General features: G+C 35.3%; 2 protein-coding genes across 4 annotated transcripts in view; one reads left to right on the top strand and one right to left on the bottom strand.

Annotated features, from left to right (window-relative positions):
• Window positions 1–465: 465 nt before the first annotated feature.
• LOC136039282 (PDZ domain-containing protein GIPC3-like) lies at window positions 466–109,025 on the top strand. Of its 3 annotated transcripts, none has more exons than XM_065722863.1 (8): window positions 466–561; window positions 26,931–27,264; window positions 37,551–37,647; window positions 48,894–49,027; window positions 69,538–69,676; window positions 83,992–84,098; window positions 96,295–96,376; window positions 108,808–109,025. In XM_065722863.1, exons 2-8 carry the CDS (start codon window positions 26,995–26,997, stop codon window positions 108,966–108,968), a joined length of 990 nt encoding a protein of 329 aa, XP_065578935.1. In that variant the 5' UTR covers window positions 466–561; window positions 26,931–26,994; the 3' UTR covers window positions 108,969–109,025. The 3 variants fall into 3 exon arrangements, with proteins under 3 accessions (XP_065578935.1, XP_065578937.1, XP_065578936.1); XM_065722865.1 differs by having other exon boundaries at window positions 539–557; window positions 26,930–27,264; XM_065722864.1 differs by lacking the exon at window positions 466–561 and adding an exon at window positions 12,657–12,768.
• Window positions 109,026–121,748: 12,723 nt separating this feature from the next.
• Window positions 121,749–121,896, bottom strand: part of LOC136039077 (aminoacyl tRNA synthase complex-interacting multifunctional protein 1-like) — a 38,402-nt gene continuing 38,254 nt past the window's right edge. Inside the window, exon 4 of the mRNA XM_065722561.1 lies at window positions 121,749–121,896. This exon is cut by the window's right edge and continues 133 nt beyond it. Coding sequence (XP_065578633.1) covers window positions 121,796–121,896 — 101 coding nt within the window. The 3' untranslated portion in view covers window positions 121,749–121,795.

The raw sequence follows: 121,896 nt of genomic DNA, 5'->3' as shown, positions 1-121,896 counted from the left end.
ATGCAAAACATATCATTGGGGGATCCAGCCCACCCCCCCCCCCAAAAAAAAAAATTTCTGGTGCCCTTATTACTTGTTTTTTCTTTTTTTCACTCTATTTTAAAAATAAGTTTGATCATTTGGTAAATTATTGGCACCCTTGTAACATTGTCTCCCCCCCCCATAGTTTTGCTCTAGACCCGCCCCTGCAATATATAAACAAAAATTGGAATTTCAGAACCCGAAGGAAAATTTTACAGTTCAATATTCAGTAACATTTAAATTATCTCTCAACTACTGCTCAGACGAAGATGAATATGAACAAAAATCACTTTTAGTAACATACACGTCTTTGAATAGCTCGCAATTTAGGTAGTAATTACTAATTCCTAATTAGCCGTTTTAAAATTCCGCAATATCATTAAGGATAGATGTCAGTTAAGTAGAGTAACTATATTCATGCTTGATTTCAAAAGGTTTCGAAGTTCAATAGCACCTGGACTCAGTAAACAACAAAATTGGACGGAAAACAACAGTTTTTTAAAACTCATTTGTTTGATGGAATATTGAGAAAAAAAAAAGGTAAGACTTAAAGAGTGAGTCGAGAGTTGGGTTGTGAAGTGAGGTAATGAGTGAGTTGTAGTTTTATTTTTCTTCTGTAAATTATGTAGTCATTGGTTGTTTCGGTACCATTTAGGTGGTGGAATACTCAGCAGGAAACACCGCATAATTATAGAAACTAACTCAAAGAGTTATATTACGGCTCGTCACTATTATATCACTGCTAAAGGTATTTTAAGTTATAAGTCTAGAATTGGGGCTGTTGATTAGGAAACTTGTTAAGAAAACAGTTCTTGCTTCATAATATGCAGAATAATTGTAATTAACACATTTTGACTGCAATTCTACTATACTTTACCCCAAACCCTGCCTAATGTTCCAATATATAGCCAAAATTAAATTTCTCGTGTGTTATTCTGTTTCTTGATTTTGTCAGCGTTGATTGAATTTACAGGAAATTTATAATTTGTGCTATATATTTGCAAATTAGGGTGGGGGGGGGGGTTGGTTGGCGTAAATTGTAGTGGAATTGCAGTTAAAATGTGTTGAATAGGATGATAGTAGTATTACGATTATCAAAATCGAAACAATTATTTGATTCTTCAGTTGTTAATTTTTCTGCGTTTTATGAAGTAAGAACTGCTTTCTTAATAAGTTTCCATCTCAACAGCCACAATTCTAGGCTTATACCGTTCTACTTTAACCGCCACCCCCACCCTAATATACAAATATACAGTCCAAATTATTTATCCTCCGTGCATTTTTCCATAGGTCACTCGTTTCTTCATTCAAATTTAATGGCAAAGAAGCAACGTCAGCAAAATTAAGTAACGGCAATATGTATTGAAAATATATACGATTATTACTACTATTGTTACTGACTCACTGCAGCACAAAGCCACCTGAGGTAAACATAGCTACACAAGATCCTCTTCCACCCAAATCTATTCAAAGCCTTCCTCTTTACACCATCAAAAGAAGTTCCTACTTCCCTTACATCTTACCTTACTCTTCCCCATTCGGGGAAGAGCTACTTTTCTTTTGGTCCTAGAGTATTGGCCGAAAACAACGAGTTTTGGTAATCTGTCATACTTCATCCGGGAAACGTACCCTACCCATCTCAACCTTTCTCTCATTATAGCCGTAGAATGCAGGACAGAACTAAATTTTTGTACAGCTTGTTGTTTGAAATGCGGACCATCTGTCGGGAACCCCAAACAATCCCTAGGCAATTTCTCTGGAAAACATCAATCAAAACTTGCTCCATTTTTCGGAGTGCTCACGCTTCAGAATCGTGTTTGACCACCGTCAACAATGTAGCTTCCAATATCCAAACCTTGGCTCGCAGACTTATCTTCCGAGTCTTCCAAACTTTTCAACTATGAAAAAAATATGCATGGCCTTTGCTAATCCACTTTTCGCATCTTCACTACACCCACGTTCTCTATTAATAATAATAAGAAGGTAAGTGAAGCAGTACACTTCATCTTCTCATTACCCAACATCACCTCTTCACCTCCACTTATTCCTAGTCTTAGCGACTTAGTCATTTCGATATTAATTTTCAAACCTATTCTTGCACCCTGAACTCGCAAAACCTGTAAAGGTTCATTCATTTTGCAAATATTTTCATCTAAGATGCTTAAATCATCAGCTTAATCAAAGTTTAGAACAGTTTTATTTCCCTATTTGATTCCGTGTTCTTCCATTGCCTTTGCTGTGCTCCTTAGGACAAAGCTCATCAAAATCATCCGTATAGATGGGGATACAGCGCAACCCTACTTAACTCCTGATTTAATATGGAACCAGTTGCTAATCTCAATTCCTACCTTATCCGCAACAATGCTATTCTTGTACATAGTCCGAATCCATTTAAAGTATTTATCTGGTATACCATACAAGAATAGGACCTTTGCAAAAGCTCTCCTGTCGGCTCAATCAAACGTTTGCTCACTAGGACTAAAGGCGTTTGATGACTCAGGCACTTCTCAATTAATAAAGAGTAAAAATTGGATCGAAGGGTTTTCTACCCTTCCTGAAATCCACACTGTTCAATCAATCAATCAATTCATTGAACAAATAAATTTACAACAAAAATACTTCTACATATACCCCCCGTAAAGCTCTATGGCCAGGAAAAAAACAGGGAAGAGAAAAAAATGAAACAAAAACAAACAAACAAAAAAAGAATAGTATTTTCAACATAAAGCAAAAGAGAAAAATCCTCTGAATTAGAGAAAACAAGTAGAAATGTTGAACACAAGTCAAAAACACCCTTTACAATAAACATTTCTAGCCTTGGTTAGGGTCACCCATATCCCCCCTCCAAAAAAATAATATAAATATAAAATATCAGGACATTAATTTTTTTCGAAATTCTTTTGAAACTATCAACCGAGTGATATTTTTGAGTTGAATCTGGTAGGCTGTTCCAAACAACATGACAAGTAGTTAGTGGATTCTTCTCTTAAAACTTTATCTACAGTATCTCTAAATCTAAAAAGTATCATCATGAGAAGTAATTTGCTTTCTGCAGATACGAATGGTATCACCACTCCTAAACATGCTAAAGAAATACAAGTAAAACCATTAGATTCCTTTCTAAATATCATGGTTGCTTATTTGACCATGAACCTGACTCCCCCACCTGATGGCCCCAAATACTGACCTAATAATATACTTTTCTATTAATTGAATCTCGTGATGCATCATTCTTAGTTCAAACGGGTTTCTACAGTCTGGACTTATTAAATTTAGTTAAGCCCGAGCAAGTTACAATAAAATGTGGATAACCATATTATTTGATTAAATAAAAAAACATGTTTTTTTAACTGAAAGTAAGGAGCGACATTAAAACTTAAAACGAACAGAAATTACTTCGTATATGAAAGAGGCTGCTTCCTCATCAACGCCCCGCTCTTTACGCTAAAGTTTGACTCTTTCTCTCAATTCTTCTTTTTAAAACAGTAAAAAAACTTTAGCGTAAAGAGCGGGGCGTTGATGAGGAAGCAGCCTCTTTCATATACGAAGTAATTTCTGTTCGTTTTAAGTTTTAATGTCGCTCCTTACTTTCAGTTAAAAAAAACTTGTTTTTTTATTTAATTTCTGAACGTTTTTGAATCAATGCATGTTTTGATTTTGGCTCTCCGCAGAGGAATAATTAAAACAAAATTTGCATTTTTTTTTTGGCTAAATGGCTTTCTCATAATTTTGATCAAATGATTTTGAGAAAAAAAGAGCGGGGGAGGAAGCCTAGTTGCCCTCCGATTTTTTGGTTAATTAAAAAGGCAACTAGAATTTTTAATTTTTTACGAATATTTTTATTAGTAAAAGATTTACGTAACTTATAAATTAGCTTACGTAAAGAACTTTTGTATTCTCATATTTTTATTACATATATGAGGGGGCTCGCCCCCTTGTCAGATCCTCGCTCTTTACACTAAAGCTTAAATTTTGTCCCAATTCATTAAGAATGACCCCAGAATCACAAAAGCCGTAGAATAAATAGTTGAAATTACTAAAAATACTTTAGCGTAAAGAGCGAGGTATTAGGAGGAGGTGAGCCCCTCAAATGGGTAATAATTTCTGTTTGTTTTAAGTTTTAATGCTGCTCCTTACTTCCAGCTGAAAGAACTTTTTCATATTTATTTTTTCATTGTTTTTTTTTTAATAATGCTAGTAAATCCTGCGCTCCCTTCATGGAGATTTTCTTCCCCCATGACAAATTATCGATGGAAAGTTCCCCCAGCATATCCCCTTCTTCTCAACCCCTCCCCCAACCAAAAAAATCCTCCTAAAAACGCCTGTACACTTTCCAATAACCATTGCTATATGTAAGCACTGGTCAAAGTTTGTAACTTGTTGCCCCTCCCACGGGAACTTTGGGGGAGTAAGTCGTCCCCAAAGACATAGTTATAAGGTTCTTCGACTACGCTGAATAAAATGGCTATCTCAGAATTTTGATCCGTTGACTTTGGGAAAATAATTAGCGTGGGAGGGGGCCTAGGTGCCCTCCAATTTTTTTGGTCACTTAAAAAGGGCACTAGAACTTTTCATTTCCGTTAGAATGAGCCCTCTTGCAACATTCTAGGACAACTGGGTCGATACGATCACCCCTGGGGAAAAAAAACAAAAAAAAAACAAAAAAACAAGAAAACAAAAAAACAAATAAACACGCATCCGTGATCTGCCTTCTGGCAAAAAATACAAAATTCCACATTTTTGTTGATAGGAGCTTGAAACTTCTACAGTAGGGTTCTCTGATGCGCTGAATCTGATGGTGTCATTTTCGTCAAGATTCTATGACTTCTAGGGGGCGTTTCCCCCTATTTTCTAAAATAACGCAGATTTTCTCAGGCTCGTAACTTTTGATGGGTAAGACTAAACTTGATGAAACTTATATATTCAAAATCAGCATTAAAATGCGATTCTTTTGATGTAGGTATTGGTATCAAAATTCCATTTTTTAGAGTTTTGGTTACTATTGAGCCGGGTCACTCCTTACTACAGTTCGTTACCACGAACTGTTTGAAACGATTTCAGAAACCGGATAACCGAGAATGAAAACATGATATTCCGACTAATAGAAGTATTTTGCATATTATAAAGTAAGAAATACATTGTTTTAGTGTTAGCTTTGAGTTTCTTCAATATTGCTACGGCTATACTTCGAATTATCAGGAGGGGGGTTTCATTGTCAGAAAAGCGGCCAGGGTATTTGGAAAATAGCATAAAATAAAGAATTTAAAAGTAGCACTTTTATTTGTTTAGGGTGTTTCCTTCGGACGTGGCCAACCATTATATATTTACTGAAAAAGTTTTGTTAATTGAAGTCTTGGTTCGTGATTGATGTTTCATGCTAGATGAGCTCTACGTAATTTTTGGGTCTAGCTTGGGTACATACATAAGATGGCAATTGGGGCCGTACCACTAGGCCCTTCCCAGGAAACTTTAGTACGCTAGCATTATAACTCCAGAAGGAATTAATGTGCGAATGGTAGACGGTAAAATGTGTGAGGTGTACGATTTTCCCAATAATATCTTGTTTTACGCATATTTTGCTTGTTTTTGCGTTTTTTTTTGCTTTATTTTATTATTTTACGAAAAATGTAATTATATCCCACTTTTTAGTGCACAACTCTTCCACAGTCATGAGCACAAAATGCCTTTTGAAGCGCCGACAACAGTTTTTTGCGTCTCCTGAATATTTTGAAAACTACCACTTGCCCCTTTGGTATTTCCATGCCCGAGTGACATGAGTTCCATCATCAAAGGCGCTTTGCCGTATAAACACTATTTTCTTAGAAATATACTAAAAATAACAAAATTAATGATAGAAAACTTACCAATATCTGCAAGATAGTCCATAATGTAAACTAGTTAAATGAAACAAACTTTTTGGCAATAACAGCTTGAAGTTACTAGTTTATATGGAGCAAAAAAAAATATATACTATCTTGTGGCAAACCCCAAAATAAATCGTTTAGATATATATATGTATATATATATGAAACAACCGATAGATACTTTGAGCCTGATTTTATTATGCATGTTGCCTTTAGCTCAAAACTTTAAATTTTATCTTGAATGGATGAGTCAGTTGTCTATGTATAAGTTTATTTGTATTTTCTCTAAGCCTTAAGCGTTTCTTTATGTTTTCCTATCTTTTTTAAGTTTGTTTTTTTCGAAAGCATTCACAAAGGCTAAAGAAAACTTAAATGAAAACAAAAACGATTATGGGTGAATTTGACTTCTTGAAAAATAATAACATTGTTCAATGCTGAAAATCTTACAGCATTGAATTTTGTTTTTAGCGTTGAATTTTTATGATTGAAGCGTTCAGTCCTTAATGGGTTAAATGTAATTAGCCTATATTATAATAGTTGCTTATACTCGCACATATTTCTTTCGTAATTGTAGGGGTTGATGCCACCTAGTAGAGAGCGAACCACGCCCATAGTACCGAAAAGGGTACATACGTGTTATAGCGACCACATCAAATAAGTGAAGTTAGGTTAATCCCAATGAGATATACCAAACTATGATGAATACGTAATACTTTAGTAACAAAATTATGGAAACTACAACTGAAAATTATGGGAAGAAGGCCGCCCAGAACGCATTACATTAAATCAATTAACCAACTCTATATATTAAATACTTTATTAAAATATACTTGGATAGTATTTTGTATCACTGACACTAAGCTAATTGTCTCCGAATACAGACAGAGAAACCGGTTTTACTCAGATTAAGAACTTGAGTGATGTTGCTATAACACGTAATTACTCCCAAAAATTTAAAAACGCGTTAAAAAATAATCATGTGAGAAAAGATCGCCATTTGTAGCTGATTCAAGAATAACTATTATTTTGGCTGGTCATAGATGCAAAATTTTATTCGGAAGAAAGTTCCTTAAAAAGGCCACAATCTGCTGATGGATTATAAAAAAAAAATGTTTATTGCTGATTCATCTACGGTGATTAATATAATATACTAAATATTAAAAGGTTTTGACACTAAAAGTTTATTGCGGAAACAAACTTATAAGAATTCCAAAAAAGAGCCTGGAACCTCTTTAAAATGGCGTTCGGTCAAAATCAGAGGTGTTCCATTGCCATAACAAAAACCATTTAAAATAGTATTATAGCCCCTCCCCCTTGAATAACAAGGGAAATGGCTTTTTTGCATGGGACGCATTGATAACTTTTTTTCCTTCATAGTTCTTTCCCCTGGTGATGTTATTGAACCAGTCGTCGTAGAATGTTGGGAGAGAACTGATTTGAAAGGACATACCATATCGAGTTCTATTTTTAAGTACAAAAAAAAGATGGTGACACAGCAAAGTGGCTTTACTGCCATTTTGTGAGGCAAAACATCAATTTTTACCCAAAATGGCCAAAATTTTTACCCAAAACGGGCCAAAATGGCGAGGAATGTAAAATGAAAGAGAGCTTATGAATTTTTCTAGGTCCAAAACCCTAAACCGGAGATTCTTAGCCCCCCCATCTAGAAAAATGTGGAAATACACTTTATTCGCAGTAACCTGTTTTTATCATTTGCAATTAGAGACCCCTACAGTTTAAAAATCTTGAGCTTAGTTTGGTTGAGTTCGAAAACACATTACTACGGTTGTTTTCAAAAGATGTGGATGTTCAAATATACTCGCAAAAGATGATTGATATTTTGATTAATACTAATTAAAAACCAATAGTTTGTTTTATCATTAATATTATACAGTCTAATATGTCTATTTATTCTACAAGGATTAGTAGCCTACCCTACTACACTGCCATACTACCATACTACCATACCATGGGACCACCATAAAGCAAAGCCCCACTCTGTTATTAAATTAAAAAAAAACTAGTTTTTTTAACTGTTCGTTTCAAGTTTTAATGTCGCTCCTTACTTCCAGTTAAAAAACTAGTTTTTTTTATTTAATTTCTGAACGTTTTTGAATTAATGTATGTTTGATTTTGGCTCCCCGCACATAAATTATTAAAATGGAATTTGCATATTAATTCTTTTTTTGGCTAAATGGCTTTCTCTTAGTTTTGATCAGATGATTTTGAGAAATAAGGGGTGGCGAAGGAGGCCTAGTTGCCCTCCAATTTTTGGTTACTTAAAAAGGCAACTAGAACTTTTAATTTTTAATGAACGTTTTTATTATAAAAAATATACGTAACTTAAGAATTAAATTACGTAACAAACTTTTATATTCTTATATTTTTATTATGTATACGAGGGGGTTTGTACCCTCGTTAATACCTCGCTCTTTACACTAAATTGTAAGTTTTGTCCCAATTCTTTAAGAGTGGCCCCTGAATCAGAAAGGCCGTAGAATAAATAGTTGAAATTACTAAAAATACTTTGGCATAAAGAGCGAGGTATTTATCTCCTCCTAAATACCTCGCTCTTTATGCTAAAGTATTTTTAGAGCCCCTCATATGCGTAATGATCTCTGTTCGTTTTAAGTTTCAATTCTACTCCTTACTTTCAATTGAAAAAACGTTTTCATGTTTATTTTTTCATTGTCTTTTTACAGTAATGCCAGAAAATCCTGCGCCCTTTTTATTGAATTTTTCTTCCCCCATGACATATTCCTCCAAGGAAAGATCCTCCCACATAGCCCCCTACCCTCAACCCCACCCCCCGAACCAAAAAAATCTCCCTGAAAACGTCTGGACACTTCCCAATAACCATTACTGTGTGTCAACACTGGTCAAAGTTTGTAACCAGCCCCTCCCCCAGAGATTGTGGGGGAGTAAGTCATTCCCAAAGCACATAGTTAGTATGGTTTTCGACTATGCGGAACAAAATGGCTATCTCAAAATTTTGATCCGTTGACTTTGGTAAAAATGAGCGTGGGAGGGGGTCTATGTGCCCTCCAATTTTTTTGGTCACTTAAAAAGGGCACTAGAACATTTCATTTCCGTTAGAATGAGCCCTCTTGCGACATTCTAGGACCACTTGGTCGATACGATGACCCCCTGGGGAAAAAAACAAACAAATAAACACGGACCCGTGATTTGTCTTCTGGCAAAAAATACGAAATTCCACATTTTTGTAAATAGGAGCTTGAAATTTTTACTTTAGGGTTCTCTGATACGCCGAATACGATGGTGAGATTTTCGTTAAAATTCTATGACTTTTAGGGGGTGTTTCCCTCTATTTTCCAAAATAAGGCAAATTTTGTCAGGCTCGTAACTTTTGATGACAAAGGCTAAATTTGACGAAACTTATATGTTTAGAATCAGCATGCAAATCCAATTCTTTTGATGTATCTTTTAGCATCAAAATTCCGTTTTTTAGAGTTTCTTTTACTATTGAGCCGGGTCGCTCCTTACTACAATTTGTTACCACGGACTGTTTGATTAGGTACTTTTGGCGCCATTTCTGGAGAGAAAAGGCTGAAGAATGACGAGGGCACTTTTGTAATCTCTATGGTTGAATATCCTCAATTGAAAGTTCACAGTCCCCCTCTTGCTTACTTCATCTCCCACTTCACCCACTCTTAATAAATGAAAAATGCGACTTTGGAAAACAAAAACAAAATAAAATTACATATATTTCTGTTTATTTGAACTCTTTGCTCTCTACTCTTTATTTATTCTCTTTACTATTTACTTATTTTCTTTATTTATACTCTTTACTTTTTATTTATGTAATTATGTTACAAAAATCTTCATAAAAACTTAAGGGACATCAGAAGTAAAAGCTATAATTAATGCCCTTAAAAAAGGTCAAATTGGGTTTTTTAGTTTTTCGATTTTGACATTTTTAAAAATTTTATTTGGTTATATTTTTTAAAAAATGAGCAAAAACTGATTTAAAAAAAAGTTTTTCTTACTGGATGTATTGAGTGAAGTCAAAACTAAAAACTAAGAGAATTGCTTCACCGATCAGATATATCACTAAAACTAAGGTCAAATAAACTGACTCGTGATCTTTTCCAATTATGTTAAAAATTCTAAAGCTTACACTTTACTGAAATCTGAGCTTGTTTGAGTTTTTAATAGAAATGATAATTATATACTAAAAGCTATCATTATTTTGGTCGCTAAAAGATATTTCAGAGACTTAGAAATTAGTCTTTGTTTTGGGCCAGCTAGTCATAGAATCTTTGGCTCCCAATTTAACATCCTATATTCTCTTGGTTTCGTTTTTGCGTTTTCAGGAAAGCGCTAGATTTTAGAATTCTACAGAAATTTGAAAATATAGTCAGTTTATTTGAGCTACTTTTGAAGATATATCTTTCGTAATGGGGAAAGCAATAACTTCTGTCCGTTTTAAATTTCAACTTCCCTCTTTAGTTCCGTGGGAAAAACTTTCATTTAAAAAAATAAATGCCTGAGGAAAACAACGCTCTGATCCCTTAGCAGACGTTCTTCTGTTTGTTTTTCTACTTGATTCGTTGAGCAACAATTACATAGTTCAGTAAACCTGCTCTCTTGCTTGCCTTTTTATAGATTGTAAATGCTTACTGTATTCGAATTTGCTTAAACCTGCTAACTTTGTTTATTAAATATTTTTCATCCGCTTTTTAACTTTCCATAGTATGATTTTGACGGTACCTTATCTATAGGCTTGAAATCCTGAGGCTTAATTTGTATTTACTAAAAAATATTGTCATTAAAAAGTTAGGTCACTTGAGGTTAGCATACTTGTACTTTTTCTCTATTCCAACTAATATGAAATTCATGATTTGGACATCTTCCTAGGGTGTCTTTTCCAACACAGCCAGTGAGTTTTATAAAAAAAAAATTTCTCAATCAAAGCCACAAACGAATTTTCAAGGAAACCTAAAAAAAACTTTATTTGTTATTTTCTTAAAAAAAATTTTTTCTTCAGAATTCTAGTTATATTCCAAAATGCATGTAGTATAGTCGTATATAGAGCAGAATCACAACGTAACAACGTGGTGACAATCGTAACAACGAACTTTAAGCAAGGAGCGATTCGGATTGGGGCTCCAAAACTCTAAGAAATGAAATTTTGATACCAATATTATATCGAAAAAATCAATTTTTTTGTACCGGTTCTAAACATGTGAAGTTCTTTAAGCTTAATGTTACACATCAAGCGCCACAAGCCTGGGAAAATTTGCCTGATATTTCGGAAATTGGGGTAAACACCTTTAAAAAGGCGACTGTTCGTAATGTAAACATCACCGTTGGATTTAGTATATTAAAGAACCCTTCCGTGGAGGTTTCGTGCTCATATCTACAAAAACGTGGATTTTAGCATTTTTTACCATAGAAGGATCACCGATGTGTGTTTATTATTTTCTTGTGAAGTACTTTTAATAGCCAGAACACCCAAATCAGTCGCTTAAAATGGCCTGCCAGTCTGTAAAATCCATAGCCCCTCCCCAAAACATTTTGGTTAATGACGTCTGTAATCGGTACCAGACCCTGCCCCCGGGAAGTAATTTCTCGTAGATCACGGATACATGTTTACGAATTTTTTATGAAGTAATTTTAATATCAATATCAGCCACATAAGTCAGTAAAAATAACCAGCCCGTCAGTAAAATACATCAGCCCCTCCCCCCAAGAAACATTTGGATAGCAATGTCTCTGGTCAGTACCAGACTAAGTCCATGGGAAGTAATTACTCACACGTCTTACTCCTAGCCTGCTATCTCTGTGCACTTCCATTACAGGCCAACTCTTCCACAGTTGCCAATAATTTTATATTTCCAAATTATTTTCTTTAACCTTTATCCTAGCTTGATATGATAACTCAACCCCAAAAATACGAAAAAAGGACTAAAATGTAAAGATAAATATTATAGGATATTCTAAGCTGTACATTCTGCCTAAGTTTGTGAATATAAGTCAGTGTGGTTCTGGCCTCTGTTGCGCCTGGTGCAAAATCTTGATTATCACCCTCTCCCTTTGTCTAAAATGTTTAGACCAAGTTTAAACTAAATTTATATTTATTAACAAAATAATTTTTAATTTATTATTAAACAGTATTTCTTTTTCATTTTTAAAAATTTTATCCAAATTGTTTAATATTTAATTATTATTAATTATTTAAATTTAACGATTTCTATTATTATAAAATTATTATTGTTTCATTGTTTTTTTTATTTTTTTGATTTTACTAATTAACTATTAATTTATCAATTACTTTTATTTATTAATTGTACCCTCTAGTTTATTTCAATAAAAATAAAATTTTAGAAATCCTAAACGATTATACCCGTTAGATTATTAATTTGAATTTTGCGTCCCTAAAGTTTCTGCGCCCGAGGCAAGTGCCTCCTCTGTCCCCTCTAAAACTGCCTTTGAATAGAGGTAGAATATTCCAAAATAACTTCTTTTCTTCAGAATTTCTTGGGGGAATGCGCACCCCTTTTTTTTAACTATTATTCTTGCTTTTAACTTCTTATTCTAAACCTGACCAAAGTTCTTAAATCTTCTGAATTGTATTTAACTAAAATAAGAGTTTTAGAAAATAAAACGAAAAAAACACTAGAAATTTTCTGTAAAAAAAAATAATTGAAAAAATAAATATGAAAGGAGATTACACAAGGAAAAAGGGAAATCGCGTGATTTTTAGATTCTAAAATGTCTCAAATCATACTCGAGGCTAAACGCAACCATCTGTCGCTGCATTTATAAAAATCTTTCGGTCGTAAGGTATGATGGATTCTGATAGTGGTCTAACTTTATCGCTAAGTTGAAGGATAGTTGGCTATATTTTGATTAATTAGACGTAAGTAGGTTATCGTTAAACACAAATATAGCACAGTAACATATTTTTTAAAACTATCAAGAAAATAAGTAATTTTTTTTGTCTAAATAGAATAAATGTGTAACAGAGATGGTGGTCATTCCTTGTGTGGGCTTTTTGCGGTCACGATTTGCGCACCTATAATATCTTGAGAACGGTTTGGGGGAGGCAACTGAAACTATCAGGTAGTGTATGGGGGGAAGGTGTTCAAATTCTTTTATCTTTGGGAAGAGGGAGGGGCTAAAAATGTTAAGTTCCCGATCCATTTAAATATGTTTGCACTATAAGCCCCTATAGGAGCTAGAATCTGTTTACTTCCAAGTAGCGAAGAGGAGTATTAGGGGGGTCAATTTAGCCCACATTTTGACTTAGACAGCTTAATTTTATCCCCGATCCGCTAAAGGCTTTGGTGTTATTGTAGAAGTCCCTATGGGACCACAAATTGATGTCAGGTAGCGAGGTAAATTAAGACACTATTAGGCTTAGTGCCACACTATGTATTACTAGAAGTAAGTGGATCTCAAATCTTTGGAAGAGGGAGCAGGGGGAGGGTTCTCATGATTTTGATCCCCAATCTGTTGAAAGCGTCTGGCACATTAAGTCCCTCTGGGACTAGAATTAGTTCCTGGTGAAGTAGCGACGTAATTCGAAAAACGTAAATGTGTGTACCAAGATTATGAACTAGAGTATGCATTATCTCAAGAACGGTTGGGTGGGCCGAGATGAAAGTTTCAGGGTTTTTTTTGGGACCAAGGGCACCCCCATTTTCGACATTGAAAGATGGGCTAGAGGCTAATGGAAAGAAAATATGTATCCAAGCTGTAAAATTGGTATTTCTTCAAAATCTTCATAATGACTTTTGGGAACCAAGGTGAAACCTTGGAAGTGTCGGGGAGGAGGGAAGGGAAAGGAACGTATCACAAATTTTATGTTTATATGGAGGGGATGGGGGAGCCAACAAATTTGTATCTTTGAACCACCCAAAAGTGTTTTACTATTGGCCCGAGTTGAACTTTACGTCTATCCACATTAAATTAGCGAAGTAAGTTGAAAGGCAGTATTTGCACCCTGGTTATTAAATTGGCAGATTCGTAATACCTCGGGAATGACGGAGGGGTCAAATTGAAAGCTCCAGGTAGTGTTTCGAGTGGACGTTAGAGTTCAAATAGGTACTTATCTGTTACTCAGTACAACTGGCACGTACGCAGGGGGGGCCTTCGCCCCCCCCCCCCGGAATTTCGTGAAATGTTTAATTTCCCCATGGTTTTTGGGATTTCTGGAAAAAGTAGGACATTTATTAAGAATCTAGATACATGTGTGAAGCCTTTTTTTGGGATTTTACAGCATATAATTACCCGGTCAAGTCACTGCCCAATTATTAACCCATTTTCTGTCTCACTTTTTACCCTCTTTGAAGTAATTAGCGATTGTATTGTTATTTTTTTTTTTGTATAGAGAGTTTGCTTTCCACAGCAAAATAGAATTATCCTTGATATTAGGGCGTTTGTCCCCCTTTTTCAGGATAAAGTATAGCTCCTTAATGGATCAATTTTTGGAAACTTTTTTCATTAAAATCGACGTTTTCGCAATAGAAGAACTACCTCCCACAGCACCCATATTGCACTGTTAATTTCCCTTTCAGTGGGATATAATAGACTAATCACTGGTTCTAAGTTGCTATGAACATAACCTGAGCCTGAAACCTAATTTTGAGGCTTCAGTCTTCTTCCCCCCATCTGCTACAATTCTACAGATTAAAGTTAATCTGTATTTTCAGATACACGTGCTTTTTGCATTTATTTAGTTACTAAATAAAAAAAGTGCTACTTTATATCTGCTATTTCGAAGGTTTTGCCCCCCCCCCCCGAAAAAATTTCCTGCGTACGTGCCTACAGTACAAACTCAAGAATTTGGATCTAAAGGTACGGGGTCGAAACAACTGAGACGCTTGGAGGATAAATAGGATATACAAACATACATACATACATATATATATATATATATATATATATATATATATATATATATATATATATATATATATATATATATATATATATATATATATATATATATATATTTTGGCTGTATATTTGCAAATTGGAGGGGGGCGGAGGTTAAGTATAGCGGGGATGCATGCAAAATGTATGTATGCATGCAAATGTACCAAACCAAAATAGCAACTAAATGTTTATTAAAATATAGCGAAAATGTAGTTTTCCGCTGAGCCGAGGCTAATTGTCTCCGTACACAAACAGCAGTAAACCGGCTATTGTCTGATTTTAAAGATCCAAACTTTCCACCTTCGAATTAGTACCCGACTAGTACCTTCAAATATTATGTTTTAGGAAAATAATGAATGCCAAAATCTTTATCCTCGAAAATAATGATTCAATTAAAAATAGTCAAAATTTCATCTGAAAAGCTTGTAAACCTATATCCGTAAGTTGAGGGGTTAAGGGGACTGTCCCAGGGAAAGAAACTGAAAACAATTGCTTTGCTTGAAATTAGGATATTTTTTTTTAGGTCAGTTCGGAGTCTTCATACTTTTGTCCAGTCTAGTTCAATGACTTAGAATGTTTATGTCATTTTTGATGAAAAAGAACTACAAAAAACCAAAAGACATGGGATGTACAAAACCGGATATTATACTAGGTCTCTCTAATTGCATTAAAATTACTTTCATAAGTTTCATCGTCAGGTGGACCTAATATTGAAAACTAGTAACTTACATGTAGGCAAAGCCAGGTAGACCTTAAAGAAGATTAAATAAAAAAAAACAAGTAAGGTGAGGAAAGTAAGGAGCGACATTAAAACTTAAAACGTATAGAAATTATTCCGTATATGAAAGGGGCTGTTCCCTCCTCAACGCTCCGCTCTTTACGCTAAAGTTTGACTCTTTCTCTCAACTCTACTTTTTAAAAAAGTAAAAAACATTAGCGTCTACACAAGTAGACCTAAATTGGGACAAAAGCTATGGAAATAATTGTATTATCGATTCCTGAGGCCTAAGATAAGCCCAATTATTTGTTTTGTCTCGGATAGGCAATTGCACTTGGTAAATTAACTTAAAAGAAATCGGGAAAAAATTGACCCTTAAGTATTATACGAGAAACACTCGAGAGGTGAAGTTTGGTTAATGCTAAGGAAATTTACCTAAGTAAGATGAAAAACATAATAGTATAGAAACAAATATGGCCTTCATATTTACACATTAGGGTGATGGGGGTTAAGCGTAGCATATATTAAATACGTAACCTAAACAAACTTATTCTAATCTAACCAAAATACCAACTAAATATTTAATTAAAATATAGCTATCCAATTTTTGACAATATATTCTATCACTATACATTGCAAACGAACCGGGATGAAAACCGGGTAGTGACTCGAGCGTATCTCGTATAATATGCAATTACCAAAATTTAGTTGCATCGGTTTAAAAAATTCCAATATGAACTGAACATTATTTTTTCTCCAATTGAAATGAAGCTTCCAAGATAAGCTGACTGGACCTAGGGGCCTAGGTCCCCCTAGGCCCCCTAATCAGCACAATAAGACATTTTTTTATATATATCAGTTGTTAGTTCAAGAAAATCAAATTTGTTTTTAATCCTATCTGCTTTAAAATTTCAGACCTTGTAGATCCCTCAATTAAAATTCAGACCTAAAGAAATCTTAGCCAAGACAAAAAATGGATTCATGAGGTCTTTTTTTTGGCCAACTAATCTCTTTTTTATATATAAATTTCCCTAAAATATGTTTACTTAAAAAAGTAAACAGTCATAACGAAATATAATGTAAAACGACCTTTCTAAAATGGTGAAATTACGATACATGCTTATTCGAGGGCGTCTAAAAGAGGGGGGTCTGGATGGCTTCAGCTCTTGAGAAGAATAATATTTACGTATACTTTCAATTCATATGAACAATACTATAAACCAATAATTCTACTAGTAAAGATATCATTTGAAAACTTGCTCTGAACTACCACTGATCGAATATTTTAACAAGATATTGAATTTTGTCTAAAATTCAAACTGAAATCCAACATTTTCATTATCAATCAGAAAACTGAAGAAACAGAATTCCTAGAAGTCTGAAATATAACTGGCCGAAAATATAATTATACCAATTAAAAACGAAACGAAATCAAATTAACTAAAACTGCTCTGTGGAAAGATAAATCTTTCAAAGAAAAGTAAAGAGCCATACTCAAACTCAAAATGAGCAAAAATTAACATGGGTAGGGCTGATAACCCCTATGCCTCCTCAAGACCAGTACATAATTGCACTTTACGGGAAAAAACAAATAACTATGGATTATCTGTTTAATATGCATATACTGATATTTATTCCTTAAAGTTTTAATAATTTTTTACTTACAGAAGTAAAAAAGTGAAAACATTTTAAACGAATTACGTTTTCAGTAAAGCGCAAATTATGTTCTGGTCAAACAGTTCGTGGTAACGAACTGTAGTAAGGAGCAACTCTGCTCAATAGTAACCAAAACTCTAAAAAACGGAATTTTAATACCAATAGTTACATTAAAAGGATCGCATTTTAATGCTGATTTTAAATATATAAGTTTCATCAAGTTTAGTCTTACCCATCGAAAGTTACGAGCCTGAGAAATTTTGCCTTATTTTAGAAAATAGGGGGAAACACCCCCTAAAAGTCGTTAAATCTTAACAAAAAATCACATTATCAAATTCAGCGTATCAAAAAACCCTACTGTAGAAGTTTCAAGCTCCTATCTATAAAAATGTAGAATTTTGTAATTTTTGCCAGAAGACAGATCACGCATGCGTGTTTGTTTGTTTGTTTTTGTTTTTTTTCCCAGGGGTGATTGTATCGACCCAGTGGTCCTACAATTTCGCGAGAGAGCTCATTCTAACGGAAATTAAAAGTTCTAGTGCCCTTTTCAAAGGTCCAAAAAATCGGAGGGCATCTAGGCCCCCTCCCACGCTCATTTTCCCCCCCAAAGTCATCGGATCAAAATTCTGAGATAGCAATTTTGTTCAGCATAGTAAAAAAACCTAATAATTATGTTTTTCGGGACACCTTAATTCCCCACAGTCCCCATGGGAGGGGCTCCAAGTTGCAAACTTTGACCATTGTTTACATATAGTAATGGTTATTGGGAAGTGTGCAGACGTTTTCAGGGGGACTTTTTCATGTTGGGGGGGGGGTCGGGGGAGGGGGTTACGCGGGAGGATCTCTCCATGGAGGAATTTATCACGAGGGAAGAGAACTTTCATGAAGGGGCTGCAGGATTTTCTAGCATTATTTAAGAAAAACAAGGAGAAAATAAATATTTTTTTTTTAGCTGGAGGTAAAGAGCAGCATTAAAACCTAAAAAGAACAGAAATTACTACGTAAGTAAGGTGTTTCATATCCTCTACAATACTTAGCTCTTCACGCTAAAGTATTTTTAGTAATTTCAACTATTTATTCTACGGCCTTTGGGGTTCAGGGGTCATCAAACAGTTCGTGGTAACGAACTGTAGTAAGGAGCGACCCTGCTCAATAGTAACCAAAACTCTAAAAAGTTGAATTTTGGTACCAATAGCTACATCAAAAGAATCGCATTTTAATTTTGATTTTAAATATATAAGTTTCATCAAGTTTAGTCTTACCCATCAAAAGTTGCGAGCCGGAGAAAATTTGCCTTATTTTAGAAAATAGGGAGAAACACCCACTAAAAGTCATAGAATCTTAACGAAAATCACACTATCAGATTCAGCATATCAGAGAACCCCATTGTAGAAGTTTCAAGCTCCTATCTAAAAAAATATGGAATTTTGTATTTTTTGCCAGAAGACAAATCACGGATGCGTGTTTATTTGTTTGTTTGTTTTTTATTTTTTTTTTTTCCCAGGGGTGATTTTATCAACCCAGTGGTTCTAGAATTTTGCGAGACGGCTCAGCAGCATTTTCTAGCATTATTAAAAAAAAAACAATGAGAAAATAAATATGAAAAAGTTTTTTTCAACTGGAAGTAAGGAGTAACAATAAAACTTAAAACGAACAGAAAATATTACGCATATAAGGGGTTCACCTCCTCCTAATACCTCACTCTTTACGCTAAAGGATTTTTTGTAATTTCAACTATTCATTCTACGGCCTTTGTGATTCAGGGACAAAACTTAAACTTTAATGTAAAATTATTGACGAGGTATTGACGAGTGGGCGAACCCTCTCATATACGTAATAAAAACATACGAATATAGAAGTTTGCAATTTAGCAATTTAACCAAATAAATAAATATGCAAAATTCGCTTTAATTATTCATCTGCGGGGAGCCGAGATCAATACATGGATTAACTATAAAACGTTCAGAAATTAAATTAAAAAAACAAATTTTTTTTAACTGAAAGTAAGGAGCGACTTTAAAACTTAAAACGAACGGAAATTACCCCGTATATGAAAGGGGCTGCTTCCTATTCAACGCCCTGCTCTTTAAGCTAAAGTTTTTACTGTTTTAAAAAGTAGAGTTGAGAGAAAAAAGTCAAACTTTAGTGCAAAGAGTAAGGCGTTGAAGAGGCAGCAGCCCCTTTCATATACGGGTTTTTTTAATGCATGTTTTGATTTTGGCTCTCCGCATATAAATAATTAAAACGAAATTTGTATATATTTTTTTTTTTGGCTAAATGACTTTTTCATAGTTTTAATCCGAAGATTTTGAGAAAAAAGGAGCCAGGGAGGAGGCCTAGTTGCCCTCAATTTTTTGACTACTTAAAAAGGCAACTATAACTTTTAATTAATTACGAACGTTTTCATAAATAAAAAATATACGTAACTTACGAATTAACTTACGTAGCGAACTTCTGTATTCGTATGTTTTTACTGCGTATATGAGGGGGCCCAACCCTCGTCGACACCTCGCTCTTTACACTATTAAATTTAAAAAAAACGAGTTTTTTTAACTTAAAGTAAGGAGCAACATTAAAACTTAAAACGAACAGAAATTACCCCGTGTATCAAAGGGGCTGTTCCCTCTTTAAGGCTCTGCTCTTTACGCTAAAGTTTTTACTGTTTTAAAAATTAGAGTTGAGAGAAAGAGTCAAACTTTAGCGCAAAGAGCAGGGCGTTGAAAAGGGAACAACCCCTTTTTTTGCCGTAGCAAAAAACAGCAAATTTGCAGTCTCCGGTATTCGTCGTCATTACCTCTAGGATTCGAATTGGCCAGAGGGGATAGCCCGCAAATTTGACTAGGAATAAATCACCGATTTTAATGTTCGCAGGATTCATGCCTAGTAAATGAAAGATTATAAAGTGAAAGAAACTTATCTTTCCGTGAGGGCCGAGCCTCACTAATGTATCCAAGTGAACAATCAGTCGAAACTGTGCGATGTCGGCCCAACTGCTAATCCTTCTCTACACTAAAAAGTGTAATTAACGTGCAGGCAAATTATATCCAATTTTCTCTACACACCACATCTAATTTTCTCAATTCAAAACGCCAAAAATCTGACTCTGTGATAAATTCAAGTATCAGGTTGCACGATTTCCGTAGTAACTGAATTCATTCATGGCTAAGGAATCAAGTTCAAACAATTCAAAAGTTCAAACAGGTGTAGTTTCTTTGAGAGCTAGTTCAATACTGCAGCATATCAGTATAGCAGACATCTTCTTTTAATTAAATTCATTTTTTTTCGGTAACCTCGGTTATAACGTTTTTTTTCTGATATTATGAGAAATAGAAACATTCCGATCGAAATAAAGATTTTTAATTTTATGAATGGCTTAAGAATATTAAGTGGAAACTTTTAGGGCATGATGAGGGGGATGTACAACTGACGAAGTTGTACATAAAAACACGTTTTTTGCTACGGCAAAAAAGGGGCTGTTCCCTCTTCAACGCCCTGCTCTTTGCGCTAAAGTTTGACTCTTTCTCTCAACTCTAATTTTAAAACAGTAAAAACTTTAACGTAAAGAGCAGGGCGTTGAAGAAAGAACAGCCCCTTTCATATACGGGGTAACTTCTGTTCGTTTTAAGTTTTAATGTTGCTCCTTACTTTAAATAAAAAAAACTTGGTTTTTTTATTTAATAGTGTAAAGAGCGAGGTATCGAAGAGGGGTGAGCCCCTTCATATACGCAGTAAAAATATACGAATACAGAAGTTCGGTACGTAAGTTAATTTGTAAGTTACGTATACTTTTTATTTATGAAAACGTTCGTAAAAAATAAAAAATTCTGAACGTTTTTTAGTTAATCCATGTTTTGATTCCGCAGATGAATAATTAAACCGCAGTTTGCATATTTATTTATTTGGCTAAATGGCTTTCCCATAGTTTTGATCGAATGATTTTGAGAAAAAGGGAGGGGGAGGAGGCCCAGTTGCCCTCCAATTTTTTGGGCACTTAAAAAGGCAACTAGAACTTTTAGTTTTTTACGAACGTTTTCATTAGTAAAAGACATATGTAACTTACGAATTAGCTTACGTAACAAACTTCTATATTCGTACGTTTTATTATGTATATGAGAGGGTTCACCCACTCGTCAATACCTCGCTCTTTACACTAAAGCTTAAATTTTGTCCCCTGAATCACAAAGGTCGTAGAATAAATAGTTGAAATTACTAAAAATGCTTTAGCGTAAAGAGTGAGGTATTAGGAGAAGGTGAACCCCTTACATGCGTAATATTTTCTGTTCGTTTTAATTTTTAATGCTACTCCTTACTTTCAGTTGAAAAATCTTTTACATATTTATTTTTTCACTGTTTTTTTTTTAATAATGCTAGAAAATGCTGCGCCCCCTTTATGGAAATCTTCTTCCCCCATGACCAATTCCTCCATGGAAAGTATCCCCCACATAACCCCCTCTTCTCAACCCCCCTCCCAACCAAAAAATCCCTCTGAAAACGTCTGTACACTCCCCAAAACCCATTACTATATGCAAACACTGGTCAAAATTTGTAACTTGTAGCCCCTACCACGAGGACTGTGGAGGAGTAAGTCGTCCCCAAAGACATAGTTATAAGGTTTTTCGACTATGCTGAATAAAATGGCTATCTCATAATTTTGATCCGACGACTTTGGGAAAAAATGAGCGTGGGAGGGGGCCTAGGTGCCCTCCAATTTTTTTGGTCACTTAAAAAGGGTGCTAAAACTTTTCATTTCCGTTCGAATGAGCCCTCTCGCAAAATTTTAGGACCACTGGGTCGATACAATCACCCCTGAAAAAAAAAATAAACACGCATCCGTGATTTGTCTTCTGGCAAAATATACAAAATTCCACATTTTTGTTGATAGGAGCTTGGAACTTGTACAGTAGGGTTCTCTGATACGCTGAATCTGACGGTGTGATTTTCGTTAAGATTCTATGACTTTTAGGGGGTGTTTCCCCCTATTTTCTAAATAGGGCAAATTTTCTCTGGCTCGTAACTTCTCATGGCTAAGATTAAACTTAATGAAACTTATATATTTAAAATCAAGATTAAAATGCGATTCTTTTGATTTAACTATTGGTATCAAATTCCGTTTTTTAGAGTTTTGGTAGCTATTTAGCCGGGTCGCTCCTTACTACAGTTCCTTACCACGAACTGTTCATATGACTCTTCGTTTTCTTTGAGAAACAGCTTTGTTGGTAAACTTTTTAAAATCAATCCTATTCATTACAATGTCACTGCATTTTTTCAAGGATATAACAGTTTTTGTTCAGAAACTCCTTTTATTCTAGTCTTTGTGATCTTTGGTATAGAATGGCAAAACCAATTAAGATCAAGCAATAAAGAAGGGAATGACACATAAATTATCCCTTTATTATTTTTACTTTTGATTCATATCCCTTTCTTATTCAGCAAGGGTTTGCCAAGGAATAAAAACAAACGCTTAGGATAGAAGAATAAATTGAAATCGATCATAGATATGAGAATCGAGGAAGAATCTCTAGATGATGAGAAAAAATCAAACTACATTAGACACAGAAACATCAGTCTAGAAAAGCAACTTCCAAATATAGGCTCCCATTTTTTTTCAAAAAAAATATTAACCGAAAATAATATAGATTTGTTACTTGTTGAATTTGCATAAACAACGGGTGACTGAGCATGAAAAGGTAACAAACAGGCAAGTGTCAGAGAGCAATTTAATACGAATATATATCACGAAATGGACTAACTCAACGTCGACGTTCAAATGGCAATTTTTGACTCAAGCCTATTCCCGGAGAGTTACTCAAGATGATCTTTCAGCTAGCCTATTTGTGGCAATCCCATCATCCATATTCCAAGCTTAGTCCAAAATTACTTCCGCGAAATTGAGAGAGATTAGCGACTGGGCTAGACCTCCTAGAGCACTCATCATGTAGGTCTAGTCCAGAAATTTTATCGCGGAGGAGGGGAGATTGAAAATTCACTGTATCAAATTGATCAGTTAATTAAGGAGTTTAAAACATCAGAAGAGTTACCCAAGGATGACCTAAAGCTAGGAACTTTTCTAGAAATACGTTATTCTGGTAGGAACCTCTAGAGCAGGCTCTTTTGGTCCACATCTACTGACTAAGTATTGATCCACGACCGTGACCACTGTATTACCTCAAATAATTTGAGAGTTAGAAGTTATTTAAAAATTGCCGAGACAATCTTGATAAAATCTGTGCTAACATGAAATGGGAGATTTCTTAGCCTCATAGCAAATTCCTGAACCTTAGTACGAGAAACTGTCAGAAGAATCTTTTGAGCATTTTCAAAACTTGCTGCATAATATTGCATTAGAGAGATACTTAAAACAGAAATAGTCACTTAAAAACACTGGAAATACAGGCTGGCTATTGCCATAATTCGGTTGTTTAATCTTTTAATTGACAGATTCTTGCAATCATTCTAAATGCAACTAATGTTGTTAATAATATCTTCTTTGAATACCCCTTGACTGCAATATTATGCAGCCAGTGGCCTCACTTTATGAAAACTTAGGGTGGGGGGACAAAATATATTTTTCAATATCTGGGGGGGGGTGCAAATTTGTATTTTTTTATTCTTTCGGTTAAAATACCAAAAAAGGCATTTTCAATAAAAAAAACGGATCAAAAAATCCAATTTTCAAAATCTAGGGGCGAATCTAGGGGGGTAAATCCCCCACTCCCATTCCTCTGCCAATTGCCGCCTCTGCATGCAACAACTGTAAAAGAAACCAATTGCTTTCATCTGACAGTTTGTCACGCAGGGTTCAGGGCTATGCTATATGTTATCATATTTATTATTAATGTCTTTATTATTAATTTTATATTAATAATATTATATGTAATTATATATATATATATATATATATATATATATATATATATATATATATATATATATATATATATATATTATAATATTTAATAATATGTGTACTTATTGGTCATATAATAATCACTCGGGAAGCGAAGGTCAATTAATGCTAATGAAATCAAACAAAATATGATGGAAATGTAATAGTTTAGAAACAAACTTGGTCTATATACTTGCACATTAGGGGGAGTGGTTGTAAAGCATAGAATATATTAAATACGTAACCTAACCAAACCAAAATACCAACTAAATATTAAAAAAAAATATAGCTACAATTAATTTCCCAACCAGGCCAAAGATAGTTGTGTGGTATAAAAAAGCTACTTGACCAGTTTCTTGTGTCGAAATTTTATAGCGTTTATTATATAACCGATAAGTACCATAATATGTTATATGTTATAATATATATCAATAATACTATATATTAATGTTATATGTTATGCGTGTGAAGTATTTGTGTTGAAAAAAATGCCAATTGCTAGAACTGCATTGTTACCGTAACATTTTTTTCTTCTGCTAACACAAAAGCATTATGCCTGAATTATTTTTCTGCATGAGAGAGTATGACCAGCTGTATAGTCAGATATTGGGCTTCTACTTTCGGTGGTAATTTGACAAGAGCATCAGTAGGGGCTTTTTAAGTGGCTGGTTTGAATATTCCTGCAAACATTGTCCCAGTAATTGGGGGCAACGTGAAAAAATATACTCTAAACAATTGTCACATGTACCTCCAAATATTACAAATCTTTTAGACCTTTTAAATAGTTTTCTCTTCTCGGGAGGAACGGGTATCAATTACCCTTTAAGGGCATCCGAAAGATTAGGGACGATGATTGACAAAACATAGAGGGGCGGTGCGTAACAGTTCTGCAGTATTGTAGAATTTTTCATTAGAATTTGGTTTAAAACGCATTTAAAAGTATGTTTTTGAGAGGTTTTTCTTCTATTCTATGAAATGAAGGAAGGGCCGCCATCCCTTTTTAATGCACCCCTATTTGATTACTCCATGGCTATGAAAATACTATTCCCATAATTGGGAACTGTTTATAGGACAATATGTGAGGCTCTTGATATGGCAGGTGATGCAAAGTATGTTAAAAAAAATCATCGTGGTATAAAAACTCTACAAATCTCACCTTGTATTTTGTTTTCATCGATTTTTCTTATCCGTCCTTCTTTATTTGTTTTGCGTGATTTATCGCTCATTTTTATTAGTCGTATAACTTTGGGTACCGTGTTTAAAAAAGATCTTTGGGTATTTTAAAAGGTTTCCATTTTAAGTTCCCTTGAAAATTTTGCCTGACAATCCGACAAAGGCCTTACCAACAAAGAAGCTAATTTTCGATGTTCAAACGTTGTCAGGACTGCAGTCAACTATTGCAGTTCAGGGCCTGGACGCTTTTTTAGTGCAATTCTTTTTCGCTAATAATAAAAGAGTTGTGCTTGAAAAACACACAAAAAACACAAAAAAAAAAAAAGCACTGAATAAAAGCTAAAGTAGCTTTAAATTGAAAATAATTTCTACAATTTGGTAGCAATAACTTAAAAGGCGCTATGTTACTTGATATGAATGCTAACAGCTGGAATTACATTTTTGAGTTTCTCCATTTTTATTAATAAACTTTTTTAAGCATAAATAAGGGTCGTTTAAATATCCAAAACATAACAGTAAACAAAATGATATCAAAGCTTAATTTTGCTTAATTTTTATCAACGTCTGTAAGTGAGGTTATGAGATATGACATTTTTTTTTTTTTTGAAAACATAAGAAACTTCTAGGTACTTGTGTATTATTCAGAACACACTCAATAAGTGAAGTTAGGTTCTTTCGTGAAGCAAACTATGATGCAAAAATCCAGTTTCATAGCCACAAAGACAGAACAAATTTAATTTGCTACGCATAGTGATAGAAGATAGTGTCTGAACATGGATTTTGAAAGGAAGATTTGGGATTTGCTAAAGACTGAAAAAGAGGCAATTATATTTTTCCAGGATAAGGGGTTGTTGCCCACAACAAAACTGTGTGTCAATGGACACAACATGACTTTATACTTTTACGAGAAGGAACATTTCTGGAAGTTTAACAATAGGCAGTGTTTGAAAAAAGTCAATTTGCGTGTAAATACGTGGTTTGCTGACAGTAGAATACCATTTATTACTGCAGTTCGTTTCATTTATTGCTGGGTTTACGAATTGACAAATGTGGCCGTGAACGAGAGCTAGGCATTTCTATGAAGACAATCATGCTTAGTAGAGTACATGTGGCGGGTGGCAGTAAAGGCAGAAGGGAGACCTCTTTTTAATAGATTCGTAACGACATTTCTGCGTTCTGGGTACATAATTCTAAGTTGTAATTTTACAATTTTCCTAATAAAGTATTATATTTTCATCATATTTTGTTTTATTTCATTTGCTTTATCAAAAGTTTGGGCTATATATTTTCACATTAGGGGGGGGGGGTGGTGGTGGTTAGATACTAATTTCCATTTGAATTAGATCCTAATTTCTTTTACCGATAGTTCTCTATGTTTTGTTTTATTAATTTACGTTTGTTTTCTTTTCTTTTCCCTTCTTCTTCTTTTCTCTTCTTACCTTATAATTCTATTCTTGATGATTGAATGAATACTGTCACTCGTTACGGGCAGTGCTCTCTTAGGGTGTAGTTAGTTTATAGTGTGTGATTTTTATTTTTTTTTGTTAATAAACGAATTGAAAAAAACGAATTGAATTTTTGCCATGAAATAGAAATTTAATTTTTCGTAAAAAAAAACAATAGAAAATAGCGCAATGCAAATGTACATTGATCAAGAAGATACCAATTTTACAAAGTCAATAATGCAACAATTTTTCTTATCTTTCAGATAAGAGTGAATATCGGATTCTCCTGAATGCTGTTTTAGTGAAGGCCTTATTACTTAAAAAATAATGCCGTTATTTAACAAAGTTAAAAAGAGTGAAACAGCTTTTGGTGACCACATTTCAAATGGACATCGTGACAGTGAAGTGAAATATCAAAAGCCACCCACACTTCCTCCCCCAAATCCTCCCACAAGTCAAGTCCCGGTGCAAAGACCTAAGTTAGTGTTCCATTGCCAACAAGCTCATGGATCGCCAACTGGAATTATATCTGGATTTACTAATGTCAAAGAACTATATGGAAAGATTGCTGAATGTTATGACATACAACCAGAAGAGGTAAATTATCAGCTTGTATTGAATTTAAAAATTGTAAATCCTGTTTTAAATTAAGTCAGTTACTATCGATTTCACAAACACGTCTAAATTTGGGTAACAGTTGGATGTATGGTCTATTTTGAACTAAAATTAAATAAAAATAACATGTTATTTTAACTGAAAGTAAGGAGCGACATTAAAACTTAAAACGAGCAGACATTATTCCATGCATGAAAGGAGATGTCCCCTCCTCAACGCCCCGATCACGCTGCGCTAAAGTTTTCCTCCCCTCTTTAAGTTGTTCCCTCCTCAACGCCCGCTTTTGCTAAAGTTCTTTATTGTTTCAAAAAGTTGAGCTGTGAGAAAGAGTCAAACTTTAACGTAAAGAGTGGGGCATTGAGGAGGGGACAGCCCCTTTCATATATGGAATAATTTCTCTTCGTTTTAAATTTTAATGTCGCTCCTTATTTTCATTTTAAAAAACTTGTTTGTTTTTTTATTTAATTTCTGGAAGTTTTTGTATTAATGCAGGTTTTGAATTCGGCTCGCCGTACATGAATAATTAAAACGAAAATTGCATATTAACTTTGCTTTTCTGGCTAAATGTTCCTCAAAGTTTTGATCAGACGATTTTGAGAAAAAAGGGGCGGGGGAGGGGGCTAGTAGCCCTCCCATTGTTTTGGTTAATTAAAAAGGCCAATAGAACTTTCAATTTCATTTACGAACGTTTTTATTAGTAATAAATATACGTAACTTACAAATTAACTTACGTAACGAACTTATAAATTCGTATATTTTTATTACGTACGTGAGGGGGTTCGTGCCCTCGTCAATGCCTCGCTCTTTACACTAAGTTCGAATTTTGTTCCGATTAAGAATGACCCCTGAATCACAAAGGCCGTTTAATTAGAATAAATAGCTCTTTTGAAATTACTAAAAATACTTTAGCGTAAAGAGCGAGGTACTGAGGAGGTGACGAACCCCCTCATATACGTACTAATTTCTGTTCGTTTTAAGCTTTAATGTTGCTCCTTGCTTTTAGTTGAAAAAACTTGTTTTTTAATCTAATTTCTCATTTTTTTTTTAAATAATGGAAATTCTCTTCTCCCATGATAAATTCCTCCATGGAAAGATCCTCTCACGTAACCTTCATGCAAATGAAGGATAAACAAAGTATAATTTGCAATCGCCCTTAGAATTATTCCGTTTTAATTTTTGTTTAACTGATTTATTGGCTGCTTATGTTAACTGATAGCAAGGGTATAATTAGGATTTTTCATCGAGGGGGGTATTTTTCTTCGGGGAGATGATTTTTTTAAACTTAAAAAAATGCTTTCTTACGAGTTGGATAAAATTTCGGGGGAGGTACTCGAACCCGGTAACCCCACCCGGTGATACGGCCTTGAGTGGCAAGCTACTTTTAGGCTGCTCCATTCTTCAATTATTTCTACCATAAGCTACCAAAATGTGCTAATATTTACCAGTTCCGACTTCTGATATTTGACAGCGTTTGCCCCCCCCTTCCTTACTATTTTTTAACCTACTTATCGGAGTCAACTGCACCCTACCATGCAGGTTGTAGCTGCTTGTTTATGCACAAAATTGAAAATAAACTATAAGTTAGTTTTCATTTCCAAGCATTGAAGGATATGCAGCTGTTTTCGCTTCTATGCAGGTGACCTAAATATACAACAGTTCCGACTTCTGATATTTGGCAGCGTTTGCCCCCCTCCCCCCCCCCTTATTACTATTTTTAACGTACTTAATATAAGATAAACTACAAGTTAGCTTTCAAGGCCGTAGGGACGGGGGAGGGCTGGTTGCCTTGTGATCACTTTTGACTCTTATAAAGGACACTAGAACATCTAATTTTCAAATCGAATGACCCCCCCCCCTCCAAAACCACTGCTTGCATATGAAATGCCTCTGGGTAAAAATAAGGATAATAAGATATTGGAGCCTTATGGCCTTTACTTTAGGCAACGCTATAGCTTTGTCTCTGATACCACCTCTGGTAGGTGCCTCTGGTAAATTTGCCTCTGGTAGGTGAAGCTGTCCGCTTGATCCTTGTTCTCATCACTCAAAATCACCTCTTCACCGTCGTTTGTTCCTAATTTTAGCGACTTAGTCTTCTTGACACTAATTTTCAAACCTATTCTTGCACTCCAAACTCGATACGAAACAAAACTTTATTAATAAACACAATTATGACTCTTTACTTCATACATTTACTGCACAGATGAAGATAATTTCTTAAACCACATTGGCCAGCCATAACATAAAGAATCAAACATTTTCTGTTTGATTTATGTTTTTCCTTTTTGCTCTTCTCTCTCTGAGTAAGTGATTATTTTTTTTATTTTTTTTATTTATTTATTTTTTTTTCTCTGAGCAAGTGGTTCGTTCATTTTCCCCTTTTTTACAGGCCAAAGAGTCTTTGGGGAAATAGTAAAATGTAATATTGTATGTGTGTTTCGTGATGAATAAATCTTATCTTTATCTTATCTTATCTGGCTGTTTTTTTTTTCATTGGTTTTGTTGTACTTTCCGCGCTTGTTTTTTTGGTTTTGTTTTTTTCCTTGATCATATTATTTTGTTCGCGCAGAAGAAGAGAGGCGGTTGTTCTCTCGAAATATTCGCTTTCCGTGTTTTCTTCAGTATTTTCATTTGGCCTTTAAAAACCCCATTATTGATCGTTTTCTTTCTTTATGTTACTGCACTGGTCAAAAAACATAAATGATGGAAATACACATACTGCAATGATGGAAATCGAACTTAATAAATATCAAGAAAAAACACTTTCTTGGCACGTAATATGATTAGTATGACAGAAAGGCAAACAAAAAAGCATGTTTAATCATTTATTGTTTAAATTTTCAATTTAGTTTGTTCACAAACGCTTAAAAATCTTTTTAAGAAATAGATTGCCACTAAGCTCTTAGGAGCCTGTCCAGCTAAAGTAAAGATGAAATTTCAGCCTAAAATGAACAATAAAAAATGAATAAAGATTAAGTGGCACAATCCACACAGTGCTTTTTAATTGTTATAATCTTAATTTAATACGTTAATTCAACATCTTCGGAGATGCTTAAGCACTCGTTCACAAAATACGGTGATCGAAAACTACCCAAAAAAGAAAGGAAAAACTTGGGAAGCTACTAACCCTGATTAGTAGCTCATCTTTTGGACCAGTATTCACAGTCCGGGATATGAAAAGAGATTTCTTGAAGGATGTTATTGGCATACTAGTATATTCCGTGTGTTAAATATTATAACCATGGATTTCATTAGCAAAAAGGAACATCTTAACAGAATACTTTCTTGTACTACTATCCAAAATCAGATGCATCAACCTGGTAACCTAGATTTCTAGATGTCAGCACTTTTTTCTACGTAAATAGAGTAAATGGAAGCTGGGAATCTTATCAGTTTAAATTACTTTTGATAAGAATAACAGTGTTAGCTTTTAGAATATTTTGTATCGATAACTGTACAGCGGAAACTCAAATAATCTTTAATTAATAACTAGGATTTCTCAGACCTAGTATCTTGTCAGGAACAGAATTCTTAGTTTTTTTTATTTGTAGTGTATTGTTTTTGTTTCCTTAAGTTTTCCTTAATTGTCCTTACTTTCTTCTTTGTTGCCCCTCCCTATCAATTCCCCTTTTCTCTGTTTTATCCCGAAAATTTTCCCCCAGACATTTTTTGTTTTTTTAAACCTTTAATTGTTTGTTTGCTCCGTGCAGCAAAAGCTTGATTTGAATACTAAAATTTCTTTGTATATCTTTTGTATTTATTGAGTATAAAGAAATCTACTGATATACTGTTATTTTTGTTGTCTTGGGGTCACGCAAGGTAATGTATTGTTTATGTTTTTTTTTACTGTTGTTGGTTTCGGTATATAGTCTCATTCTCCATATTCTCTCTTTATTTTCTTTGAATTTAGCACAGCCTCGCTAGCTTCGCTTGTGTTGTGCTATTGATTAAGAAATGTTTATTTCTAATAAAATCGTTCTAATAAAAACTGATTGGGTGACGAGGCAGGTAAATTCCTAAGGATATAGTTCATGAAAGTATTTGACCACCTTCAAGACTTACAATTCTTAGCATGGCTTCAAAATTTCTAATTTATTCTGGCACATGTTCTAAACATGTTGTTCTACTATTTGTCACGTTTCGTTTCGGCAAGAAAATATAATAGACAAAGAACATGCTATTCATAGTGTCTGGATAGGCAAATTATTACTTTTTCAAAGTTTTGCTTCAGCAAGCACTTAAATTTTACTTTAATGGGTTAGATTTAGTCACAGAAATCATTTAGTTAATGCCAATAAATATTGAACATGGTCAAGAACGTATTTAGGAGATGGAGAAGGGGTATAATTATTCCTTACTCGTCCTAATCCGTAGATTTTTAGGTTTTCATCTTGATATCATAACTTTTATATGGAATTCAACCGTTTTGCATTTTTCGAATTCACCCAGCCCCGAAGTGTCAGCCCTTCAGTAAGTTTTTGAGTGTTTGGTTGGGAATAATAGATTAAGGGGTGTTCACATTTAATTTTTGTCATTTGTTGGTTTTTCCATGGTTTGGTTTTCAAAGCTATTTTTCTTAAATGAATTTATGTTTCGGAAAATAAAATTTAAGAGTGGTATATCTAGCGAAAGTAAGGCAAGCATGTGAAGAGAGGGGAATAGCCATAGGGGCCTGGGTTCCTTCAAAGTACCCTCATTTTTAAATTGTTTACAATGCTCGCTATAACTATTATACTATTTGCCTGTTTTTGGCCATTCTGACGACTTGGTTTCGAAAGTTAGGTCGTTTTGATGCATGTTAAAATGTTAACGAATTGTTGCAAATATAATTATGTTTAATTGAGAATTATTATGAATTATGTTATATGTATAACGAAAAGAGAAATCACAAATGCAACAGCACAAACATATAAAAAAAAAAAAGACAGAAGGAGAAAAGGAAGATTGTTTTCCTAAATTAGTGATTAACATAGACCAGCACTTGAATGAGGCCTTAACCCTACTCATCCATACAATCACATAGGTCAAACAGCATAGCCATACACAATCAACCATAAAGAATAGTCCATGGACAGGCAGTCATGTCGTCAATAAGTATAAGTTCGTCATTTTTTTGTGTTTTCTAATGGTGCAAATGTTCTCGAATGCATTTTAGAATGTTCTTAATCAAATTGCCTAAAAAGTTATTTAGGGGAGAATAAGGTAGTCCTGGAGCGTCCCGAGCTTCTTTTTATTGGGGGGGAGGTGAATTTCATCGATTTTACCGAGGCGCTATCGGATTTCTGCCAAATTTTCAGCAGAAATCAGGAATTTGCAAAATTGCTGCCGATTTTGCAAAATTTCGCTTTTGACAAATTTTCTACCGAATGCCAAAACAGTTTTGGGGGGATATGACCACCTCCCCTCGGGGGGCCCTTGGGCAGATGGTAGATTACCCCTAATGACTAAGTTATAATGCCATGAAAGTCGTCCATAATTCGGTATAAAATTTGGATATTTAAAAAACAGAAGGCTACACATTATAAAATAAGGAAGTTTTCGTGACGAAAATTGTATAATCCTGAACTAGCTTCAGTTTTGGAACAAAACTTTTTAAATTTAATTGGTTATTAATACTCTACTATGGTGGGATGTGTCTCTTTGGTCGGCCGCTTTTGTAAAATTTTAGTTTGGTACGTTTGAGAATTTTACTTTAATATTTTTTTTAATTGTACTTCAAAAATGTACAGGTATAAAATACAAACTCTTCTACGAAGCCTTTTCGCTAACATTCACCGCTGGTTTTTTTTTTTTTTTTTTTTTTTTTTTTTTTTTTTTTTTTTTTTTTTTTTTTTTTTTTTTTAACTTTTATTCCTTAGACGTCATCTGCTATTTCTCGAAGTTACTCAATGCATATTCAATGTTAATTATGAACATTGATGCAAAACAAGATGTGGTTAATTAAGTGAAATAACAGTTTTAGTAGTAGTTTAACAGTTTTTAAGTGAAATACAGTTTTTAGTAGTAGTAGTAGTAGTAGTAGTAGTAGTAGTAGTAGTAGTAGTAGTAGTAGTAGTAATTTATTATAGAAAAAAATAACAGAGAAAAAATCAATCGGTAGCACACCAAAAGTGTCGCTTGCGAGGGTGGGCTACTAACAAAAAAGAACAAAAAATAGAAGAGCAAAAAAATGATAAAAACAAAGAAAAAAAACCCAACAAGTTAGTATATAATAAGCAGAAGAGTGAAATCGTGTACCGAGAATAAAAAACTTACATAAATAATTCATACACAATAAAAGAACATAATATCATGATCCCGAAGCAAAAATAAATAAATAAACAAGTATTGCCAATATTAATTCCATCAATCTCAATCTATTTCAAAGGTATACCCACCAAGCAAACTCACACGCAGCTCGGTTTTAAATTTATTAATGGGCAATTCTTTGGTACTTGGGACTAGCTTATTCCACAGCTTAGCCCCTCCATAAATAACTGAAAAAGAAGCCTTAATTATTCTTTGAAAAAAAAAGCCTTATTTTTTATATGTTTCGCCTACTTAGTTCCTAGTTTGTAACTTGAGTACAAAAGAAAAAAACAAATCAAACGGCAAAGATTGGTTATTGCCTAACTTATTATTAATATTATTAAATTATAATCTAACTTATTAAAGATCGACCTAACTTATTATTATTGATTATTAAACGCTTAATTTATTATTGAACGCTTACGAAGATCGCTCTTCCATCAATAGGAGAGATTTGAGAACTGTGATGATACAAATGTCCTCATGAAAATCCTTAAAGGCCATCTATATATATAAAAATAAGTTGTCTGTGTGTGTGTGTGTCGAGTGACGTCATGTTTGTCGACTAACGTCATTATAAGGATTGAGCTGTATGCGTCATGAAGTTGTTTGTCGACTGACGTCATGTTTGTCAACTGATGAAATTACATACCGGGATACCGGGACACAAATGACGACCGGGACACAGGGAATATAAAGGACGACCGAAAACCTCAGAGATAAATTACAGACTGGGACACCCGGACACAAATCACGACCGGGACACAGGGAATATAAATGACGACCGGGACACAGCGACACAACTACAACGGGGACGCCGGGGGCACAGGCGGGATATATAAATGACGACCGGAACACAGGGATTGTTCGAATTGAAATTATAGACCGGGACACCGGGACACAAATGACGACAGGGACACCGGGACACAGGGAATATAAATGACGACCGGGACACTCAAAGAGAAATTACAAACTGGGACCCTGGGACACAAATGACGACCGGGACACAGGGAATATAAATGACGACCGGGAAACAGGGACACATCATTATAATAATGAGGTATAGATCTGAATACGGATTGTTTTTCCCATGGAAAATTATATGTTACATGTTCAAGAGTCAGTAAACCTGACAATCTATTTATATGCACAGACAATGGGACAGCGAAGAATGTTGTATATTCGCATGTTTTACGTAGTTAAAAACATATATATATATATATATATATATATATATATATATATATATATATATATATATATATATATATATATATATATATATATATATATATATCTATTCACAGGTGGGACACAGGGACACAACTACAATGGCGCGTAACTAATATGGCGCATAACGACTTACGCGCGCAGGAGGGCTTGGGGGGCGCGAAGCGCTACCCCAACAGCTAGTTCATAATAAGAATATACTAATACCAAGATTTAGCAAGCACTAAGTTAAACCAGTCAGATTTCAGTAGACTTTCTGATTGGCTAAGAAAATCGATGAAAAATTCTGATTGGCTTAAATTAGCACTAGCGACATCTTAGTATTAGTAAATGTTAGTGTGAATGCGGCATTACTCTCCATATGTAAGGAGAGAAAACACCGATGACAGTCAGAAACTTTCTCTGATGAAGTGAAAAGCCGATTTTCGTCATGAAAAAAGTAAGTTTTTGGAAACCAATGTAAAGACAAGTTCGATGAAAACTGAAAAACACGTTCAGAAATTTAAATAAAAAACGAGTTTTTTCAACTGGAAGTAAGGAGCGACGTTAAAACTGAAAACGAGCAGAAATTATTACGTATATAAGGGGGACCGTCCCTCCTCAATACCATGCTCTTTACGCTAAAGTATTTTTAACAATTTCAAAAGAGCTATTTATTCTAATTAAACTGCCTCTTTGTGATTCAGGGGTCATTTTTAAAGAATTGTAACAAAATTTGAACTTTAAGGCGAAGAGCGAGGTATTGACGAGGAGGCAAACCCCCTCATATACGTTATAACATTATACGAATAGAGAAGTTCGTTTCGAAAGTTAAGTTGTAATATACGTGTATTTATTACTAATAAAAACGTTTTGTAAATAAAATTAAAAGTTTTAGTGGCCTTTTTAATTAACCAAAACAATTGGAGGGCAACTAGGCCCCCTCCCCGCCTCTTTTTTCTCAAAATCGTCCGATCAAAACTTTGAGAAAGCCATTTAGCTAAAAAGAGTAAAATCAAAGTTCAAATTTCGTTTTAATTATTCATGTACGCTGAGCCAAAATCAAAACATGTGTTAATTGAAAAAAGGTTCGGAAATGAAATAAAAAAACAAGTTTTTTTGACTGAAAGTAAGGAGCGCCATTAAAACTTAAAATGAACAGAAAATTATTCTGTATATGAAAGGTAGTTCGATCGACTTAACCTAACCTAATTTCGATTTCAGATCTATGGCAATGCAAGTGATACTCTGAGGGGACCAAGTTTTTCTCTGAGGGAACAGAGCTTTCTTTCTATTGTATGTTCATTCTTTTCCAGAGAAATGGTTAGATTAAAATTAGCCGCGTATTTCCAGAGAAACACGCGGCTGACTGACCGTATTTCAAACTGTAGGTTGTATGAAAAGCTTGGTTGAATCACGCTTTCTAGAATTATAATGAGAGAACGGTTGAGATGGCCAGGGCGAAATCTGCGGATGAAGGTTGACATATTGCCGAAGATTGTTCTTTTCGGCCAACCATCTAGGGCTAAACGGAAAGCAGGTCCTCCGCGGTTGGGGTGGGAGCGAGTTGTAAAGAAAGGTTCCAGGGAAATGGGAGCTTCCTGGTAGGGTGTAAAGAGGGAGACTTTGAATAGATTAGGATGGAGGAGGAGCGTGCGTAGCTGTGTTGCCCTCAGTCGACTTGTTGCTGTGGTGAGCTGTTAGTAGTAGTAGTAAATAAAGTAGGTCTTGGTATGCAAGGAAATTCGGGTCCTAGTTCCGCTATTCTTTTTTGGTGACAAAACATAACTTAATCCCGATTTCAGACCTTTGACCATGGGAGTAACCTTTGAGAACACCTGGATTCTTATTATCAAGATTCTAAAAGTTGCAGAATGAATACTTTGGAAGTGTCGGGGAGTGTGTGTTGATAAGTGGCCTGAGAGAATCGTAAGCAACTAAACAGTTGTGTAAGTTCTTTCGTATAGGGGCTAAACATTGGGGATTATGTTTGACGGGATAATTTGTTAAGGAGTGTTGGCGTTGAGAATTACTATAATTGTTGTATGTCGGTTAAAAACGTTACCTTTTTGTATTTTTTCTTATTTTTGGTTTGTACTATTTGGTGTTGTGTTTTGTTCTTCGGGCTTTTGTGTATGTGTGTTTTTTTATGAATTACCACGGCCCAAGAGCTTTTCCAATGAAATATGATCTTACTGTTGCACAGTATATTTCTTATTTTGTCAAAAGTACCGAGGAAGCCAAAATAAATAGACCATCAAAATAATGGGCCACCAAAAGGCCTTACTTAATAGGTCTATTCATATCTGCTTGGGATGTTCTAAGAATAATTTTTTTGTTGTTTCAAAATTATGAAATTCCTAGGCGGTACTACATTTTCATCAGTGTTGCCACATCGGACCTGAAAACAAATAAGCGTAACTAATTGGTTAAATTTGGCAGCTCCTTTTGTCCGTGATAATTCAATTGTTAATAATCTGTTACTTCTCAAATACAACTGCATCTTCAAGTTCAAGTATACCATCTTAAAGGATTTAGTGTCGTAGGTTTATAGGTTACTTTTGTTGTTTAACCACCTTTTTTTTCTAATTTGACGCTACTACTACTATAAGCTGCAAATGGGGGTCTTTTTCATTAAATCATTGATTTTTCCAAATATTTTTTAATTATATATGACCATTGTAAGTCTCTACCTAGCCGCTATAAACAATCAGATTTGATTTTCACTGTCCTTGCTATAAAGATCTAGCTCTGGTACATCTTTCTCTTTTTAGATTTTGTTTTGTACTCTGAACACGCACAAAGTGGACATGACTAAATTACTTGGTGGACAGATTGGATTAGACGATTTTATTTTTGCTCACAGAAAAGGTAAGAGTTGGATACTTTTGCTCTAAAACTTTTAATCGAGTTTTTGCCATAATTTGGATAAACAGAACATCTGAAGGAATACATTATTACTGAATACATTACTGAGAAATAGTGAATTTACTTAAAAAGATGCTTTGAGCCGAAACTTTTCGTTCGTTTTGCTTTTTGAAAATTTCATTTAAAAAAACAAGACATGTTTTTGCACTTTTTAATAGCTCGAAATGAGGCCATATTCCAGAATCTTGCTTTAATTTACCAAGAACAGTAAAACTGAAGTTAGATTCCTTAAAATAGTTCACTGGAAACTTACAAAACCATATGTATTCTAAAACATTAGGAAAACCCGGAAACTCAATTTTTAATGAAAAAGACCTCCATGTGCAGTTATTTCGTTTAACGTTTAGCGGGCACCTAGTTCAAAAATAAGGAATACTTTTGAAAAATGAGTAAAAAACGGGTGGGGGGGTATCGTCATGGAGGTCTAGGAAGTGTAAATTTCCTGATTGTTGGAGCAAAAGACAAACACTGCCATTAGTTGGCAGGAAACAATAGCAGAAAAAAAGTCAGTGAATGAGTAAAATTATGTAAGAAAATAACCATACCATCTTGTTGCAAAATAGGATTGAAAATGAATATTTCTATCATTGAATAGCTAACAATCTTAGCTGCTCATTAATATGGTAACTTACTCAAGATTGAACATTTCATATTAGTAGTGAATTAACTTAACTACAAGAACATGTTTTTGGAAAGACCAATTATCTTATTCTGTTATATTTATGCTTTTACTGTTACGACTTTATTCATATATTTCCTTTTTTTGTCGAATTCCGGTACTTGTATACATAATATTACGGTACTTATAGACATAATGGTACACACTCTAGAAGTGAAATTAGGAAAATTCTATTGAAAAATACCAATATATGATGAAAATAAAATACTTTAGAAAGAAATTTGGGCTATTTATTTGCACATTAGGGGTATGGAGTTAAAGTATAGTGGGTCTGCTTAAAAATGTGTTAGCTTCAATTATTCTGCATATTAGAAAGTAAGAATTGTTTTATAACTTCACGCTGTCCAAATACTTTACTCCTCCCTAAGGTGCAAATATATAGCCAAAATTATATAGCCAAAATTATATAGCCAAAATTAGCCCAAATTATATAAGTCCAGTGCATTTTGTCACCCGTCACTTGTTTCTCACTGATCTAATTTTCCTGAAGCTAATTTTCCCTTAATCTAATGGGAATCCTTAATCTTAATCTTATCCTTAATCTCAACCTAATCTTATCCTTAATCTCACTGAAGCTAATTTTCCCTTAATACAGACAGATAAAATATATTTGCTCTCGAGTTTGTACCATTATGTACACAAGTACCAATATTAATTTTATCACTCAATTCTTACCATTTAAAGCACAATTCTAAATTCAGTTTTTCGCTTCAGGTGCTTGTATGAAAACCTCCCAGACTGGAGTCCTGGGCGCATTTCAGTATGTAATTGACTCCCTTGACAATAAAACATGAACTTGGATCCATATAGTGCGTAAACAGAAAATAACGTGAATTTTGCAGAAGAAAAGTATTAATTTTCCAACTTAGCTTAGGGCTATGGTTATGTTAATTTCTTATGGTTAAGCGTGGCTACAGGGTGAAAATTAACTATGTGCCGAAAGTAAAACAGTTCAAAATAGGGATTATACCTTTTTATTGACAGTGAATAGATGTAAAATTATTTAACTTGATATTTCGAACACATATACAGTGTTCATCATCAGCAGTAGGCTAAAACTCTGTTGTTTTACTGCTGATGATGAACACTGTATGATGATGATGTATGAACACTGTTATGTGTGTATGATGATGATGTATGAACACTGCTGATGATGATGTATGAACACTGTTATGTGTGTATGATGATGATGTATGAACACTGCTGATGATGATGTATGAACACTGTTATGTGTGTATGATGATGATGTATGAACACTGCTGATGATGATGTATGAACACTGTTATGTGTGTATGATGATGATGTATGAACACTGCTGATGATGATGTATGAACACTGTTATGTGTGTATGATGATGATGTATGAACACTGCTGATGATGATGTATGAACACTGTTATGTGTGTATGATGATGATGTATGAACACTGCTGATGATGATGTATGAACACTGTATGTGCTGGATGATGAACACTGTATGCTGATGATGAACTGATGTAAATATGTTCGAAATATCCAGTTAAATAATTTATGTCTATTCACTGTCAATAAAAAGGTATCATCCCTATTTTGAACTGTTTTACTTTCGTCATGGAAAGGCAGTGTGGTCTTCGAAGTTATTTAACTATTTGCCAAAAAACTTTATAATTTCGTAACAGCCAAAAGAAAAATCTGAAGAGTTTCATGATTGTCAGGTAGGGACAGACCTAAGATGAAGCCAAGGGGCGAAAAATGTTTTAATTTTGATGTCCTTTGTACTTCAAAATAGTTTTGATTGTATGAAATGCATGAATGAAAAATAAGAGCCGAAATGAAGAGTTTCAGCATAAGAAAATACCACGATGCTACTCATATATAATGCTTAGAGAGAGCAGACTATCCTTTCCAAAAAACCTAACTTTTAAATAAGTTAGTCTCTCGCGAAGTGAAAGAAGATTTGGCAAACTTTTGTCATTCTTGGCACAAGGGACGAAAGTTAAGCATTTTAACCACCTTTTGACATTTACAAGGTCACAACTGACGATCCTTTTCATTTGATTTTTAACGCAATTTATCTGAAAGACAAAACATCAGCAAAAATTCACAAAACTTTGAGGTATGTGGCAATCTTGCCATGGATACAGGTATGTTTTTACTATAAACAATCTTGACGATTAAGATTAACCAAATCAGACTTAGGCCCAACACCCACGGGGCAACTGTTTTGAGACTAGAATTGCTAACCGAGTGTACACGCAACTTTTTTGTGACCATGGCCTTGAAATAGAGTGAGAGCCCGCCCACGAGGCAATCCAGATGAGGCTGGTTTCCAATTAGTCTAACACCGGTTCGGTATGAGCCTCCAGCTATGGTCGCAGTTGTGTTGCAGTGTTCTACCACACATTTTCGGAAATTACCGCATTGATATTGCCCAATTATTTTGGCTCTTAACATGTCAAACCAGGAATTAAACATGTAGGGGAAGCATGAAGAGCTGTACAACTATAAAAACATCGTAAAAATTCTGTAAAATGCGACATTATGTAAAATGCGATAGATTTTCTATCTGTTTGAGATAGTTCTTTTGCTGCTAAGAATAGAAGAGACTTTGCTTTTTTTTCTAAGTAGGGATGGACCAAATACTCCCTGTGAGCTCTACGAAACCTGCGTTACTCATAGTAATCAATTAAGTCTTCCTCGACGAACCTCAACATAGTTAACCACCTTGCACTGCTCAATTAGATCTACACAACTGATCCGAAACCACTCGCATCTGTGGGGGAGACACGTTTCACTTTGGTTGTAAACTGGTCGTAGACCAGTTGCAAATAAGACTACTTTTAACCATTCTCTTGAAACAGTTACCCCGTGGGCGCTGGGCCCCAGTATCAAGCCACATAATAATTGAGTCAAAGGAGCGACTCCTGCTTAGTGACTTGGAGAGGGAAGTTCTTGTCAACCAATCAGATCATCTAAATCTTTATTTTATCTCTTGCAATCAAGAAATTGCACAAGAGATGAGGGATTGATTATTATTTTTTTGTTGCATACTGACATATCCGTATTCGGTCTAATTTGAGGAGATAATTTGAGACAAATATACTATTTGAGAAGGCCAGGGGACATGGGTGACCGTAATTTTTTGATGAACAAGCAGATATACTCTAGAAAATTTTTCTTTGACGACAAACGGAACTACTTTGGTCATTTCTGTACATATGCTTTTTTCTAGGGGGTGATATATCGGATTGAAGGAAGAACAGCTTTAAAACAAACATGCAAATCAGGCCAACTAAACAGGGAACAGTAGGCTAGAAATTATTTGAAAAGCTATAAGTGTTGAAATTCTGGGGAATAGCCAGAGGAATCAGTAGGGGGATTTGGCCCCCAAGACTTCTTTTTTTTCCTCAAGCATTTTGAAAAATATATATTTTGGGGGGGTATTCTCATTGATAAAAGTCTTTTTTGAAATTTCATATAAAAACAAACAAACTACCCCCTAACTATTGAAAAAAGTACATGTTTATCCCCCTCCACATATACATTTCTGTCGATTGACGCCACTGGGAACAACTACCCCAAAAGACCTCTGCTAATCTTCTCTGGCTTGTCAATAAGTATTATTCGAAGGATTTAACTCTCCTTGCGTACCCTCACATTTTGTTCAGTTCACTTCGGTTTATTAAAAAAAAATGTACCACTCATAACTTACATAATTCTCTATGGAAAAATGCATGCTGAGTCCCTTAATGCCTCAAAATTTATTACGCACTCTGGCTCTCCCTCCATTCCTCGATACAACCATGGCCCCTTCCTTCAATAACATCCTAACAAGTCCTTACCATTTCATCCAGGAGCAAACCAATCCAATCTCTACTAAAAAAAAATACATAATAATGGCTCAATTCTCTTATCCATTTAAATTCTTTATTCAATTTAACCTATTTCAAAACAAGATATTCTTTATTCTCTTTTTGAAAGAACCAAGCGAGCTCCTACCTCTCAGTTCAAGTGGAACGGCATTGTAAACCTTATCACAGGCGATTTGTGAGATAACATTCGTATTTTAATTCAATTTTTTGTTTTCATGGGCGTATCCTGGATCTTCTTTTGGGAAGATATTTTCTGCGTAGGGGGTTCACATAGGGGGGTGGCCCTATACCACCCCCTTAAATACTTCCTTGGTTTTTCTTATTGATATTTTGAGCCGTTCTTGCTCTTAATTAAGCATCGGCACTGTTTCTGTTTTTGAGAAAAACAGAAACAGAAAAAAACAGTTAGAAAAAAAACAGAACAGAAACAGAAACAGGTCAAACAAAAACAGGTGACCTGTTTCTGTAATCTATTCTGTTTTTCGAAAAAACAGAAAACAGCTGTTTTTTAAAAAAAACAGCTGTTTTAACAGCTGTTTTTCCTGTTTTTTCCTTACTTCTTCTATTTCTAATAGGAAAGAAAACATCTTCTTGTTAAATCCTTGTAGTCACATACAAAAGATGAGCAACTTCGTGTAATTCAACACACTAGCGTATTTTTAGGGGGGGGGGGCGAAATTTGTCATAAAATGTGTCCAATCGGGTGATACCAACGCTATATTCCTTTCAAGCTTAAATGTCATTTATAATTGACAATTTACCCTAGTTGCTCTTAGACCGTTGCTTTAGCGGTAAACCATTGCTCAAAGCATATACCAACACTATATTCACCGCTTAAAGCACGGATGCTTTCAAGCCGAGGCTACTTAGACCGCTGCTTGCTAATATATACCAGACAGACACAGAGTCATCCCATCTAGCTTATGTCCACCGCTTAAGTTAGAGGCTATTTAAACCGTCGCTATAGCGGTAACCCATTGCTCTAAGCAAAGACCAACGCTCTATAACGCTCTATGGTTAGACCATTGCTCAAGTGGTAATAACCCTCCGCTACACACATACCAAGGTGTCTAGGTTCACCGCTTAAAGTACGGATGCCTTCAAGCCGTGGCTTGTTGGATCGCTGTTCTAGCGGTAACCCATTGCTCTAAGTAAATACCAACGCTATATTCCTCTTTTATATGGGATTTCATTGAGCCCATGTTTGCCGCTTAAAGCACGAATCCTTAAAGCCGTCAATGGTTAGACCGTTGCTCAAGCGGTAATAGCCATCCGCTACACATATACCAACAGTAGAGACATTGTCATATGGGGTTCCCATCTAGCCCATGTCCACTGTATAGCGTTCAAGCTTCTCTCTCTTTCTCTATCTCTCTCTTTCGCTCAGATTTACCCCGCCGTGAATTAGCATGAGAGGTTGACTCTAGTTGAGCATTGTGGAGTGACATGCATGAGAGGAAAATTTTCAAGTAGTCAACCCGTAGTCAACGGGTTGACTCTATTTCGGCATTTTCAAGGGACATGCATGCACGGAGAGGTGTAGCATAAATGGGAGACAGTCACAACGGCAATCAAAGGGGTAAAATTAACCTTGACTGGGTTGCCCACTTAATTGGACAATCTGTCTTAGCTTTTTTCTACAATTGGCCATGACTTTGACTTTTCCCACAACTATTCCCTTTTTGTTTAAATTCAAAAATCAACGGTATCATGGTATCATGCCCGCTAGATGTGCGTTTCGGTACGGTAGGTACGGGTAGGTATCATGCGTTTCGGTATCATGCCCGCTAGATAGCGCGGCATTTGAAAAAAAAAAAACAGAAAAAAAAACAGAAAACAGATAAAAAAAAAACAGAAACGGAAAAAAACAGATGAAAAAAAAACAGAACAGAAACAGAAACAGGTAAAACAAAAACAGGTAGCCTGTTTCTGTTTTCTGTTCTGTTTTTTGTAAAAACAGAAACAGAAACAGGCAGAAACAGGCAAGAAAAAACAGAAACAGAAACAGAAAACAGAAACAGTGCCGATGCATACTCTTAATATCTTGAAAAGGTGAGCTATTACGCCACTTGACAATAAGCACTATCGGAATGTACAATTTATTAACAAAGTGTATTATGTACGAACATACTCTAAATGAATTCTAAATACTACCAACAAAAACTAAACAAAACGCCAAACGGAAAGTACAGTTTATAACTATAGTTATTTTGTTTAGCATAAAATGGTTCGCGGTAACGATCTGTAGAGAGTGACCCGGATTAATAGTGCCAAAAACTCAAAAAAAAAGTTTTAGGAACGCTTCATATGACCAAAAAATCGCTTCTTATGGTAATTAAATAAAAAAAAGGTTTTTTTTAACTGAAAGTAAGGAGCGACATTAAAACTTAAAACGAACAGAAATCACTCCGTATATGAAAGGGGCAGTTCCTCCTCAACGCCCTGCTCTTTACGCTAAAGTTTGACTCTTTCTTTCAACTCATCTTTTTAAAACAGTAAAAAACTTTTGCGTAAAGAGCGGGGTGTTGAGGAGGGAACAGCCCCTTTCATATACGGAGTAATTTCTGTTCGTTTTGTATTTAGTGTGGCTCCTAATTTTCAGTTAAACAAATTTGTTTTTTAATTTTATTTCCGAACGTTTTTGAATTAATGCATGTTTTGATTGTGGCTCTCCGCACATGAATAATTAAAACGAAATTTGCATTTTCGTCCTCCTCCGGGGAGGAGGTCTAGCTGCTCTTCAATTTTTTGGCTACTTAAAGAGGCAACTAGAACTATTTTTACGAACGTTTTTATTAGTAAAAGATATACGTAACTTGCGAATTAGCTTCCATAACGAACTTTTATATTCGTATGTTTTTATCGCGTATATGAAAGGATTCGCCCCCTCGTCAATACCTCGTCCTTTACACGAAAGCTGAAATTTTGTCCCAATTCCTTAAGAATGACCCCTGAATCACAAAGGCCGTATAATAAATGGTTGAAATTACTAAAAAATACTTTAGCATAAAGAAAGAGGTATTAGGAGGTGGTGAAAACTTCATATGCATAATAATTTCTGTTCGTTTTAAGTTTTAATGCTGCTCCTTACTTTTAGTTGAAAATTTTTTTTCATATTTATTTTTTCATTGTTTTTTAAATGATTATAGAAAATCCCGCGCACCCTTCATGGAAATTTTGATCCCCCATGACAAATTCCTCCATGGAAGTCTCAACCCCTCCTCCCAGCCGAAAAAAATCCCCTGAAAATGTCTGTACAGTTTTCAATAACCTTTACTATGTGTAAACACTGGTCAAAGTTTGTAACTTGCAGCCCCTCCCACGGGGACTGTGGGGGAGTAAGCTGTCCCCAAAGGCATAGTTAGTAAGTTTTTCGACTATGTTGAATAAAATGGCTATATCAGAATTTTGATCCGGTGACTTCGGGAAAAAATGGGTGTGGGAGGGGGCCTAGGTGCCTTCCAATTTTTGGTTACTTACAAAGGACACTAAAACGTTTAATTTCCGTTAGAATGATCCCTCTTGTGACATTCTAGGACCACTGGGTCGATACGATCACCCCAGAGGAAAAAAGGTCTTCTGTCTGTCTTCTGGCAAAAAATACAAAATTCCACACTTTTGTAGATAGGAACTTGAAACTTCTACAGCAAGGCTCTCTGGTACCTTGAATCTGATGGTGAGATTTTTGTGATGATTCTATGACTTTTACGGGGTGTTTCCCCCTATTATCTAAAATAAGACAAATTTTCTCATGCTCGTAACTTTTGATGGGTAAGACTAAACTTGACGAAACTTATATATTTAAAATCAGCATTAAAATGTAATTCTTTTTATGCAACTAATGATCTCAAAATTCCGTTTTTTTTGGGTTTGGGTTACTATTGAGCCGGGTCGCTCCTTACTATAGTTCGTTATCACAAACTGTTTGATTCCAAGTAATAAACGTTATCCATTTTGATGCTATTCATCAAGAAATAAGATCCTGTAAACATTTTCCTGATCTCCTTTAAAGAGGGGAATGACCCCTAAAAGGACAAGCAATCATAATAAAAGATGCACCATCAAATTCAGAACAGAAAAAAACTCATTATAGAGGTTTCAAACTCTTATCATGAAAGTGTGAAATTTACGTTTTTTCGAAAAGATCCATGGATGCGTGTGTTTGTGTTCGTTTGTTTATTGTTATTTTTCAGGGGTTATCGTATCGAACCGCCTTTCCTAGAAAATCAGAGGAAGGCTCATTTGAACGGAGATTATAGTTCGAGTGCCCTTTTGATTTAGCCAAAAAGATTCTGCCACAGCAAAGTGATGTTTTCTGTCAAACTGATGTTTTCTTTGCGCTCCAAATAGGACCTAATTGCTATCGATTGAAAATTCTGAGATAATCAATCAAATTAAAATTATCAAAAAACTTTATATTGAGCTTCTCAGTTTCAGAGGTAGGATGCTACACACTGGCGCATTTGTCCCTAAAGAGTCACGTAGTCCGAACAAGCAATGATATCTATTTTAAAGCTTCTATTAACTAAGTTGATTCACCTGATTTGGTAAGATTATGTAGAGTTATGCATAAATGATCATCATCTATTTTGGGGGAGGGCCAGTGGGTCATAATGTACTTGGAGGGGAGGCTGATGCCTCAAAAAAGTGCCTTTATATGCTCAAATTTTACAAATATCCAAATATAGAAGAGTGTTAGAGGGAGGGGGGTAGCCAGATACTAATCACTAATTTCCTTTCACTTGGACTAAGTATGAATAAAAGCGCTGCGTGGTGATAGTGCCTTTCTTATTGCAGGAAATTGTTTTCTTTGTGACATAAAAAACATATTCATACACTTGATGGGGCATAAAAGTGGGAGGAGCATAATGAGTACCTTCAGCAAATTTCCTGAGAGGGGGGAGGCAAGTGTTACAAGGAGCTTTTTATCGGCGATTGAAATGCAAAATTTGGGCTTTATGTTAATATTTGATATATTTAACCGTCATGGTTACAAACTGTAAGTAGGGAGCGACTCTTTCTAATAGTATTCAAAATCTAAAAAATAATTTTTGATAGCAATATATAAACTAAAATAATCCACTTTTTCTAGTGATTCTAATATATAAGATTTGTTAAATTTGAAGTTATCCACAAAACGTTGGGAGCCAGAGAAAATTTGCCCCGCCTTTTGTTTTAAACGAGACTTACATGGGAATATTTCTCGTTTTCTATTTCTATTAAAGTGCTTTCCTTTTCCTGAAGTTCGGGGAAAGACATAGTTCGATGAATTAAGATTAATCGTGCATTGTATCTCTTTATATAAGCCTAAACCACACAGTAGATATGTTTATAGATAGGCTACTAACAAAATGACTTGATGCCACCTCCCTACCCTCACTGAAGCCTTGGCTCTTGCCAATGACAGGTGAGGGGCTTCAAGGTTACATCGGTCCTCGCATGATGATATCATCACGTCATCCCAATGTACTAGCTAACAAGTAATGCACAGCAGAGATGTTCATTCAACGAGAAATGGAATGCTACTGGATTGCATACTGCTTAGCCTACTGCTTACCATTGTTTGCCTTCTGCTTAGCCTAGAAACTGCTCTAGAAATATGTATTCTATTTGAGAGAAATTTTCACTTTGAACAATGCTGGTAATTTGCCCAATTTACTGTAAAATGAAATAATTTAATTCAATGTTTGTACAACTTCCGAGACAAATATCGCTTATCCTGGTTAAAAGTGAATGTAAGGTTTTGCAAAAGGAAAATAAGAATATACAAGAACTGTCTCTAAGGATCCTTCGACTACATGTCGTGAGAGCAATACTATGGTTTGGTTTGGTTTCCTTCGCATGATGATATCGTCACGTCATAACAATGGTGCCAATTCACAAAAATATATGGGGGGAGAATCTATTTTTCAAGTCTTGGAGGGACAACTTTGTTGTTTAAATTTTGTAATAGAATTACCAATGACGCTTTTTTTAATCAAAAAGTTTCAAGATAGGGCAATTTTTAAATCAAGGAGGAGGCAAAATAAGTTAGTGGGATCAAATGCCCCCCTCGCCCCCACCCATTTTGAATCTCAGAAAGTTATAGTTTTAATGCATGCTCAGAAACAAGATAGGTCTATCTAGGGAGCAAAAAATGTGTTTACTTTGATGTATTTGGTGCTTTAACACTGAATTTAACAACACCCATTTTTTAAACTAAATTTAATTTTAAGTTCTTCTTTTACTTATATAAAAGTAAAATTTATGCATATCAAGGTGAATGTGCTAAATTAGTTACTAAATTAATTGAATTAAAAATAAATCAGTATGGAAGTTGCTCAAATTCTTTCAAATAGTTTTATATACAAAGGGCAGGGTGCTAAGAAACAACAACTTGACATAAAATGTCAAGTTGACATAAAATGTCAAAAAATACTTGACATAAAATGAAAAAATCAAGCTCAGCTTCACTTCCATTTCAAGATTTAAATATCTAAGACCCTTGGATGCAATATCGTATGTTTTTTTTGCCCCTGGTAATAAATAAAATTAACGTGGCTATTCGTTGAAGTTTTGCTTCCCATTTTCCAAGGAAATCCATGGAATGTTTGATATTCTACCGAAGAACTTTCCAGCGAAAGTTCTCTTTCTGGGGAACGCTATAGAAACTCTTATTACAGGTCAAACAAAGGAAATAGAGATTACAAAAACAGAAGATGCTCTTGGTTTGACAATCACAGATAATGGAGCGGGATATGCATTTATCAAAAGAGTAAAGGAAGGAAGCATTATTGACAAAATTGATTACATTAAGGTAAAACTTTTCTATATTTCTTTCTCTTCTATATTTCTATTTCTTTTCTCTCTCTAATCTTTAGCTTGTAGTGCTTGGCAAATGAATAGTTTTCTTACATTATTTTCCGCCCAGCTTCAAGGTTTACCAAAAGGAATCGAGGGGAAAACACTTGGAGTGTTTGGAGTTGGGCCCGACCGATATTTCGGTCGACCGATATTATCAGGCCAATATGACGGTCAATGTCATTATCGGATATCGGGAAAGATATCGTTTTTATCGCCAGGTATATATATACTTTTTTTTACGCACAACTATGCCAGAAGAGGGTACCCGATGTCCTCAGGAAATTTTTGCTTGTCCGGTCTTTGGGCGCGGGGCCACCAGCTAAATGATGGAGAGAGCAGCAGAAATGAGTCAAATGAAGTCAAAGTAAATTTATTTTCAATACGTGTTAATATACACCTTGTGCACCAATGCTCTAAATGTGTAGTGACTTCAAGAACGTAAATCTTCTACCAAAACAACTAAACAGAATACAATGAACCATTCATTTCTGTTTAATAATTGTTCACTTGCACGGGTGATTCAATCAGATAAAACCATGATATCCAGTCAGGGGCGCAGCTAAGGGAGAGAGGGAATGTTTTGAGGCGGGAAGTTCCAAGGTTTCGCTGTCGCGTTTCAACACTTTGGTAAATTTGCCTATTTATCATAGATATTTAGCCTGTGTCTGCATTTGTCGGCATACTGGACGATTTTGTCGACACATTCTTTAAATCTCTCCTCCAGACATAAGACTCTAGCTGTACCCCTATATTCAGCCTGCCTTGTATCAAATCGTTTGTAAGAGACCATGTCATATGAATGTAAAGTTTTCACACTATTATGTGAATGATTAGAATTCCAAGTCCCGCTGTTGAAATTTGGGTTTTGAATAATCAGTTTCAATTGATATCTTATGCTTCTTTCAATCATATTTTCAAGTATTTGTGTTTATGTAGCTAAAGTGGCTTCTTTGATTATTTATTTTCTTATTTGTTACTTCCACAAATATCCACCATTTCGTTTGTATGCTCAGAAGCCGCTGATCAGAAAAGGTAAAGAAAATCAAACGATTCTAGTATTTGGAATCGACAGTGAATTATTGAGGCTGTTCCTTGGGAGGCTGTTACCAGGGAAAAGCATGTACGTATAAATATGGACAGAGAATGAGGAATTTAAAACTTTAGGTAAGGTTTTTTCCCGGAGGTGATATTATTAGCATAATACATCGGTATCTTATCGACACGAAACCGATAAATCGATATTAGGCCCCAAATATCCATATTGGCCGGGTTCTAGTTTGGAGATTTGCCCCCAATCACGCCTAGTACTCTTGATCTAGAGTAGAGCATCAGGAGATCGGTGCCTGCGGTACGCAAACCTTATTGGTTTGCATGCGAAAGTTTTTTTTTTTCTTTAGAAGTGACCTTGAAACGATTAACGGATTTTTTTCGGAGAAACAACATTCGCTTCTTTGACGAATATTTTAAATATTCGTAAAACATAACGCTATTTTTTAAATATAAGAGTAGTAATATATATCAGACATTAAGCATTACGATATGTACATTATAATATTTAGCATTAAAAGGAGGATTTGGAATCAAATGGGAAAGTAAAATTTTCCTGGACTTAGATTATGCTAATGATTCAAGCATCCTGGGTAAAAGTGTTAGCAAAATACATGGAACTTCAAAGGCTAGGAATAAGTTAAGATGAAAAAGTGACGTTAGGTAACGAAAAGTTTGATGAGGTGGGCAGCTTCTCGTCCATAGGTAGTATTATCAGTAAAGACGGTGGGAGCAGTGAAAGATGTTAAAAGTAGAATAGCCAAGGCTCAGGGTGTTTTTATAGATGAAAAGGTGACGGGGCTGGCGAAAAGATCGATCAAGTGGACAGTTTCACTTATGTAGAATAACCAAAACCCAGGATTTTTAACAGTTGAATAAAGTCTGGAAGAATTGGAAGATAAATCAGCGAACAAAAATTCGAATAATTAAATATTGAAAGCTACAGTGATGACAGTGGTCATGTGTGCTTTAAAGCATGGGTGCTTCGAACAACGAAGGAAGATTTTCTAGATACTTCCCAGGGAAATTGTCTACGAATTGTGCTCGGTACCCGACTGACTGACTTTATCTCTAACACAAGGCTATGTGAAAAGTGTGGTTCAATCCCGCCTTCTATGGCTATAATGAAAGTAAGGTTGAACTGGCTAGGGTACACTCTACTGATGAAGAACGACAGATTGTCAAAGATTGTCTTTTTCGGCCAAACGTCTAGGGCTAAACGAAAAGCAGGTCGTCCTCGGTTGGGGCTGGAGGATGTCCTAAGGAAAGCTTTAGAAAAATGAGAACTTCCTCAGAGGGTGTAAAGAGAGAAACGTTGAATAGATTGGGATGGAGGAAGAGTATATACAACTCGGTTGGCCCCAGGTGGCTTGGTGCTGCGGCAAGTTTAAGTAGTAGAAGTAGTCGTAGTATTGTGACAAAATCTTTAAACACGGATTGCTCAAGGAAAAAATTTTCCTCGGTAAAGCAATGAATGAACGTATTAAATAAATTGGTTATTCATGAAGCTTATATAGCTATCATTTCTAAGAATCTAATATTGAAAACATCAGACTTTGTGAAGTCAAACTCAACGGTTCAAAAGATTTGAAAGGCAATCGGTAAATTAAGTTCTTGCAGTTATCCACAAATTATACTTACTATGCTAAAAAATACTCTCAGTAAAACGTTATTAAACTTCAGTGTTAAAAGTGAAAACTAGGAGTCAGTTATCAAAGACTGGGTAAGTGCTCAGAGAGATAAAACTGTACAATATTGACATACTAGCCCGAAGTGAAATACGATATTCCACTGCCCCGCTAGCTGAGGAAAAGAACAAAAACGCCCTTAATACAGTATATCGTGGTTGCAGCCACTTTTCTTGATTTTCAAACCAATGTATTTTCCTTGTTATTCAAGCCAAGAACAGTTAGTTTCCTATACAGGGGTATTGGACAAGGTGGCTCTAATGGTGTACTTCTTTTTCTTTGATCTGACTCTCGTTTTAGGATTTATTGGCTATTTTGTTGTTTTTTTTTACATTCGGACGTCATTGTCTCTTACTAGATTGCTAGCTACCCCTGTAACCTGGATTCGGTGAAAAGTTATGGACCAAGAGAACTTACAGGATGGATATCTGTTATTTTGCAGTGGTGATGACACTCATCATTGGTCAGAGGTAGGAATAATAATGTCCCCGAAGCTCATGGATCTATTGTTAAATGGAGACCTGTGAGTGAAAGGATAATTTTAGCTCAATTCGCTACAGAGCACTCCAAGTTCTCAGTTATAGTGTGCTATGCGCCTACAAATAAGGCGGATGAGGATTTAAAGGACAGCTTTTACGAAACACTATAGGCCGTCACTAAAGACACCTCCAAGCATGATGGAGTTTGTGTTCTAGGTGACTTAAATGCAAAAGTAGGTAATAATAAAAAGTATTGTCCTGAAGTTCTAGGACAGCATGGACTTGGTGACATTAATGAAAATGGCGCATTACTAATAAACTATGCGCGAAGTAACAATCTCTTTGTTGCAGGACGTTTTTTCGATCACAAAACAGTGCATAAATACACTTGGGCGTCACCAGACGGCTCAACTTGGAACCAAACAGATCATTATCTGATCTCTCGTAGGTGGCGTACAAGCCTTTTAGATTTGCGTGGATACACCTTATGAGTCACCTTATGATGCCTTATGATACAGAAAAAATGCATGACGATAAAGTTCAAAGAGAGTTTTGTATGACTATAAAAAATAAGTTTAATGCCCTAGTAGTGGAAGCAGGCGAACCAGAAAGCATTGAAAGGAAGTGGGACACTGTGAAGAGTTTATATCATATAATTGCTTAAGAAAAGCTGAGTTTCAGGAAGAAACGGAAAGAAAGGTGGATCTCCGACACCACGTGGGAGTTGATTGACGAACGTAAGGTACTTAAGCAGACCTTACTGGCTGCTGACACACAGAGTTCACAGTCAGCTTCACAGATACTTCACAAGTAACAGAACACATAAATTAAAAAGAGTGCTTGGAAAGATAAAAGACTTTTCCTTGAATATAAAGCTGCTTTAGCAGAAGAAGCCGCTAGAAAGGGTGATTCTATAGCTGTTTACCGTCTAACTGATGAGAAGGTTGGGAAATAGAGCAGTAGAATCACCTATGTCAGCGACGAGAATGGAGTGATTTTATCAGATTCACATAAATTTGACGAAAGGTGGGCTGCCCACTTCGAGAAACAGTTCCATACACCGAGACTTAGTGACCGACAAAATGTACCTGATACCCCATTTTTACAGCTCGACATCAAAACATACCTGCCAAGCTCTACCTGGGTCATTTATGCAGCAATAAATCTAAAAAAAAGACGAGCTCCTGGCATAGCAGCAGAAATGCTTAGGTATTCAATAAGAACATGTCTCTCAGTGTGGCTTGCCCTTTTCACCAGTGTATGGAATATAGGAAAGATTCCCAGTGGATAGATCAAGGGGATACTGGTGAAAATCTTCAAAAAGGGAGACACAATGATGTTTGGTAATTGGAGGGGTATAAACCATCTACCAGTATCATGAAAACTATTGACTAGTACTATATTGTACTGGATTCGAGATGCACTAGATATACATCTGCAAGAAGAGCAGCATGGTTTGAGAAGCGGCAGATACTCACCACTTGTTCCGCATCACAAGAACACAAATATAGAACAGGTGAAAGATTTCAAATATCCGGGTAGCTGGACCGATTGTTATGGCGCAATAATGTCTGAGAACAAACGCAGCATTGGTTAGTCAACCGGAGCTTTTAACAGAGCAAAGCCCCTTTGGAGGAGCAGCAAATATTCTTTACGACTGAAGTTACGTCTATTCAATAGCAATGCGCTCTCCATACTTCTCTACGCTAGTGACTGCTGGAAAATGAATCAACAGCTTGAAAATAGAATTATTGCAATCGAAAATATGTGCCTAAGGATAATTTTGAATATAAGCTAGCAATAAAGCGTAAGTAACTCTGAAGTTCGTAATAAAACTGGCTAGCCTCTCATTAGTGCTATTCTAAGGAAGAAGAGGTTGACATATTTAGGACATGTACTCTGCATGAAAGAAGGCCACCTTCCTTGGACAGGCTACGACTGGAAACAGGCCACAGAAAAAGACGGAGTCGTCCAAAGAACACTTTGTGGCAAAATTTTGACCAAGATCTGAGGATGGCCAAGACTTCGTTAGTACCTGAATGGGAAGATGTCACCCCTTGCAGCATCACCTTGGGACGAGTGGAGAGGCTTCTTCGACGCCCTATGCGACACTTATGGCACTGGAGGAACTAAGGTCTAAGGTTAAATGTGAGGGATTGTGGAGGGCACAGTTTAACTCACACACAGAATAATTTCAATTTATTTGAAGTTTGCAATTTCGCTCCTTTACCTTCATCTGAATCGTTTATATTGAATACAATAAAAAGTTTTTTTTTGTCTTTTTGCAATGTACTCTAAAGCGCATGAAAGATTTGGGATGAAAATTGTTCTGAAATGTTTTGAAATCACGAGGAAAATATGTGCTCGAAAATGAATCAACAGCTTGAAAAAAGTATACTTCTCCATTCGAAAATATGTGCCTAAAGAGAATTTTCAATATAAGCTGGCAACAGAGCGTAAGTAACTCTGAACTTCGTAATAGAATTGGCCAACCTGTCATTACTGCTGTTCTAAAGAAGAGGAGGTGGACATATTTAGGACATGTACTCTGCATGAAAGAAGGCCGCCTTCCTTGGACAGCCTACGACTGGAAACCAGGCGACAGAAGAAGACGGGGTCGTCCAAAGAACACTTTGCCGCAAACTTTTGACCGAGATCTGAGGACGGCTGAAACTTCGTTAGTACCTGTGGAGATGTCACCACTGCAGCATTGCTCCGGGACGAGTAGAGAGGCTTCTTCGACGGGCATTTATGGTACCGGAGGACCTTAGGTCTAAGGTCGAAAGTGAGGTATCGAAGAGGGGACAGCTTAACTCACACACAGAATAATTTCAGTTTGTTTTAAGTTTGCGATGTCGCTCCTTTACCTTATTTTGGATTTTTTATATTTAATAATATAAAACGCTTTGTTTGTTTATTTTTTTTTTACAATGTACACCTAAGCACGTGGACCATTTGGGCTGAAATTTTTCTGAAATGTTTTGAAACCACGAGGAAAAATATAGGTTAGAAAATGGGAAAAATAACACCAAGAACTAAAAAAGCACTAAACACTAAAAATGTGACGTCATAACCTTTACTATAAACACCTCATTTTTTACTTTGTTTCTAATGCCTTCCAAAGTAAAGTTTTAATTGGGATGAAAATTATCCTAGGCTGTTTTAAACCTACGAAGAAAAACATAAGCGTCTATCTGAAACTATGCCTCAACCCCCCCCCCCAAAAAAAAAAACAACAACACAAAAACTTAAGTTTAACATCATAATCCACATTATGAAATGCTTCTTTTGATGGTTTGCTACGCACTCCTAGACAAATGAAGGAAGTGGTTTGAAAATCAGAACGTGTTGCCCTGAAGTGGAAAAAGAATAGTGGGAAGGAGTTTTGGGGGAGGCCATTGCGCTTTGTTTTAAGTGCTTATCTATCTATATATATAAAAATAAGTTGTCTGTGTGTGTGTGTGTCTGTCGAGTGACGTCATGTTTGTGTGTCGACTGACGTCATGTTTTCGACTGACGAAATTACAGACCGGGACATCGCGACACAAATGACGACCGGGACACCGGCACATAGGGAATATAAATGACGACCGGGACACTCAAAGAGAAAGCGACCGGGACACAAGGAATGTTCGATTAGCAATCACCATCAACAAAGCACCGGGACACAAATGACGACCGGGACACAGGGAGTATAAATGACGACCAGGACATAAGTAAAAAAAAACTAAAAAAACTAAAAAAAGTAAAAACTACAAAAAAACTAAAAAGAAAAAAAACTATAAAACTAATAAAAAAACTAAAAAAGCTAAAAAACTAAAAAAACTAAAAAAAAAAAAAAAAAAAAAAGGAAAAAAATGAAAAATAAAGGAGAAAAACAAAACTAAAAAAAAATAAAAATAAAAAAAAACTAAAAAGAAAAAAGAAAAAAAACTAAAAAAACTAAAAAAAAAGTAAAAACAAAAAAAAACTAAAAAGAAAAAAAGGGGAAAAATACAAAAATTTATTTCATCATATACCATTTCAAAAACGAATGTATATACAGACCGGGACACCGGGATACAAATGACGACCGGGACACAGGGAATATAAATGACGACCGGGACACAGGGACACAACTACAACGGGGACGCCGGGGGCACAGGGGGATATATAAATGACGACGTGGACACAGGGAATGTTCGATTAGCAATCACCATCAACAAAGCTCAAGGGCAATCATTAGAATCATGAGGTATAACTAAAAAAACTAAAAAAGGTAAAAAACTAAAACCTAAAAAAAGACCAAAAAAAGACCTAGTGTATATACAGACCGGGACACCGGGACACAAATGACGACCGGGACACCGGGACACAAGGAATATAAATGACGCCCGGGACCCTCAAAGAGAAATCACAGACTGGGACACCGGGACACAAATGACGACCGGGACACGGGGACACAACTACAACGGGGACGCCGGGGGGCACTGGGGGATATATAAATGACGACGGCGACACAGGGAATCGTCGATTAGCAATCACCATCAACAAAGCTCAAGGGCAATCATTAGAATCATGAGGTATAGATCTGAATACGGATTGTTTTCCCATGGACCAATATATGTTGCATGTTCAAGAGTCGGTAAACCTGACAATCTATTTATATGCACAGAAAATGGGACAGCAAAGAATGTTGTATATTCGCAAGTTTTACGTAGTTAAAAACATATATATATATATATATATATATATATATATATATATATATATATATATATATATATATATATATATATATATATATATATATATATATATATATATATATATATATCTATATTCACAGGTGGGACATAGGGACACAACTACAATGGCGCGTAACTAATATGGCGCGTAACGACTTACGCGCGCGGGGGGGCCTGGGGGGGGGTGTTGCGAAGCGCCCCCACCTACTAGGTGTTGGGGTGGCGCAAAGCGCCACCCCAACAGCTAGTATATATATAAAAATAAGTTGTCTGTGTGTGTGTGTGTGTCGAGTAACGTCATGTTTGTGTGTCGGCTGACGTCTTGTTTGTTGATTGACGAAATTACACACCGGGACATCGGGAAACAAATGACGACCGGGACATCAGGACATAGGGAATATAAATGACGACCGGGACACAGGGAATGTTCGATTAGCAATCACCATCAACAAAGCACCGGGACACAAATGACGACCGGGACACAGGGAATATAAATGACGACCAGGACACTCAAAGAGAAATTACAGACCGGGACACCGGAACACAAATGACGACCGGGACAAAAATGACGACCGGGACACAGGGAATATAAATGACGACCGCGACACTCAAAGAGAAATTACAGACTGGGACACCGGGACACAAATGACGACCGGGACACAGGGAAACAACAACAACGGGGACGCCGGGGGCACAGGGGGATATATAAATGACGACAGGGACACAGGGAATGTTCGATTAGCAATCACCATCAACAAAGCTCAAGGGCAATCATTAGAATAATGAGGTATAGATCTGAATACAGATTGTTTTTCCCATGGACAATTATATGTTGCATGTTCAAGAGTCGGCAAACCTGACAATCTATTTATATGCACAGACAATGGGACAGCCAGGAATGTTGTACATTCGCAAGCTTTACGGAGTTAAAAATATATATATATATATATATATATATATATATATATATATATATATATATATATATATATATATATATATATATATATATATATATATATATATATATATATATATATATCTATATATATATATCTATATCTATTTGGGACACAGGGACACAACTACAATGGCGCGTAACTAATATGGCGCGTAACGACTTGCGCGCGCGGGGGGCTTTGGGGGGGGGGGGGGCGCGAAGCGCCCCCACCAACTAGGTGTTGGGGTGGCGCAAAGCGCCACCCCAACAGCTAGTAGTATATATAACCCTCTCCAACAGAGGGTAAAGAAGGCGTTGGGGAGGCGAGGCTCAGGGATCTTTCAGCTATTCTTAAAGTCCCTTTGCATCTGATCCTTAACGGTCTCATGCTTTAATGGTCAAGAAGCGGTGGGGAGAGAGGGGAGTGCTTTTAAGTACTTATAGCATATATAACCCTCTCAAGCAGAAGGTCTAGAAGGCGTTGGGGAGGTGAAGCTCAGGGATATTTCAGTGATTCTAAACGTCCCTTGGCATCTGACCCTTAACTGTCTCATACTTCAATGGTCAAGTAGCGGTGGGGAGGGAGAAAGAGTTCACATACTTGTTTAGTTGTATCGTGCTTCGATTAGAACGTTCATAGCACGTCTGAAGCTCTCTGGCAGAACCTCAATAAGTGGGAAGAGTACGGGGGTAAAGAGATGAAGCTCAGCAATTTGTTTAAGATTATTTTGATCTTTTAACACCTAATATTATTGCTAAAGAGGGAAAGAGAGATGGCAGTCCTATGCTTCCCTGTCAAAAAATGTGCTCCAAGTCTATTGGTTTACTCTTTTGATGTATTTCCGCGAGCTATTTAATATTCCTTAAGCGTGTGTTAGAAGGCGGCACTGTTTTTAGTACTCCATTTTTTTCCTGTTGTTATGTTTACCCTTTGGTGATAAGTCAAATTTTGAGCCACTAAAGTCATGATTTTTTTCATTTTACATTTTAGCCATTAAAAAGAGTGAAAAGCTTATAGTTACAATTTTGTTTTTTCACGAGTCTAATACCTGTTTTTGTGTGTGTTGTAAACATTAGCCATCTCAAGAGGAGCTCAGACATTCTTTTGTAATTATATCTAGAGTGCCATCTCCAGATTTTGACGATGGAGAAGGGGTTGGTCGGACTTTTGAGGGAAGGAGAGCCTAGAGATTCGTTTTCAATGTTGATAGAATGATATCAGAAATCACTAAGAAAGTAGATATACGATGCCAAAAGATTATATTATTAAGGTGTGAGGGGGGGGGGCTTGGATATTTTGCTTTCAATTATTTCTATTATTATCCTCATACCCCATGGATGAACAGATACATAAAGATTTTTTTTTAAATCAATCTTATTTATTTAATCATCTTAAAAGGTTGGATCGCCAAAATAAATTTGGGTAATTGATGCCTTTGGGTCTGCAACGGACCCATTGTCATCACAATTCAATAGACTCTCTTTTTTTACTGCAAAACGTCTTTAACTTTCTTTCTAATTTTGCTAATCGAATTTGCCGTGACTGAGAAACCGAACTCAGTTTATACCTCCTTTAAGTTTGCGTGCTACAAGACAAACATAGAGCTGAAGAAATTTCCCCGATAAGGCTTCATAGTTTTCAACAAAATTAGAAAGAAAGTTATGGCGTCTTATTTTCGGATCGATTACTCTTGGTATAACTTTTAAAACGTCTTATTTTGAGATCGGATCGAATTTTGGGATCGAAAGACATTACAACAAAAGTAGAAAAACAGTTTTTTCCCCGATAGGGCTTCAAACTTAGTTTTCAACAAAATTAGAAAGAAAGTTATGACGTTTTATTTTGGGATCAAATTTGGAATCGGAAGTTTTCAACAAGATTAGAAAGAAAGTTATGGCGTATTATTTTGGGATCGAATGCTCTTTGTATAACATATATCATGTCTTATTCTGGGATCGAATCGAATTTTAGGATCAAAAGTCTTTAATAATATTAGAAAGAAAGTTATGGCGTCTTATTTTGGAATCAAATCAAAATTGGAATCTAAAGTTTTCAACAAAATTATAAAGGAAGCTATGGCGTCTTATTTTGGGATCAAATACTCTTTGTATAACGTTTATAACGTATTATTTTGGAATCGAATCAAATTTTGGGATCGAAAGTTTTCAACAAAATTATAAAGAAAGCTATTTCCCGATAAGGCTTTAAACTTAGTTTTCAACAAAATTAGAAAGAAAGTTATGGCACTTTATTTTGGGATCTAATCGAATTTTCGGATTGAGAGGTTTTAACAAAATTAGGAAGGAAGTTATGGCCTATTATTTTGGGATCGAATACTCTTTGTATAACGTTTATAGCGTCTTATTTTGGGATTGAATCGAATTTGGGAATCGAAATTTTTCAACAAAAATCGAAAGAAAGTTATTTCCCCGATAAAGCTTCAAACTTAGTTTTCAACAAAATTAGAAAGAAAGTTATGGCACCTTATTTTGGAATCAAATCGCATTTTCGGATCGAGAGTTTTTCACAAAATTAGAAAAAAAGTTATGGCATATTACTTTGGGATCGAATAATCTTTGTATAACGTTTATAACGTATTATTTTGGTATCGAATCGAATTTTGGGACCGAAAGTTTTTGACAAAATTAGAAAGAAAGTTATTTCTCCGATAAGGCTTCTAAGTTAGTTTTCGGCAAAATTAGAAAGAAAGCTATGGCATCTTATTTGGGATCGAAGCGAATTTTGGGATCGAAAGTTTTCAACAAAATTAGAAAGAAAGTTATGGCGTCTTATTTTGGGATCGAAAATTCTTGGTATAAGCTTTCGTTGTCGGGTCACTTAGTCACGACTTCTGTGTTGGATTTGCATTTTTCTAATTAAGTTACTTCTGGGATTGTAGAGGCTTCAATCGATATCGATCAAATAGAGAAAATATCATCATTTGAAAGGTTTAATCTAACGGCCTCATCTCATTTGTTCAAACAATTGCATTTTCCATGGGATTTAAACTTTCTAGCGTTAAGCACTGAAAAGAGAGCGAGAGGTTGAAAAGAGGTGTTTTAAGCTAATACTGCGTTTTGCATCAGCCATAAACGTGTGGTTAATGAGCATGTTCCGAGAGCTTAAAGTTATAGACCAGCTCCAGACAAAATCACATACATCTTGATATTTCAGAGAAGGGGCTTAATGTGAAAGCTTATTCTATGTGATATCATGTCTTGATCAGGTATCGCGTTTCTTATTGCTTGCTTGACTGCGTTAGCAAAGGCTGCACCCACATATCTCACAGTCTCCAATCTCCAATATTCAAGTTAGGACGTAGTGACCCTATTTTTCGATAATTAGGGAATGGGGCCTTCTTCTGTGAATTTCAACAGTTGATCAGAGCTGATATTTTTGCGGAACACTAGGATAATCTCTCCTTCTGTTTGCGATCTCGTTCTTCCAGCAACCGTAGAATTTTGTGTCTCTGGCAATTTCAGGTGAATTCCAATTTATTAAATTTTTGAGAGATATAAACGAAGGAGCGGATACACCAACGTTGTCTATCTTTCCTTTTGTATCTATGTACAAGATAAACCTTTCATCCAAAAAAAGTATCACAGGTCGCAGTGCAATCTCTTCCATTCTTGGAAAATAACACGGATTATTTATTTAAAAAATTCACAGGCTAATAAGAATATTAAACATAGCCACTTAATCTTCACACTTTAAAAAGGTTATGTTTTAACACAGGATAGCTAAACGAAGCTGCAAAGCACCATGTCTTGGGAGTCTGCAAAATTATCACCCTAACTGTGTAGACTTGCGTCTAGAGACGTTGCATTCGCCTCTAGACAAGGCAAGTGTGAAGTTTGACAAAACGAAGGAATTTTTAACTCCTATCCTGCTTACTCTATGTTTCATACTGACTATTTTGGCTTGAAAGCTCCTCCATTTCATGTGTAAACCTCCCCCCACGAACTCATCTTTTCTCGAAACGCATCTGATTGAAACTGTAAGATAGCCATTTTGTGAAAAATAGTTGAAATTACATATGAAAATGCCTTCAGGGTTAACAAAACCTCCCAGATCAAGGGACAAGGATTTTAAATTATTGCCCGGGAGGCATATAAGGTTTTTATGGAATGTGTGGTCGTATAAACTTTGGATGGGGTTCATTTATTGAAAAAATTGGAAGTTCTAGTGCCCTTTTTAAGGGTCAATAGTGATTGGAAGGCAACCAGCCCCTGGTCTTGCATTTGACGCACTTGGAGGCGGCGCTCTTGGCGGCGCAGTGTTCAAACTCTTTGGATGCATCAAAGAAGAAGAAGAGATAATTCCAATCTTTTTCTTGTCATAGAAAGAACAACAATCATACAATAATTGGATAGCGTGGGAAGTGCTTTGTCTCTCTGTAATTAGTTCGCCCACCCTTCGCAATATTGTTCCAATATCTTTCTAGAAAAGTAATATTACTGTTTCCTGGTTATTGAAAAAACGCAATAGAAAAGGATTCATCGATTAGATATATAAAGAGAAGTCATGCTTTTGGAAATTGTTATTTTTAAAGAAGAAATTGGTCCTTGCAACATAATACACAGAAAAAAACACTTTGGGGGCTGTCCTAAAAGACTAATATTTCTTGACATCGGAGTTGAATACAAAAAGTTTCTTTTTCAGGAATAACAATTGGAGGGTATGGTAGAGGGACACACTGAAGGAAAAAGGGGGAAAGAGGGTTGTAGCCTGAGCTCCCTCCCAAAGGACTCCAGTACTAAAAAAATGTTATAAACGCTAAATGGAAACCTCATGTTTTTTAATCGTTACATCCTCTTTCGGATTTTGACAAATATGCCCCTAATACAAAAATCAAATATTGGTTAACACGCCACATTTGTAGCTGTTAATATTTTGTTTTTCTTTTTCTCCACAAAATTTTAGGCAAGTTAAGCAAAAATAAGACACTCCTTTCCCAGAACCACATTTCTGACTTTAATCCCCCAGCTTAATTTAGACCAAGTTTGTGGATACGCCCTTGGTTTAGCAATATAAACAACTTTCCTGAAGCCAATGAACAAATATTGACTCCCGAATATATTATAGAAGAAAACGTTACTGGCTGGTAATACCTTAAGCAAAGCATTTAGTAGAAAAAATGAGACGGGTATTTTTTGACCCAAAAAATCAAGAGCGTCAACCAGGTTCCTAGACGGTCAATCATGCTTGAGTCAATCGATTGACGGAAGCTTTTGATCAAAATGATTGACAGTCTAGGGCCTTTTTTAGACTGCTATTCTACGCCCTAGTTCAGCCTTATGTTTCCTACTGTTCTATTATTTAGATGTCAACTTTTCATTCATCACTGAAACCACTTTCAAAACTGTATGATGAAGCAAGGACTCTTATACAGGATCAAATAAAACAAAAACAATTTTCTTAACTGCAAAAAAGGAGTGACATTAAATCTTAAAACGAACAGGAATTATTCCGTATATGAAAGGGGTTGTCCCCTCCTCAACGCCCCGTGCTTTACGCTAAAGTTTGACTCTTTCTCACAACTCTACTTTATAAAACAATAAACAACTTGCATGCATTACTCCCTTGCCTATCTTGGACTTTTTTTTTTGGGGGGGGGGGGTATTGTTTGGTTTGGTGATGTGAGTTTATTAATCGGAAAATTTTTGATTAATGTATTTGTCTAAATTTGTCATGATTTTGTTCTCCTCTGTTTTTTCCTGGCCATAGAGGGATACTACGTTGAAGTATCTGTTATTTTTGTGTGTAATTTACCGTTGGTCTTGGTAATTAGTGATATATTTCTTGTTTTGTCTTTTTTCAATAAATTCCATTCAAGTTCTATTCAAACGTTATTTCTTTCTTTTTAGCAGGTACTTTTTTTCAATTTTGTTCTTGGAAATCTAGAAAGTAAACCTCTGAATTGGAAATCCTCTAAATAATAATACCTGAGAAAATGTATCAAGTAACTCAATTTTGAAGTGAGTTTCTTGGATTAATTTAATTTTCGATTAGATGAATGTATTTGTCTAAATTTGTCTTGATTTTGTTCTCCTCCGTTTTTTCCTGGCCATAGAGGGATACTATGTTGAATTATTTGTTATTTTTTGTGTGTAATTTACCGTTGATCTTGGTATTCAGTGATATATTTCTTGTTTTGTCTTTTTTCAATAAATTCCATTCAAATTCAATTCAAACGGTATTTCTTTGTTTTTAGCAGGTACACTATTCTTCAATTTTGTTCTTGGAAATCTAGAAAGTAAACCTCTGAATTGGAAATCCACTAAATAATAATACCAGAGAAAATGTATCAAGTAACTCAATTTTGAAGTGAGTTTCTTGGATGAATTTAATTTTGCTTATTCATAACATTTTCTTCTGCTATCTGTCTCGATTTTAATTTCCTTGAAAGCAAGTGCTTGTGCTTTCTAGACATATTCTCCGAGAGTAATTTCTTATTTACGAAATTGTTTTTCCGAAAAGTGAACACCTTGCACCGACAGTAGAAAGATATATCAAATTACGAAATCAAAAAAAAATTAACAATACTTAGAATTTTGACGGCTAGACGGAACAACAAATTATAAGATAGATACACAAGATAGATAGACATTAGTTAACAGTTAATCAAACAGTTCGTGGTAACAAACTGTCGTAAGGAGGACTCGGCTCAATAGTAAACGAAACTCTAAAAAATGGAATTTTTATACTAATAGATACATCAAAAGAATCTTTTTTATGACAATTTTAAATATATAAGTTTAATCAAATTTAGTCTTACCAATCACAAGTTACGAGCCTGAGAAAATCCTTATTTTGGAAAAAGGGGGAAATACCCCCCTAAAGTCATAGTGAAAATCACATTGTCGCAATCTACTCATTGGAGAACCTTACTGTAGGAGTTCCAAGCTCCTATCTACAAAAATGTGGAATTTTGTATTTTTTGCCAGAATACCGATCACGGGTGCGTGTTTATTTGTTTTCTTTTTTTTCCCAGGGGTGATCGTATCGAGTGCCCTTTTTAAGTGACCAAAAAATTGAAGGGCATATAGGCCCCCTCCTACGCTCATTTTTCCCAAAGTCAATAGATCGAAATTTTGAGATAGCCATTTATTCAAAATAGTCAAGAAACCTAATAACAATGTCCTTGGAGACGAGTTACCCCCTCACAGCCTAAGTGGGAGGGGTTGCAGGTTACAAAACTAGGTATAGTAACGGTTATTAGGAAGTCTACAGACGTTTTCAGGGGGATTTTGTGGTTGGAAGGGGGGTTGAGAGGAGGGGGTTATGTGGGAGGATCTTCCCACGGAGGAATTTGATATGGGAGAAGATAATTTCCATGAAGGGGGCGCAGGATATTCTAGCACTATTTAAAACAAAAACAAAACAACTGAAAAATAGATATGGAAAAGTTTTTTCAACTGAAAGTAAGAAGTAGCATTAAAACTTAAAACAAACAAAAATTATTACGCATATGTGGGGTTCATCTCCATCGAAATGCCTTGCTCTTTACGCTAAACTATTTTTAGTAATTTCAACTATTTATTCTACGGCGTTTGGGATTCAGAGGTCATTCTTAAAGAATTGGGAAAAAATTAAGACTTTAGTGTAAAGAGCGAGGTATTTATGTGGGGGCAAACCCCTTCATATCCGTAATAAAAATATACGAATATAGAAGTTCGTTACGTAAGTTTACTCGTAAGTTACGTGTATTTTCCACTAATAAAAACATTCGTATAAAATGAAAAGTTCTAATTGCCTTTTTAAGTAACCGAAAGATTGGAGGGCAACAAAGCCTCCTCCCTCGCCCCTTTTTCCTCAAAATCTTCCGATCAAAACTAAGATAAAGTCATTTAGTAAAAAAAAAATGCAAATTTTGTTTTAATTATTCATCTGCGGACAGCCAAAATCAAAACATGTATTAATTCAAAAACGTTCAGAAACTAACTGAAAAAAACGAGTTTTTTACCTGAAAGTAAGGAGCGACACTAAAACTTGAAACGAACAGAAATTACTCCGTATATTAAAGGGGCTTTTATCTCCTCAACGCCCCGCTCTATACGCTAAAGTTTTCTACTGTTTTAAAAAGTAAAGTTGAGAAAAAGAGTCAAACTTTAGCGTTAAGTCCTTACTTTCAGTTAAAAAACTTGTTTTTTTCATTTAATGCATGTTAAGAACATTACTAGCTCAGGAGAGCAGCTTCATATTTTGATAATCGTAATACTCTAGTTTGATTTGGAAAATAAGTTTGAAATTTCCAATTTACTTTTTTCTTCTGTTTTACTAGATGAATTCGCTTAAAATTAGTGAAAAATGCGCAAAAGTAATGAAAAACAGTGGAACATAATATTGAATCTTGATCATCTCCTCCTCCTCTGTCATATTTCCAGGTATATCTGTGAATTTAAGAATAATTCAAAACTTCACCTAGTTAAACAATATTGAAGAGTTGAGTAATACAAGTTTATGCTGGTGTAGAGATATCTGAGAAGCCTTCGCTTCTCTTACCCAAGCTGTTGTAAATATCAAACTTCTGGTTATATCCATTCCCAGTGATCTAAAGTGGAAGAAATACCTGCTCAGCAAAAAGGGCATCAAGAATATATTGGGAGTAAAAATTGCCGTCCCATTGCTCTGGTGAATAACTTGAAGAGAATACATTTGAAGAAACCCGGGCCAGCTCAATTCTCCCTCCCTTTTCTAAAAATCTTAAATTTCTAGTTACCTCAGCTTCACTAGCTTTGAGCTACAAGTAGTGAAACATCCCATATCTTATTTCATATTTTTACATCTTATATGTGTGTACTCTTGCGTACTTCCAATCTCAGTTTTATCTGCGAATTTTAACGATTTTAATTGAATTTCTGACATTTAATTGTTATTATGCGACTCCTGTTTCTTTTTTCTTTTTTGTAAGTTGGATGTCGGCACTACCTTTTATTTGCCAATAAGTGCGCTGCAGCGTTGAGTGGCAATACAAATTGTCACTATCCGCGGGATCTTCTTCTTCTTCTTATGCGAGATATATCAAAATTTCATTATTTTGAATTATCTATGTATCTAACAACGGGCAGGACCTGTCCAACATTCAAACGACAACACAACCCTAATGGGAAGATATTTTGGCAGCGGCGCGCATGCGGGACGATTGGCGGATCTTTGTGGCTGCCCTGGGTGCCTCTGTTGGTACTAGAGGATCTAAGATCTGGATATGTCACGCAAAATCAAAACATACTAAGGAGAAAAACAAGTTTTTGAATTTGGATAAAAAAAAAGGGAATGAGTGCTGCTTCTCAATAGTTGAATACGCAGGATATTCTTATGGGGAGGGATGAAAGACTGAAGTAATTAGTTAACCGTGAAGGAAGAGAGAATCAAATGAAAATCTTGAGATTTCAGGTGGCCATGAACTGAACCCCCTCCCCATGATGACGTTCCTTATTCTCAGCAACTACTAATCGATAAAGCAGGTCGAAATGACCATCCTCGTGCGTCAAACCGAAGTTTTGAAAGATGCATCAGAAACAATATATTTTGATACTATGGTTCGTTTGTATTCGATGGTAAGTAATGATGAAAAAACTGTTCTTCGGTGCTTTCAACCTTATCATGTGAAAACTAAGTCTAGGTAGACGCTCTCTGCATCCAAATGCACAACCACACAAGCAAATAGACATAATCGCATGGACAAATAAGAACAGAAAGACCAAAATTTTACGCTCAGAGGTGACTTGTGTCAGATGGGTGGTATATAAACCTAATTTTGGTTTTGCGGCAGTTTTCTTGGGTTGTTTGTTTACATGTGAGGGTTAGTTGTATTTTCATCTTTCAAAAAGGTAGTTTTCTACTTTTTAAACCTGTTTTTTGTTTCCAAGTTTTCTTGAAAAACAACTTAGAGCTTGACTTCAAAATATTCAAATTTTGTTTCTTTTTCTCAGCGTTTCAAGAGATGAAAAAGAGAAAAAGTTTTTGCCTCGTCCTTTCAAGATTTCGTTGAAAAACTACTTCAAGCTTGACTTCAAAATTTTGGAATTTGCTTTTTATTTCTTTTTTTTTCTCACTGCCTTAAACGAAGGAAAAGGAAAAACAAGAACAAGTTTTTGTCTCGTCAGTTTATTTTCAAGAAAAATACATCGTGTTAAAATAACCAAAATTGTCAATAATTTATGACAAATAAAAAATATAAACTAAAAGTGGAGTTAATGTATTTTTCTAGTTCAAGCAGTTTTAGAGCTATATGAATGAGGTTTCTAAAAATAAATTTGCAGCTCAAATTAAGGTCCTGGGGTCAAGTCTGTATTCCGGATTTTTGTTTGGCGCAGCGGTACAAAAATTTTACAGACACAACAAAAATTTAATCTCTTAAATTTTGCTTTGCTTACAAAAAGACTGCTAACCTAAAATTCCATGGTGGAAAGTATATGTAATTGCATCGATTTACGTCTATAACATATTTTTGTAAGTTTATCATGCCATTTCTTGTTTCTGGACTAACGAATAATCCCGCTTTTTAAAACCTAATTGGGTTTAAAACCTCCTTTTTCAAATTTTATGTCAGAAAAAGATACGAATGCCAAACTCCGCCTGATTGAAAGAGGTGTAGACAGGCTTTCCAGTGCCTGGAGGCAATATTAATTTACCTCCCTTCCCCTTTCGTTAAAAACGTTAGTGAGCCTGTTTCTTATGAAGGGCTCCCGTACAACTGAATCCCGTTCAAATCAGCCACCATTCAACTCAACCCTAGTGCATCTCAAAACCTATATAATTCAGCTCCGTTTTAACTCAGCCCTCTTGAAACTCAACCCCATTCAGATCAACACCATTCATCTCAACCTCATTCAATTCAAACCCTAGTGCAAAACCTTCATATAATTCACACCTATGAAACTCAACCCCAATGCAAATCAATCCCCGTTTATTTCAGCCCCCATTCATCCCAACCCTCATTAGATTCAACCTAACCTAAGATTTTAATAAGAGTTAAGTTAATCGAGGGTCGAATTGCATGGGGTTGATTTGAATGAGGTTTGAGGGGTTGAATTAAAATGGGTTGGGTTAAATAGCGGTTGAGTACCATGAGGATTGAGTTCATTTGGACTGGGCTGAATGGGGGTTGGGTTGCACCAGGATTTATTTGGACAGAATTGAGTTGACGGTGTGTTGTACTGAAACAGGTTGACTTAAATTGATTAAGTCGGGCAGTTCTGAGTTTTTTTAGGTACACACACACCCTTAGAAAGTATAAATGGACCCCCATAAATGTTGCATCCGAGGACAAGAGTACCCCCGAGCTGCGAATTTTTTCACAATTAGCCTTTATTTTCCTGTGGTAAAATTAGAAGCAATGGTAAATCAAATCTCATATTACTGCAAAGAAAATTGTCCCTGCAGACGATTTGGCTGTGTAAACATCATCCTTCAACTCCGTGTAGTGCAACTAAATATCAAATACGGTCTATAAGCAAATAATTAAAGAATCACTGTTTATCCTTAATATTTTTAATTCACTCTGATACGGTAGTAGAAGTATACTTGTGTTTTTCTAGTATTTTTTTTTTTCTATCAAGAAATCATATTGTTTCAGGTTGGAGACCATATTGAAAGGATTGATAACAAGAGTCTAGTGGGATGTCGCCACTTTGAAGTCGCTAAATTGCTCAAAGAAATTCCAAAGGGTGCAACATTCACCATACGCCTAGTTGAACCACTTAAAGCTGGCTTTTGTAAGTCATTTTCTATACAAGTTAAATTTTATTTATAGGAGTGATTTTATATGGCAGTATACAGAAGGCAATCCTTAAGCTATGTTTATAAGATAATGATGGGCATATTCTTGGTATAAGGGCTACATGCCATCACCCATCTTGCATATTATCGTTTATGCCAAAAATTGGATTTTGGATTTCTTTACTTTGAATGAGCCCAAAAATCAGTTAAAGTCATTCAGACATTTTTCAGAATCCGAAGAATTATGAACAAGATTTTTGAGAAGAATCTTGAGGATGCGGTAAATCTTTAAATGATTTTGATATTGATATTGGGGTGATTCAAAGTAAAGAAATCTGAAATCCAATTTTGGCATATACGATAGTATGCAAGATGGGCCATGATATGTATTAAGATTTATATTACAGACTACACCTATATATTGCCTAGATCGTTAAAGTTTATGATCTGCCATTTTATATTGATATCTGCGCCTTGTGATGATATGAAATTTCCATTCTTGGTTTCTGAAAAGTTCCTGGAAAGCTTTAAAACAAGACATGCTTATAAATTTAGGGTATAAATACTCACTGGAAAACCCTAAAACAAAATATGCTTATAAATTTAGGGTATAAATACTCACTGTAAAGCCCTAAAACAAGATATGTTTATAAATTTTGGTATACTCACTGGAAATTATTTTTCAAATTCGGCTTTTAGAAAAATAAGATTTTAGAAACAATTTAGGGTATAAATACTCTCTGGAAAGCCTTATTACAAGATATGCCTATAAATTTAGGTTATGAATATAAGCTGGAAAGCCTTAAAAAAAGACATGCTTATAAATTTAGGGTATGAATACTCACTGTAAAGCCCTAAAACAAGATATGCTTATAAATTTAGGTGTACTCGCTGGAAATTATTTTTCAAATTCAACTTTTAGAAAAAGAAGATTTTAGAAACAAAATTTTGAAAGATTCCTTTCAAAGAATTATAAAGCTGGGTTGCATAAATTTTTATATATTTTTATATATTAAGTGCATAAATTTTTATTCTGAAGCTTCGACTTACACTAACCGATGGCTGTCCATCAGGGAGGAGGAGTATTTACCCCAAACATACAAATATGCATGATTGTTTAATGTCCTGAAAGAATGGAACTTTTCTGGCCCCAAAATCACAAGTCTATTTTTCCAAAAATATGTAGCCTCCCAAATTATCTCGGGTTTCGATGCATTCGCATTTCTTAATGGTTAAAGAAGCACCATGGAAAATGATTTAACTGTGATAAATAATAAAATGACATATATTTGTGTATTATATGTAAAAACTTTACTTTTTCACATGCTGACCAATGGTCTGCGCAGCCCCAGTACCAATCTCCTGGCTCACGGCCTTCGGGCGGGGGTGCAATGCGCGGTTTAAGAAGATGTACTTAGATATATCTGAAATGTAATTCAGAATCAGTTACGGTTGTTGCATGGTAAATGATTTTTATTTCCTAACGTTTCTTCGGCTCCTTGCATAAACTTTGAAGTAAAAAAATTAACGCTGTTCAAGAACTTCGTAAGTAATGTAGTTAATCAGACGCTATTTTACGGTCTAAGAGGTTTTGCAGAGCTAATGTAGCACAGGCGTTGATTAATCAAGGATGTGTTCCAACTTTTGCCTCTAAATCCAAATCAAAGGCTTTGTTCTCCGCTGTATTCAGAATTTCAATTAGTATCTTAAATTGAAAGATTAGAAGTTCACAGTTCAACTCTTATTTCTCCTAGAACATGAATACCCCCTTTGAAGAAAGCTCTTTCTTGAAGTAAAAGAAACGTAAAGGGATGAATAAAATATGGGATAAAGAAAATTAAGCTACTTAGGTAGATTCCTTTCGAAGTGGTAATTCGAGAAAATAATATACTGTCAAGTTGTAGAGCATCACGCAGGTGACGGGTTCGTCTAGAGAGGTGCTAAGGGGGGACAGGCATCACTTGAAACAAGAAGACATTTAAAAATGTGCAGAAAAGAAAAAATAGTTCCATAGAAATCCTGACAAAAACAAAGCTCTTGGTAGTAATCGACCTGGCAGTGCTCTTGACATAGTTTGTATCATAAAATCCTCCATGCTGATAAGATTTAAAAAATTAATAATGAAAATAAAAAAATTAAAAAAGATTTTGAAATCAAAATTTTATGTGACAAACGATAAATCATTTTAGTCTTCTTCATGGAAAATTTAATATATGGATTTAAATGACATTCAAACATTGGAGAATCATTTTTAAATTGTCTAAAAATTTCTACCTCGAGAGCAGGCAGACGAAGGGGGAGACATCTAGAAATCACTATTGCAATTTCAGTTTTCACCGAGCAAAATGATTTTGATATTATAATAACGCAAATTTTCGCATAGACTGCAGTGAGTTTATGATTGTACAAGATCAAAAAGGATAAAAATTCTGTGAGTTTTTGTTTGTATAAAACTTATGATTGTACTTGAGCAGTTTATATAATTGTACAAGATTAAAAAGGATAAAAACTCAGCTTAATGCTTAGGGATGCTTGAGGGATGCTTCAGGGATTCTCGAGTCTTCAGGGATGAGGTGCTATATACTTCTACTAGTTCATGTACTAACATTGACCTACTTCCATAATGATCAGTGCAGCTGATCTACCATAGCATGATTATGAAAACTTTTGTATCAAACAGTTCGTGGTAACGATCTGTAGTATGGAGCAACCATGCTCCATACTACAAGGGGCTGTTCCCTCATCATCGCTTCGCTCTTTACGCTAAATTTTTTTACTGTTTTAAAAAATGAGTTGAGAAAAAGAGTCAAACTTTAGCGTAAAAAGCGGGGCGTTGAAGAGGGAACAGCCCCTTTCATATACGAAGTAATTTCTGTTCGTTTTTTATTTAATAGCTTACATGTTTTTTTTATAATAGCTTACTTGTTTTTTTTATTTAATAGCTTACAGTATCAACTAAGTTCGGTAACATGCTATTATCTCTAGTAAATAATTTTTAATTCAAATAATAATTATTATTTCTAATAAACTATTATCTCTAGCAAAATCAACCATTAAAAATAATAATTAACGATTAAAAAGGATAATTAACGATCAAAAAGGATGATTAAAGAAGCTAAAAACTCAACTAAATGCTTCAGATATGCTTTATGGACTCAATCTCCAGGGATGAGGAGCTGCATGCTTTTCATAATTGGTGTACTAACATAGTGATCTAGCTTCTTATTGATTTTTCTTGGCCTTCTATAGTAGAATGAATACAAAAATCTACGATTTGCTTCGTAATAGCGAGTCGTAGTCGACCTAGTCGTAAGTCGACTAGGCTCAATAAAATTGTATTGCAAGTTTTTATGCGTCACAATGTCCATAAGGTATTCTAATTAGTTGCAAATTTAATGTGTATTTTAAATTCCTTCTTACCTAATCAGGATTTTGCTGAGTTTACTTTTCTGTCACCAAGCTTAGGATGAGACTGAGGAGAAACCACATCATTTATGCTTGCTAAACTTTCAAAATTCCTTTGCTTCTAATTAAATGGAAGCTTAGTTTTTGGAAAGTTGGTCCTTAGTAACAAAATGAACTTTTGAACAAAGAGATATGAAGTTTTGTTTGAACTCTAAATTCAAGTCCGTTATTAGCTCATGAACGTATAGGTATCATTCGTTTTACACGTCAATTGAATATAAAGGCGAGGTAAAAGGTAAAGAATACGGTGCTAGACTACCCAGTCCCTATCGGCTGTGACGATCACCGTTTCTTGGCCCTTCAGCCATGAAGTAGAATGGGGGGTGGCTGGGGGCAGCCATCCTGTACTTCCAACCACTTTTCCTGTTTACCTTCCTCTTATTCCTCAAGGTTCCCGTTTAGAGCTGGGTTGACTCTGGCTTAGCTCACAGAGTCACGTCACTGACCCCCATTCCAAACTAAATAACCAGCGACACCAGAACTCGTATTGTTTTCTCGAAAACGGCTACATATTTTTTCGGAAATATTGGCATCCTGGGATATTCTGGCCTAAAGGAAATGATCTAGATAGGTCAGAAGTTTGAAAAAATCGTTAAGATCATTAGTTTTTGGAAAAAATTATGTGAGTGACGTCATTTTTATATACATCAGTGTGGCAAGGACATTGTATGGACACAGAATGGAAAGGACAGCATGGCAAGGACTCTTATGAAAAAATCTAAGATTTACGTGCATGGAAAAGTTTGTATTAAATTGTCTAAAGAGCAAAAAATGGGTAATGAGAAAATTTTTGGGTAATCGGAAAACCATCATGTAATAGTAGACTATTAAGGGCAGCTAAAGCAAAGGGCATTTGTAAATTGTCTAAAGTAATGGAAATCCAAAATGAAGAAGGAAGAAAATTGAGGCTAGTAGATAAGTGACAGCGAGAGTCAAAACGTGTCAAAACTGAAAACGATAGTGATGAGAATTAAAATAATGATTCTTTGGAACCACCTGAACTATCAAACGCTATAAGACCAAGAGAATGGCCCAAACAAACTAAATTCACAGCGTTTGAAAATCAACAACCTGTTCTATCAAACGAGAAAATAACCAAAAACTAAAACTTACAAGCGTTTTAAATGATAAATTAGTTGGAATAAAAAGAAGTTTTCGTCCCAGCACCTGAACACTTAACAAATCTACAACCTGGACCGTCATGTAAAACTAGACCAATAAGGGTAACTCAAGTAAAGGGCATTGGCAAATTGTCTGAAGTAATGAAAATCCAAAATGGGGTTAGCAAGAAAGAGAAATGGGGTTTGAAGATAGCTACAGCGGAGTCAAAACATGCAAAAATTGATGATAATTGGGTTGGGATTCTGACATGGATAAGGTAGCCTAATCAATGCTTATCATGCCTTTGTTAAAAAAAAGTTTTGACCATATGTAGTTCACAATGACAAAAGACAAGCCGGGGCAAAAGTCGACGTTCAACGTTTTATAAAAGCTCTAAGCGGTGACACTTAAATAACGGCATTAGAGTTTATTCGTACGTTAGCCAAGAACCTGATACTGCGTCAGTCTCTGTTAAACAAAAACAACAAAGGTTCGGCGTTATGTTTTTCATAATGACAAGAGACATGCCAAGGCAAATTTAAAGGTCCAATAACAAAAAAAAACGTAATTTTACAAAGGCGCTAATTCTGATTTAAAGTCATAATATTTAAGGTGAAAATGAAGCAGAGATAAATGTGATAAGAAAACTAGTGAAAGTGAGAATCGCAGCAGTTAAAGAAAAGACATGGAACGAACGACAGTGACAATCCTATTGAATTGAAAACAAATTTTGAACAGTGATCTTTTATCGGAAACCGGAAAAGACTTATTTGTTATCTACAACGCCTTAAGAAATTAAGTGAGATGATGTATGAATCCAAACTGCTAAGGCAAAAGGCATGGAAAAACTTTCTGATGTAAAGATGAATAAAAATAGACAATGAAATCTACGGTTGGAAAACAAGGAACAGCGTTGACTGGCCGCACAAACTGCTTAAATAGTTTAGGACTTTAAGAAAGAATTCGTATTTTTCACAGGGTGGCTCTATCAAATCTGTGGTGACGTCATGACATCAAGAAAAGGCTATATATGTAACATTGGTCAAAGTATGGAGCTTGCAGCCCCTCCCACGGGGACTGTGGGGGAGTAGGTCGTTCCCAAAGACTTAGTTATTAGGCTTTTCGACTATGCTGAATAAAATGGCCATCTCAGAATTTTGATCTGGTGACTTTGGGAAAAAATGAGTGTGGGAGGGGGCCTAGATGCCCTCCAATTTTCGGTCACTTAAAAAGGGCACTAGAACTTTTAACTTCTGTTAGAAAGAGCCCACTCGCGACATTCTAGGACCACTGGGTCGATACGATCACCCCTGGAAAAAAAAACAAAAAAAAAAACGAATAAACACGCATCCGGGATCTCTCTTCTGGAAGAAATAAAAAATTCCGCGTTTTTGTAGATAGGAGCTCGAAACTTCTTCAGTAGAGTTCTCTGATACGCTGAATCTGATAGTTTTATTTTCGTTAAGATTCCATGACTTTTAGGGGGTATTACCCCTATTTTCTAAAATAAGGCATCGTCTCAGGCTCGTAACTTTTGATAGATAAGACTAAACTTGACAAAATTTATATATTTAAAATCAGCTTTAAAATGCAATTATTTTGATGTAGCTATTGGTATCAAAATTCCGTTTTTTAGAGTTTGGTTACTATTGAGCTGGGTCGCTCCTTACTACAGTTCGTTACCGCGAACTGTTTCATTTATGTGTAAGATTTGCATGTGGAACTTGTAGTAAGTTCTTGCTTATTAGTTATTGTTTTTAGTGTACGTTTGAGGCTAAGGAGCATTTCAGAAGCCAAGTTATTCTTACCATCCCATAAATCGGGAAAATGATGGGCTCTTTGTTCTTGGACGAAGTAAGACAATATTACCTTTTATATACGGGGCAATTTTAATATTAAGAGGGTGTGCTTGTTGCCAAAAAGAGGGAAGAAAGTTAGTTTGTTGAAAGTATAGAAATCTAAAGTGTTTAGTCAATGGTTGGTAAAAAAATAATAAAACTTATACAAACACTTATTGTTGCCAAATTTATTAGTCCTAAAAATAAATACCTCTTAGTCTATTAAATATACCGCTAAAATACAAGAGACTGTACTTGAAGGAAGTCTCAGTCTCAAATCTCACTCAAATATGCCTCTGTGCAATACAGGGCACAGTGTAATAAGTCACTCCTTGTTCTCCTAGAACAAAGGGCAGGGGTCGACCATGGGGGGTGTATACTCAGGAAAATGTAGGGAAGAAACAAGGTACTTTCAAGTTTTTAAAATGAAGATAAAAAAAGATATGTTTCAGAATTTAGACTTTGGGCCTTTTTGACTTTTTTTAACTTTTTTAAGGATAATAACATATCCGATATTTTGCAACCTCAAATGATGCCCCTGGATTAGGAAGTATGAAAGCAAGGCCCAAGACATAAATGCAAAGTTAAATGGTGTCTCAGTAGTAGTACACGGGGAGGCCAGAGGCACTAAGTTATGTACACCTACCACAAACTAATACATAACCCCTTGGTATCTTGATGATGTAGATATAGGGTCCGTAGAAAAAATCTCGTTTTCAGAAGCATATCCCACTTTTCTCTACTAAGACCCCGGAGGGACAAAGATGTAATGATATCACGAATAAGAAGTTTATTAAGAACACTGCTTTCTAACTACTTTAAGCAATTGAATGGAGTTTCCCGAGTTTACAAACAAGAGTCTTGGAACTTTTCTGTTCTCACTAATAACCTGTGGAAGAGAATTTCCCTTGTTTAGGCTCGTTAGATATAATAGAAAATATATTTTATCATCTTAGTTTTTTTAAACATTTCTAATCATGTCTATATATTCTAATGGACTATGAGGAAGAATGTTCCCTAGGCGTTTCTTATTGCTTTTGATCAGAATTAGTATATATATATAAAAAAAAAAAAAATGATACCGTTCTTACGGTAGTAAAGAACGAAGTTGAAAGTTAAAACGAACAAAAATTATGGCTTCGCAAATTTCGGAAGATATATCTACAAAACTAGCTCAAACAAACTGATTTGTAACATTTTCTAATATTGCCGAATTCTAAAGGCTGGAACTTTACTGAAAACATAAAAATGACCCTTCTCCTCCGAATAACGGGGTGTTCTCTTAGGGGCGAAGGATTTTATAAGTATCCTGCAGAAAATAAGTCAATAACTTATAAGGCTTTCGATAGTCTTAAATATAATATAGTCATGAGTCACCGGCCTTGGTATTGATAACTTTTAGTATACAATATGAAATATCTAAAAAAAAACTCAGTTAAGCTCAGTTTTCAGCGAAATGCTAGTTTTTATAATTCTTCAAACATTGGGATCTATCACAAGTCAGTATACTAGCGCTAGTTTTTAAATATACCTTGCGTAATCTGTGAAGCATTAACCTTTGTTAATTTTAAGTTTCAACTTTGATCTTCATCTCTGTAAGAGAACTTTCTTTTTTAAAATATTTTTGTAGTTTTTTTAAGATATTACTAAATAAATATTACAAAAAGATCTTTGTCTATCTTAGGCGATGAAACTAGTGAAATCTAAATTATTTTTATTCAAAACTTGGCATTTAATACAGGTTATACTTCCTACTTTCCTTTAGCATTCCCGCTAAATGTGTGAAACTTTGTCAATAAATAACAAAACCGAGGGGTATATTACATCCGGTATTTTTTATAAGTTATAAATAAAAAATCCAAACATTTTCATGAAAATGAGTAAATAACATGTGTTGTTCTTTAAGTTTTTATTTTAAATGCTTTTCTAGTTTTCACTTGCAAATTGGGCCGAGGGGCAAAAAGACCGAGGGTACAGGCTAAAAGAAGGTTAATTAATAAGACCTTTTACGAACAACTTGAGTTATATCTGTTGTTGGCAGACACGCAGTACGGTAATCACAGAAAACGGTCTACATTAGGCTTTCTGATTGCACAGTATCAAGAGTGGGCTGAGCTCCTCTCTCAGGGTCACAATATTCACCATCTCCCCGTTCAAATCGCAAAAACCTTTGATCGTGTATGGGACAAGAGGCTTCTTTGTAAACTGGAAGCCTATGGAACTGATGGTCGACTATTTGAAGTTCTTGCTTACTTTCTTCGTCAAAGATCATTGCAAGCTCTCCTCGACGGCTTCACATAAAAAACACCCAGTCTTATCAAGAGTACTCTAAGGAAGTATTCTTGGGCCGACTCTTTTCTTGGTGTTCATAAATGACCTAGGGGACAACCTTGTGAAGAAACCTCACCAAATTGCTGATGACACGACAACAAAAACATCAATTACAAAAGACGAAGATCCCAGCAAACCCCACAAGGAGCTTCAGGTTGACTTGGAGAGAATTGAGGCTTAGGCAGATGCATGGATTGTAAGTTTTAACGTTGATGAGGAAGCAGTCCTTCATATACGAAGTAATTTCTGTTCGTTTTAAGTTTTAATGTCGCTCCTTACTTCTCGTTAAAAAAAAACTTTTTTTTTATTTAATCTCCAACTAAGACGAAAAAGATATTTTGATCACTCATGGTTTTATTACAATTTTCAAAATTTGTTTGAAAATTGTATTATATATTAATATCTTTTCATTTTGAATTTTCTTCTTTTAATAGAGAAAAAGATATGCATTTTCATAGAAGTATTAGAATACGCACGCTTTATTAAGATTGGCCTTACCCCTAAAGATAATTTCACATGATAAATCTGTTGGGGAATCCCTTTTCTAAAGAAATTTTCGTATAGGTATTGCATCTAGATGGATATCTTGAAACTAATAAAACTTACGTATGCAGCATTAACTGATATATTGGATATTTTAAAACTACTTTTTTCTTATCTGTCAATTTTTCGATGAAAATCTGTAATTTTTAAGTCAGTGCAGGACAGTTTATCTGATATATCAACAGAAGTTGAAAATCGTTTTATTTGTCTTTTATTTTGAACTTGAAGACAGAAAAAAAAAATACAAGAGCAAAAATTAATTTGCAAGTTCTCAAAGAAACAAGTTAATTTAGTTTTTAACTAGTTGGAGTAACGTTTTTTTTTATAATGGAGTCTGAATGTCTAAAAAAACCTTTTTTTCCTCTTTTTCAAATTAAAACTGTAACCGTTTTAGGGTGGGGAGGCAGCTCATAAGCAAAACTAAGTTAGATGAAGTTGAGAATATTTCGTATGTCGACTTCCAGTTATGGATTTTAACCATTTTTTCTTGTATCAAACAGTTCGTAGTAACGAACTGTAAACAACGAGCGACCTGGCTCAGTAGTAACCGAAACTCTAGAAAACGGAATTTTGATACCAATAGATATATAAAAAGAATCAGATTTTTATGCTCACTTCAAATGTATGAGTTTCGTTAAGCTGAATGTTCCCCTTCCACGGTTACGAGTCTGCGAAAATTTGCATGATTTTCGAAAAAGGGGGATACACCCCCTAAAAGTCATAGAATCTTCATAAAAATCTCACCATTAGGTTCAGCGTACCAGAAAATCCTATAGTAAAGGTTTTAAGCTCCTATATGCGAAAATGTGGATTTTTTTTTTGTTTTTGCCAAAAGAAAGATCACAGATACGTCTTTATTTTCATTTTTTTTCCAGGGGTGATCGTATCGACTCACTGGGCCCAAAACTTTAGAAGAGGGCTCAGTCTAACAGAAATAAAAAAATCTAGTGCCATTTAAGTGATCTAAAAATTTGAGGGGAACTACGCCCTCACCCACGACCCTTTTTCCCAAAATCGTCCGATCATAATTTTGAGATAGCTATTTTGTTCAGTATAGTTGAAAGGCCCAATAACTATGTCTTTGGAAATAGCAAGACGCCACAGTCCCTGGAGAGAGGTCTTTAAGTTATAAAATGTGCCCATTGTTTACGTATATGATTTTTGGTTGGGAAGTATGCATACATTTTTCGGGTGGGGAGGGGAGGACGAATTTTCGGATGGGAGGATTTTGCAAGGGGCGAATTTTCTACGCAGTCGAAAGTTCCCATGGAGGGAAACTTTTCAGGGGAAATTTTATATTATTTCTTTACGTAAAATTTCTTTACGAGTCTTATTTCCTGTTTACCGACTCAATTTTACGCGTGGAGACGTTAAGGGTAATTGTCTGGGGTAAATTTTAACCAGAATTGGATTGTCCAGAGCCTATTTCTGTGGAAGGGGGATTTTCCGTGGATGTGAATCCAGATATCCTGGCATTAATTAAAAAAGATCAGAAATTAAATAAAATCAAGTTTTTTCAACTGAAAGTAAGGAGCAACATTAAAACTCAAAACGAACAGAAATTATTACCTATATGAGGGGATTTGCCTCCTCCTCAACACCTCGCTCTTTACGTAAATGTTTAAATTTTACCCCAATTCTTTAAAACGACTCCTGAAAAGACAAGGGTCGTTTAACTAGAACAATAAGTAACTTTTTAAAGTACCGAAAAACTTTAGCGTGGAGAGTGAGGTGTTGAGGAGGGGCAATTCCCCATTACAATTTCTGTTCATTTTGAGTTTTAATGTTGCTCCTTACTTTCAGTTGAAAAAAACATTTTATTTAGCTAGTTTAAAATAAACATAGGTTTGACGTCGATACGTCCGTTGCGCTAAAGGGGTTTTGACTTTCTTCCCGGGCAACGAAATTGGCAAAATGTCATAGATTCTTGTGAATTGATATGTATAGTAATCATTGGATTGACTTGATCAGTGAGTCCATGTGGGTTTCTCATTTTGCTTCAATTATACACGGCTGAATATTAATGCTTAATATTAGTCATGAAAAAATATTATATAATGTTATGCCAGAGTCTTTGTCAGCAGCAAGTTATACCTATCTCTGTCGATACTGTTCGTGATGTCATTTATAGTTTGAAACTGTATTTAGTTTAAATAAGATTAAACCTCTGTTTAAAATTAGTTTAATTTTCGTTGATGAAAATAATCAAAAGTTTTTACGGTTTTATTGTGGTTCTTTGGTATACCAGTTGCAGTTGCTCTCCAGATATGGTGGTTGCACCGGCAGCTGCAAACTAGTGAAGGATAAATCATGGCCCATAGTAACCAAAAATTAAAGAACCAATGTAAAAGAAAATTCGCAAAGGAGAAAAATTCCTATTTCTAGCTGACTCAAGGATAGTGACCATTATCTAAATTAGTCTACATAGTAAACTGTTATTTTAAAAACTAATTTAAGAGAATTTTGAAAAATAGCCTCAAAACCCTAAAGAATGACGTTGGATCGAAACAAAAATTGCACCATTGGAATCGCCATTACTGAAAACCTTATTCAAATAACTGACAGTTCACTGGCTTGAACAACAAGAAAAATCATATTTTTGCATGGGTAGCACTAATGGGTCATTTTTTTTTTTCTTCAGTACTAGCAGGGCACTGGGTCATCAGTAAGAGCTTTTTAAGAGCTCGTTTTAAAGAAATCACTTCATTGGTCGATAATCTCGGAAAGCTTCTTGTTTGGTACCGCAGAGAATGAGAGAGTTCACTAAAAAATCTTGTGTCTGAAGAACGTTTCAAAAGGTGGATTTATTGACTTTCAGGCGTATGCCTAAGGAGTAGTGTGATTGGCTAACAAAAACAAGTGACAGACACAAACTGTAGAAATTAAACCCCCCTTTTACCATGGAATCTCGGGAAAATCAGTCCCTTAATTCATTTTTTGGTGGTGCAGTCAGTTTTATTTTAAACCGCAGTGGGGATCCGTTTTCTTTGTCCTCGTATTTTTTTATACTTTTTTTTTATTAATCATCCCCTATAATATTAATACGGGAATGATTTTCCTTGTTTTAAAACTAGTGACGTCTTTGTTCAAGTAATTTAATTCTCGAAAGGCAACCCGTGATACAGGGAAAAAATGAGGGGAGTTATCTTCTAGTGTAAAATTGTGTATCTAATTGATAGTCTTCCAACTACTTGCTTTTTAGGAAATTCTAATATTTCATTCACAGCTCACTCGGAAGATATGTTCCTGATTAGTCACTTTTCAATTCATTAGTTTTTTTTTAATTTGGGGCTCTGTTTGTTTGTTTTTCCATCTTCTCTCTCTAACACTGGACTCTCTGTGAATATCGATAAGTGTAAATTCATTTATTTTAATATTAAGAAATACAGGTGATCTTTCCCGAGAATACAATATTGAGGGAAAATACATAACTATATCAGTACGAGAATATATGGTACTTGGAAAAAGAAAGAAAGAAATCCAAAACTGTAAGTGTCAAATACAGTGATGTTGGCTGTCAAAAATAAAACATATTTTATAATCACAGCTTAGTTATACAATACAGTTATGAAAACTCCAATCTTGCTCATGAGAAGCTTTTGGTATAGAACTCTGAACTTGGCGCCTCCTAGATCGTACTACAACACCAAAGGCGGGAACGCAATTTTGTTTTGTTTGTCCAATTGCTCTGATCTTTTAGATTCGGACTGCCAGTTCTCTGTCTCCAGTCGCTAGCATCGCTACCGCGCACTGTGTCCCAAAAATAAATCGAGTTTTCATAACTGTATTGTATATCTAAGCTGTGTTTATAATATACTTCTTTCGTGGAATGTAGTTAGCATAAATGTTTTTCAGCCTTACTTCGTCTATTCTTGGCGTCTTAGGAGTTGTTAGGCATAGCCTTTCCCACGTATGAACGAAGTTCTAAAGTTACCAGTTGCAGAATTCGACAGGAACCATAAGGCTAACCAACACTTCAGCAGCGCAACTTGTGTTTTGACAGCTTTTCTTTGAGCAAAAAGTATTTTTATATGGAAAAATGGTATTTCCAGACAAAATATGCCAACAATTTTAAAAACTTCAAGCAGCATTGCTACTTTGCTACCCCACTTTTTCCATGAAGGGCCTTTCCGTTTGCCCTGATTCAAAGCGTAATGTCTTCCATTCCCCCATATTCTACTGCATCTTAAAGTAACTTCAATTCACTAGTTTTCCATGCCAATGATTTTTCTTATTGTGTTTATATTTTGGAGTGTCATTGTGTAACTTAACCAGAGTAAACAGAATTGTGCTAAGCATGTATTTTTGTTTTTCGACAAGTTATTTCTCAGAAAATCAAATTATTTTCTAGGCTCGTTTAAGATCAACCAGATTGAGAGAAACTTTTCTATATTCACCTATACATTTGGATCATATCCGTAACTTTCAGGTCGTAACTTTAAACAAGTCGTGTAACTTTACGAGAACAACGAGAACAATCGTGTAACTTTAAACAACGGATACCTAATTCTATCATATTAAGCGTGTATTTGTTGTTATATCATCAGAAGATTTTCGAACCTTACAAAACAATATATGCTATCTTTTTTTTCTTGAGTATACCTGTCGTCTAATGGGCTATGCTGCTAGTTAGATTTTAATTGAGTTGTACTCCATTAAGTCTTGATTAAGTTAAAAACAGTCATGTGACGCTATGCAACGGGTGCCTGAAGCCATCCGAACAAGGAGAAAATTTTACGATGGGTACCCGGATCCATACTAACAAACGAGCATTCCTCATCATAAAGACGGTGGATTTTGATGTCCAGTCAACAATTTATGCTAATTTTATTTAAAAAAAATTTTTGAGTTCAAAATAATCATGTGATCTTAAACAGAGGATACCTGAATCTATCCTACCATTCGAATATTTCTCTTACAAAGTCAGTAGATTTCAATTCCCATCGTGTGAATGTTTGCCATGTTTTTTTTTGTATCTGTGGTAAGACAGACTCAATTACTAGCTAAGTTATAATTGATTAAAATTGTTGCAGCACATATTGGACCTCGAACAAATCCTGGCCCCGGGAAGAAATCTTACGGTTCAGGAAAGCAGACCTTGAGACTGAAAGCCAACGGCCCTGCGGCAGTAGAAGACGCGGTAGGTTTATAAATCAGTGTTCTTGGTTAAGTAAACCATGAACTCACTCAGCTTGATTAACTCAAAAGAGGTTATGTGAATCTTTGTCGAATTGAGATTCTGTCATATCTATGCCTAAAAATCTTACCTAACATTTTTACGCCTCTGATATTCTTGTTTAAAACCGTTTGCTAAGCTCTTCTCAAAGAGAGAATCAACAGGGTATGGACCAAGCGTAAATTTAACAGATCCTCCCTTAGCCAATTGTATCAGTCAAGTATCTAAGAATTTTTTAAGTGTCAAATCTGACCTTTAGACTGACGACGACAATATAGAGTGTACCACTTATATTCGTCATAAATTTCCGTCTCATATTGAGATATCTCAGTTCGAGAAGAAAAAGTTATGCTTTAAGATGAAAATATTTACTTTGAACGAACAGCTTGTTTCCTTTTGGTAATTACTTTCAAACTCTTAAAAAAAAAAACAAAACAACAACGAAACACGCATTCGTGACCTTTCTTTTGGTTAAAAAAAATCTAATTTTTTGCTTGAAACCTCTATAGAAGGCTTTTCTGATACGCTGAATCTGACGGTGTGATTTTCATTAAGATTCATTGACATTTTAGGGCCTATTTCCCTTTTCAAAAATCATGTAATTTTTCTCTGGCACGTAACTTTTGATAGGCAACACTAAACATAATGAACTTTATATATTTCGAATGAGCATAAAATGTCAATTCTTTTGATCCATCTATTGATATAAAAAATTTTCTCAGCCACGTAACTTTTGATAGGCAACACTAAACATAATGAACTTTATATATTTCGAATCAGCATAAAATGTCAATTCTTTTGATCCATCTATTGATATCAAAATTCTTCTTTTAGAGTTTCGATTACTATTGAGCAAAGTCACTCATTAATTAAAGTTCGTTACCACAAACTGTTTGATTAATCATTAGGATCATTTCTCTTGGGAGTAACTCTAAAATACAGACGGAATATTTTACATAAATTTCAAAATAGCTGCTATCAGCGCATCCACAGTTAGATTTCACTAATAATGAGAATCAACTGTTGCAAATTTTAGCCAATCATATTTTTCAACGAAAGTTCGGATTGGCCGAAAAATATTGTGACAAATTCTGGTTCGTTCAGTTTAGCACTAGCTGAATCTCGGTATTAGTTGAATCATGTTGCACGTTTTCAAGGCATTTTTTTCACCAGGCATTTGTATAGAAGACTTTGTCGCACAAATTCCGGAAAGAGTTCATTCGATAGAGAATTGAAAGTTCTAGTCTTCTTTTTAAGAGTCTAAAGTGACTGGGGGGAAACAGGCCCACCTCCTACGCCCATTGGTCCTCGAACACATTCCAATAAAAAAACACTATTTGTTTAGCATAGTTGTGTCGAATAGCTGTGTTTCTGGGGATGTCAGCCCCCTTGATCACTCGGGGCAAGGGCTGTAAGTTATACAATGCACTCATTGTTTACGTATAGTATTTCTTGTTGAGCAAGGTGGACATGTTTGACCTTTAGCGTCTAAAAAGACGAAGGGAACTCAGGTGAACCTTTCAGAGAATGTTGAGGGGCGAGTTGAACTAAATCAAAACACGTTTAGAGTGTTTTAATTTGGGACTTTCAGGAAATAATGGGGAAGATCATCAATTGACCAAAAATGCGATATTTGCACACTACTACAACTAGTGCTATTGCTACAACTAATGCTACTATTACCATTACTATCAATATAATTACTGCATCTGTAATGAGTACTACCAAGGCTAAGGATGTTTAAATGAAATGTTGAGTCAATATTTTAGGAAATGTTGAGTGGAAAGTTGAACTGAATCAGAAAGTTACAAAAGGGCGTATCAGCAATATCTTTTAGAACGCTTACCGTATCATGCTGAAGCTTCCAGGGCATCATGGACAGGATATTCAAATGACAAAAAGGCAGCATGTCCATACTACTACTGTTACTACTACTACTAATACACTATCGCAACGCTACTACGGCTACTTCTGCTCCAACTACTACCGGTACTGCTGTGATACTAGAAATATTAGGGTTAAGGGTATGAAGGTAAACATTTGAGAGAATATTGAGGGGACATTTGATCTAAATTTAAACAAATTATGCGTATACAGATTCTCAAAAGGGGGTATCTAAAGAATAGATTAGGGTATTAAGTTGGAGATTTCAGGGAAAGCTTAAAGGGTAAGGTCAATTGACGAAAAGGCAATATGTGCACGCTACTACTAATACTACGATGAGCGGATGTTCAACTGGACCAAAAGCAATGTTTTAATGCTGCTGCTGCTACTAGTACTAGTGCTATAACTTTCAATTCTGCTACTAGTCCAGCAACTAGTACTACTAGTACTCCTATTACTACTACTACTGTGACCACTATTACAACTATGGCTAAGGGTTTGAAGGTGACCACTATTACGGCGTGTTGTGAACTGAATGCAGGTTGTCAAAAGGGCGTATCAGCAACATCTTAGGAACGGCTTGGTGTCTGAAGTTGAAACTCATAGGGCTTGTTGTGGGGGATATTGAACTAACTAAAAGGCAACGTTTGCATCTTATCACTGATAATAAAGTTAAGGCTACTACTACTACTACTAATTCTACTGCTACTACTGCTGGTACTAAAGAGTATTAAAACAAAAGTTTTGGGGAATGTTGAAATAGTGTTGAGCTAAATCAAAACACATTATTCACGTAAAGGCTGTTAAGAGGACAACCTGTCTCAATTAGCTATGCCACAGGAACCGTTTATGGTATTAAATTGAAACTTTCAGCGCGTGTTGAGGGGGATGTTGAAAAAAACAAAGGTGTTGTGTGCATACTGCTACTAATGATACTACTACCACTACAACTATTGCTGCTACTGAAGCTGACGGTATTAACGTGAAGCTTTCAAGGAATGTTTTGGCGGATTTAGAACTAAGTCAAAACGAAATATGAGCATATAGATTGTTAAAAAGGTGTAAGAGCAATATAAAAGAAAGGTTTACGTTATCAAATTGGAACAACTTCCAATTTATAGCAGGTTTCCAAAAGAGGGTATCAGGAATATCTTAGGAATGGCTTGGTGTGTGAAGTTGAAACTTATAGGGCTTGTTGTAGAGGGTATTTAACTAACCAAATGTAATATATGCATCCTACTTCTACCACTACTGCTGCTAGAGCTAAGGCTACTATTACTTATTCCACTGCTACTGCTGTTACTACTGCTTCTAAAGCTAAGAGTATTAAAGTGAAAATTTTAGGGAATGTTGAATAATGTTGAATTAAATCAAAACACACTGTGCGCATGTAGGTGGTCAAGAGGTCGCATCAAAAATGCCTCAGGAATGTATCAGCGCGTGTTGAGGGAGATGTTGAACAAAAGCAAAGGCGCTTTGTGTATACTGCTGTTAATGCTACTACTACCACTACAACTATTACTGCTACTGAAGCTAACGGTATGAAGGTGAAGCTTTCAAGGAATGTTTAGGCAGATGTTGAACTAAATCAAAAACGAAATATGAGCATGTAGATTATCAAAAGGGTTCAATATATCAAGAAAGACTATGTGTAACCAAAAGGCACTATATGTTTATTACTAATACTACTATTATGATCGCTGTAACTAATCAGGCTAGAGTATTAAGGTGAAACTTCTAGGGAAAGTTTAGGGGGAGTTTCAATTAAGCGAAAAAAACTATATACATGCAGGTTTTCAAAAGAACATATAAGCAAAATCATAGGCAACGCAGCGCTATCATACAAACTTTTAAAGGAACTCATTTGATTGAAAATTAAAAGTTATCGAGCCCTTTTTTAAAGTCAAAAGTGATTGGGAGGGCAAGTAGATCCCTGCCAAGCCGATTAATTCTTCAAACACAACCAATCAAAATTTTACGATATCCATTCAGCAGAGTTCAAAGGTCCTAAAAATGTCTTAAGGAATGTTAGGGATGTCAACTATCCACAGCCCTTAGAGGCTGTAAGTTTTGCTAGTATTTATAATTATACTAGATATCGTATTTCTTATTAGGAAAGAGGGCACGTTTAAACTTTGGTGTAAAAAAAATAAGTACATTCAAATGAAGTTCTCGGAGAATTTAGAGTGGATTATTGAACTAAATAAAAACATGGTATGTGCATGTAGGTCGACAAAAAAGGAACTTCTTTTTAGGGTGACTGAGGATATTAAATTGGAACTTTAAAGGAATGATGAGGGGGATGACCAATTGACCTAGGGCATGTTGAGGGGATGATGAACTCACCAAAAAAAAAAATAGATGCAGGTTAATTTTATTGCTACTATTACATCCGCTACGACGACTACTTTCAATGAGATGAAGGATATTAAGGTGAAACTTCCAGAGGAAATTTTGGCTTTTTGGTCAATCGATCATCCCAGTTATCATATCCTAGAAACTCCAAATTAGTACACTGATTCCTTCCTGAGTTACGCCCTTTTGATAACCTGTATGAACATAAACGTGGTTTGAATTAGTTCGCTATTCCCCTCAATATTCTCCGAAAGCTTCACCTGAATGCCCTTCGTCTTTTTGGAAAATAAAATCAAACATACCCACCTTTCTCAATAACAAATACTATATGCAAGCATTGGACGGATTGCATAGCTTACAGCCCTTATCACAAGGGCTGTGAGGGGTTAACATCCCAAGAGACATAGCTACTGGCCTTTCAACTATGCTGAACAAATGACAGTATCAAAATTTTGATTATATGTGTTGTGGGAATTGATGTTTATGGGAGGGGGCTTTTTGTCCTCCAGTAACTTTTGACTCTTAAAAAGGGAGCTAGAACTTTGAATTTCCAATCAAGCGAGCTCCTTCGAAGTTTCTTCGACAGTTCATTCTATACGAAGTGCCTTGATGAAAAAAGAATAACTTACTAAAAATACTTAAAAGATACATTGTGCCCGCATCCCTCTTTGCTTTGGTTGTGCTATTGCACTGCCTATGATAACCAAACCCTTGAGGTGTAAGGTTGGAACAGCCCTGTTCCAGTTTCTTGGCTATATTTATCTTGAGGGTTGCCACTCCTTGAGCGCCATGCGAAAGCCAGGTTTTATCCGTAGTTCCTAAAGTGCCTAGCTGAGATTTTATTAACAGTGTTTCCGCAAGGCTTGACTGTGAACAGTGACGAAAAATTTGCCTCAACTAATGGGACTTCATTTGAAGTTGATATTTTTAATTTATTCATGTTGAACTACAGAAATTTGTTGGAAAGAAGAGGAGATGGAGGCTGAACCAGGCTCCAAGACATTTGACTGGTATTGAAACAATCTTGATCTGTGTTGCTATTGGACCTGCAATTTCATATCCTTCACCTAACAATTGGCGAGGTAGCAGATAGTTCAGATAGATCCGATTGAATAAAATATAGCGGAGAAATGTTTTTGGGGCTATTTTCACAAGGATTGGAATGGAATTCATTGTCATTCCCCATCCTCGTGAAAATAATCATTGGTTCGACAAAAAGGCGGATTCTATCCATCCAGTTCCACCCTGGTCTCAAGGCAGTTTTGAACTAGAACTCTTCGCCAACTTCAAAAAAAGGTGGATTAGAAACAAAACACTCTTTAGTTGAAAAAATCAAGATTTTGATTTTGAATCAAAATCAACTAGTTGCTGGCATCAAGCCATGGCTAATTGTAGAAAAAGCCAAGACATGTAGTCCGCATGAGTGAGAGGCAAAGCTGGCATAAGCCCTTATTAGGATTGTTATAAAAAAAATGTCAATTTATTTGTTGATAGATAAGTCTATCTATCATCCGTCTATACATCATGGGTTGACGCATGACGGACCTGACGGCTTTAACATAAGTTCACGTGGATGTGTGATTTTCATCCAGCTCCTAACCCTCGTGAAAATACCTCTTTAGCTGGAAATGCGAAATAATTTTCTTAGAGGCCGTTTCAACTAAGCCCAAGTTAAAATTTATTCAGTAATATTCTAGCTGTACTCATACGCAAATGCCTGACAGCGTTGACGTTTTATTTCCAGATGGGTGGTACAGTACATTAAACCAGTAATGAAATTTATTTTTATGAACTTCATCAATTTAGGCGGTAATTATGTCCTGTAGCCATCACACTAAAGTTCTGTCGAGAAGTGAAGTTTGGTTATTGCTAATTAAATAAAACAAAATTTTATAAAATATAATGCTTCGTCAAGAAAATTATGAAAACTACAACAAAGAATTATGGAAGGGGGCCGCCCAGACTTTATTATATGAAATAGGTAATCTAATCTAAACTATCCTAACCCAACCAAAATACCAACTAAACATTTAATAAAAATATAGGTACAATCTAGTTTCCCACCGTGCCAAAGTTAATATTGTCTGGTATAAAGAACGTGAAAACCCGTTATTGTCTCGCGTGTGCGATACAAGATCTTGAGTGCGGTGGCTATTAGACAAAAGTACTATTATAGCTTCTGAATGGGTCAGTTGTACCTTCCTTCATTTCTCATGTAAAACAGTTTTCTTCTTGATTGTTTATTGAACAAAGTTTACTCTATTCGATCGAATTTTTAATCTCGTGAAAAAAACTCGTCTTTTCCAGTCACATACTTAATTTTGAAACCTAAGACATTTTCCTTGTTCAGCTTAAATTAGCTAATCATTTTCCTTCCTATAGTCTGTTCAAATTATTCATTAATATTCTTAGCAATCCGTTCCCTCAAAAGTTTTCTATTCAAGATTCCGATTTGCATTTAGTTAAAGAAAGTCATTAATTTTTCAACGTTCGCTGCGTAAGAAATCACATCGTACTCTTTGAGAGTTTACTTTTTAGATTATTCATTTCAGTAGCTCTGTGAAAAGAGATTACAAAAGAATGGGAAAGACAAGGGGGCGCCAACTCCCAGAAATCACCTATATTAGGTGGTGCGTGCTAAATGTACCAAGTGTGAAGGAAATGGCTGGATTTTCAGGTACTTAGCTTTTAGCTTGAAACAACTTGTTTTTTCTGTTATAAATTCATATTTTTTCATGTTAACTGTTGTTATCGATTGTTTTTCTGTTTTCTGTTACAATTTTGTCTGTTACCCTTAGCAATATTAGATGATTTTGTGGTAATTAGCTTTTAGTTTTGAGAAGCAAGGATGCATATGGTGCATCTGTTATTCTTAGCAATGCTAGATGATTTAGTGGTGCTTAGCTTTTAGTTCTGAGAAAAAAGGGGCCTCACCCAGGCCACTCAGCGTGTCCCCAGGTGGCGATAGCGAAATGCCCTAGAGATATGTAGGGTACCTCCATAGGAGGCAAGGACCAAGGGGACCTTGTGCCGGGGGTCCATTGTTGAAACTGGGGCACTCTCACTCTGGGCCATAAATACAGATGAGGAGGGAAAAGGCCCTTCAAATGTACACTCAACAGGGCCTTTTCAAACGTCCCATGACTTACAAACCTTCTCCCAGTAATGGGTTAGATTGAATGGTGTTGCAGAATACCATCGTGGGAAGACTTATCTATCAACAAATGAAATGACATCATTTTTATACAATCGTAAGAAGGTCTTATGCCAGATTTGCCTGTCACTCACTCATACTATCTGTCTGTGCTTTTTCTACAATTAGACATGGCTTGATGCCCGCAACTACTTGATTTTAATTAAATGTCCGTCACGTCAATTCAATATTTCATCAATTCAAAATCAATTCAATATTTCATCCATTAGTTCTCTGACTATCTACCTTAGTTCTGCCCTAGGAATGACGTATGGACGGATGATAGATAGACCTATCTATCAACAAATTAACTGACATCATTTTTATACAATCCTAAAAAGATCTTATGCCAGATTTGCCTCTCACTCACTTGGACTATCCGTCCTAGCTTTTTCTTGATGTCCATAACCACTTAATTTTAATTCAAAGCAGAACACCTTTAATGCAGAACACCATCGTGGGAGGACTTGTCTATCAACAAATGAACTGACACCATTTTTATACATTCCTAAAATGGTCTCATGTCAGATTTGTCTCCCATTAACTTGAACTATGAATTTTGGCTTTTTCCACAATTAGCCAATGATTTTAATCATTGATTTTATTGGAAAATAACTTGATTGATGAAATACTTGATTTTAATTCAATTATTCTTTAATTCACGCTCACACCATCGTGGGAGGATCTTCTATAGGAGGACAACTGACGCAGGGCGTAAGATCTAGATCTATGAACAACGGCCTCTGCAAAGAACTGCCTCGACCCTTTCGGGGTACTTTCGAGACGGGGGATCTTGTGGTCAACTCTATTCCCACTTGAGAAGTGGTGCCCCTCGAGGAAATTATAGCCTAGTAAACGGTGCAATATTCGCACGGGATTTTGATGAATGGATGATTCTTTTGGGCTCGGTCTGTTTTGGCGGACGGGGGATCTTGTTTTTCGAGACGGGGGATCTTGTGGTCAACTCTATTCCCACTTCAGAAGTGGTGCCCCTCGAGGAAATTATAGCCTAGTAAACGATGCAATATTCGCACGGGATTTTGATTAATGGATGATTCTTCTGGGCTTGGTCTGTTTTAGCGGGCGTTTTTGGGCTTAAAAGCCTCTTCCTGGCTAATTTATCTACCAAGGATTGCCTCCCCGTAGTAGCATAATATTTGCCGGTATGAATATATAATGAGTCTTAGGTAGTAGGTTTGAGACTGCCTATGCAGGATTTTGACTTTTGTTGATAGAAGAGCATCCCCAAGTGCTGCGAACTATGTTGTGACCAAGATGGACCCAATATTGCACAGAACCTTCATTCACACTGCAGGTCCAAGAGACTTCCTTCTCTCCGGTTCTAAGCCGGCTTAAGCGCTTCAGTGGGGGCTTGAGAAGATATGTTAATTGCAGTACTGCACTGGTATTCGGAATCATTGCGTTTTCTGAGGCCAAAATAATTGCAATGATTTAAGGAATGATTAAAGAACATTATTGAAGAACATGAAAATTCGAACTTTGAATGTTGAAACGTTGAAAAATGAGTATTGTATCGATATTTTGAATGACAAATTCAGACAATTCGAACTGGACTTATTAGGAGTTTCAGAAACTCAAAGCCCAGGGGCAGGAAGCCTGAAATTAGCGGGTATAGTATTTGTTGCTCAGACAGGAAGGATGGGGTAAATAGACAGGGAGTAAGGCTCTAGATGAATAAGGAAGCTGGTAAGTCTTGTTTAGGCTGGCAAGGTATTAATAATAAAATACTAATTGCTCATTTTATGACTAAAAAGTCCAGGGTATCAGTTATAGTAGTATATGCCCCTGTTGAACTGACTGACAAACATACTAATGGCTCGGATGAATTTTACTTACAGTTACAGGAGCAAATAGACAGGGTCCCAGGTAGAAATATGGTGATCTTACTAGGAGATTTTAACGCCCTGGTCGGTAGAAATAACTATAGAATAAGGATAGTAATGGCTACAGACTTTTGTAATTTTGTAGGTATCACAATCTAGTTATAACCAACACGGTGTTTGGTCATAAAATGGCCCATAAGTTGACATGGTATTCACTTGATGGTAAGACAGCAATCCTTATTGATTATGTTATAGTAAACCGAAGACTGGCAGGATGAGTACAAGATACTATGGTATATAGGAGTGCTGTTGTTGATGTTAAAAGTAAAGATCAACATCTAGTAGTGTCTAATCTCAATTTACAGGTGAAATTTCGGAAGAGTGACTACACCCCTGGAAGTTTTGATGTTGGTAGACTCTAGGATTCGAATTTGAGAGAAACTTCCCAGGAAAAGTTGAATACTAAACTTGGGAGTTGAAAATTTGACAATGTAGAAGATGGTTGGAATAATTTTAGAAACAATTTGTGAAGTTGCTGATGGTGTGTTAGGGAACAAAGTTAAGACCGCAGCTAGGAATATTAAATGGAGAGGATGTTAAATAGAGAGGAGAAGGGGTTTGTACAAGAATTACCTTAGTGATAAATCATATGAAAGCAAAAGGAAGGTAAAGAAAGTGGAGAAAGCACTAAAATATGAGCTAAGGAGGTGTGAAGTGGAGGCCATGGATATAATTGCCGAGGATCTGGAAGATGCAGCTAGACCGCATAATAGTAAAATATTGTACTGGCATGTTAATAAAATGAGAGGAAATAGCCCATCCGGACTTGTCCCAGCTAAAGATAGGAACGGGGCCACAATAAGTGACAAGAAAAGAGTTAATGGGAGATTACCGGAACATTTGAGAATGTGCTAAATCGAGATACAGTTGCAGGAAAAGATATAGAGGAAAAGGAATAAGTTTGAATGTGAAGGAAGATTTTTTTGCGAGGAAGAATTAGCGACAGTACTAAAATGAGTAAGAAACAATATGTTTCCACTGCTTATAGTGTGGTAAATGAGTTTCTTAAATATGGTGGCTTCGTGGTTAAAGATAAATTACTAAAGACTGTGGATATGATTTTTGAAAAAGGGTTTTAGGAAAAACTTAATTAATCCACTGTATAAGCAAGGTGATAAGAGTGAGTGTCGTAATAATAGAAGCATTAGTCTGGTCTCTGTAGGTAGCAAATTAATCATTTATATAATACTTTTTAGACTGAGAGACGCTTTTAGAAGTTAACAGTGCGATTTTACAAAAGTTTTTTATTGTTTTAAAAGTAAGAGTTGTGAGAAAGAGTCAAACTTTAGCGTAAAGTGCGGTGCGTTGAGGAGGGGTCAGCCCCTTTCATATATGGAATAATTTCTGTTCGTTTTAAGTTTTAATGTCACTCTTTACTTTCAGTTAAAAAGCTTTTTTTGCATATTAACTTTACTTTTTTGGCTAAATGGCTTTCTCAAAGTTTTGATCGGACAATTCTGAGGAAAAAGGGGCGGAGAAGTGGGCGTAGTTGCCGTTCAATTTTTTTGGTTACTTAAAAAGACCACTAGAACTTTTAATTTTATTTGCGAACGTTTTTATTAGTAATAAATATACGTAACTTACAAATTAACTTACGTGAAAAACTTCTATATTTCTATATCTTTATTACGTATATGGGGGGAGGGGGTTGTCCCTCGCCAATACCTCACTCTTTACACCAAAATTTAAATTGTCTTCCAATTCTTTAAGAATGAACCCCGAACCACAAAGGATGTTTAATTAGAATGAGTAGCTCTTTTGAAATTACTAAAAATAATTTAGACGTCTTTTTCGAAGGTAATCGAAAATTGGAATACATTCAACTAGACAAAAAGAAAAAAAGTACAAATCGATGCGACTATGGCTTTTATAAAAGACAATGCTCGAATACAAATTACTGTAACCCGCGACTGAATATATCCTCTTCCCGTATTTATTACTTTATTTATAACCTTTCAAACATCAATAAAAGCCTCTAAGCTCTTAGATAGCAATATCAATCTGAGAGCGAATGAAGTCATTCAGCTAGTTAGTAATTAATAAATTCCAAGGTTTTCTGACAATTTTCCAGTCTGCTAAACATTAGAAGTTGCCGGACTATTTCACTCAAGTCGAAAATATTAAGAAAGCTTGAGTCCGTGAAATACGGAACTTTTTTATGGCAAAGCTTTACTAGACGCAGTGCTCAATGACCTGGATATTTTACAATATATTCTCCGAAAGCAGCTCGCAGCCAATTGTAAATGACTGAAAACAACTTTGGAGAACGAGAAACAACCCTAGAAAGGATATTAGAAAGTAATTGTTAGAGTTCAATGAAAAAAGGAGATAAGATATTTATCAATACAAAACTGGGTACTTTTTAATTATTCAGAACACACCAAGAAGTGCAGTTGATCGTAATGAAATATACCAATATATGATGAAAATTCAATACTATACTAACAAAATAATGGGAACTACAACAGAGAATTATGGAAAGCAGGCCGCCCAGAACGCATTACATTAAATACCTAGCCTAACGAAAATGCTGCTTCTATATAATAAATATTTGGACTGGAACTATTAAATTTTAATGCATTAATAGTTAGTTTTTAATAATTATTTTAATGACCTTGCTTTAATGAATAAATATTAATTTCAATGAGTTTAAACCTTAGTTTGGAGAGGTTATAGAGCATAGTGCCTCCCTAAATCTAAAAACAAGCTTTCGTATTACAAATAGCATAATAAACTGAATTATTTTTTCAAGATGGGGACTAAAGAACTTTTTCTGTACCATTGTTGTTATTACCTTTTTTTCATTTATTTTTTTCCTTTTTAGCCTGACTCATTATCAGAAGCCGCTGTGGAAAAAATAAATTCACTTCTTGAAAGCTTCATGGGTATTAATGACACTGATTTAGGTAAGTTAAACACTAAACACTTACTTAAACAATAAGAATGTTAAACACAAACAGTGGACATTTCAAGGGCTTTCTCATTTTGCTCTTTGAGTCATACATTTTGTTCAATTTAATTTGCTGATTTTTTTTCAACTGAACCAACACTAACTCGAAACACAGAAGTTTCTGTATAAGGTTCTTGGTGCAATATCCGCCATAGAAGTGAAAGTCATGTTCCAAGTGTTCAGCACAAGTAGATCCAGAGTCTCATCAATGCAGTTTGCAAAAATTAATTTGCATAAACATGTCTGTAAAACTAAGGTCAAAAGACAAACTTATATAAATGTCGTAGAAATTCTGAATACCGGGGAATATTGCAATTTCTAATTCTCTAATTCTTATAAATAATTCCCTAATTCTTAAGAATAATTTCCCTAATTCTCAACTACTTCGCATAACATTTTTACTTTACTTAAACTTTCGTAAAACTGGTCCCCCTTCACAATCGACTCTCCTTCGGGGTATACCCTTTGATTTTGCCATAGGTTTACCCTAATAAAGCCGTTTCAAGTCTTTAAAAATTGTTTTAATAACTAAAAACTATAAAATTACTAACTGTTCAGCAAAAAAAAACGTAAGACGCAAAAAAAAAAAAACGCAACAAAACCTGTTTTCCAATAGTGCCTCTGTTTCATTATGAAGAAGCAGAAATTTCTGCGTGATCGTGTAACGTTTTGAGTTGCCAAATGCCAAGTATAAAACCTTAATGTAATTTTTGTTTTTAATGGTTTATCAATGCTTTCTTTTCAAAGGCAAACACCTCTTTGTTACTTTATGCGGTTCCTCAGCCGACACTGTGCTAACCTGGCTTGCTACTTTATAATTGTTTGCAAATAAACACTATGTACAAAAGATTTAGGTGACACATTGAATTAATTTTATTTCAAATATGGACAATTATTACTAAGACTTTTAAAGATGGCGTAGTTATGTAGATCTAATTAAACTCACGTACCTAACCAGGGCCAGGTTAGACATTAAATTTAGACATTTAGACAGGTTAGACATTAAAGACATTAAATTGCGTAAAGATTAGAAAACAATCAGAAATTCTTTAATAATCAAATATCTATAAAAAGACCTTTGTATGAAAAGACAGTAAATTGTCTGCGGTTAAAGGACAAGCGACAATGAGAATCCATATATAAAAGCCTGCCACGTACCGCGTGCCGGGGCCTGGCGGCTGGTAATCGCAAAAATATTTGTATATATTTTAACAAGGGATTACAACAAAAACCTCAAAAATGAAAATCAAAAGTTCGAAGCTTATTAGATATCGTTGCTAGAAATCAGACTTGCTTTAATAATCAAATATCTTCGAAAAGACTTGAGTATGAAAAGACAGCAAGTTGTCTACGCTTAGAAGACAAGCGACAGTGAGAATCCATGTACAGAAGCCTGCCACGTGCCGTTTATTGAGGAATTTATATTAAATTACTTAAAGAGTAAAAAACTCGTAATTGGAGAAATATTTGCATATATTTTTACAGGGGATTACAACAATTCAAAAACCTTAAAAAAGAAAACCAAAAAATTGATGAATTATATCATTCTCCCCCCCCCCCAACCACAAGAGTGAATGTATCGTGAATATATCGGGGGTATTTTCAAAGGAGAAAATTTTCTGTTGGGAGGGAAGTTTTCAGGACTGAGCTTTCTAGTGTAAATTATACAAGGAAATTTCATATAAGAATTCCTAAATAATGCTGGGATATTCGGCGCCCCTTTGTGGAAAACTCCCTTCCTCTATAAGAAATTCCTCCGTGGAAACATCCTCCCCACGTAGCCTTGTCTCCCCGACCCACCCGCCAGAAAAAATCCCCTCTGAAAACGTCTGTATACTTCCCAATAACCATTACTATACGTAAACAATGGGCAAATTTCACAACTGTCAACCTATCCCCCAGGGACTACGGGGGATTAAGTAATCCTCAAAGAAATTGCTACTAGATTTTACGACTATGCTGAACCAAATGGCTATCTAAAAATTCTGATCAGGTGACCTTGGGTAAAAAAATGAGCGTGGGAAGGGGCCTAGTTGTCCTCCATTTTTTTGGTCACTTGAAAAGGTCAATAGAACTTTTAAATTCTGTTCGAGCCAGCCCTCTCGTGATATTATAGGACCACTGGGATGATATGATTACCACTGAAAAAAAAAAAAGCAAAAACAAATAAACACGCATCCGTGATATTTCTTCTGGCGTGAATCTGATAATGTGATTTTTATTAAGATTCTATGACGTGTAGGGGTTGTTACCCCCTTTTTTCGAAAATAAGGCAAATATTCTCTGGCTCGTAACTTTTGATGGGTAAGACTAAATTTGATGAAACTCATATATTTCAAATCATCATATGATTCCTATTCTTTGGATGTATCCATTGGTATAAAAGTTCCATTTTCAGAGTTTCAGTTACTATTGAGACGGGTCGCTCCTTACTTACATTTCGGATCCACAAACTGTTTGATTTTGCATTCAAGTACTGATATAAAATTGATATTTAATGCAAAAAATTCTTAAACTTTTTTTTCGCCTGCTCTTTTTTTTAATGACTAGTAAAGTTCCCTCCTCCTCTCCTCTCAGTGGCAACAACGTCTGTCAAACCCAATACTAATAACTATATCGTTGAACTGCCTATACTTAAAAACAAACGAATTTAAAATCTAAACAGATACAGTTTTAGCAACTAAAAACTAAACAGATACTTTGAAACCACCCAAATGAAAGACCTTGTCATTTCATAGTTTTAAAAAACAGAACACTCAACAATTAGTCAAGGTTTTTCATTTCTATTGTTAAACATTAAATTCGATTATTTTGGCACAGCTATTTCTAACTGTTCAGAAAATTTATTTTTCATATTTTCTTGACATTTTTTCTCTTCCCTTCTTTTTCATCTGCTTAACTGCTATTAACACACTAATCTCTAAGTCTTTCCTAAAAGCCCGTCTTAAAAAGGTGTACTTTTACCCTTCCATCTGCTGCTAATAGATTTTTAGCAACAATTACTCAAAACCAAAGATATTTTCCGAAAAAAAGTTCTTCGGTATTTTAAAGGGATTCGATACCATAAGGAATCAGCCTATCTCGTCCAATGTCGACTTTTTTAGTTTATGTGTCCAAACTATATATTTGATTGGACGGTCTTGCCATAAATTGTAGAGCTTGGATAAGCGATCAGAATAAACGGTAGAAAATAAAAAGCCGACATCTACTTTCCCTGAAATCTCAGAAACACCTTGTAATTTCTCTAGTTTTGTGCTGGAGGTATAATATTTGGTTTTAGAGAAACTTATATCATTAGAAAGTGTAATTTTTTTTACCAAGCGGAACAGAATTCTCTTTTGAAAAGTAAGGAAAAGATTGTCCCAGAAAACGTTGTAGCATACCTGCTAAGAAAATGCCCAAAATCACCACAAAAGAAATCATTTTATAAATTTAACAGCTTTGAGATATTCCAGTGGTACAGCCCACTTTGATTGAAAACTTTGCCGACAGAATGTCATTGTCTTTTCAATCAAATTTCATAATCGAATCTCAAATTCTCAATAGTTTCCAGTGATATGTAGTACCTGTGAATTCGCTAATGGACCCTTTGCCTTTGAGACAGTCGGCCGATGTTGAGGCTCAAAAAAGATCTTTAAAGTACCGAATCCTCTTAAAGAAAGAGGTTAAGCCAGGTGAATACAAATTTGAAGAGTCACATTGACCTAACAGGAGACAATTTTAAAATAACATTCACTACTCGACCCAATTATTAGACTTATCAACTCTTAAGCCTTTGAAGGGCCTTTAAACCCCTATGATATCACTCTTAGGCCTTTAAAAGTGTGTGATTTTTCTCTGTATTTTCAATTTCTGTTTCTATTCAGAGTTCTATAGCCTCATTTTATGTTTAAATTGGGAAATATGGTAGGTATGAATGCCTATTCCTTCCTTTATTTCAGTAGGGGTTCACGAACGACAAATTCCTCCACGTTTAGAAAGCCGTTTCATGCAGATCCCTTTTCAAGTGCAACTCAGTTATGCTATCAACGTCCCACCAAAAATCCCCGGAGGGATCAAGAATGTTCTGCTGTTAGACATTCCTTTTAAATTTTCTCGTGAAGTCATCCTTCATGGTCGATTTCTAAGAGCAATCTCTCTTTTCTCATTCGCTTTTCTAGGGCCAAGGATTCGATTGCCCAATTTATTGTTGATGAGCCATAAATTATTCTACCTCTCCTACACTAAAGGTCTGGAATATCGGAAAAAGATCCGTCATTTGCAGAGAGGAAAAGGACTTTGTGAGATATGAAAGATTTAAATATGGCTTAACTAAATATCATTAATCTGATGTTCAATTTTATTTTTGACGATTGATTATTGGTGTCTATGAAAAAAGGAGAAAGATGTCTTTTAGGAAAAAAAATCGAAACAAACAGCATGTAAGAGAATTTCAAAAGGTTTTTGGTAAAATTCAACATGAGGTGCTTTGCGCTATCTAACAAAATAAATGGGCTAGGCGAATGAAGCTTTTGGACATGTTTTCAGAGCCTAAAATATGCACTGTAAGGCTCTTCTGAAATATCTACCTCTACCCCTTCCTTCTTCAAAAAGCAACTAATCTTTAATGGGCATAGACAAACATTGTGCTATAGAAGTGAAAATTTGATAAGTAGATCTATAGCCCATACAAAGATATATAGCTCACACATATCTAAGCCACACAAAGATCTCTAGCCCAGGCAGATCTAAGCCACACAAAGATCTATATCCCACACAAATCCCATATTTATCTATAGCTCACACAAAAACGTGTTTTAAGCCTCATTACTTTGGTTTTTATGGTTTTAATGCATTTAAAAAAGCATTTCCCAAATTTGGATATAAGAAAATAATAGTCTGGCTGAAAATTACAAATGGCTTTGGCTCGAATACCAAGAGTAGAAAAACGTAGACTCAAACTAAAATTATGGAAAAACATATTCTCCCTTCGCAAGGTTAAAACAAATATAGACTTTGTCATTTATGCAGTTTCCTAAGCACTGGAAATAGAGAAGCAGCAGAGTTTGGAGCTGGAAAACACTTACATGGGGCTTGATTCAAGCTCTGAATTTATTCTTGAAAGTCTAATTCTCATAACTCAGCCAAGTTCTAAGGTAGTAAAAAGCCCCTTATCTAGAATTTTATCGGTTTCCGAAAGGCCTGATTCGATTTTTATTTTATCTAGAAAGTGTCAACTAATCTTTCAAATTCTTAATTAATTACCAAAAAGAGGGACAAGGAATATGACTAGGGAAAATCTGGCTAAATAGCTAATGAACCAGTAATGAGCTTTATCATATTAGAAGACCAATTGCTGTTTCCAAAGAGAAAGGGGCTTTGCGAGATTTGGACGGTTAATTGTGGGTCAACTGTGCCATTTTTACACTGGCAGATGCTGTTTACTGGACAAAGTATCATTGCAGTCGTATGTATTGACCCGTTCTAAACTGAACACAGTAAGAACACAATTTTCGGGCCATTGCACTAAAAACATTTCGATTCATCGAAATGTCCTTTTTGTTTAACTGTATCGGAGACCCCTATCTCTAATGTTGGACTGTTGCCCTAGGCAATACCAAAAAGTTTGCTGAATTTGTTAGGGGTTTTCTTTCAAATCAGCCCTTTTCGGCATTATGAGCCAACAGTAAATGGGAAACGAGGGCAAAAGTTTTGCAAGGCGATATGATTTGCCTACTTGGATATAGTCTAGGACAATATCCAGGCATCAGAGGTGGTGGGTGGGAGAGATTGTGCTATTAAACTGGATTTGACTCTGACAATCCAATAAATATAACTTATCTGAATGCACTGTAACAGTGAGTTTATTATTAGTGTTCAGTTCAGAGCGTGCATATATTCGACTGTTCTCATGGTGTCTAATAAATAGTAAAATTTCATTGCCAGAGAAGAAAAGGGACTTCTGAATTAAAGTAGCTTTTGTTTGAATGGAAATAAATGTCCCTACTATCAAGGTTGTATCCAGGCTTTTTTTTCGTGGGAACATATTATTCGGGTAGAAGGGAATTATAAAAAAAAACTCGAAAATTGTGTCAAAGATATGTTTATAAGTATTTTATCAAGTCTTTACGAGTCAGAAAAATATTTCCAGAGGCGGGGGGCCAAACTCGGTAGCCTTCCCCCTGAATACGGCACAGCCTACTATTCATCTCATGCTCTTTACTTTTCTCTTTTTTCTTAAGTAACTGATTATACACTGGTCTTTATGGAAAGACAGAAAAATAAGTACGGTCTTAGTAAAGAAGTTCTGGAAGACAATGCGATGTCCCTGGACAAAGCCAAATTGTGGCCAGTGAACAGTGTGAGCTGCGATTCCTTCCCCATCCCCCCTCTCCCGAATGTTCAAATGTTTCTGATTTCTATATAATTTCCTTTACTGTTCATATGGGGAAGGGCGTAGGGTGGTGAGAGTGATGATTTTTTAAACAAGTATCATATTTCTCGTTTGCATTCTCTCCCTCTGCGAGTCTTTTAAATATTATTTATTGTTGTAAAAAAACCGAAACCTTGAAAATAGGATAGTTAAAAGTTAAAACAAAAACCACTATACGATGTAATGTGTGGTCTCCTTCGGCCCCCCTATTGATGCGCCATTGTTTGAAGTGGCTCCTACTATTTAATAGTAGTATTGACCAGTAAGTTTAGTTTTTCCAACCTGAAAATGTCACTATATGCCAATATGTCACAAAATGTCACTATAATAAAAAAAAAAAAAAACGCCGCCAAGCTTTCTTTTCAAAAAGCTTTCTTTCTATCGGTAAATCCAATAGATCGCATTCGTTATGATAACAATAAAAAGAAAGAGATTGTGTCCGGACACAGTCCTTTTAATACCACTGCAGCTTCCTAACGAGCAAAAAAGTCCATAGTCTGACCTAGAACCACCTCTAGAACCAAAGAATTCTCAGACAAATTTACAAAGTTAGTTGGTGTCAGAAAATAAGAAAGAATTATGGAGCTGAGTTACCAGAGGAGTCTCGTAGATTGTTGTTATATCGTGTCCAAGAAAATCAAATTACATTCAGTGACATAGGACCCTTAAAAAAAAGATTAGCACGTGTTCCCATTTCAAAAACGAGCCAAAGTCTGAGAGAGAAATATAAATGGACAGGGCACTACTCTACTTTAAAAGAAATTAGTAATTATTAAATTATTTTTAACAGCGAGCTTTTACAATTATGATATTTAAGACGTTTATTTTTTTAGGTTTTTTTTTTTTTTTACAAACAATTCTATACAGAATACACGGTACTAAACTTATGCGTCATGCTCCGATTAAAGATGGTATATGTGTAAAATTTATAAAATTGTACCTTTTTTGTCTAACCCCGATGAATTTGTACGTTTTTATTTATAAGAACGAAACTAAGCTGAAAAAGAAATGAAACGGTGAGTTGTTGCGTCGTTTTATTTTAGTCTTCTTCCCAGCGGATTTCAACCCTAATGTATTTTAATTTGCTTTTTTGGGGTTTTATTTTGATTCCATTCCGTGAAACATTTTCCAATTCATATTGACAGAAATCCAGTTGTGTCTTACCTACGTTTTTTTTTGGGTATCGTGGCGAAAAAATTGCTTTGATTTAGAAGTAAAAAAAAAAAAAATCATTGAATCTTATTGAGATGTATTTCTATGAAACATTTTTAATTTGTCTAACTAATATGTTTCCAATGAGACATTAAGAGACCTGACCATATTATTTACGTTTTTTTCTTCATTTGTTTATTGTTTCCGAATATCTTGTTTTTTTCAGAAAGGTATATATTTGGTTCTTGAAATATTTTCCAGTTCGTAATGATGCTGATCCAGTTATGTCTTAACTATATTTCTTTTCCAGATATAAAAAAAAATGAAAAAAAATAAACAATCTAATTTGCAGCTTTTTTAATTGAAGATTGTTTAGGTAAAAAAAATAATAACTTGAAGCTTTCAAGCATATCTTTTCATAAACAAGAAAATTTTTTAATTTTACTCTTCTGTTTTATTATTATTTTAGTCTATTTTTTTATTCTCTTCTATTTTGCAAGATTTTATTTGTAAGATATTATTCTGTTTGCGATTAACGAGTATATACATACAACTTTATTTTAGGATTTTTTGTCTGAATATTATGGTTGAAGAAAATTGTTTCCTTCGCGGTTTTATTTTGGGTTAGGGCTAAAAACAAGAAGCCTGTTTAGATGTCTTGTCAACTTGATGTTTCTCCGGTGAAAGGTCATATTGACGAAATGTTTTTTTTTTTACAAAGTTCTTTTCTCAAACATACCAAACAAACACAACTTAGAAACAATAGGAAAATTTTTCCAAGACAGTGGAATTCAATTCAGTGGATATTTCGGCCCTATGTCCAAGGGCCGTCTTCATCACAACACCAGAAAAAATAAATATGTATATAAAAATTTGCATTAAAATTTGAAAATTCAAGCTAAATTGTAAAAAAAAAAAAAAATTAAAACAGCCCTAGCATCCTTACTTCAACGAAGTTCAAACAGGTTGAGTCTTGGTTGATATTAAATAAAAATAATAAGTTTTTTTTAAATGAAAGTAAGGAGCAACATTAAAACTTAAAACGAACAGAAATTACTCCGTATATGAAAGGAGCTTTTCCTCCTCAACGCCTCGCTCTTTACCCTAAAGTTTGACTATTTCTCTTAACTCTATTTTTAAAACAGTAAGAAACTTTAGCGTAAAGAGCGGGGCGTTGAGGAGGAAAAGCCCCTTTCATATACGGAGTAATTTCTGTTCGTTTTAAGTTTTAATTTTGCTCCTTACTTTCATTTTAAAAAACTCATTTTTTTATTTAATTTCTGGACGTTTTTGAATTAATGTATGTTTTGATCTTGGCTCTCCGCACATAAATAATTAAAGCGAAATTTGCATATTAATTAATTGCAAGTAATCGGAATATTTTGAGAAAAAGGAGTGAGGGAGGAGGCCTAGTTGCCCTCCAATTTTTTACAGTCGTTTTCATTGGTAAAAAATATTTGTAACTTACGAATTAACTTACGTAACGAACTTCTATATTCGTATGTTTTTATTGCGTTTATGAGGGGTTTCAACCGTCGTCGATACCTTGCTCTTTGCACTAAAGCTGAAATCTTGTCCCAATTTCTTAAGAATGACCTCTGAATCACAAAGGCCGTAGAATAAATAGTTGAAATTACTAAAAATACTTTAGCGTAAAGAGTGAGGTATAACGAGGAGGTAAACCCCTCATATGCGTAATAATTTTTGTTCGTTTTAAGTTTTAATGCTGCTCCTTACTTTCAGTAGAAAAAACGTTTCATATTTTTGTTCCTTGTTTTTTCAAATAATGCTAGAAAATCCTGCGCCCCTTTCATTGAAATTCTCTTCCCCCATGAGAAGTTTCTCCATGGAAATATCCTCCCACGTAACCCCCCCCCTAAACAAAAAAAATCCCCCTGAAAACGTCTGTAAACTTCCCAGTAATCATTACTAGATGTAAACACGGGTCAAAGTTTGTGACTTGCAGCACCTCCCACGGGGACTGCAGGGGAGTAAGTCGTCCCTAAAGACATTGTTATTAGGTTTGTCGACAATGGTGAATAAAATGGCTATCTCAGAATTTGATCCGGTGACTTTTGGGAAAAATGAGCGCGGGAGGGGGCTTAGGTGCCCTCCAATTTTTTTGGTCACTTAATAAGGGCACTAGAACTTTTAATTTCCGTTAGAGTGAGCCCTTTCGTGACATTCTAGGAACGCTCAGTCGATACGATCACCCCTGGGAAAAAAAAAAACAAACAAAAAAACAAATAAACACGCATCCGTGATCTGGCAAAAAATGCGAAATTCCGCATTTTTGTAGATAGGAGCTTGAAACTTCTACAATAAGGTTCTCTGATACGCTGAATCTGATGGTGTGATTTTCGTTAAGATTGTATGACTTTTAGGGGGAAATTCCCCTATTTTCTAAAATGAGGCAAATTTTCTTAGGCCCGTAACTTTTGATAGGTATAACTGATCTTGATGAAACTTATATATTTAAAATCAGCATTAAAATGCGATTTTTTTTATGCAATTATTGGTATCAAAATTCCTACAGTTCGTTACCACGAACTGTTTGAAAAATACAAGTCTAAATGGTATTTCACAATTTCATCTTACGTAAAGCACTCTTAAAGGCTAATCGCTTTCCAGGTAGATAATTGTCAGAGATTCTATATGATAAAATAGAATTTCTGATAATTTTCTACCTGGAAAGCAATTAGACTTTAAGAATGCTTTACGTAAGAAGAAATTGTGAAATGCCATTTAGATTTGTATTTTTAATCAGTTACCCTTTCACTGTTACTAAGAAAATGTCATCATATTTTAGTTTTGTGTTTTGTTTTAACGTTTGATATTTTATATTTCTATCAGTTTTATTTTGCACTGAGTACGGTCAAACCGAGGTCTTGACCGAAATATTTAACTTTTTCACTGGCTGTTCATTGTCCTCGTTTTCTTCCTTTCTTCCCGATTTTATTTTAAACAGATATATTTTGGTAAGGGATATAGGAATGCTTTAAGTGTTCCAAAAATTGCTATAGAATCAACAATCCAATATTGGAACTTTCCTTAAGACAAATTGTTTGAAATAAAATTTGTATATACAGAGAATGCAATGAATATTGAAGTCCGTTATGCTCCCCTCCTATAAAAAAAATTTCAATGAAAAGTGAAACTTGAATTTTCTATGCTTATGTTCAGAAAGCTCAAACAAATAACCTTTTATGTTTTTTTTTAGTATTTTGGACAAGTTTTCTCTTTTTTTTTTTTTCTTTTTTTTTTTTTTTTTAGCAAACGGTAGCTTCTTTAAATGCCTAATTTAGAAAATATCTTGCCCAGATATAAATTCTCGGGAAAATATCTTCCGAATATCTTCCGTAAAAATTTATTAAGATGTCATTAAATATGCAAAATGTCATTTTTCTGATAACCCCACCGTTCCTTCCCCAAAATTTTCTGGGCGGAGAAGTCCTTCAACTGATGGTGGGCAAAACAGCACTCTATGGCACTGAATCAACACCTACAGTAGTTGTTACACTTTGTAAAAGACTATTGAGTCACGAAGTGATTCTTGAGGAATGGCTTTTCATTTAATGCCATTAATGCTCTTCCTTCCCTCACATAGGGATCTATTCTTGCCAAGTAAGAATTGCTAATTTTCATACGAGTAGGTAATGTAATATAAACTCATTTTAGTGTCCTCGATTTCGGAGAATGGACAAAAGAAATGCTACATATATCTATTGGCACTCGAATAATGTCAAGTCAGATACCCTTTCATACATTTCAATGACACCGATTACCGAAAAAGCGTTAGAAGAATATTTTAGATCCAGAGGATCAGATCAATTCAAAATACCTTCAAAACAGGGTCGTTAATTTTTGGGGAGTGTGTCCCTGTAGATTTTGCCCCTTCCTAGATTTTGAAACCTACATTGGGGACATTTTCATTGGAAAAATAACCCATTTACCCCTTCCTTCCCGCGCTACTGTCTTGAGAAGAACTTCACTACTGGGTATTCTTCCACTGTTGAAAGAAATCTCTTCATGGCATCGTTTCCACCTGGTTGTGCCAAATTAATTTTGTAAGCATGAATATTAAGGGCAAGGCTGTATCCATGAGTGGGAGTTCAGGGTTTGAACCCTCTCCCCTGGTGAAATCGTTACAAAAGGGATATTAACAAATTTTTTATGTGTTTTTTTTCAAGTCTTCTTTTCTATAAAGCCTCCCCCCTCCAACAAAAATCCTGGATACACCCTTGATCATCAAATTTCGTCAAATTCCTCATTTTGTTAATTGTATTGTAGAGAAAAAACTAGTGAAACCTATTAATCCATCCCTCTTTTTTGAACAAATCTGAAATATTTTGCCACTACAAAGAATACTTCTAGACATGAAAATATTACCCTTTTAATATTCTTTTAAGAAGTGAAAAGTGAAAGTTTTCTCTACAAGCATAAAAATTAATCCACATGACAAAAGTAAAACAAAAGACATAGATAACATTCTGGCGTAGTCTATTTTTGAATAATGCAGCCGCCAAATAAGAATTTTAGTAGTATAAATTAGGATAATTGCTTAATTTGCCACCAATGTTGTCAACTGATGATTTAAAACGAGATATGAAGTACTCTAGTGTCTTTTTTTTCTCCTTTTGTGTTGGGTTTTCGCTACTTTATTTACTCATTCGTTCTTTCATTCTTTTATTTTACGGTGTAAACAAATATCTTTTTTTTATGCTATTATTACCCTTTTCCCCTCGGAGAAATATCCATATCCATCAAAGTGAGAATTTATAGTTCTCTGTAAAAGCATAAAAATTAATATAAATCTCTTTCAGCAACCCAAATCTGGGAGATGGGCCAAAATAAGACGAACACCATGAATTTCGCCGAGGCAATCGATAATTCCGACTTGGAAGCTTTTGGTTTTACTGATGACTTCATTTTCGAGCTATGGGGGGCAATTACTGACGTAAAAGCTGGAAGACTCAAGAAGTGAAGTGTATTAGAGATCAATTTAAGTGTTATTGTTTAAATAAGAAAAGTGTATTCCGAAGTTTTCTAATTTATACTTTAAGAGTTGCAAAAAGTTAAGGTATATGTGGAAAATTGTACATCCTATTTTAGGGAATGTAGCAAGTAAATTTTTGTTTAATTCGTTGCCTCGAAAATGCTGGGAGGGTGAGGGACCGGGCTGGGATGATAATACAAAAAATGGCATTAGATTGGAGAAGCTTAAAAACAGGAGGGGGAGGAGAAGGGTTAGGGATTGTCTTCTCCCGCCTGCTGAACTCTGGTGGTTTAACACTTCGACGCGACTATAGAAGTTAATTTTGAATATCCTGTTTTTGGTAACTGTATATATATATATATATATATATATATATATATATATATATATATATATATATATATATATATATATATATATATATATATATATATATATATATACATATATATACATATATATATATATATATATATATATATATATATATATATATATATATATATATATATATATATATATATATATATATATATATATATATCTTTCAGTATAATAAACTTGAATTGGTAATAACGAACTCATAAATGTCTTGTTAAGAAGGGGGGCAACCGGAACGAAGGAGCTATAAGATTGGTACATTCTGCACACCAACATGCCAAATGCTAATGTATTTTGATTTGTGACTCACAAATATAGTTCAATATTCGATTGCATTAACATTTTTGTTACTGTAAATAATGTTTTAAGTCATCACTTGTTCATGTGAATTGGAATAAATGATGTTTTGTTCTACGCATTGTGTAAAAATGCTTATAAAAAAGAGACCATAAATTTGGAATAGAATGTCAACTACAAACTTACAAGCAGATTTAGCAGCCAGAGGTTGTGTAGGTTATATGCACTGTATTAAAGAATAAATGTGTTAAAGAAATAGTTTCCCTTTTTCTTTTTCCTAGTATTTTTTTCGCCCTTTTCTCATAACTTTCTTTCCATCATAAGGATATTGAATAAAGCCTTTTCCTATTTTTCAATCCATCAAGCAAATTTAAAGATTTCATCTGATATCGGAGGAGGGGGTGTTAATTTCACAGTACTGCTGCAAAGAACCGTTTAGCCCCTTTGTCACTCTTGCAATGTTTCATGAATAAAAAGTATTTCAATCACGAGAGTAATTTTCGCCTTTTCTTTTTCCCTGCATTTTTTTGGCCTTTTTATCCATAATTGCTTTTTTTCCATCATAAGGGTACTAATTAAAGCTCTTTCCTATTTTTTCAATCTAACAAGCATATTTAAAAAAAAATCTAAGAATTCAAGAGGGAGAGGAGGTGGTGTTAATTTTAAAGTAATGCTGAAAGAGCCACTTAGCTTTTTTTGTTGCTTTTGCAATGTATCATGAACAACAAGATAGGCCTCCTCCTTCAAGTACTAAGGACATAAAAATTAAAGTACGGGTCTGTCCTTTATTTCCCTCTGTTTCGAAGTTTAAGGTCAGATTTGAATGTAATGTTGGTGTGCTAACCGCTGTCTTTGATATTTCTGACGGCAAGACAGCGTGTGAAGCAAAAGGAATACAGGAACAAATCAACTCGGCCTCTTTTGTATCACTTTGTATATAATGAAAAAGTGTTAGTCATTGTAAATTGTTTGTCAGAACAACTTCAAACAGAAGTTGTTACTAGAAGAAGATTAATAATTTATACACTTGTACTGATTTCTGGGATGCACGAGACACTCCGAAAGCTGAGAAAAGATGAAGAATGGAAAAACTTGAGCAAAACATATTCGAATTCTTGGCTTTACACGACATCCTCTAATCAAAGTCTTCAAACTCTGGTCGAACTAAAGTCTTCAAACTAAAGTCGGGGCGAGACACTCCGAAAGCTGAGAAAAGATGAAGAATGGAAAAACTTGAGCAAAACATATTCGAATTCTTGGCTTTACACGACATCCCGGAATCAAGTCTTCAAACTCTAGTCTAACAAAAGTCTGAACGAGACACTCCGAAAGCTGAGAAAAGATGACGAATGGAAAAACTTAAGCAAAAACATATTCGAATTCTTGGCTTTACACGACATCCAGGAATCAAAGTCTTCAAACTCTAGTCTAACTAAAGTCTGAACGAGACACTCCGAAAGCTGAGAAAAGATGACGAATGGAAAAATTAAGCAAAAACATATTCAAATTCTTGGCTTTACACGACATCCCGGAATCAAAGTCTTCAAACTCTAGTCTAACTAAAGTCTGGACGAGACGCTCCGAAAGATGAGAAAAGATGAAGAATGGAAAACTTGAGTAAAACAAATTCGAATTCTTGGCTTTACACGACATCCCGGAATCAAAGTCTTCAAACTCTAGCCCAACTAAAGTCTTCAAACTAGTCTGCACGAGCACTCCGAAAGCTGAGGAAAGATGAAGAATGGAAAAACTTGAGTCAAAACATATTCGAATTCTTGGCTTTACACGACATACCGGAATCAAAGTCTTCAAACACAAGTCTAACGAAAGTCTTCAAACTAAAGCCTGAACGGGACACTCCGAAAGCTGAGAAAAGATGAAGAATGGAAAAACTTGAGTAAAAACATATTCAAATTCTTGGATTTACGCGACATCCTGGAATCAAAGTTTTAAAACTCTAGTCTAACTAAAGTCTTCAAGCTAAAGCCTGAACGGGACACTCCGAAAGCTGAGAAAAGATGAAGAATGGAAAAACTTGAGCAAAACATATTCGAATTCTTGGCTTTACACGACATCCCGGAATCAAAGTCTTCAAACTCTAGTCTAACTATAGTCTTCAAACTAAAGTCTGGGCGAGACACTCCGAAAGTTGAGAAAAGATGAAGAATGGAAAAACTTGAGTCAAAACATATTCGAATTCTTGGCTTTACACGACATACCGGAATCAAAGTCTTCAAACACAAGTCTAACGAAAGTCTTCAAACTAAAGCCTGAACGGGACACTCTGAAAGCTGAGAAAAGATGAAGAATGGAAAAACTTGAGTAAAAACATATTCAAATTCTTGGATTTACGCGACATCCTGGAATCAAAGTTTTAAAACTCTAGTCTAACTAAAGTCTTCAAGCTAAAGCCTGAACGGGACACTCCGAAAGCTGAGAAAAGATGAAGAATGGAAAAACTTGAGCAAAACATATTCGAATTCTTGGCTTTACACGACATCCCGGAATCATATTCGAATTCTTGGCTTTACACGACATCCCGGAATCAAAGTCTTCAAACTCTAGTCTAACTAAAGTCTTCAAACTAAAGTCTGGGCGAGACACTCCGAAAGCTGAGAAAAGATGAAGAATGGAAAAACTTGAGCAAAACATATTCGAATTCTTGGCTTTACACGACATCCCGGAATCAAAGTCTTCAAACTCTAGTCTAACTAAAGTCTGAACGAGACACTCCGAAAGCTGAGAAAAGATGACGAATGGAAAAACTTGAGCAAAACATATTCGAATTCTTGGCTTTACACGACATCCAGGAATCAAAGTCTTCAAACTCTAGTCTAACTGAAGTCTTCAAACTAAAGTCTGGACGAGACACTCCGAAAGCTGAGAAAAGATGAAGAATGGAAAAACTTGAGCAAAACATATTCGAATTCTTGGCTTTACACGACATCCCGGAATCAAAGTCTTCAAACTCTAGTCTAACTAAAGTCTGAACGAGACACTCCGAAAGCTGAGAAAAGATGACGAATGGAAAAACTTAAGCAAAAACATATTCGAATTCTTGGCTTTACACGACATCCCGGAATCAAAGTCTTCAAACTCTAGTCTAACTAAAGTCTGGACGAGACGCTCCGAAAGATGAGAAAAGATGAAGAATGGAAAACTTGAGTAAAACATATTCGAATTCTTGGCTTTACACGACATCCCGGAATCAAAGTCTTCAAACTCTAGTCCAACTAAAGTCTTCAAACTAGTCTGCACGAGCACTCCGAAAGCTGAGGAAAAATGAAGAATGGAAAAACTTGAGTCAAAACATATTCGAATTCTTGGCTTTACACGACATACCGGATTCAAAGTCTTCAAACACAAGTCTAACGAAAGTCTTCAAACTAAAGTCTGAACGAAACACTCCGAAAGCTGACAAAAGATGAAGAATGGAAAAACTTGAGTAAAACCTATTCAAATTCTTGGATTTACACGACATCCTGGAATCAAAGTTTTAAAACTCTAGTCTAACTAAAGTCTTCAAGCTAAAGCCTGAACGGGACACTCCGAAAGCTGAGAAAAAATGAAGAATGGAAAAACTTGAGCAAAAACATATTCACATTATTGGCTTTACACGACATCCTGGAATCAAAGTCTTCAAACTCTAGTCTAACTAAGGTCTTCAAACTAAAGTCTGGACGAGACACTCCGAAAGTTGAGAAAAGATGAAGAATGGAAAAACATGAGCAAAAACATATTCGAATTCTTGGCTTTACACGACATCCTGGAATCAAAGTCTTCAAACTCTAGTCTAACTAAAGTCTTCAAACTAAAGTCTGGACGAGACACTCCGAAAGTTGAGAAAAGATGAAGAATGGAAAAACATGAGCAAAAACATATTCGAATTCTTGGCTTTACACGACATCCTGGAATCAAAGTCTTCTAACTCTAGTCTAACTAAGGTCTTCAAACTAAAGTCTGGACGAGACACTCCAAAAGATGAGAAAAGATGACGAATGGAAAAACTTAAGCAAAAACATATTCGAATTCTTGGCTTTACACGACATCCAGGAATCAAAGTCTTCAAACTGTAAAACCGGACGGAGCAAGAGAAATCAAGCCATTTCCAATTGTCTCAAAGATTTTCTTTCAGAATTCAACAATCGGTAAGCGCAACATCATTGAGACAGTCAAATTGGATATGAAATTGCTATTACCTATCAAGGATCAATAGACGTGTTTTAAAGAAGGGCACAAGAGTGACACCTAGTATGCATTATTTTTGTAAAAGCGATTTGATGCAAATCGGACATTAGACAAACTGATAAAAATAAATCAACTTTAGGGGGTCAAATCCCCCATAAAGGTATTTGAGTTTTCTCGGTAATATCATACGTAAATTGCAGTAAAAAACAAACTTAATTGATTCCAAAAAATTATTTAGCGTCCTCTGAGTAATACATTTTTGTCAGTTGTTGGTATAAATATTTATTTTTAACAGCATTCGTTACATTAGTTTAATTTCATGATCGTGGTTGCAGCGGTAGCCGCAATCTAGTAAGAAAGTAGCCTCGACCCATAATAGCCAAAAATTTAAATATGTGTTTAAAAATACTGACAAGTGAGAAAAAATTGTCATCTCTAGCTTATTCAGTAATGGTAACTATTATCTAAACTAATGTTAATAGTAAAATTTTATTTTGAAAATAAATTTAAGGGAATTTTCGAAATAAAAAGTCAGTGTTTGGACACATAACACATATGTACATTTTATTGTGAAAAAGTGGAGCATTAGGAATCTCAATGGCTAAGACAGTTGGTAGCCAATTTTTAAATGACTTGTTTTTGTTTTTCCTACTGATGTGGAAATACCAAATCATAGCAGAGGTAAGTAGCGTCAATTTATAAAAATTAAGGAGGGGGGATAATGAATTTTTAGAGATTTGGGAGGGAGAATTCGTGTTTATTCAATTGTTTTATAGATATACAAAATAGACAGTTTTGAACGGAAATAACGAAAAATGATATTTTCAAAATCTAGGGGTGCACATGACCACCGCCCACGTACCCATGAAGCCACTGGCCAAGGTTCATTTAATAGCTGACGTTTGTTTCGAATATCTATAAATCTGGTTTTCAACCATAGATTAATCATCTAAATAGAAGTAAGATAATACAGAATAAGTGGTGAAATGCAGGAGCAAGTAAACAGCTTCCACGCTTGTAACAGGAATGTAGGCAGTCAACGCTGATGACCACCTTTAAGAAACGGTGGTAACAGACCACCAACTAATCTTCTGAATAGATGCAAGATAATACAGAAGAAGTTGTGAAATGCAAGACCAAGTAAACAACTTCCACGCTTGTAACAGGAATGTAGGCAATCAACGCTGATGACACCGTTAAGAAACGGTGGTAATAGACCACCGACTAATCATCTGAATAGATGCAAGATAATACAGAAGAAGTGGTGAAATGCAGGAGCAAGTAAACAGCTTCCACGCTTGTAACAGGAATTTAGGACATAAACGCTGGTGACCACCGTTAAGAAACGGTGGTAATAGACCACCGTTAAGAAACGGTGGTAATAGACCACCGACTAATCATCTGAATAGATGCAAGATAATACAGAAGAAGTGGTGAAATGCAGGAGCAACTAAACAGCTTCCACGCTTGTAACAGGAATTTAGGCCATAAACGCTGGTGACCACCGTTAAGAAACGGTGGTAATAGACCACCGACTAATCATCTGAATAGATGCAAGATAATACAGAAGAAGTGGTGAAATGCAGAAGCAAGTAAACAGCTTCCACGCTTGTAACAGGAATTTAGGCAATAAACGCTGGTGACCACCGTTAAGAAACGGTGGTAATAGACAATCGAAAAGAGAAAGCAGACCAAAATAACCATTTTTGCCTGCTTTGAAAGACACCAGGAGCTCATCAAGATGCTTAGTGTCTATATTATATTACAAACTAATGCATTATCTTTTCAATACGACACCAATAGTCTTCTTTTTTTGCTAGGAATATGTAGTAACAGTCAACATAATAGAAAGCCTCGCATGTTGAAGATGTTTATCAGAAATTGTCTCTGGCATATTTTGTTTCGCTCCCCACTCCAGAAAACTATATTGAAGTTCAGATAAAATCAAGCCTATGTCAATCTTAGTGCTTTCTAGCCTACTTCAATTTCCCTACAAGTCAGTTTACTCTTGTAACAACCTTTCAACGTTTTCCTGTTTCCTTACAAGTAAATTTCCTTTTCTTGCTTTCTTTCCGCTTTCTGAGTTTGCTCTTACGCAAGAAACGACAATTTTCCTTTCAGAATAAATAAACACAGAGGATTTTGGCCAGACATTGCCTCATATATGAAACAAGGCGTTTACCCTGGGGTTCGTCTCTTGCCAAAAACGACAAATGAATTGTAAGAAATTATGTGGAAAATCTTAACAGCTTTAAGATTTTGGGAGGGACAAGGGCTCGAAGGCGCATCTCCACCTACGTGTAGGTATAACACTGGTTCTCAACTAAAGGTATCCATATTCCATTGGGGCTAAGGTTAGGGGCAATTATTTAAAAGATTACCGGAGGCAGGAGGGGGTAAAAAAAAATCTTCCTTGATAAGGATGTACAAATAGACATTTTTCGATTTTTAAGGGGGGGGGCAGCTTTCATTTATTCTTGTTTTTTCAATGAGAATAAAAAAATTAAGGTTTTTAACATCTAGTGGGGTAACTACCTGACCACTCCACCCCTCAGTTGCTACCACTGGCTACGGTATTCAAAGAGATCATTTTTTACACCAGGATATATGAGGCAAGGAGGTACGCTGAAAGCAAGATCATGGGCCTAAATATACCAGAGCCGGAGGCACACTGAATCATAGTTGGGATGTATTTTAGTGTTATAAGATGGAGAAGTTAAAGAGCGTGCACACAATTTAACTCTTCCTCTGACTTTGAACTAAAGGTAACCCTGTGAATTGTGTCCAGATATTGGCACCCCATACACAAGAAGGACCATATACATTTATTTCGGTGGTGCAAGTTCTTTACCTACAGGTTTATTTTGAAGGAAGCCTTTGTTTTAACTTGGTCTCCTTGCACAGCACAATATGGGTCTCTTGCAAAGGAGGTCACATACAAGGGTGGGGCTAAAACTATAATTCCAGACACAGCTGCAGATTTATAATCAGCACCTCCAACAATGCTTAAACACCGGCTCTGATGGAAATATCAGTTACCTCAAAGATGCTTAAACACCAACTCTGATGGAAATATCAGCAACCTCAAAGATGCTTAAAAAAACAACTTTGATAGAAATCAAACACCTTTTTAGTAATGTGATATTAATATGCTTTGATTTCGGACTTCTAAATATTTATATTACCCTCAAATTTGCAATCAGCAAGCTAGGAACCCTTGAATACAGACGCAGGTGGAAAATAGACACTGCTTTTGAAATATATACTTAAAATATTTGATTTTGGACAGTCATACTTCCAAATTAATGACTTTTAATGTTTTAAATTCGTTGTTTATTCTCTAAGCATTCTCAAAATAATCCCGAATGCTCATGAGTTAAAGGAGGTGGATCTTCCGTGTTTTCATTTTGGTCATCTTCCCAGTGTGCGTTTATATACAAACTTTGGGGTGGGGGAGTCAGGGTGAGTTTGGAGTCAAGGCCTATATTTAGGCCCCAAATCATACAGCTTGACAAATCCTTCATTTCAACAAGGTGCAACATATCTACCTTTCTACTACTACTACTACTACTACAACTAACAACTCACCCGCCCCAAGCTGCCTGAGGCCAACACAGCTACGCACACTCCTCCTCGATCCTAATCCATTCAAAGCCACCCTCTTTACATCCTCCCAGGAAGTTCACATTTCCTTTAAATCTTTGTTTTTGACATCCTCTTACCCCAACCATGGACGACCTGCTTTCCATTTAGCTCTAGACCGTTGGCCGAAAAGAACAATCTTTGGCAATCTGTACAATTCCTTAGCTGGCACAATGGACAAAAACATAGTTTTTTTTTTTGTTTTTTTTTATTAAAGGTTGTGATTAGGATCAAAGATTAATAAAAGGTATTATTCTCTCCCTCTGCCAAACAATTTGCAAAAGGTAAACTTTGCTTTGGTTTCTTAACACGCATACACCTTGGGATTTCTACTGAAAAATTAAAGCCAACCTATCTATTAGTCCTCAAATATGCAGCAGCTTTTGAAAGATCCCGGTAGAAACTTTGCTTTCAAAGCTTAGTGTTCTCAGTCGTACCATGAACATGCAATTTTATTACCCCAACAACCGCTTAGATCGCTTTCCAGAAAACGTAGCTGACCGTAGAGGGAGGAAAAATCCGCAAAAAAATTCCAGAGTCTTCATGTAAACTTTGTACTAGAAAGTTGTTATTGGATGACAACTGTTGAGCGTGTACACAACTACCTTTTAAAATAAATTAAATAAAAAAAAACTAGTTTTTTTAACTGAAAGTAAGGAGCGACATTAAAACTTAAAACGAACAGAAATTAATCCGTATATGAAATGGGTTGTCCCCTCCGCAGTCCCTCGCTCTTTACGCTAAAGTTTGACTCTTTGCCACAATTCTACTTTTTAAAACAACTAAAAACTTTAGCGTAAAGAGCGTGGGACTGCGGAGGGGACAACCCATTTCATATACGGAGTAATTTCTGTTCGTTTTAAGTTTTAATGTCGCTCCTTACTTTCAGTTAAAAAAAACTAGTTTTTTTTTATTTAATTTCTGAACGTTTTTGAATTAATGCATGTTTGATTTTGGCTCTCCGCACATAAATTATTGAAATGAAATTAGTATATTAATTTTTTTTTTGGCTAAATGGCTTTCTCTTAGTTTTGATCAGACGATTTTGAGAAATAAGGGGTGGGGAAGGAGGCCTAGATGCCCTCCAATTTTTCGGTTACTTAAAAAGGCTACTAGAACTTTTAATATTCAACGAACGTTTTTATTAGTAAAAAATATACGTAACTTAAGAATTAACTTACGTAACAAACTTTTATATTCTTATATTTTTATTATGTGTACGAGGGGGTTTGTACCCTCGTTAATACCTCGCTCTTTACACTAAATCGTAAGTTTTGTTCCAATTCTTTAAGAATGACCCCTGAATCAAATAGGCCGTAGAATAAATAGTTGAAATCACTAAAAATATTTTAGCATAAAGAGCGAGGTATTTATCTCCTCCTAAATACCTCGCTCTTTATGCTAAAGTATTTTTAGAACCCTTCATATGCGTAATAATCTCTGTTTGTTTTAAATTTCAATGCTATTCCTTACTTTCATTTGAAAAAACGTTTTCATGCTTATTTTTTCATTTTTTTTTTTTATAGTAATGCTAGAAAATCCTGCGCCCTTTTCATTGAATTTTTTCCCCCATGGCATATTTCTCCAAGGAAAAATCCTCCCACATAGCCCCCTCCCTCAACCCTACCCCCAAAACCAAAAAAATCCCCCTGAAAACGTCTGTACACTTCCCAATAACCATTATTATATGTAAACACTGGTTGAAGTTTGTAACTTACAACCCCTCCCCCAGGGACTATGGGGGAGTAAGTCATCCCCAAAAACACAGTTATTAAGATTTTTGACTATGCCAAACAAAATGGCTATCTCAAAATTTTGATCCATTGACTTTGGGAAAAAAATGAGCGTGGGAGGGGGCCTAGATGCCCTCCAATTTTTTTGGTCTCTTAAAAAGGGCACTAGAACTTTTCATTTCCGTTAGAATGAGCCCTCTTGCGACATTCTAGGACCACTTGGTCGATACGATGACCCCTGGAAAAAAAACAACAAAAAACCAAAACAAAAAAACAAACAAATAAACACGCACCCGTGATTTGTCTTCTGGCAAAAAATGCAAAATTCCACATTTTTGTAGATAGGAGCTTGAAACTTCTACAGTAGGATTCTCTGATACGCTGAATCTGATGGTGTCATTTTCGTTAAGATCCTACGAATTTTAGGGGTGTTTCCCCCTATTTTCCTAAATAAGGCAAATTTCCTCAGGCTCGTAACTTTTGATGGCTAAGACTAAACTTGATGAAACTTATATATTTAAAATCAGCATTAAAATGCGATTCTTTTGATGTAGCTATTTATATCAAAATTCAATTTTTTAGAGTTTTGGTTACTATTGAGCCGGATCGCTCCTTACTACAGTTCGTTACCACGAACTGTTTGATAGTTATCTGATGGACCAGTTTTACCATCTGAGTCATCTGACTTCTGATCCTAAAAATTGTCCACGGAACACAATAAAATTGATGGCACCAAAATAGCTGAAGTTCAATTTTTGCGCTTGGAATTGAAAACCTATTTCTTAAAACCAAAATTATGGATTTCATACATCAAATTCTAAAACTTTCAAATATTGCAATTTTTGCAGGTATAATAAATTTTAGAATTTGTACTTACAATTGAAAACAAATTTCTTACAAACAAAATTATGGATCAAATACGCCAAATGCTAAAACTTTCAAATATTGCAATTTTTTACTGGTATAATAAATTTTGAAATTTATTGCTTACAATCTAAAAAAAGCTTGTCGGACGGCAAGCATAAAAAAGGAAAAATTCTGCAGCGCACACTTGCACCCGAAAAAAAAGTTTGCCTTCCTCCCCTTAAACTCCGAGTCCCCTTGACCCCCAAAAATAAAATCTGTTGCTTGAAGTTCCAGAAAGGCACGGAGCCGCTAAAAGAAACAGTGTAGATTTACAAAACTCCATATAGAGCTTGTCAACTTTTAATGATACCTCTTGAATGCATCCAATTTCTATAATGATAAAATATATTGCCTATAAGTAAAAAAAAGCATACTCTCTTGTAAGCAAGCGAAAACCACCTGACTGATCTGTCCGTAAAGGTTTCCACTCTCCCAGAGAACTAATACCCCTTCTATTTCATCATGGCATAACTGTCAGATTATCTACTAGCTGGCTGGCAGCATCCAATTTCTATAATGATAGTAAAATATATTGCCTATAAGTAATAATTAAAAAAAATACATGATCTCTTGTAAGCAAGCAAAAACCAACTGACGGATCTGCCCATAAAGGTTTCCACTCTCCCAAAAAACTAATACCCCTTCTATTTCATCATGGCATAATTTTCAGATTATCTACTAGCTGGCTGGCAGTTTTCGACACAACCAATTGAGAGACAAAATCAATCGCTAGCACACCAAAACCGTCGCTTGCAAGGGTGTGCTACTAACAAAAAAGAACAAAAAATAGAAGAGAGAAAATAAAAAACAAAATAAAACACAAAAAAACAACAAGTTACTCTATAATAAGCAAATGGGTGAAACCGTGTACCGAAAAAGAAAAAAATACATAAATAATCCGTACACAATAAAACACATAATTTCATGATCCCAAAGCAAAAAAAAAACAAAAAACAAACAATAAACAATTATTGTCAATTTTAATTCCATCAATCTCAGTCTGTTTCGAAGGTATGCTTACGAAGCAACCCCACACGCAGACCAGATTTAAATTGACTAATCGGTAGTTCCTTGGTACTTGGGACAAGCTTATTCCACAGCTTAGCCCCTCTATACATAACTTGAAAAGCAGTCCTACTTGAAACTAGTCGAGGAACCTCAATATCTCCACTTGTCCGAGTTCAATCTATTTTCAATACTATATAGCCTTTTAAAACCTAACTTGACTTAATCTCTACTAAAGTGTAACTGACCGTATCCTCCATGTTCAAAAGTATCAGAAAACATAAACAATTCAGAGATATTTGATCATTACATTATTGGATATTATTTAATCTTTTATTTGGATATTTTTTTTTATATTTAATCTTCTCCCTTTATTATTTTGTAAATTTTATATGTTTTGCCAAAGATTTAATGACACATGTCTGAATTCATTTCGGAGGGTGGGGTGGGGGTTCTGAAGAAGGACTAAAATTGGGTAAATTATGAGACGTCACGAAGAAACCATAAAATACCATGACCCCAAGGGGGCACAAGGCTGAAAGCAGTCAACCTACGTACGTACCACCACCGAAGAGCACATATTTTCTCAGTGCCTTCCAAAATGTTTAAAATATACTTTTGAAAGCATACCTCAATTTATTCTCAAAATTTTTCATGACAATATTATTTGACTTGTACACCCTTTAAAGTCTGGGATATGATATTCCCTTTCCCTGGGATAAATAACGGGACCCCTTTATACGTAGCCGCACCAAATTCATTCG

The sequence above is a fragment of the Artemia franciscana genome, chromosome 19 (genome assembly GCF_032884065.1).
Source record: "Artemia franciscana chromosome 19, ASM3288406v1, whole genome shotgun sequence".
Classification (NCBI taxonomy): Eukaryota; Metazoa; Arthropoda; class Branchiopoda; order Anostraca; family Artemiidae; genus Artemia; species Artemia franciscana.
Note: the sequence above shows the minus strand (reverse complement) of the source record. Positions and strands in the feature narration are given on the sequence as shown.

Coding starts and splice junctions, on each gene's coding strand:
- LOC136039282 (XM_065722863.1), top strand. CDS start 26,995: ATGCCGTTATTTAACAAAGTTAAAAAGAGTGAAACAGCTTTTGGTGAC. Junction 37,648..48,893: donor TATTTTTGCTCACAGAAAAG/GTAAGAGTTGGA, acceptor CTCTTATTACAG/GTCAAACAAAGGAAATAGAG. Junction 49,028..69,537: donor ACAAAATTGATTACATTAAG/GTAAAACTTTTC, acceptor ATATTGTTTCAG/GTTGGAGACCATATTGAAAG.